Source organism: Microtus oregoni, unplaced genomic scaffold (assembly GCF_018167655.1).
Source record: "Microtus oregoni isolate MIOR12 unplaced genomic scaffold, Mior012 000001F_ref0000356, whole genome shotgun sequence".
In the NCBI taxonomy this organism is placed as follows: Eukaryota; Metazoa; Chordata; class Mammalia; order Rodentia; family Cricetidae; genus Microtus; species Microtus oregoni.
This window is the reverse complement of record NW_024543060.1, coordinates 85,300,001-85,420,000: the sequence shown is the minus strand read 5'-3', so window position 1 is coordinate 85,420,000 and position 120,000 is coordinate 85,300,001. Positions and strand designations below refer to the sequence as shown.

Sequence of the window (120,000 nt, the reverse complement as noted above, 5' to 3'; positions counted from 1 at the left end):
TTGCTACTTACCTAACCAGGTCCATTACCTTCTAGACAAAACCCTGACTGGCCCAAGTATGTATACATGCATGCATACTCCATACATACACACACATGCATGTACACATATATACATTCATAATACACACATACAAACATGCGTCATGCATACACACATACATCATACATGCATACAAATACATCATGCATACAGACACACACCACACTAACACGCCATACATGTATAAATACATCATACATGCATATGCACATCACAATGCATGCATGCATAAATACATACATACATAATGTAATGGTCTGTCCTGTCCCTCTAAGAGACAAGCCCCGCCCACTCCTGCCCACCCCCCCCCCCCACCATCATGCACCATGGAGGCAGGTAGATTCCCCCCTCTTCTAGTCTGTGCCCCTTCCTTCCCATCTCTCTTCCAAAGAGGTAGCTGCTGCCATGGTTCCTCTCCCCTTCCCCCCTTCCTCCCTCCCTCTCTCTTTCTCTCTCATGAAACCCAGAGACTACCTGTCTCTTTTCTGATGGGGGGAAGCCTAAGTAGCCTGTGGGAGTGGTCCTGACCCTCCCTGGGGAGGGGGTCAATGCTTGGCCGGCTTTCCCCTAGGTGGAGTCTGGACCAAGGCGACTCCCAGGGGAGGGGGTTTGAAATGGAGCTTCCTGCCCCATTCCCGCTCTGTTGGCACTCGAAGGATGAATGCCAGGGGCTGAGGTGACACTTCCAACCCAAACATCCCAGAGTCCTTGGATACAGGGGTGTCAGAGGGCTGGGGTCTCACTTTTGACCAAACACATACATCTTCTCCAGAGAGTTTTTTTTTTTTTTCTTATATGAAGCTGGCCTATCCTCTGGTCCTGGGGTTACCCCCAAATTATTTAAAGCAACTTTTGTCTCCTAGGGGACACAGGGCTGTGCCACCTGAGTTGGGAGCAAGGATGCTACCTGGCAGGCGAGGCTGCTAAACGTCCCACACTGCATAAGCAACCTCAACACAAAGAGACCAACAACATCAAAGTTGAAACTGTATCCAAAGCAAGGCTTCTTATTCTTAGACTTTCTCACTGGGACTTCCTTTGGCCTCAGAAGCTCCCATACGACCGCAAGTATATAACAATATAAAATCAGCACACAAATCAAACGCTTGTACATAAAACGGATTATACGGCATTATAAACAACAAAAATAGATAAATCATTATAAACAATTCCTTTGCATTCATTATTTTACTATCTGTCAAAGAAGAAGCAAATTTACATTCTAGTGAAATTGATGTGCTTCTTTGTTTTGCATAAAAAATTAGATCTTGGTTTATTATCTGATACTGAAGGACAGAGAGAGAGCTCCTTCAATTTCCGTTGGAGTTGATGGAAATTTTTTTTAAAGATTTATTTATTTAGTTAGCTATGTATACAACATTCTGCCTGCATATATGCTCGCATGCCAGAAGAGGGCGCTAGATCTCATTACAGATGGCTGTGAGCCACCATGTGGTTGCTGGGAATTGAACTCAGGACCTCTGGAAGAAGCCAGTGCTCTTAACCACTGAGCCATCTCTCCGGCCCCACAGGTGTTTAATTTTATTGGATTATATTAAGTATTGACCTAAAACATCATTTTAATTAGGATGGCCAATGTGTTGGTTTGGTTTTAGGGGGTAAGGGTGTTGGTTTTGGGGGAAGTAGGTGATGGTGTTGTTTTCCAGTGCTGGGGGCTCAAAGTCAGGGCCCCCCATATGCTAACAAGCACTCAACCACTGAGCTGTGAGGATCAGCCCCTACTTGTTGATGCTTGTGAGAATTAGGTGGAGTCAAAGTGGAAAGCCCAATTCCCTTAGATTTTCATCCTATTTTTCAATAGTCTCCCACGCCCACAGTATATGACGGTGTGTGTACATTTGCCATGCTTTCAATGGAGTTTTAGGTGGTTTACTACAGAGACAATTAAACTGAAGATCACTAATCCAGATGAAGAGGAAAAACCGCAGCATAAAGAGGGAAAGGGAAGAGGCAGGAGGGGACCTTCGGAAGCCTGCGAAGCCGTAGAGGGCAAAGTCTCTTCTCCTTATGATGATTGAAACACTGAACCTTAAACTGAGAATCAGAGATGAGCCAGACACAAAATCGGATCATGTGCCAAACCACCGATCGTCATCTGCCCGTCCGTCCGTAGACACAGCCTTCCCACCACTCAGACACACCCGTAAGAAAATAGCTTCTGCTCAGTGCATTCGCCCATCACATCATCCTCAGTAGGCCTCCCAGTCAGAGTTGCCTCTCCCAGCAGGCATTCCTAAGGAGGCTCGCTGGCCAGAGGGCCTTAATTCTGGTTCCTTCCCTGTGACCCTATCTTCCCAGTACTTTAGAGAGCGAAGCTAGCGGGACAACGCGTCCTGAACGAAAACCTCCCAGGGGTGAGAGGGTTCGCTTGTTTGCTCTTTTTGGGTTTTGTTTTTGTTTCGTTTTGTTTTAGAAGATTTCGATGGAGAATCTTATCGGACAAGGCCCGACCTGACTGGATTATGGAAACCGTCTCCTGTTCTGGCACTCACACCTTCTGACGATTCTGTCCTGAAGTTTCCACCAGCCGGCAGCGCATCCCCAAGCTGCAAGCTATTCCAAGGATTAGGCGCGTGGCTTAGCAGGTAAAGGCACTTACGACAAGGCCTGATGCCATTAGTTCAATCTCTTCACCCACACAGGAGAACTGAGTCCCATAAATTGTCCCCTGTCCTCCCCACCTCCCCACATACATGCATGTGTCTCACACACACACACACACACACACACACACACACACACACGCGCGCGCGAATATAATTAAAATTTCTTTCTTTTTTTTTTTGGTTTTTCGAGACAGGGTTTCTGCATGTCTCTCTCTCTCTCTCTCTCTCTCACACACACACACACACACACACACACACCACACGCGCGCGCGAATATAATTAAAATTTCTTTATTTTATTTATTTATTTATTTATTTTGGTTTTTCGAGACAGGGTTTCTCTGTGGCTTTGGAACCTGTCCTGGAACTAGCTCTGTAGACCAGGCTGGTCTCGAACTCACAGAGATCCGCCTGCCTCTGCCTCCCGAGTGCTGGGATTAAAGGCGTGCGCCACCACCACCTGGCTATAATTAAAATTTCAAACTAATCAAAAGAAAAGCTATTTTTAAGGCTGCTTATAAGTTCCTTAAAGAGTAGTTTGTCAGGGCTAATGAGTGGCTCAGTGAGTTAAAGGGACTGCCCCAAAACAGCGAGGACCAGAGTTCAGATCCCCACAACCTCTGCAAACACTAGATGATATGATATGACTTGAATCACTAATTATACAAATGCAGTTTAAGTGAACATAAGCAGAGGAGCAAATCCCTTGCCTGTCTGAGAAGTTCTGGTTCAGGAGCCCGATCAATAATAGAACTTTTCGTTTTCTCTGTAGCGCCACTCTGTTCCTGTGTATTCATTTTCTCTTAAGATAAAATGGGCTCAGGAGCTGGAGGGATGGCTCAGTGGTTAAGAGCACACACTGCTCTTGCAAAGGACTTAAGTTCCGTTTCCAGCACTCAAATCAGGAGATTCAGAATCGAATTCACTCCAGCTCTCCTTTGGCCTCCTATGGCACTGCCCTCAGATGCACGGTAAAATATTTTTTGAAAGGGGGGGAAAGTCTGAGAGATGACTCTGTGGTTAAGAGCATTTCCTATTCTTGCAGAGGCCCTGGGTTCAAGTTCCAACACACACAGCAACTCACAGCCATCTGTAATATCCGTTCCAGGGGATCCAATGCCATCATCTGTCCTTATTGCATGCATGCATGTAGGCAAAACACTCATAAAATAAAATGACTAAATCTAATTAAAAATTTTTTTAAAGAGTAGCTTTAAAAACAAGCTGGCCCAGCACTCAGGAGGCAGAGGCAGGCAGATCTCTGTGAGCTCGAGGCCAGCCTGGTCTATAAGAGCTAGTTCCAGGACAGGCTCCAAAGCTACAGAGAAAAAAATAAAATAAAAAAGATGGACTTGGTGTGTCTGGGAAAGAACAACATGCGTGTTTCCGTGTGGTACCTGAATGTGCAACTTCTGCAGAAGAAACCCTACCCAATCACAGCCTATCTCTTTAGTCTTTAAGGGATCCTGCTGGTACTGATGGCCCACGGATGGACCAATGTGGTGTCTAAACCACAGAGTTCCACTGTTATGGAGTAAGTGGGGCCTGGGACTTAGAGCCATCTGAGGTAGGAGTAGAAGGGTTTCCTAAAAGAAGGGGTGTTGACAAAGACAACAAAAAGTCCCCCGTGGCAATAAAGTAGATGAACAGGTAACACATGGTGCCCTTAATAGTGTCTGGGCAAGCATTTGAGGAGTTCATGACAATCAGCACGCTCCCAATTTTGAGACTGAGTTGGGAGGGGGGGAAACGGTGGCATTTTGCCCTGGAACCAGTGACCTTGCATCATGGGAATTTGTGTTTTGTGAGTTTTACAGCTTGCCTGTCCCATAAGTCAACGCTTCTATTTTCGTTGTTACCTCAGATATCACGCTTGGCTTCGAAGCATTTCGACTGCCTCTTCTGTAAGACAGGATAGTTGGTCCCTAATATGGCCTGAAGCTTTTTCTAAAGCACTCTAAAAATCCTGGGAAGGCCGGGGTTATAGCACACGCTCCACTGAGCCTGTTAGGATTACTCATGGTGACCTAGGTTATGTTTGGAACGCTTTCTGAAGTGAACAAGCAGATGGCCAGCAGGGGCTGAAATTGAAAGTAGTTTGAAAAATGTTGAGAATAAATTCCTTTAATAGTCTCTATACGTCAAAGTCCTTCAGAAATGACTAGACAATGTATATTAGGAAGCATGTCCCTTCTGGAATGATCTAAGCTCCAGGAGGACAGATGTGTGCTCGTGAATCTAAAGTGACGTGAAGACAGAATTGTTGGTTATGTACTGCGACCGGAGGATTCTTGAAGCAGAATTAACCAATGATGATGACTTCAGAAACATCCTGAGCCAAGACTCCACCAATAAAGCAGTATCTGATTAGCTTCCTAATAGCTCTTGTTATTCGCACGAAAGTCACAGGAGTGGGCACACTATGTATGTCTTAGGAAAAGTCCCATGAGGGGTATGTTTGAGATAGAAACAGCAGCGCGGTGGGAAAGTCAAGCTTCAGGATTCTGAACCATAGAAACGACGCCAGGAAGGTTTTCTGAAGCCCAAAGGACAGTGAGTCAGCCGGGACAGCTGTGGGGAAGCAGCTGCGAGGGCGCTGAAGGAAATGAAGCAGAAGTAACTAGAAAGTGGCCACATGGCCCAGCTGGGAGCAGTCTGAGCAAACAGGGGGACAAGATTCAGGATTCAGGGTGAAGTCGCGAAGTCATCGAACTAAGGATGAGGGAGAGAAATAAAGCCAAAATGGAGGCAAGGTCAATAAAACCAGGCATTTTTTTCCTCCAGAAATGTCTAAGCAGACTAACACAAGGCTACAGAAAGACTCTGTCCAGCAGCAGAACAAAGCAGACCCCACTCTTAAGAGTATAGTCTATATTCTGTGAAAATTATTCATCTGACTAGTATACTTTACAGACGGTGAGGAGTGGGGGTGGGGTTCCCAGAAATGCGTTGTCAATTATGCCTCTTACTATTTAACAAATGGCTCCAAAATGTCCTGGCTTATAAAAGTGATTTTCTCACGGCTCTGTAATTTGGGCAGGGCTTGGCAAGAACGGCTTGACACCACTCCACATGGCAGCAGCAGCTGGGATGACGAGGCTCTAACTTCGGGTTTTCTTTCCAAAGTGGCCTTACCCATCCGGGCAAGTTGGGGCTCGTGTCAGCTAGAAGATCAGCTGGGGCCATCGGCCAAGGATTTTAGTTCTTCTCCTTACGGCCTCTACATGTGGTGCGGTTGGGCTCGTGGAAAGGCTAGGAGAAGACAACTGTTCACATCATGGCAGTCACGGGGTAGACATGTGACAAGGCGGCTGGTTTCCCCGGGACACTAATGGGTCTTCGTAAGGATCAAGTCTGGAACCAACACTGTCACTTCTTCTGCTTTCTATTGGTTAAAGCAGGGTCTGGGGCTACCAGATTTGAGGGTGAGAGGAGAGAGAGAGAGAGACAGAGAGAGAGAGAGAGAGAGAGAGAGAGAGAGAGAGAGAGAGGTGTAGGAGGTTCTTCTGTCTATGTGTTGCTTTCTTTAGTTAATAAAGAAACTGCTTTGGGCCTGGTGATAGGGCAGAACTTAGGTAGATGGGGAGACAGAAATGAATTCTGGGAGGAAGAAAACAGAGTGAGAGAGATGCCATGGAGCTGCCAGAGGCAGACATGCTGAATCTTTTCTGGTAAGCCACGACCTTGTGGTGAACACAGATTTAATAGAAATGGGTTAAATCAAGATGTGAGAGTTAGTCAATAGGAGGCTAGAGCTAATGGCCAAGCAGTGTTTTAATTAATACAGTTCCTGTGTGATTATTTCAGGTGTAAGCTAGCCGGCCAGGACAGAACAAGGGCCCTCTCCCAACGAGAGAGAGAGAGAGAGAGAGAGAGAGAGAGAGAGAGAGAGAGAGAGGAGAGAGAGGAGAGAGAGAGAGAGTAGTATACAATGGCTATAAATATCAAAAGGAATATTCAGCTGAACACAGGAAAGAGGTGATGTATACATTAACTACCTGATACAATTGATGAGGAGGGGTTTTATTCTACTGTGACTGGAAAATAGAGGACAAAGGAGAAATCAAAAAATAAGCAAAACTAGAAAAATAATGACCCTACAGCTAAGGGAAAGATCATATTCAAGTATCAGCTATACAAAGTAACCCAAGAATCTTGTAGAAAAGGCAGAGAGGAGCAGAAGAAAAGAAAACAACAACAACAAAAATATATAAAATTTTTTGAAAAATTAGGTGGCCCAGAGAAGGGGGTGGTAGAAAATAAACTCATAAAGATCCACAAAGTTTATATTGTATATGAACCTGCTCCACCAACTCCACCCTTCAAAAACAGAAAAGAAAAATGTTTGTTGAAGTTGGCCGTGTAAGGAGTAGGCTGAAAGAATTTCCTGGAATATAGGAAGAAAGGAAAAATGAAAGTGTCTTTGTAAAAAACCTTCGGAGAAGCTATAGGCAAATGTATGGGAAAGTTTCCCCTGCTGGCACAGTGAAGGAGGCCCAGTTGGTCTCGGGAGGCTGCTGTGTCCTGGGTTAGGCTCTACAGTGCCAGGTGTCTATGCTTGTGCCACTGGTACGCCTTTATGCCTCTGACCTTGTCACTGTCCTTCCGAGAGCGAAGAGCATGCCATCATCTGCCCATCTCAGAGCCTAGAATTTGCTCCTGACAGCAAATTCCCAAATACCGTTGTCCATGCTAACTGGATGCTTTTTTTTTTTTTTTTTTTTTTTTTTTTTTTTTTTTTTGCTTAAATTCAGGCTCTCTGTCCATTCTGACACAGCAGTAGGATTAGGAAATGTTAGGAATAATTCTTAAGACGAACCTCTCCACCGACGCAAATAATTCCAATCAGACCAAATAAAACCGAATTAAAAATGCCCACGTTTAATAAATGCAGCGCTCCCTGGTGGCCGGGGGACATGACGAGGGAAAGAGACGGGGAGCCACACGCAAAACCCAAAGACCACGTGTTCTTTTTCTAGGTGGTAGCCTAAATAGCCTGTGGGAGTGGTCCTGACCCTCCCTGGGGAGGGGTCAGCGCTTGGCGGGCTTTTCCAGAGGTAGAGGCAACTCCCAGGGGAGGGGCTTCCAAAGATGGATGCTGGGGCTAGGATGAGGCCCCCAACGTTAATATTACAGGAAGAGGAATGAGCTCAACGATAGCATGGTTTTTAAGGAGTAAAGAATGAGAAGGAGGGGGTAGGGGAATTCCAGAGTCAGATGGTCGAATACCTGATTGGGCAGGAGTGAGGTAAGAGAAGTCTTGTCAAACAGAGACTGGTACTGGCATTGCTGTAAGGAAATTGGCAACCTATATACAAGTTAGGTAAACTGTTCTCAGTGTTCTGAAGCATTTAGTACTTGTTGTCTCAGTTCTGATTGGTCCCCCACAGGGTACAGCCTGTGACTTCTCCTAGTTATTGTAATGGTGAGGCCCAGTCCCAGTATTGTTCGTCTGTAGCCTGTCATGGCTGCACTGATGTTAAGTTAGGACTCTTCACAAGATTCTAACAATTCCAAATACTATTTTGATCAGTAAGATGAGTTTACACTCAGCTGAGGGCAGAATTCTTGTTATCATCTATCCAGCTCCTCCCCACTTCCACCCCAGTATAGTCAACGAACCTGTTTTCTTTCCAGAAAAAAGAAGGGCAGTGGTGCTTGTCTGTAATCCTCAAAGTTGGAGGTACATGCAAGAGGATCGGAGTGTTACAGTCGTTCTTAACTGCTTAGTTTGAAAGCAGTTTGGGCTACATGTGACTGTGTGCATGTGTGTGTGTGTGTGTGTGTGTGTGCATGTGTGTGTAGTTAGCTTTTTTTTTTTTTAACTCTTTGCTCTTTGAGGGGCATACCACCCAACTCCCAAATATACCACACATGGAGTCTTATTCTTATGAATGTCCAGTCTTAGCTTGGCTTATTTCTAGATAGCTTTTCTTAATTTAAATTATCCCATCTAACTTTTGCCTCTGGGGTTTTATCTTTCTCTATCCTATATACCTTTCTTTACTTCTCACTCTGTGGCTTGCTGTGTAGCTGGGTGGCTGGCCCCTGATGTCCTCCTCCTTTTCTTACTCCCCAATCTTTTCCCCCAGGTTTCTCCTTCTATTTATTCTCTCTGCCTGCCAGCCCCATCTATCCTTTCTCCTACCTCACTACTGACCATTCAACTCTTTATTAGATCAATCAGGTGTTTTAGACAGACAAAGTAACCCAGCTTCACAGAGTTAAACAGATGCAACATAAAAGATTGCAGCACATCTTCACATCATTGAACAAAGGTTCCACAGCAGAAACAAATGTAACACATCTTAAAATCATATTCTACAATGTGTCTGTGTCAGTCTGTGTTTGTCTGTATAATAGGTTTGATATATTATATATAAACTTTATATATATATATATATATATATATATATATATATAATCTCAGTTTTGTCTGTCTATGAAGGAGGTTCAGTAGTACTATCGACTTCTTTAGATCAAACCAATGCCACAGTGACTCAGCCAATGCCAGTGAAGTAGTTAGGGCAGCACTAAGTGCCAGCCTCTACTTTACTGCTTAGAGCCTTTTTTTCCTGGTTACCGGTGAATTTTCATCAACATAGGAAAAAATATATATAAAACCCATGCCAACAGTGCAAGCAAAATTATCTCATGTGATTGCTTTTTTTTATAGACAGGAAGCCATGTTTCCATTTAAGATTTATGATGGTATTCCATTTGGCAAGGGAATAGATTAAAATGTTAGGTCTAGGTTCTTCCTTTATAAGCCAGGAAACATACTTCCTTAGGGATTACTGGGTAACTTTGAGTGAGACCTTAGAAAAGCAAATGGAAAACTAAAATTCCTTTATGTTGTGAAAAGGGATTAATACCTACACGATGGAAACACAACCTTAAAATGCCAACTTTTCAAAACCAGCTTGATAGGATCCATGTGCTATATAAATATTATAATGTTCTGGGCTGGAGAGATGGTTCAGCGGTTAAGAGCACTGGCTCTTCTTCCAGAGGTCCTGAGTTCAATTCCCAGGAACCACACGGTGGCTTGCAACCATCTTTAATGAGATCTGGTGCCCTCTTCTGGCATGCAGACAGAACACTGTATACACAATAAATAAATAAAAATCTCTTAAAAATAAATAAATAGGAACTGGAAAGATGGCTCAGAGGTTAAGAGCACTGACTGCTTCTTCCAGCGGTCCCGAGTTCAATTCCCAGCAACAACATGGTAGCTCACAACCACCTGTAATAAGATCTGGCACCCTCTCTGGCCTGCAGGGACACATGCTGGCAGAACATTGTACACATGCTAAATAATAAATCTTTAAAAATAGATAGATAGATAGATAGATAGATAGATAGATAGACAGACAGCTCTGATGTCCCTTTCTACTTAGACTGAATCTTAACTATGCTTAATAAAATTGAAGCCTAGAAAGTAATATCATGCATTTTCAGTACAGATACTAACAGGGTAAAAATAATAATATCAATAATTATTATAACAATGACAGACAGGATTTTTAATATGTACTCACTACCTTTGTCTCATTAAATCCTCAAGCTTGGGGCTCAGCAGACAAAGTCTGAGGACCTAAGTTTAAAACATTAAAACTACATAAAGGTAGAAGGAGAGAACTGACCCATAAACTTGTCACGCATGTCCACATACATGCATTTTATGCATACCTATAACACACGCACCATGTGTGCACATATACGTAAAACAATATCAATTTTGAAAAAAATTCAAATCCTCATGCTTGAACATATTTTATAAGTATGGGAGGGAGTACTAAAAGGTACATACAAATCATTTTTAAATCCAAGAGACCAAACCCAAGAAGGGTGAGGAGGCACCTCACAGATCCCTCCTCTGTGAAGGACTTGCTTCCCCAGCTGCTCACAGTCCTTTTGGGACATAGCACTGTCCTGGGTTGTGCTTAGTCAACTTAGCTACCACACAGCTCCCTTCTGGATTGCTTCAGAAACAGTCAGTAGCCTTGCCCAAGGTCACACTCTTCCAGGGTGGCTCCTTTCCAATCAATGATGGAATGGATATACTGTGGGAACTTAAGCCATCTAAGGCCAACTTAGGACAACGTGAAGAACCCTTGTAGAACCAGAACTCCTACTGGGATTCACAGGGGCTGTGGTTGGTGCACATCACAGCTGGATTCAGCCCTCGGCTTCCTTCCCCAACTTTCTACATATTTGATCCCACGGGCACTCTGTAACAAACATCCTTCGAGCTGAGTTCTGCCTGAGACAGCCTTCACAATGTTCCTATATGTAGCCCACACAGGCCTTGACTTTCTAAGCCTCCTAATCCAGCCTCCTGAATGCTGGATCTGTAGACGTGGGTCACCCCAGCTCCTGGGTCATCTTTATTCACACTAAATACATCACATCATTAAAAACTTGTCACTAAATTTAATTATAAAACACCGAATCTCAAACAAGTTACATTGTTCTTAATCTTTTTTGTTGTTTTGGTTTGGTTTGGTTTTTTGAGATAGGGCCATGCAAGTCCAGTGTTCAGGCAGACTCGTGACCAAGGTGAGGAATGGAGATCCTTTTACACCTGTGTGCAATGTAGCGCCTTCATTTTAGTAACTGAATACCAGGTTATTGTATCTTTGTGCCATAATGTAACCTTCCTGTTGCAATAGATTTTTAGATTATTTACAATTAAAAACAAACAAACAAACATGCTATTGAACAACTTGACACACACACACACCCCTAAGAGATTTCTAAAGAAATTAAGCTTCGAGTTCCTTCATCCCACAGTTTTGGCAGAATGAAGGCCACAGCTGCATCTTGCAAACTCAGCCGGTATCTTTGCACTTGGCTTTCTTCTGCGGCTCCCCCACGAGGGCTTGCTCATCTGTAGGATTCAACACTTAGCCCAAACATATCTGGTTTATACTGCTTCTGCTCTCTGGGTACGTTCTACTGGGAGGCAGCCTCGTCTTTATCCCTTGCTGTGTCTCCTCTGATATTGTAGTCCTGCCTTCTTTAGACTCAGCAGCCCCAAGATCTTGTCATTTTTCCTCCGTATCCTGGTTTCATATCCTTCTGAAGGAACTGGTTGATATTTTGGATTTCTTTTATTTTGTTTTTCAAGACAGGGTTTCTCTGTAGTTTTAGAACCTGTCCTAGAACTAGCTCTTGTAGACCAGGCTGACCTCGAACTCACAGAGATCCGCCTGCCTCTGCCTCCCAAGTGCTGGGATTAAAGGCATGCACCACCACCGCCCGGCTATATTTTGGATTTTTTAAATGACCAGCTGAAATTAAATTATCGTGGTCCTTATTCAGTGGATTCAATCTTTGAAAGTCACTTGGCATTGCTGTAAGAGTAGCCCCTCATGGCTATTATTATATTATTAGTATAATTTACATTATATTATTATATATTGATACATCATATTTAATATCATATATTTAATTATATACTTATAATATATTAATATTATTCTATTATTAATATATAAATAAAATGTTTATTGTTACCAAGTATCATTTTATTGAGGCTAGCCTGATCTACAGAGTGAGTTCCAAAGCTACAGGGAAACCCTGTCTTGAAAAAACAAAAACAAACAAACAAAACTTTTAAAATAGCATAATTTAACCAGATGTGCTGATGCATGCTTTTAATCCCAGCACTTAGGAGGAGGACAGAGGCATCTCTGAGTTCAAGGCCAGCCTGGTCACACAGTGAGTTCCAGACAGCCAGGACTGCGCAGTGAGACCTTACCTCAAAACACAAAAAAAAACCGCTAAACAATTGCTTTAACACACAGAAGGGAACTAACTTCATTTTTGTTGCTTCCTACCTACAGATGGCCCCAAATACATTAACATACACAAGCACATTGCCGAGAAGAAATAGCACTTACAACAAAATTTACTGAAGTGGTTTATGCTTTTCCTCAACACTGCCCAGAAATGTCTCAAGTAGAGTAAGAAAACTTCCATCCCGTTGCTTGTCCACAGTAATCAGGATGTAGTTAGGACAGCTCCTTCCCCTGGAGAACTATTTCTAGTATTCCTACATTCGTAATTTGAAGTCTTTTTCAAATGAATTCCTAGATTTTTTTTCCCTCTTTAACGAGTTATAGCTAGTGATTACCCAAACACAATTATACCTATCAAACCCTCTTCCCTGCTTCCCCGGGAGTATTTGTGGGCTCTGCCCACCAGCAGGCAGGGTACACAGAGCCCTGACTCAAAGCAGTTCCACCCGAATGCCTGCTTCTCCCTGTGCTCTCCACGGTTGGAAACCACCTCTTTGAAAAACACAATGCCCTGCTGAGCGTGCATTTTGTATTATTATTATTAAAATGGGACCTGGCTCTGGGCTGGTGTCTGTGCTCCGAATTCAACTGACCCTTTGGCGAAATCCACACCACATATTTTGGACATTCTTCTAGCCTAAAACTGTACCCAGGGCATCTGTACCCAGGGCATCTGTTCCGTCCAAAGGATTAATGAGGGGGAAAAAAATAAAACCACGTGTGCCAATCCGAAGTCAGTTAAGCCCCTGCGCCCCTGAGGCTGGGTCAAACCGCAGAACCCATGAGGCAAGTACCAGCCCAAGTGGCTCATGAGTGCTGTGCCCGAGAAGGGAAGCCAAGTGGGGAAGCGGACAAAAGCAAACCTTGGCAGTGTTTTTTTTTCTGCTTTAGTTCTTTGCCATTTGATGAGTTCTTATTGATTCCAACAACACACCCCCACAACCCAAGACATAAGCATTCTTTTACGTAAGTGAAAAGACAAGAAACTATCATTTTAAACCTCAAAGACAAAGAAGGTGAGGGAATCGGTAGAAAATTTTGTTTTGTTTTTCAAGACAGGGTTTCTCTGTAGCTATGGAGCCTGTCCTGGAACTAGCTCTTGTAGACCAGGCTGGTCTTGAACTCACAAAGATGCGCCTGCCTCTGCCTCCCGAGTACTGGGATTAAAGGCATGCGCCACCTTTAGAACAAAAACATAAAGAAATGCATAGAATTGTAGCTCAGCGGTTAACCCACTGAACATGTGTGAGGCTAGAAGCCTGATCACTGGCGTCCAAAATAAATAAGTAAAAAAATTTATACAACCCAGTTCTACAGCATAGAACTTAATGTATATTTAAGGGGGTGGGGTGGGATTTATTTGTTTCTGTTTGCTTTGGCTCTAGAGATTGAACCCAGAGCCTCGAATGAGAAAAAAATAGTCCCAGTGTTTGAGAAAGGAAGGCAAGAGGATGAAGGAAAGTAGGAGGTCGGTTTGGTCTAACAGAGGGCTGCCGAGTGAGACTCTGTTTAAAGAACAACAAGATGGAATGAATGGGAGGATGCTGAGACTTATGCGTCTCCATAAACCAACACTTTTCGCTTAGAGGAAGGGACTTGAAACAGAATTGGAATGACTGAAACCGTCTCATCCAGCTCTGTCACAGGACGCAGGTGCAGAGAGAACCCCTGCTTCGTCAACAGCAGTAGACCGTGTCTCTGTGTCTCTGCTGTCTCCCGAGGCCGCGTCTCAGCCAGGCTAGAAGGAGCCAGTACCTCCCGACATACTGTGGTAGGGCCCTGTATGAAACGGCGAGAAGTCTGTCTGGCCCTCAAACTGTGGCCCTCTCTAAATGTGCCTAGCCACCTGTCCTCCTCGGTCTTGCATACTTGGAACGGCCACTCTGATGGCCTCTCATTCTCTATTCCGATCAACCAAACAAAACTAAGTATTCTTCCTGTCTCCTCACCCCTACCCGTACACAGGTAAGAATAAAACCCAGGGCTTGATCCAGAGTGGTCTGGAATACAGTTCAGTTGAGGAGCATTTGTTTAATGTGTCTGAGTCCCCGAGATTCTAATCTCGGCACCAGGAAATAAAGAATTGATTTTTTTTCTTTTTTAATGTGCCAAGGTTGGGTGTGTTGACTCACAACTGTAATACCAGCAGTTGGGAGGTAAAGGAAGGGAGATCAGGAAATCAAGGGCACCCCCACTCCACCCTCAGTGAGTCCGAAGCCACCCTAGGTTGCTGGAGACCTTGTGTCAGAAGAGAAATGTGGTGGAGGGCAAGAGAGACAGTAGAACTCTGGAATTCTGGGTTCTCACACCCTTATCCCAAGAATAAACTACTACAGTTCGGAGAGAACTTTATAGCAAAGAAATTCCAGCTATGCCTCGCTATATTGTTGGCCTGAAGACAGAAAGGGCGCTAAAAAGAGCAAACGTTAATCCTCTAAATGTGGCTTTCCGCTTAGGACCCAGCAAAATTGTGGTGCAACTACAGTCTGTTGTGACTCTAATCTCGGGGCCATAAAGGAAACAGGTGCCCACAGCAAATTCTATTCAACGTTTGTCTTTTTCTTTGGAGTCAGAATGTAGAGACGGACGTCTTAAGTCGTTTTCACGGGAACGGGAATGAACAACCCTAAAGGCTTGCTCTTTTTCAGTTAGCAGGCAGATTTGCAGCTGAATAGATCCTGGGCGCCCCCTTCTGGCGAAATGCTCGAAAAAAAATACGTTCACAGAAAAAGTCCAAGAAAAAAAAAAAAAAAAAACAAAACAAAACAGGGGAGTGGCTCAGGCCTGAAATCCCAGCATTCAGAAGGCAGAATAATGATGCTGGAGAACTGGCTCAGCAGTTAAGAGCATTGCCTGCTCTTCCAAAGGTCCTGAGTTCAATTCCCAGCAACCACATGGTGGCTCACAACCATCTGTAATGATGTCTGGTGCCCTCTTCTGGGTGCCCTCTTCTGGCCTGCAGGCATACACACAGACGGAACATTGTATACATAATAAACAAAATAATAATAATGATCAAGAGTTCAAGGTCATCATCACCCGCACACACGAAATTCCAGGCCAGCTTGGGTTCCTTGAGATCCTATCTCAAAACACAACACAAAAAGTCAATGCATTCTCCCAAGATGGATCTCTCCCCCGCCCCCGTGTGTGTGTGTGTGTGTGTGTGTGTGTGTGTGTGTGATTTTTTTCCTTTTAAAAATATTTGTCTGGGGCTGGAGAGATGGCTCAGTGGTTAAGAGCATTGCCTGCTCTTCCAGAGGTCTTGAGTTCAATTCCCAGCAGCCACATGGTGGCTCACAACCATCTGTAATGGGGTCTGGTGCCCTCTTATGGCCTGCAGACATACATGCAGACAGGATATTGTATACATAATAAATAAATAAATATTTTAAAAAATTTTGTCTGTTTATTGGGTGTTGAGGACACATGCACACGCCATGGTGTAAGTCAGTCAGAGGACAGTCTAATTTCTGGGAGCTGTTTCACCTCTGCCAGGTGGACCCGGAGAATCGAACTCAGGTCATGAGGCTTGGTGGCAAGTGCCTTTGCTTGCTGAGCCATTTCATATACCTGTTTCTCCAGTTTTTAAATATTTTAACTTTATTTTATGTGCATTGATGTGAAGGTGTCAGACCCCTTGCAACTGGATCTTGAGAGAGTTGTGAGCCACCATGTGGGTGCTGGGAATTGAACCCAGGTCCTCTGGAAGAGCAGTCAGTGCTCTTAACCACTGAGCCATCTCTCCAGCCCCATCTCTATTTTTTTTTTTTTTTGAGTAACTAGAAATCACCTCGACCCCCAACACAATAGTCTCAGTTCCTTTTATAAGTATGTTTACCTACAACTGCAGTAAATAACTCCTTTCATTGTAGATGACCATGCAACCTTACACTTCAGAATCATTCAGTGATGGCGATCTAAACTAATCCAGCTTTTATACTCCTGAAGAGCTAATTCCCAGATGGATTTCTTCCACCAGCAGCTGGGCTTGAAGTGTTTTGTGAAGTGTCATCTTTCATTAAGCCATTCACACCCACTAACCCCTTAACTGCTCTTGAGTGCCAGCCTCCCAGCCAGCTCTATTGTGAACATCATAGGAGCTGTTATTCGTTAGCAACTGTAAGCCCTTCTCCGCTACACAAGACCTTGGGCTCTGACTGTTAATGCCGCAGCTCTGGACATGCTGGGGTAGGGGGTACAGCTGGAAAGACAAGAAATAAGAGTTCTCACCCAAGACCACAACAAATGCCTCTCATCCTGTCTGTGCCAGGAACGTCACGTCCAGCTCTCCCCCTGGCCAAAAATTGAACCTATGACCTCATGTACTTAGGATGATCTCTACCATTGAGCTGTATCTCTAGCCCTTTTTGTTATCTTCCTTCTCCTCCTCCTGCTCCTGCTCCTGCTCCTGCTCCTCCTCCTCCTCCTGCTCCTGCTCCTCCTCCTCCTCCTCCTCCTGCTCCTGCTCCTCCTCCTCCTGCTCCTGCTCCTCCTCCTCCTCCTCCTGCTCCTCCTCCTGCTCCTGCTCCTGCTCCTCCTCCTCCTCCTCCTCCTGCTCCTGCTCCTCCTGCTCCTGCTCCTGCTCCTCCTCCTCCTGCTCCTGCTCCTCCTCCTCCTCCTCCTCCTCCTTCTTTAAGACAGGGTTTCTCTGTATAGCTTTAGAGCCTGTCCTGGAACTAGCTATTTATTTATTTATTTATTTATTTATTTATTTATTTATTTATTATGTATACAATATTCTGTCTGTGTGTGTGTCTACAGGCCAGAAGAGGGCACCAAACCTAATGAGATGGTTGTGAGCCACTATGTGGTTGCTGGGAATTGAACTCATGACCTTTGGAAGGGCAGGCAATGCTCTTAACCACTGAGCCATCTCTCCAGCCCTGGAATTAGCTCTTGTAGATCTTGTAGAACAGGTTAGTCTTGAACTCACAGAGATCTGCCTGCCTCTGCTCTGAGTGCTGGGATAAAAGGTGTGCGCCACCACCACCCAGCCTCTTTCTTCTTTTTTTAAAGATATATTTTATTTGGAGGTTTTTGTTTTGTTTCGAGGTTTTGCTGTGGTTGTTGATACTAGTATTGTTTTTGAGAAAGGGTCTCGTGCGTAACCCAGGCTGGCCTAAAACCCACAATTCACCTATCTTGATCATCCTGGCCCTGGGATTACAGGCATGTACCACCATGTTCTGCTGCTATTATTTCTGTAAGAGGCAAGGCCTCACAATACTGCCCAGGCTATCTCCAAATTCCTGGGATAAAAATGATCCTCCAGCCTCAGCCTCCTGCATAGCTGCTATCAGAGGTACCACTGTGCTAGATTTTTCCCTGCTAACTTTCAACCCATGATTGACATCTTTCAAGTGTTCCATGCCTTAAAATTCTCTTTGGGGCTAGAGAGATGGCTCAGTGGTTCAGAGCATTAGCTGATCTTCCAGAGGACCTGTAGTAATAGGGGCGGCGGGGCTGCGTTCCGCCACCCGGCTAGCTTTATACCTGAAATAATTACACGAAAACTGTATTCTTTTAAAGACTGCTTGGCCCTTTAGCTCTAGCCCTTACAGGCTAATTCTCACATCCCGATCAACCCATCTCTAATAATCTGTGAGCACCGGTCTTACCGGGAAAGATTCAGCATGTCTAACCTGGTGGCTTGCTTCATCGCGTGCGTCTGCTCGGGAGAGCGGAGCATGGCATCTCTCTGAGGCATCTGCTCCCGAGAGGAGAACAGTGGAGTCTGAGCTCACTTCCTCTTCCTCCCAGCGTTCTGTTCTGTTTACTCCTCCCACCTATCTTCTAACCAATGAGGGCCAAGCAGTTTCTTTTTATTTGACCTTCCTCCATCAAGGACCCAGGTTGAATTCCCTGCAACCACATGGCAGCTCACAACGGACTGTAATTCAGCTCCAAGCGATCTGGGACCCCTCACAGAGACATAAATATGGCCAAAACACCAATGCACATAAACTAAAAGTAAATAAATCATTTTGAAAAAGTAGTAATTCTCGGGGGCTGGAAATATGGCTCAGAGGTTAAGAGCATTGCCTGCTCTTCCAGAGGTCCTGAGTTCAATTCCCAGCAACCACATGGTGGTTCACAACCATCTGTAATGGGGTCTGGTGCCCTCTTCTGGCCTGCAGGCATACACACAGACAGAATATTGTATACATAATAAATAAATATTAAAAAAGAAAAGAAAAAGTAGTAATTCTCTTTGGAGGCTGGAGAGATGGCTCAGTGGTTAAGAGCACTGGTTGCTCTTCAGGAGGTCCTGGATCCAATTCCCAGCAACCACATAGCGACTTGATCCTTTCTGATGGGATCTGATGCCTTCTTCTGTCATGCAGCCACACATACAAATAGAGTACTTATATACATAAATAAATCTTTAAAAATATAATTCTCGGGGCTGGAGAAATGGCACAGAGGTTAAGAGCACTGACTGCTCTTCCTGAGGTCTACAAGTTCAATTACCAGCAACCACCTCTATGAGATTTGGTGCCCTGCATGTCCAAACACTGTATATATAACAAATAAATAAATCCTTATAAAATTCTTTTTGACTGAGTTTGATTGAATAGTGTTATGTGATGTTCCAAGAGAATAGTATTCCTCTATCCTTAAGAGAAACATTCTGATTATTAATCTATTACCACTTTATACTCTAGTTAAGGCACGAGCTCTGTCCTAGCAGAGTTTCTCCTTAGAGGTCACCTCCAACTACAGAAGCTTGATCACTGCAAAGGGAGGTGGAATCCACGAGTTCAACATGGTAGAAAGGTCAGAAAGAGGTCACTTGTGAAACAAACAAAATAACCAAAAACAACCTAAAGTCAGTATTTCTGAGAGTACCGTGTTTGGCTTTCTTCTCTGGTGTTAGGTATCTGAGTCAGGTGACCTCTCACCTGAAACCACATTTCCCAAGGACCAGGGTTGCACTCACGACTCCATAAGGTCCTCTGGCAGTTCTAATCGCTTGTCTATTGGATGCTTTCACTGAGTAGCCCAGGGGTATGGACACTGACTGTGTCAAAAATGGAATTATTAACTCTTTACTCCAGCTGAGGTCTTTCAGAATTTGTGAGCTTCTCCGTCAGTCAAAGGGGTAAAAACAACCTAGGCCATGCCAACCACCCCAGCTACACAGGTGGAGGTAAGTACTAATATATAAGTGGGAGGGGAAATTAGAGCCAGCAAGACGGTTCAGCAGGGAAGGGCACTCGCTCCCAAGTCTGATGCCTAGGACCCACATGATAAAAGCAGAGAACGGGCTCCATCCAGGACATTGTTCTCTAACCCCCAGACTCTCACCATGGTACAAGTGCATGCAGGCACACACATGCGCGCGCGCACACACACACACACATGCACACACACGCACACGCACGCGCACGCGCACACACGCACACGCACACACGCGCACACACATATGTGCACTCAAATAAGTGCAATTTAAAATTTAAAAAGGGCCAGGAATCTTAGTGAGACCTTGAATCAATTCTATTTATTTATTTTTATTTATTTATTTATTGAGGCCGGGTCTTTCTCCATAGCCCTGGCTGTATAGACCAGGCTGGACCTGAAGTCAAAGAGATGAACCTAGATTCCCAAGTGCTGGGACTAAAGGCGTGTGCTACTCTATACCTGGCCTGAAATTTACCAAAAAAAAAAAAGGTTTTTTTGCTTTCTTTTTTTTAAAAAGCCTTGGGAGTATATAAACAAGAAAAAGGAAAGAAGGCAGGAACTTAGCTGCCGTGACCCCCCACATCTACCCATTACACATTTCTGTACAGACATTAAATAAACATTTGCATAATAGCATTTTAAAAAGATTTATGTGTATGAGTGTTTGCATGTAAGTATGCATTCCACATCTGTGGAGACCAGAAGAGAAGGTCTCCAGACAGCCATGAGTCACCATGGGGATAATGGGAGCTGAACCCCAGCCAGTCCTCTGCCAGAGCAACAAATGCTCTTAACCACCGAGCTGTCTTTTCAGCCCCAATATAATAAAGCTTTGTCCTCGAAAGTACAACCTTGTCTAGGTATTGATCGACAGGGATACAATGTTAATAAAGCTTTATTAGTCTGTGTCCTCACAGTGCTGAGTCTTCTGCAATGACAAATGTTACAAGGTAGGGGAAGAGCCACAAACTGAGACTAACTCAGTCCTGCCCAGGGAGGCAAAGGAATTTGTGTTAAAGGAATTTTTTTACCTCGATTCGAAGGTAAAGACTGAGTAGAAATTAGGCAAAGAAAAGAGGAGATTCCAGGCAGAGCCAGCAACACATGCAAAAGTCCGGAAAGGGAGAGCGGAGGGGAATAAGACTGGAGGTGTAAAAGCAAGAGATCATGAAGGCCTGGAAGTCATGGTCCTAAAGGGCCACTGACCAGATTTAAGGAAGGGAGTGATCTAATCAGATTTGTTCAGAAAGTCAGTCTGCTGGTGAGCAGTAAGCTTGTGGGTGGTGGATGAGACAGAAGGCATCCAGAAAAGACTTTTTTTAAAAAAAATAATTATTTATTCTTATTGGTACATTGCTGTTTTGCCTGCATGTATCTCTGTGTGAGGGTGTCAGATCTTGGAGTTACAGATAGTTGTGAGCTGCCATGTGGGAGCTGAGAACTGAACCCAGGACCTCTGGAAGAGCAGCCCGTGATTTTAACCGCTGAGCCATCTTTCCAGCCTCCCAGAAAAGATATTTTGTGAACAAAACCAGTAAGATGAGGATGGGACAGAAGGAAGGACTGAGGGAGAGACAGGAGCCTCTTGTATATCCTCTAAGTTTAGGGCTTTATTTAGGAAATGGTACTCATTAAGATGGAAACAGAGGAAGATGAGGCAGAATATGTTTGTGGGCAGAGAGATGGAGAATTGATAAATGAGTCCGAGGCTTGAGGTACTGGTGAAGCCATTCTGATGGAGCTATGAAATGTTCTACACAACGATCCGAAGCTCAGGAGAGTGATCTAGAGACTAAACACAGATTCGCTTTGTTATGAATTGGAATAAGAATGCCCAAAAAATGAATAAAAAGAATAAGAAAAAGATAAAGATCTGTGTGGTTGAAGTTGGGCAAGGAAAAGAAGCACAAAGAGAAGAACTGACTGACTGACGCTGGGAGTTAGATTTGAAAGTCAACATACAGATGCTAATGGAAGCTGGCAAGTAAGCATATGACTTCCCCCAAGAATACCGAAAACAGAGAAGAGCGAAGAGAGAACCCCGGGACACTGGACAACTGCGGGAACAGGCAGAAGAGCTCCTAGAAGATACTGGGCAGTGGACAGGGATGCAGGAAGAAACAAAGAGAACTTTATCCCCCATTGTTCTTAGATAACTTTTATTTCAGCCATAGAGAAATGCAGGCAATTGCTGAGTTTGAGGCCAGCCTGGTCTATAGAGTGAGTTCCAGGACAGCCTGGGCCACACAGAGAAACCCTGTCAAGAAGAAAAGGAAAGGAAAGGAAAGGAAAGGAAAGGAAAGGAAAGGAAAGGAAAGGAAGAAAAAAAAAAGAATTGTTATTGATCCTCTTTATTCCCCAACTATGATTGACAGGTTATTCTCTCCACCAGAAAAATCTCAAGAAACTTCTGCAATACCTAGCACCTCTCCTGTCCACCACCAGCGGCATGTGGCTCCAGCACTTCAAACATGGTTAGCGAGCCGGGCGGTGGTGGCGCACGCCTTTAATCCCAGCACTCGGAAGGCAGAGGCAGGCGGATCTCTGTGAGTTCGAGACCAGCCTGGTCTACAGAGCTAGTTCCAGGACAGGCTCCACAGCCACAGAGAAACCCTGTCTCGAAAAACCAAAAAAAGGGACTTTTCTGATTTTAATTCATCTAGAGAGCCACGTATGGCCAGTGGTGACCACGCTGAAGGGCACAATAGAGTCCCCAGATGTTCATTCCCTCTCATCAGCTGGAGTCCTCCTCTCTCTTCCAAGGGTAACAAGCTCATTCTCAGGCTGCCAAGGCATGTTATACAAAGGGCCTGTCAGAATCCATCAAATTCTAAGCTTAGTAATTTACTGGAAGCACACCACCTCTCCAGTTTCTTGTGAAGATTAAAATCACATTTCCCCGCCCCCACCCTTCTTCCACCAAAATCACACTCTCCTTGTGAAGCTGTGTGAATGTGTCTATTTGACCAATTCCTGGATGATCCTGAGGTGTTACTCTGTCGCACGCTTCCCCTTTGGGCCGATTACAGATCAGCCAATCATCAGATGGGTCCAGCTCCCACCAACAGGATGAGACACTGTTTCCACCTGCATCAGAATGAAAACTAAGTGTACCTCCTTTCCCAGTGTTCCAGATGGTCCAGGTTAGACCACAGCACACCCTTCTGACAAAAGGAAATTGCCTTGCCAGGTTACTTCCCCTTCATTTAAGGGTTGCTTTGTGAAATTCGAGAATATTCTTCTCCAACACTTATTTTGTCTTGAGGGTCCTTTAGAGCTTCAAGTCGTTCTCACTGTTTATTACTCAAAACAAAACAAAACTTTCATTCTGCCTTTCTTTTCAAATCTATTCAGTGGGTGGTCTGTCCATAGGTGGGCCTTTAGGCCTTCTCTAGAGAAATGCTAGTTCCAAGAGACTTGGGTTTTATTGTATTGTAGTGTGTGTGTGTGTGTGTGTGTGTGTGTGTGTGTGTGTATGTGTGATGTGTGTGCTACGGCACCCATGCAGATTACAGAGGCTAACTCTGAGGGTCTGTTTTTCTTCTCTTACCTTTACACGGATTCCGGGGCCAAACTCAGGTTGACTTGCTGAGCCATCTGGCTGGTCTGGGTTTTGGAATCCCTTAAGCAGGGGCAAACTCTGTTTTATCCAATGTATCTCCCTGCCCTGTCCCTGCCTGAACTTTAAAGCCGGTGGCTACGCCTCCAAATGAGCCTCATAGCCCTGGATAACTAAACTGCTGTTCTCCCGATTTAACTAGTTACTATTTATTTATTCTCTTCCTTCCTCTTCTTTTGCCCCCTCCATTGATTTTGCCAGGGACTTTGCATGCTAATAGTTTTCTGGAAGCTACCAGGAAGATCCAGTAGAGGTCACTGTAGCGTCACATGCAATAGAATTACTGCGGCTCCACTACCTCTAAAAAGGCTCTGAAGATTCTAGTGACAACATTCTAAGAAAACAGCAAATTGGAAGGCAATTCCTTTTCCCCAACACAACACACAAGGCATCCGGAGCTCCAAACATATATGGCAGCACTTGAGAAAGTTATGGGAAACTGACAGGAAGTCAATTTATTTCTTCTCGGAAATCACATTCACTACTAATGCCCTTCAGCCGGGACCAGAACCGGTGGCGTCTCTAACTTACAGATAGTAATGGGTATTGGAGGGTCTGCGAGCTTCTGAAAGTGTTTGTTTGTTGTTTGTTTTACTAAGACAGAAAGATCAAAGACATTTAAGAGATGAGGAGGGATTCTGAACTACTGGGGAAATTTTATTTCTCTTTTAACTGTTTTCTGACAAACTTTCCCGATCCAAGAGAACTCCAGAAGAAATACGATTCTGAAGTCCCTCCATGCCCCTCACTGAGGATTGCCTCAGTCAGCTGGAGGTCAGTCAAAGAGCTGGTGGCTAAGGCCCTGTTTTCAGAAAGAGCTGAATGGCAGACCTGAAACGCTAGCATTCACTGCCAAGCTAAAAGGGACCAAGCAAATGACAATTGTCAGCAGTCAAGGAGGAATGTGGGCTGAAGGCAAAAGGGACACAAATGAGGCTGGCCTGAGACCCTGGGCACTTGGGGACAAATGGAGACCGAAGACATAGAAAAGGGGGCGGAACACCCCCCAGTGTGATGCAGCTGTGCTTGAAGCTGGGCGAGCGGACAGATCCTGGAGATGCCTGCCTTCCCCGGGAGAGCCCTCCCCTCCCCCACAGCTCTGTATGAGCTCACAATAGTCACCCCTCTGGTGGCAGTCTTCGTAGGGCCCTCACACAGACGGAAATGGGAAGCTTTGGATGAACAGAGCCCGCCCTTGGGGAGAAGTCTGAGGATTCACGAAGGCTGGTATGAGTACAGGTAAGGCTGCAGGGAAAGAGAACCTGCCTCTGTCCCCTTCAGGACCTAAGACGTAGTCTTTCTTCAATGTGCACTTCCGTGAACTCTCTGCAAAGTTTGGAATTCAAGGTATGTTTAAAGACAAGGGCCTATGTGTCTGGCATACAGCAATTCCTGACATTTCCTACGAATCGATCAAGAATAATTCATTAAAAACACCGAGTGACAGTCCCATCCACTTGAAGAAAGGGTTAGGTAGGTATTCGGGCACATAACAAGAGGGGCAAGGGCTACACCCTCTCACCTCAGCTTCAGCTGGACTGGGCACGCGTGAGGGAAGAATAGTCCACCTTACACTACGGGTTTGTTTTTTTTTTTTTTTTTTTTTTTTTTTTGGTTTTTCGAGACAGGGTTTCTCTGTGGCTTTGGAGCCTGTCCTGGAACTAGCTCTGTAGACCAGGTTGTGCTTTAAGAGCAAATTGGAGTGGCTGGAACGTCGGTTCGGCAGGTAGAATTTACAGCTCCTCCTAGTGGACTCTAGTTCTGTTCCCTGGACCCATGCTCCAGGAGACCCAACATGTGGCGTCCCCTAGCAACCTGCACGTGAGTGGCAGACACACATACTAAAGAGCAGACCGGACGTCTTACGGGGTAAGTGTTTTAAGGGAGCCGGCAGAACCATCCGGGCTGAGAGCAGTTGACTATCCACAGGTCATCAACATAACAAGTTTTTAAGTCAAAGGATGAGTAAGCCCAAGGCACTCACTTGTAATGACAGCTGTTAGAAGTCGGAGGCAGGAGGATTTCGTTTGAGGGTAGCCTGGGCAAGCTCCAGGACCATCCCTGGGTATGCGGCAAGACTGTATCCAAAAGAGGAGCAGGCACCATACTTTCAGAACTTCCGGGAGGAAAGCGAACACTCAGCTGGTGTTTTCAGACCAATAGGATCCGGTTCAGAGGGCAAGTAAATAAGAAAGAGAAATTCTTTTTCCTAGAGGCCAATTCTACTTCCAAAAGCAGTTTACGTGGCTTCTTGGATTTATCTGATGTGAACCACAGACACCCCATGCCACCGGACCTCACGTTCAGGCAGTTAGAGCACAAAGCAAGGACTTAGAGCCAGGCTAGGAGATGGATATAGCTGGGTGGGAAAGAGCTTGTTTCACTCATGCTAAGCCCTGGGTTTGATCTCCGGCGTGACTTGCACAAGGCTTGTAATCACAGCACTTGGGAGGCAGAGGACCAGACGTTCAAGACCAGCTGTGGATATAGCTCAGTTGTTAAGAGTGCCTGCCTAGTATATACAACACCCTGGGTTCAAATCCCAGTACTCCACAAACCAGGCCTGGTGTCACACACCTATAATCCCAGCACTGAGCAAGCGGAGGCAGAAGGATCAGGATTTGGCTGTGTTCAACTACATAGCAAGTTTGAGGCTAACCTATGCTACATGAGAGCTTGTCTCAAGAAACAATTCAAGGGTATCCTTGGCTACATGATTATTTTAAAATTAACCAGGAATAGATAAAAAAAGAAAAAATAATAAAATATAGTCAGGTATTCATTCCTTGGGAAGTTTGATTTCTGTCTAATGCCTCGATAGTCACTTTCTTGTTGGGGATTTTGAGGAGCTACTCGATCACTTGTATAATTAGAATATCTTACCTCGTAAGGATTAAGAAACAATAGTTATTCTAAAGATGAAGTGTGTGTACACATGTGTATTTGTGTAGCATGAATTCTAACTGGTCTTACTAATGAAAACTCAGAATCAGCTATCAGGGAGCTGAAAGCTGAGGATCAGAGAAGCAGAGCGGCCAGTCACTAGAGCGCTTACCTCTACCAGAGCTCAGACCAAAGGGGTGATCCTGTTCTTATACTATTGTCTCAGTCTGCATCCTTAGACTGACTACACTGAGCTCCCGTCTCCTCCTGCCTTATAGTCCTCTCTCTACCCAGCCATATCCCTTCCTGTCTTGACCTCCTTAATGCTGGGATTAAAGGCATGTGACTCCCAAATACTGGGATTAAAGATGTGAGCCACCACCACTTGGCTCTGTTTCTCTTTTAGACTGGATCAATTTCATATAGCCCAGGGTGGTCTTGATCTCACAGAGATCCATCTGCCTCTCTCTCCCGAGTGCAGGCCCCACCACTGCCTGGCCTCTATGGCTAACTAGTGTGGCTAGCTCTGCACTCTGATCCTCAGGCACACTTTATTTGTTAGATCATAAACAAAATAACAGCACATACTTGTCTGTAAATTATCCCAGCTCTCAGACAAGAAAGTAAGACTAAGATAGTCTACTATACGAAAAGCACTTTGAAAAACAAACCACGGCACTAAGAACATTAATGACTCCATACTGAGAGCTCACCAGCTACCACACACAGAGAAGTAGGCTAAGACCTGCCCCAGGTGTACTGATACCGCTAAAACCCGCCCCAGATGTACTGACACACCTAAGCCTCACCCCAGATGTAGACACCGCTAAGACCCGCCCCAGATGTACTGATACCGCTAAGACCTGCCAAAGATGTACTGATACCGCTAAGCCCCGCCCCAGATGTACTGACACAGCTAAGCCCCGCCCCAGATGTACTGACACAGCTAAGCCCCACCCCAGATGTAGACACCGCTAAGATCCGCCCCAGATGTACTGATACCCCTAAAACCCCGAGATGTACAAACACCACTGTTTCAATCACTTACAGGACTGACAAGAAGCTGTCCAAAGACTAATTTTGACTCAACATCAGGACTATTTCCCAAAGCACTATCAAAGGGTCTTAGCCGCCTGCTTCTTTTTTTTTTTTTTTTTTTTTTTGGTTTTTTGGTTTTTCGAGACAGGGTTTCTCTGTGGTTTTGGAGCCTGTCCTGGAACTAGCTCTTGTAGACCAGGCTGGTCTTGAACTCACAGAGATCTGCCTGCCTCTGCCTCCCGAGTGCTGGGATTAAAGGCGTGAGCCACCACCGCCCGGCTCACATCGTTTCTTAAATGCAAAAGGCTGCATTATTTCTTTACTTTTGGTTTTTTTGTGGCAGGGTTTCTCTGTGTAGCTCTGGTTGTCCTGAAACTTACTCTGTAGAACAGGCTGGCCTGGAATTCACAAAGGCACACCTGCCTCTGCCTCCCAGTGCCACCTAGTAGCTACATGACTACAGTTAGCAAGGCACTGACTGTCTTTGTGTGTCTTTAGATTTTCATCTCTTAGTGGTAACAGGAACTTACCTGTTACCACTGAGTAGCAAGAAGCAGTTCGCCCTAGCTGCTGGTATATGTTGTAACTGCTCGGAAATACTAGCTACTGTTGACATGTGGTTACCTATGTATGGGGTTATGGGCTGAATTTTCTATTATAAAGTTGGGATGCTAGAGAGATGGCTCAGTGGTTAAGGGCACGTGCTGCTCTTGCAGAGGACTGGGATTTGGCTCCCAGCACCCACGTGGTGGCTCACAACCATCTTTATGGCCACAGCATCTTTTTCTGGCCTCCTTGGGCACTTCGCGCAGGCGGTCCGCATACATACATGCGGCCAAAACACAAATACACACAAAATGAAATACGTAAATATTTTTTTAAAAAAATTATAGATAACATGCTTATCATAAACTATAGAAATGAATAAAAAATTTAAACAAACAACCCTATAAGTATGTCTTCCTTGCCCCGCTTATTTGTCATTTATTTACTTATTTTTATGAGTCTAGGTGTTTTACGTGCATAGATGTCTGTGCATCACGAGCATGGCTCACGCCTGTGGAGGCCAGAAGAGGGAGCTGGAGCCCCTGGAACTAGGGTTACAAACAGTTGTGAGCCACCATGTAGACGCTGAGAATTGGGGCTGGAAAAGAGGCCAGTGCTCTTAACCATTGATCCATCTCACGGGCCCCTCCTTGCCCACTTTTACTGAGATCCTTTGTACATAGTTCAGTATGATTAAAATGATGCAACCTCTCAGCTAAGGGAGTCAGCACATAATGAGAGGCAAAGAAAGTATAAAATCAGGTTTTAAAAACTATGCAGGTCAGGCCGACTGGTGGTGGTTTATGCCTTTAATTCCAGCACTTGTGAGGCAAATGCAGATGGATCTCTGTGAGTTCGAGGCCAGCCCAGTCTACAGAGTGAGTACCAGGATAGTCAGGACTGTTTCACAGAGAAACCTTGTCTTAAAACAAATAAAACAACAACAACAACAAACTATGCAGCTATCCAGACTGCCAGAAAGCAAGGAACTAAGAAAAGCAAAGGGGGACTGGAAAGATGGCTCAGCCGCTAAAAGCACCTGTTGCTTTTTCTGAATTTGATTCCCAGTACTTATGTGAGGCAGCTCACAACTGCCTGTAACTCCAGCTCCAGAGGGGTCCAACTGACTGACTCCCTTGGCTTCAGTGGGCACTTGACTCACGCGTGCACACACACATGTGCACGCGCATGCACACGTAATTTTGAAAATCTTAGAAAAGAGAGAAAAGAAAAACTAAAGACTAACAGCTAGGTCTGGAGAGTCGGTTCAGAATTTAAGAGGACTTGATGCTCCTGTGGAGGATCCAGGATTAGCTCCCACTGCCCACGTGGTGGTCACAATCAACTATAATTCCTATTTCAGGGAATCTGATATTTTCTTCCAGGGTCTTTAGGCACCAGGCGCACATGTGGTACACATTCATATATACAGGCAAAATACTCATACACGTAAAATAAACCTAAAACATGTTTTGATTTCAATTTGTTTTATTTTTTTTTTTTTATTTTTTTTTTTTTTTGAGATAGGGTCTCTGCATAACCCTAGTTGTCCTGGAACTCACTATGTAGAACAGGCTTCCTGAGTGCAGGGATTAAAGGCATGCACCACCACGCCTGGTTCCTTGTTTTGTTTTTTTATTAAAAACAAAAAGGAGGGGGAAAAAAGTAAGTTGTCGTTAACACAAATGATTAACTTAACAGCGGCTTAGAAACAGTTTAGCGGTCCTGTGTAGGTCTATATGAAAACATTTAATCAGTTTTGTTTGCTCTAAAATTGCTAAGTTCACACGAATATACAATAGTTACTAGGCTGTGTTGTAATAACCTCTACCTTAGTATAATAGCAAAACTTACACTGCAAGTCAGCTATTTAACATAAGGCAGAGGAGGTATAAAGAAGCAAGGCAAACTGAGACTCCACCAGGTCCGTGCCTACCAGAGAAACCCTAAATGATTGTGGTGGCATAAAACAAATGACCCCATTGGCTCATCTATTTCAATACCCACTCCTCATATATTTCAATACTTGGGACTATTTGGGAAAGATGAAGAGGTGTGGTCATGTTGGAGGTGAGTCACTAGAGACAAGCTAAGGGGTTTCAGAAGACTCGGGAGAGTCCCAGTGTCCCTCTCTGTGCCCCCCGATTACGGATCAAGGTGTGAGAGTCCAGTGTCCCTCTCTGTGCCCCCCGATAACGGATCAAGGTGTGAGAGTCCAGTGTCCCTCTCTGTGCCCCCCGATTACGGATCATGGTGTGAGAGTCCAGTGTCCCTCTCTGTGCCCCCCGATTACGGATCAAGGTGTGAGAGTCCAGTGTCCCTCTCTGTGCCCCCCGATTACGGATCATGGTGTGAGAGTCCAGTGTCCCTCTCTGTGCCCCCGATTACGGATCAAGGTGTGAGAGTCCAGTGTCCCTCTCTGTGCCCCCGATTACGGATCAAGGTGTGAGAGTCCAGTGTCCCTCTCTGTGCCCCCGGTTACGGATCAAGGTGTGAGAGTCCAGTGTCCCTCTCTGTGCCCTCCGATTACAGATCAAGGTGTGAGAGTCCAGTGTCCCTCTCTGTGCCCCCCGGTTACGGATCAAGGTGTGAGCTCTCAGCTGTGCCTTTGTTTCACCATCATAGAAACCACCGCCCTCTGACACCATAAGCCAACTTCAGTTCCTTCCTTTGGAAGTTGCCTTGGTCTTGCTGCCCAGCCGCGTCCCAGGTCATGTTCTCTTTTATTTTAGCTTTTCTTATCTTTTTTTTTAAAAAAAGATTTTATTTATTTATTATGTATACTACATTCCTCCCATGTATGCCCGCAGGCCAGAAGAGGGCACCAGATCTCATTACAGATGGTTGTGAGCCACCATGTGGTTGTTGGGAATTGAACTCAGGACCTCTGGAAGAGCAGCCAGTGCTCTTAACCACTGAGCCATCTCTCCAGCCCCCTATTTTAGCTTTTCTTTTGCAGCACTGGGGACTGTACCCAGGGCCTTCCATGTGATCTGCCTCTGGACCTATACTAACTTTCAGCTTAGTCTCCAAAAGTCATGAATTTAACTACAAATGCACAATCATGGCACAAGAGTATCTATAAAGTATAACAGAAGAGGCTCTCAGAAAGGATTAGACACCTTGAAATGCATACTTAAATCACCTTGGGGGTGGAAGCTTCTCTAACAGAAGAGAAATTGCTAGCAAAATTCTCTAATCCAATTCTTTTCTAATTTTACCCTCATGAACTGTCTTTTTTTTTTTTTTTTTTTTTTTTTCGAGACAGGGTTTCTCTGTGGCTTTGGAGTCTGTCCTGGAACTAGCTCTGTAGACCAGGCTGGTCTCGAACTCACAGAGATCCTCCTGCCTCTGCCTCCCGAGTGCTGGGACTAAAGGCGTGCGCCACCATCGCCCGGCCCTCATGAACTGTCTTAAGTTACTTCTCTACTGTGTGAAGAGACACCATGACCAAATCAACTTAATATAACAGAGGCAGCAGCGCTTGCTGTGATCTGGCTAGGAAAATGTTCCTTCTCCCACGCCAAGTTCAACCTCCCAAGAGCAGACTCTGAAAATTCGAACAAGCTGATCAAATTCTGTCCAGGTACAGCAACTACACAGAGAAACCCTGTCTTGAAAAACAAACAAACAAATAAAAACTAAAAAGAGAAAAGACATGTATCTTTTTGCCATAGTTTTTACTGAGCCTTTAAAAGTTAACATTTTAATTCCTAGGATCAGACCCTGTCTCTTCTTTTCTTGGACTCTTTGCCTCCTATAAAGAAGGGATGCTGAGGGCTGGAGAGATGGCTGAGCAGATAAGAGTACTGAGGACCTGGGTTCAATTCCCAGTACCCACATGGCAGCTCATAAGTGTGTGTAAATCCAGTCCCTGGGCGATCTGACACCTTCACATCACTGCACATAAAATATAGTTTTAAAAAGGAGGGGCTGCAGAGACTGCTCAGCGGTTAAGAGCACTGTTTGCTCTTCCAGAGGACCTGGGTTTATTTCCTAGCACCCACACGGCAGCTCAGACAGGTATGAGGTCTTTGCATATATGCAGGCAAAACACCAATGAACATAAAATAAAAAAATATTATATATTTAAAAAAATAAATCAATTGAAAAAAGGAAGGGATGCTGTGGCAGACCTCTCAACCGGCGAGAAAGAACAACCACCACATCAGGATTCTACTCAGAACACGCTTTACTGGAGTACCCTTGATTGATGGGGAGCATGAAACAAGGGGGGCAGGAAAACAAGGGGCAGGAAGGGAAGGGCAGGGAGAGCATGAAGCGAAGGGGAGGAGGGCTCTTAGGCAGCTGCTTAAATAGGGAAATGGCACACGGGTCGCCCTGTGATTGGCTGCCACCAACAGCTGATACCAGACTGCATTGGGATAGGCTCAAGGATCCTCATCCACCGCACATGCGGGAAGCGGGGGACACGCAGCTCTCAAAGCCATAGCCAAATATGGAGTTGTTTATAACCAACAAGACAGGATGTCAGCGCCATCTTGTAATGGTGATCCTGTCCGGCTCACTACAGGATGCTGAAACGTGGCTGTCAATATATATCAGGGTACTACAATTAATTTAACCTTATAGTATTTATCCCCAAATATATTGGTATTTTAGTACAGACATAAAACAAGGTTTCTAATTTCATTTTAGAAATGTCATTCTTCAGGTGACTACTGGCTCTACTTAGCACATTCTTTAAATGAATGCAAAAGCAAGATTAATGAACGTTTACTTCACAAGTAGATGACTTTATTGCATGATAATAGAACACCTTCAACAATGGAAGGTTGGGGTTTCAGGCTCACAACAAAAATGGGGAAAACTGGAAGAGAAAGAAGAGAAGACAGTGCAGTAAAACCCTGGACACAAGTAGGTGAAGATGGGATGCCCTTAAGAAGTTGAACGGCTGGCTTAACAATTTTGCACCCATTCCGACCTAAACCAGTACTCAGTTGCAGTCTCTAGAACACATATATTGGAAAAGTTGCCTCCAAAACACAAACTTCCCTCACAGACCACAAAACATATACTAGAAAAGTTCTTCAGAGGCTTGCGGTGCAATCCAGCAAAGAGCCTACCATGAACAAGTTGCCAGATCCATTAAGTTCCCTGCACCGAAACATGAAGAAGGAAGAGAAAATGTCCTCTCGGAACAAGTCCACTTAATTCAGCTTCCGTGCCCTCTACCAGCTGTCACACGGATTCTTCCTTCGAATTAAAAAAGAAAATTCTGAAACCATTTCTTTCTTACACATTTGAAACTTAAGATCCTTTGGGTCTCCGTCACTTAAACGCAACCCTAGTGAGCTGCTACATACACTTCAATCAAACTTTCCAGCTAAGCTCTTTAGGGTGTTTTGTTTTGTGGCAGAACCAGGGATTGAACCCTGGGCCTGCACCCTACCACAGAGCTACATGCCCAACCCCCTCTGCTGCAATGTTTCTTAATCTACTTCCTTTATTCAATCCTTTTATCTCCTCAGAACATTGAAATGAAGGCTGTGGATACTTCAATTCCTGCTGCAATGCCTGGCACACAGGTGTTCCAAAAGTGGTCTGTAAATCTTAAGATTAGCGGGTGGGAACACCCTGAAGAGATGAAAGTTCTTGTATATCCTAAAATTTAAGAGACATTAAATTATTACATTAACTAATTACAAAGACAATCTCTGATTCACAAAAGAGTGGGTTAGAAAAATTCTAAAACCTAACACAAAGCCTAAAAAAAGCAAGGTCTAAAGCTTACGAAGTGTGCTGTGTCTGTCCTGCGTGCATTCATACTCTGCCCTGGAGTACTAGGGACAAGCTCATTTTGGATTGTACTTCAGGAATGACGAGTCATCTACTAATTAGGAGTCAGAGTTCTTAAAATTATTTCTTAAGAAATTGCTTGCTTTGGGGAAAAGAGTAAATTCTCATTTCTCCCAGTTTGGGCTATTAGGAACAAAGGCGACTGGGCACACATCATCCTCAAAACCCCATCTTCTGCTAGGCAGCTTCCACTCTTGTTTCCTTTGGGAATTGTCAGACTGTATTGGGCTGACCCTAGATTCCGAGTGGTGGAGAGGTAAACAAACGGGGCAAAGCCTCAGTCTTCACCACGCAAAGAAGAGGTTGCAAGGCAAAGGGAGAGAACCAGGCTCTGAACTCAGAACAAAAGCAAGGGCTGCATAATAATGAGCTGCTGGAATGGGGGATGGGAAGCCGGGACCCCCCCCCCCCCCCTTCCTAGGAAAGTGATTTCCAGGAGGTGAGAGTTTAGGCCAGCCCTGTGAGAACTTGATTGTCATCATTTGGGAGTGTTGAAACCAGAGGACTTTCTGCTTAGGAAATAAACATCAATATCGGCCCCGATTTAAAGGCGGGACGTGCCCGAAGCCTGGGAGATGATAAAATGACTGACCTCTTAAGTCTAAAGGCCAGAGTGGGGACCGGTTTTAAGGCTATAATAGGTAAGTGTCGGGAATCAGCTGTAAAGATGGGAAGAAGGCATCTTGAAAAGCAGTGTGAGGAAAAGCTCAGATTTGACGAGATTGATTAGAAACAAACGAGAAATTAAAGAATCGTCTGACGACACCGCCCTAATGTGATTACTAGAGACGGGTCCTGAACTCCGGGAAGTGAGAGCCCACCGTAATTGGTGGGAAGAGCGGGACTAGATGGTAGCATTGGGAATTTGTAACAATAAACATAAAGTGTTACAAACATTCTCTGTAATTAACTCTAGAAAGGGTTTTCTCTGGTATCCCTTCCCGCATGGCACCATCCAAACTTGTACTCAAGATAGAGATCATCCTAACAGAGAAAAGCAACACTTACAAGTTCTCCTCTGACCACATGCAGACCGTGGCATTCAGTGCCTACACACACACACACGAATATTAAATTTGGGGGGGGGGGCAAATGCCGTCGGAAAAAAAAATTGAACTGTGTGCTAACCAGGTGTTTACCTTATGCAGACTCGCTCCTTCTCTTTTGTCTTTATTTGTAAAACTGGATTTCCTGTATTTGCAACTTTCATGCATGTAATTGGTATTTTAAAATAGGACTCTTTTACATTTTACTGTTATTTTGTTACCAACCTAAGAACTCCCAAGAGGTTGCTATGCTAGATGTTAAATTTGCCGTTTCCCTTCAGTTAGACATTTTATCCATTCAACTATTGTGCTCATTTTTCTCGTTACCGCACTACTGAAAGATAATCCCTAGAGTATGCTTGTGTGTTTAAAAATACGAACAATTTTAGCTTTCCCTAAATAACGCCAGATTTAGCTTTCCACTGTTACTAAGTTCGCGAGGTTGTCTGTCTTTTTAGTGAGCTCTCTTTGGAAAGCGTGCCTTCAGTTTTAGTGTCTCGCAGGGTAGCTGAGGAAGAAATGGCTTCCAGAGCTCAGTAAGCATTAATTTTTTTTTTTAAAAAAGAACTTTGCTATTAAGTGTATAAGTGTGTGTGTGTGTGTGTGTGTGTGTGTGTGTGTGTGTCTGTTTCCCAGGGAGAGCGAAGCCGGCGTCAGTTCCCTTGGAACTGGAGTAATAGAGGGTTGTGTGCGGTCTTGTGGGTGCTGAGAATCGAACCCGGGACCTCTGTCTGGAAGAGCAGCCTGCGCTCTTAACGAGTCACCGCTTCCGCTGATGAACAGATTTTTATGGACCTTTAGGCCTGACTTGGCGATGAAGATCTCCCACCCCACCCTGTCTATTCTCTCCATTTCTTTCCCACAAACGTCATTGCCTTACATAGATCGTGGTGAATTAGAAGCATTCCCGTGTTAAATCTTATCACAGGGGGGAAGAGTTCTTCAGCTGCGAATTTGAGCAGGTTTTTAAGTTAAGGAATTGGCTCGGGTCGCTGCCGGACGATTCGAAATTGGAGCGAGTGGCGTTTCTGTGAACACGCACCTGTCTGTGGACTCTTCCTCATCTCACACGCATGCGGGTCACAGCGGGTTCAGCCGTCCCGACCTCGAAGGCTGCGGCAAGGGGAAAGTCCTCCCAGAGAGGAAGACTTGCTGTCCATGAAGAGCCACGTGCCTCGCGTGGGACGCGGGCACAGCCAGCGTCTGCATCCTTGAGCGCAGCGCCGCTCGTGCTGGCATGCCGGAGGCGTGTTCTCGCACGTAGGTGTGGCCTCGTGCAGAGGTGTGGCAGTGGGCGTGGCCTCGCGTCTCCGCTGACGTAGCACGGACCCCTGCCCTCCTTCCCCCTCCCTCCCGCCCCCCAAATGAGACGGGAATAGGGGGCCCGGGTCGCGCTGCCTGCGGTCGGATGCCGGGGGCGTGTCTATGGGCGTGGTCCATCATAGAGGCGTGGCAAATGGGCGTGGTCTTGCGTCTCCGTTGACGTTACACGGACCCTGCCCCCCCGCAGAGGCGGCCGGACTAGGGGGCCCGGGGCGCGCAGCGAGCGCTAAGATGGCTGCTCCGGCTCGAGCCGGTGAGTGGCGAGGGGCGCGCGGCGGCGGCGGCGGTTGGTTGAGCGAGGCTCCCCTGCAGGAGTGGACGTCGGACGGGAGCCCGGGGGCGGGACGCACCTGACAGAGTTTTCCCGCCCACAGGCAGCCTGGGAGGGGATCCTGCGGGTGGAGAGGGGGCCGTGGACGGACGGAGGGAGCGAGCCCAGGGGCGCGCGGTGGCGAGGGCGGCGAACTTCGAATCGGCGCCTCTGGGAAGTCTCGGTGCGTCTTGCGGTCCTGCCGCCGGAGCCAGCCGGCCACCTCCCGGGTACCGGAGATGCTGCAGGTGGACCGGAGCGCGGCCGCGGCCGAAGGGGGCGCGGGGCGGATGCGGGGAGGATGCGGGCCGGGCGCTGCGGTGCAAGCGTCGGGGACATCTAACCACATCCCTGTCGCCAGCTCCGATCGCCGGGAGGTGACAGTCGCCTTCCCTGCGCGGGTCAGGTCTCAGTGCGGCAGCCAGCACCTGCCGCCACCCACCGACCCTGGGTCGGGTCGGAGTTTGGAATACCAGCTTTCTAAAAACATTTCCGCCGTCTTTGAGGAGAAGGGACGGTGTAGGAGTGATGTCCCTGTGAGGATGGGAAACGGCTGCTCAGAGTTAGAGGACAGGTCGCGCCGCCCCGCCACCTTAAGAAAAAAAGTGAAAAATAGTCATTGTCTCAAGTGGAATATATTATGCCGATGTAAATTCTACTGATAGTTGGATAATTTCCTGTAGGATTAGTAGCTTGGAAGGGTCACTTCCTCAAGATGCCCCACCCTTTTAAACCGTAATTTATATCATTTTGCAAATAGCCGAGCTGTGAAATTAGCATGGAAGTAAGATCTTCAGTCCTTGGTATTCAATTCCTTTTTATCTGCTGAGACCAGTTAGGTCTCTGTGGGACCGGAGTAGGGATGGAGAAAGCTTTGAGCTGGCAATTTAAGTGTGAGGTTTCTTCAAAACTAGTATTTAGTGTAAACAAAAGAAGAATTGACTGTATTTGTAATCATATGCATAGCCAAACGGGAGCTGAACGCATCTTTGAAGATTTCACAATCTCAATGAGATTCAGTACCTAGTTGCCCTAAAAGTGTATTTTTTTAGAACACGTAATTGTTTTTTAATTTAGCATCTCGGGTAATTTGAAAAAGAGTTTAAGCACGTGGCAACTCGGGGTTTCTCCTCTGAGTTCCAGATTTCCGAAGTTTTGTTTGCATGTTTGTTTGGTTTGCTGTTATTTTGAGACAGGACCTCACTGGGTAGCCTCGGCTGGCCTGGAACTCACAGAGATTGGTCGGCGCTCCCAGCCTTATGCAATGGTGTTGGATTTTTCGTTCTAGTATTTATTACTATTCCAAATTTAATTGGAGACATTCTGATATTGAGTAAATAGTTCAGTGAGTACAGTACAGAACGTTTGAATGTTTTGGCTATTTTTCTTGGGCTTTATTCCTGCTCTCTCTCTCCACACTCTCCCGCCCCCAACTCCACAGGGTTTCTCTATGTAGCCCTGGCTCTCCTGGAACTCACACCATAAACCAGGTTGACCTCAGACTGAAAGATCCACCAGCCTCTGCTGGGATCAAAGGCCAGTGCCACCATTACCTAGCTCTTGACAGCATTTTCAGATGCTGTGAGAACTTAAGACTTCATTCTTAATGTGATTTTTGTCAGTCATAGGGGGGAAAACTTTTTTTTTTTGTCATCTGAAGATGTATTTGTTAGATCACATCATGAGCACACTAACAAATACATTTTATACAAAACGTATCTTAATTCAGTTTATTAGCCCCATAGTTGAATGCAGTGTTTCCTTTTGGTTTTTAATGTTTCCACTATTGTTGCTGAAGTTTGTAGCAGGAAGTTGATGTCTGTCTATTGGTGGGACACTGATAATGTTGGCCCCAAATTCATTTCTTGTGAGCTGGAACAGGAGAAAGTAATTCAACTATCCTGGAGGTAGAGTTTGCTTTGTACTAGCTTTATCAAAAAAGAAAGAAAGAAAAAAAAAGAAAGCCCTTCAGCTAGGATATAAGGATGCCCAGGGAAAGGCTAATTCTTCACTGCCTAATCAGGAGGAGCTGGTAATTACAGATCCTGGATTTCTATAGGAAGAAAGACTAGCCAGAGCCTTTTGGAGGGAAGGGAAGGAGATACAGTATGATTGGCATGGAGAGGTGCCAACACACACAATAGGGATAATAGGGGAGCATGGAGAGTTAGCGAGCCTATTGTGTTCACTTCACTCAATAATTTGTCCCTTCAAAAATATTGAACCCCCTTCTGTCCACCAAACACTGTGCCTTGACCCTGGACGTTTCACCAACATCCCTTTAAGAGGGCGAGCTTCTGCAGTGGTCGCGCGGAGTAAATAGAAAACTGAAAATTATTTACAAGGAGTAGGCAGGGTTTACCTAATTAGCTATTAACTAGGGATAAAGTTATTTCACGTAACTGTTGCTGTCTGTAATGCCTGAAGCCTACCTCCCACTGAAATGGCCATTTCCTCCTATTTTTCTGCTGCTGGAAAATGCTAATCTTCCCGCTTGTAACCGTCTTTACCAAGAGTAAAAAGAAACTCCCGCCTACATCATGGCTCAGCACACCAGGATCTGAGTTCAGCATCTTTCCCCAGAACCCACAGTGGAAGGGGGACGTGGGAGAGAAAATAGACCTCTGACCTTCACATGCTGTGTCACGTGTGGTTCACATGTGGTCCCCATCCCCATCATTCACACATGTGAACACACACAACAATAATGTAAAACTTTAGAAGACAGAACTTACTATAAAAATCACCTTTGTCAGAAGAGAGATGCAGTACGTTTCCTGCTTTAACATATGTTCCCTGAGGGAAGTCTCCAGATTTCTTCTTCATCTCCCTACCCCTTGAGTCAGGGTCTCCCAGGTAGCCCAGCCTGCTGTGGGACTTGATACCCTGCCTCAGCCTTGAAAAATAGGCATGCACACAATGCCTGACTTTCAGGATTGCTCTAACACAGTTCTTCTCTGTTTAACCGACAGTGGCGCCTGCTTCGTTGTGGTGGTTCCTGGGTCTGAACCCAGTGCCTTCTGTACACTAGGCAAGCACTGTACATCCATGGTATATCCCTATCCATGTCTTTTTTACTTGAAGTAAAAGGTGTATGCTTATATAAAATTGTGTGTCTGCTTCCTGTAAAACACGAGTTCACATTCCAGTTCCAAAGATCTTTAAAAAAAAATGGAAGTCAGCACAGCCATTTCAATATAAAAACACTTAAGCAGATATATGGGAACTATCTAGACGGATGAGAGCAGAAAAGTGAGCGCAGTGTTGAGATTTGAGTAATGTGCCATGTAAAGGACTCTAAAATTAATTCTTTGGTCTTTGAAGACTTTAATTTTGTAATAATTATAAAAATTGTTTCTATAACATGTAGTTAAGATAGAGAAGTATGGCTGTGGTTGCCACACTTGTAATCTCAGCAGTTAGACTGAGCAAGAAGCTCACCACAAACTACAGACCGGTAAATGACAGTAAATTCTAGACTCAGATGAGATTGGGCATATTTAGGTTGGTATGACCATAGAAGCCCCTTAAAACAAAGTAGAATTACCATGTCATGAAAAGATCCAGAAACTGATGAGGACTGACTGTTGGGGAGAGTGGCAACTTTGTCCAGAAGTATTTGATTTTTGAGAGTACCCTGGAACTAGATGCAATGACTTCCTGTTTTCAGCCATTGGTGTAAATGTTATAAAGGAATTGATTTGCAATCAAGGGGTCCGGTGTGGTGGCGCATGCCCTTATTCCAGCATTTAGGAGGTGGGAGCAAGAGGATCTCTGTGAGTTCAAAGCCTATATACTGAGCTCCAGGGCTGCCAGAGCCACGCAATGAGACCCTGTCTCAAAAACAGAGCAGATTTGCAATTCAAGTTATTTGCTTGCTCTGAGAATTTGCTAAAACAATATTGCTATATACTCTTGGGGTTTTCATTAAGCCCCTGGGTTTTAATTTTATTTGTGTGTGCGTGCGTGTGCGTGTGCATGTTCTTGCAGGCATGTACAAAGGTCAAAGGACAACTTTCTGAAGTTGGTTTTCTTCTACCAGTCCATGTTAAAGAATGTTTGGTAGCCCTTCCGTCACCTCCAGAGGGTGACAAAGTAGGAATGTGTGCAGGTAAATACAGAGGTTGACACTGGCTCCTGGAGCAGTGGCACAACCAAAGTCCCCTAGGAAGTTAGGGGGAACCATCACTCTTGCCTGGAAAGTCTTTATGGAATGGGGATGAATTCTGGAAGTCAACTGGAAGTGGCTCTTTTGGCTGGCGTACACAGGACCGAAAGAATTTTGAATACAAGACTGACAAATATGTATTACTTTTCTTGCTGCATTCATAATCTGCTTTATGAAAATAGTCACAGCTAGCATTTTTTTAAATTTTTTTATGTGTATGGGTATTTTGCCTGAATGTAATCATATAGGCCCTAAGCATGCCTGGTGCCCTCAGAGACCAGAAGGGGGCGCCAGATCCCTTGGAACCAAGGTTGTGAGCTGTCATGTGGACACTGGGACCCAAACCTGGGTCCTCTGGAAGAGAGCCTGTCTTACCTATTGAGCTATCTTTTTTATCTTATGACTAGCACTTTTTTTTTTAAGATTTATATTTTCTGCATACACACACCAGAAGAGGAGATGAGATCTCATTACAGATAGTTGTGAGCCACCATGTGGGTGCTGAGAATTGACTTTAGGTCTTCTGGAAGGGCAGCCAGTGCTCTTAACCTCTGAACCTTCTCTCCAGGCCCATGACTAGCACTTTTTAAGAAGTGAACTTGCATAGAGAATTTTTAGGCTTCATTGTTCTTACAAGACTTGCTTATAAAATTTTGTTCTCGAGTCTGTTTGTTAGGTCTGAACCCTGTTCACTGAGTCACGAAACAGCACGCTAATGCAGTGAGCAAATTAAAAATTCATTGTCTTTAAACCCTGGAGAGTAACCGGAAGCGTTTACAACATTTGTAAGTACATATGTGGTTTTAAACAGCCCTCTAATAGCCGCTTCTGTCACGTGTGACACATTTAAAAATGTGTAGGAGGATAGTTCAGATGATTTAAGTCCCTACCAGCATCTTTCTCTGAGAGCATCGTAAGGATTTAATGCTATTATATACACACAAGTAATATTTTCCCAGAATCTGGGAGTGAGGCCAGTTTTCTGTTTTGTCATTGCTCTCTCAAATGACTGCACCCAAACCATCTATCTGACGCTCTCGAGCCAAGCAGAGTTAATGCCTCCTCTCGGAGCGGTTGATTCTCAAATGAAAAGAAGGGCTTTGAACCCCGAGAGGAAAATAAGAAGGGTCAAGAAAGGCCCCCATCCTCCTCTCCCTTCAGCCTCTTAGATCTCTGTGAGATGGACCTTTGGGGCTGGTGACCTAGCTGCCTGCCAGCTGTGTCTGCAGGCAGACAGCAGGCTGGATTCTCTGGGCGCAGCTACCTGGTTGACCCTGCCTCCACCTCTGCTTGCCCTTTGGCTGTTTACCAATTACTCCCTTCTTTTGTAGTTGGCAGCATAAACAGGTCCCCTGCTCTACAATTTTCTTCTTTAATTTTTGTTTTCTGGCTTTGTTTGTTTGTTTGTTTTCATTTTTGTTCTTCAAGACAGGGTTTCTCTGTAGTTTTGGAGCCTGTCCTGGAACTAGCTCTGTAGACCAGGCTGGCCTCGAACTCACAGAGATCCACCTGCCTCTGCCTCTTGAGTGCTGGGATTAAAGGTGTGTGCACCTCTGCTGGCTGAGAATTATATTTAAAATGAGCACTTGAGATTTGGGGGTTGGGGCTGATAACAGATTCGTCACAAAGAGCGTCACAAAGAAGGCACCAGCAGTCAAAGTTACTTGCAGTTTTCCTCGGTCCCTGGAGGTGACACCTGCAGGTACCATTGCAGTAATTACAATTACACAGTGCCTTCTCATCACATGGTATGCCACGGTGGTCTTGTGTTCTGTAACTAGGTACTCACCTTCATCTTGAAGTTCGTGTTTGGTTTTACTTAAGTCAATGAAAGAATGCGTCGTGGTCAACTGTTTTTAAAATAGGACTTTTTGCTGTGTTTTCTATGTATTGTTATGTGGCGTTGGAGATCAAACCCAGCGACCTCATGCTAGGGAAAGACCCTCCACTGGGTTGTGTCTGTAGCCCTTTGTGGTTACAATCCTCTCTGACTCCTACCAATTCGACTCAATTTTGTTTTAACCCCTCATACTGCTAGCCCCAATTCTTTCTTTCTATCTATCTATCTATCTATCTATCTATCTATCTATTTGGTTTTATCTATCTATCTGGTTCTATCTATCTATCTTTCTATCTATCTATGTATCTATCTGGTTTTATCTATCCATCCATCCATCCATCCATCCATTTGTATGTATCTGTGTATGAACGTGCTTTTGGAAACGTCTGTCGGTCTGTTGGATAAAAATATTCTAATCGAGTGAAAAGATGCCACTAGTTTTTCATCACTAGGTGATGACAGAAAATCAAAAACGAGAGGTTTTTTTACACGGACCCAAGGGAGAAAACTAAGTGAGACGTGGGCAAGAGTGGAGAGAGAGAGAGGAAACTCAAAGCCCTAGCATCTCAGAAATAAGGGTCAGGAGTAAATTTACGCCGTTGGTCTTGGGAAAGTATAAGGAGGCTCTTGGCTGAGATCTTGACCTTGGTCTGCTTAGTTTTCAGGTGCCTCCGGGGTTATGAGGAGAGACTTGTTTGGATGATGCAGAAGTACTAGCGATGGACAAGTGCAGGCACATCGAGCACCTGCAGCTCGCCCGCAGCCATTCCATCTTCAACCCCCAGAAATGGTTCTGTGTGGACTGCAGCACAACCCAGTCGCTTTGGGCTTGCCTCAGCTGTTCCCACGTTGCCTGCGGAAGGTACATCGCCGAGCATGCCCTGAAGCACTTCCAAGAGAGCAGCCATCCCGTGGCGTTCGAGGTGAATGACATGTACGTTTTTTGTTATCTTTGTAACGATTATGTTCTAAATGATACTGCAGCCGGAGACCTGAAGTCACTGCGAAGTACCTTAAGTGCAATCAGAAGTAGAAATTACCCCTGTGCGGTTCAGAGGAGCAGGGTTTTACCACCTGTGGATACCCGTGATGATTCTTCCTCCTTACACGATGGTGCCCAATCTCAGCCTGGAAATGAAGACGGAATGTGCGCTGCCCTTTGGCCCAGGACGCTCATGGGTAAAATCTTTCGAACTTGGTTTGAACGGTCAGCCATTGGAAGAAAAAGGCAGGAACAAATTCAGGAGAAAGTGGTAGCCAAGAGAGAAGTGAAGAAAAGACCACAAGAGCTGGAGCCGCAGGTGAAAGCCGAGTTGGAAAACACACCTCCCCGAAAGAGTTTACGCCTACAGGGTGTCACTGAGCCTGCTGCCATAGAAATGGTTCCAGCGCCAGAGCCACCACCAGCTCCGGCATTACCAGCCAAAGAGAAAGCGCTGTCACCTACCTCGGACAACGGCAAACTTAGAAAAGTAAGAGACTCCTTAATCAGACGAAGGCCAGTAGTAACCCCCGGTGTAACAGGACTGAGGAATTTAGGAAATACTTGCTATATGAATTCTGTTCTTCAAGTGTTGAGCCATTTGCTTATTTTCCGGCAGTGTTTCTTAAAGCTTGACCTGAACCAGTGGCTGGCTGTGGCTGCTAGCGATAAGTCCCCCTGTAAGCACTCGTCCGTCACAGCTGCGGTAGCTCAGCAGAAACACGAAGGCCAAGAGAAAGAGAAAGGCTTCGCGTGCTCCAGACACCCAAGTTCCTCCTCAGGCCTAAGCGGCGGATCCTCCAAGAGCCGAAACATGGAGCTCATTCAGCCCCGGGAGCCGAGTTCACCGTACAGTTCTCTTTGCCACGAGTTACACACGCTGTTCCAGGTCATGTGGTCTGGAGAGTGGGCCTTGGTATCCCCGTTTGCTATGCTCCACTCCGTGTGGAAGCTGATCCCTGCTTTCCGAGGCTACGCCCAACAGGATGCCCAGGAGTTTCTCTGTGAGCTTCTGGATAAAATACAGCGTGAACTGGAGACCACGGGAGCCAGGTTCCCTGCTCTCATCCCCACGTCCCAAAGAAAACTGATTGAGCAAGTTCTGAATGTTGTAAATAACATTTTTCACGGACGACTTCTTAGTCAGGTACGGCTTTCTTCCCAGATTTTGTCATCATAGGATATTCTTAAAGCGCAGCTACCACGGGGTATTCCGCATATAGCTAGTGTGTTAAGAAGTTTTTCCAGGAAAAAATCGTCCATTCGCATACAGTTTTCTGTGAATCGTACGTGTATTTGTGGAATTAAAGGCCTTTTGAGCCAGGCGGTGGTGGTGTACACCTTTAACCCCAGCACTCAGGAGGCAGAGGCGGGTGGAACTCTGAGTGTGGTCTGTGGAGCAAGTTCCAGGACAGCCAGGGCCCCACACAGAGAAACCCTGGCTTGAAAGGGGGCAGGAGCCTTTTGCTTAAATAAGTAGGGATATTTTTTTATTAAAAATATTTATTTATTTATTTATTATGTATACAATATTCTGTCAGTGTGTATGCCTGAAAACCAGAAGAGGGCACCAGACCCCTCTACAGATGGCTGTGAGCCACTATGTGGTTGCTGGGAATTGAACTCAGGACCTTTGGAAGAGCAGGCAATGCTCTTAACCTCTGAGCCATCTCTCCAGCCCAGTAGGGATATTTTTAAGATAAACAAACATAACCTTCTTTGGATTAATAATCCTAATTAATAATCCTTTATATCCATGACTCCTTTCACTTTTCCTTGTTGTGAAAAAAATGGATTCTGTCTAGTCATGGCTCTCTGACCAGGACTGGTAGGCTGTTCCTAGACACGAGTCCCCTTCTTTCCCATAACACGCAGCTCTTCTTTTTGTCTGCTCAGCTGAGGGGGAAGGGGCTGGAGAGGTGGTTCAGTGGTTACTGCTCTTGCACAAGGCTGGAGTCTGGTTCCCAGTCCCCACAGCCGGTGGCTCACAACCACCTCTAACTCCAGCCTCAGGGCACCTGACGCTTCTGGCTTCCAGGGCATCTGCATTCATGTACATATATTCCACCTGCCACACGCGTACACACACTGAAAACAAATCCTTTTTTTTTCATTTTTAAAAATTTATGTATTTTATGTATATGGGTGTTTTGTTTGTCTATGGATGTTTCGTATAGACACCAGAAAAATGCACCAGATCCCATGGGAGTATAGTAGTATAGTTAGAGATAGTTGTGAGTCACCATGTGATTATTGGGAATTGAATTCATGACCTCTGGAAGATTAGCCAATACTTTTTAATTAATTAATTTGTTCATCTATTCAGTCATTGGTTTTTCAGGACAGGGTTTCTCTGTGGAGCCTGTCCTGGAATGAGTTCTGTAAACTAGGCTGGCCTCAAACTCACTTAACCATCTCTTCACTGAGCCATCTCTTCAGTCCCCTTAAAAATAAATCTTAAACATGTTTCGATTGTTCTTTTCAAAACAGTTTTATATCTGCCTACTTATACCATAGCTTATTTAACTATCCCTCTGTTGTAGATTTGGTACTACTTCCAGTTTTTCATTATATCATGATAAGTTAGTATTTTTCCTGTTTTCCATGTGACACAGTCCAAGAATTGCTTTATCCAAAGGGAGTAGCTTGGGGGCTGAGAAACTGGCTCAGTGGTTAAGATCTGTATTATTCTTTTTTTTTTTTAATATTTATTTATTTATTTATTATGTATACAATGTTCTGTCTGTGTGTATCCTTGCAGGCCAGGAGAGGGCACCAGACCTCATTACAGATGGGTGTGAGCCACCATGTGGTTGCTGGGAATTGAACTCAGGACCTTTGGAAGAGCAGGCAATGCTCTTAACCACCGAGCCACCTCTCCAGCCCCAAGATCTGTATTATTCTTGCAGAGGACCCAAGTTCAGTTCCCAGCACCCACGTCGGGCAGCTCACAACTGCCTGTAACTCCTGCCCTGGGGGGATCCAGTACCTTTGGCTTCAGAGAGCACCATCACTCACTCAACCACAACACAAGCACACACCCACAACACAAGCACACAGAATTTTAAAGAGAAGGAGTAGTTTGGATAAATGTTAATACTTTAGTTTTCAGTAAGTTATTTTTCTCATTTTAGATTTCTGGTAGAGTGGGAGAGTGGCTAAGTTCTTTTTTTTTTTCTTTTAAAATAAGTGAATCTTTAAATTAGTAAAATTTGTTACAGAAACATTTTGCTTCTCTTTTGGGCCTCACATCCTACCTCTGAGCCCTCTATCCAGTCTGTAGATGTGTAATAGACTTCTAGGAGAAGTCAAGACCATCTCAGAACCTGACCTTCATGCTGAGTTCTAGACGTACCTCTAGCGGGGCTCCTTTTGTCGGTTCATTACGTCTAAAGTCTGTATTGGAGTTTTCTTATTTTGTTGTCTATACACCTGCACACTGCATTGGATCCCTTTATAGCTGGTTGTGAGGCCCCCGTGTGGGTGCTACGAATTGAACTCGGGACCTCTGGAAAGCAGCCAGTGCTCTTAAGTGCCGAGCCATCTCTTCAGCCCCTTATTTTGTTGTCTGTGCCAGAAAATAAAGTTTATATGAGTACTCTGCTGCCTTTCATGATGTGTGCAGCTCATAATGTCTTCAACTATTTCTGTGTGGGGTTGGTAGCATTAAGCATCCCAATCACTAATTGCCTATGCGTGTTAGAATTCCTGTTTTGGCATGTGTCCATTGGGGACGGGGGATGTGGGGGTTCTGGACATGGAACTCAGATCTTCATGAGATTGAACTATTTTCCCAACTGCTTTTTATATTTTGATTGGGTTTTGTTTTCTCGTGCTGGGGACCTAGTCTAGGCTAGCCTAGGTTTCACAGAGAGTCCCAGGCTTGCCTGGGCTAGAGATTGAGTTACTGTCCCTCTCAAACAAACAAATGATAGACGAAGAAGGAAAAGGTGATAAACCTCAAGTCTAATGACACATATACATTAAATGCATGTAATTATACATTGTATGTGCACACACACATATATACATTGTTTATTAAATGCATGTATAACCAGAATATGTACACATACACAATACATTAAATACATGTAACTATATAATGTATATGTACACATACCTATGCATTGCTTATTAAATGCATGAATTATATATTGTATATGTATGCATACATATATGCACTGAATGCATGTAACTATATGTTGCTTTTGTACACATACAAATATATTGCTTATTAAATGGGTCTTTTATATTTTTCCCCTAAATCCTAGATTTGACTAATGTTGGAGGGGTGGTTTTTTTGTTTGTTTATTTTTGTTTTTTGAGGCAGGGTTTCTTTATGTGGTCTTGGCTGTTCTGGAACTTGTTCTGTAGACCAGGCTGGCTTCAAACTCAGAGATCCGCCTGCCTCTGCTAAGACCAAAGGCGTGAGCCCCTACCTCCCTCCTCCCTAGGCTGGTTATTTTATTTTATTTTATTTTATTTTATTTTATTTTTGGGGACAGTGTCTCACTGAGTAGCATTAACTGGCTTGGAATTCACTATGTAGACCTGGGTGACCTCAGGCTTTGGAGAGCCACTGCTGGGTTAAGGTGTGCTTCGCCATTATTGATGGGCCAGTAATCAGAGCCCACCTTTGTAATGAGTTTATAAGGACAGGCTAAAATGTTAACTCTGTGTGTGTGTGTGTAAGGACAGTCTAAAATGTTAAGTCTCTCTGTGTGTGTGTGTGTGTAAGGACAGTCTAAAATGACAACTCTGTGTGTGTGTGTGTGTGTGTGTGTGTAAGGACAGTCTAAAATGACAACTCTGTGTGTGTCTGTGTGTGTGTGTGTGTGTGTGTGTGTGTGTGTGTGGTGTTTGGATGTCAGAGGACAACTTAGAACTATATTCTCTCCTTCCTTCCTTTGGGTCCTGAGAATCCAAGTCAGTTCATCAGACTTGGCAGCAGGTGCCTCATTTTGCCAGCCCTAATAAATATCTTCTTGAAGAAAAAAACAATTGTGGTTAACTGTCCTGACAGATTATAAAACTTGCTATTCATCTTTGGGATGGTCCACTAGCAATGGCCTGGAGTGAAAGTTCATGTTTTGACAGAAAAATTGTAAAAAAATTGTTTCTCTTTGCAGGTTACGTGTCTCACGTGTGATAATAAATCAAACACAATAGAACCGTTCTGGGACCTGTCCCTGGAGTTCCCCGAGAGATACCAATGCAGCGGGAAAGACGCTGCCACCTCCCAGCCATGCCTAGTTACTGATATGTTGGGCAAATTTACCGAAACCGAAGCGTTAGGAGGGAAAATCTACATGTGTGACCACTGTAACTGTGAGTACAGACGGGCTCGCTGTGCTGTTTTGGGTTAGCAGTAGAGAACGGGGGAGCTGTAAGTGCTTAAAGAGGAGCTATGGAAACGCATTTTTCAGTTCCACAAAAGAAATACTATTTTTCTCCTTTGCCATGGTCAGTATCGACGGCATTAAAATTCTTCTTGGAGAGATGGATTAATGGCTGATATCACTGGCATTCTTAGAGGGCCAGGATTCGATTCCCAGCACCCACATGGCAGCTCAAAGTAGAATGTCCCAAACATCCTCATCACCAAATCCTAGGGTAGACAGTATTATAAATGTAGGCTATGGTCTTGTAGTCATGTGTGTGTGTTGAGGCTGACAAATGCAGGCCTGGAAATAGCTGCTTAATATATGAAGGGGAATGTTTACAAGTCATAGGCCGGGCACCCTGCAGCCATACCCATGCAGTCCAGAAGTTAGCAGCAGCTGGATACCTGGGGGAGAAGCTTCTAGTAGTTAGTGGGACCTGCCCCGAGCTAACATGAGAGGCTCTGCTGTCCTTGCCATGGTCAGAGCTGTCATATAAGCCCAAGGACAGCTGCTGACCAGCAAGCAGAAGCTCTGGAGGAGGTGGTCTAGCAGAGTCCGGGGCACAGTCCCTGAGTAGACATTAGAGAGTTCTACTTGCTAGAGCAGCAGGGCGCTGAGTGAGGCAGCCCTTGGCTGCACCAGGACTGGGGTGGGGCTGAGAGGGTGGAGGCGTGCTCTGAGCAGTACACACCTGCGTGCCTGGGCACTAAGCTAACGGACTGACAGTTTTCTTACAAGTCTGGAAAATTTATATTTAAGTCTACGTAGGGGAAGATTTAACGTTCTCCTGTCACTGGCATAGTCAAATCTATCTTTAAAGGAGAGCAGTGTACTAAGTTTAATTTTGCATGTTTGGCCTGTGTGTAAGCACACTACACGTGCAGAGCCCACGGAGGCCAGAAGAGGGCGGGGCATCCCTGGAGATGTGGCTGCAGGCAGCAGCGAGCCCCCATGTGGGTCCTGGGATACAGTCTGGATTCTCTGCAAGAGCGCACGCTCTTACGTGCTGAGTCCTCTCCACCCCTTACAGGGCTCTGAGTCCTGTGCTGATCCTCACGTCTAACTTGACTACTCATCTGTTTGAAATCAAGCATTCCGTGGGGGTCAGAGCCTATGCTCATCTCTAGCACATTGCTGCGGCTTAACATAGCAGGAGAGTTATGTGAAAGAGTTTACTTAAGTTTTCCTTGTATTATGAAACTGAGTTTTCTTTTTTTCCTCGTATTTTAGCAAAGCGTAGAAAGTTTTCATCAAAACCAGTTGTATTCACAGCAGCCCAGAAACAGCTGATGATATGCCACCTGCCTCAGGTTCTCAGACTACATCTCAAACGGTTCAGGTCAGTAATGTGAGTCCCAGCTGTCTGCCAGCTGTCTGCCGCGTGATCCTGTCATTCTTTCTGTTTAAGATGCTTCTGAACTTAATGTACATATATGATGGGCTAGATTCCAATACTTGGTTCCTGGATGACAACCTGCAAAAAAGTATAGTTCCTGTCTTTATCTTTGAACAGTAGACATCATCCATACTCAATAACTGAGCTGCTTTTTTTGTTTTGTTTTTATTGGGTTTTGAGACACGGTCTCTGTGTAGTCCTGGCTGTCCTGGAACTCACTCAGTAGACAAGGCCTATCTCTGCCTTCTGAGTGCTGGGATTAAAGGCCACACCCCTACCACCCAACTTTGTCACTGTTTTTCTGAGCCAGCGCTGGGGTAGCCTGGAACTTGCTGTGCAATGTACCCCAGGCTGGCCTCAATTTGAGTACCCTTCTCCTGAGTGCCCACGAGTATATCACATACCCCAGCAGGGACTGTGACCTGCTTCGTGTGAATTTAGTATATTTATTGTTTAATATTCAGGTATACACAGCATCACGCACATCTAGATAGTGATTTTCCCTCTTGTACCAAACAGTGATAAAATGCTGCAGTAATGGGACACACTGAGAAAGTAACACTATGGGGATTTGTCACTCGACATCCCCTTACTTAGTGTAGAGTTCTTAGAAATTAAGAGATACCTGTGTGGTTTTTCCCTCATACCAACCCATCAAAGCCTCCCACTTGAGATGGTCCTTTCATTCAACAGATAATTTAAAACTCGTAGAGCTATAATTTTCTAAGTTTTATTTCTATATTAAAGACAATTATTTTAAGCCTGTAATCCCACTTAGAAGTTAGAAAAAAACACATTTGGGAATTCAGGTCTTGACTACATGAGAACTTTTGAAAACAAAAAACAACAACAAAATTCCATATGGTAGGGGCTGGAGAGATGGCTAAGTGGTTAAGAGCACTGACTGCTCTTCCAGAGGTCGTGAGTTCAATTCCCAGCAACCACATGGTAGCTCACAACCATCTGTAATGAGATGTGGCGCCCTCTTCTAGCTTGTGGGCATGCATGGAGGGAGAATGTTGTATACATAATAAAATTAAAAAAAAATTCCATATGGTAACAAACTGATGGAAGGGTTGGGGATACAATGGTCAAATGCTTGCCTAGCAAGTCCAAGGCCCCAACAGGATTCCCAGCACAACATGTATGCATTCTTAAACTAATGAAGCAATCTTGATGGGACTTTTTTGCAAAGTAAGCCTAAATCCCCATACAGCCAACTCAGTATTGAAAGGCTACGTTTAGTCTTCATATTTCATGGTTTCTGGGATCCACTGTTAAAGCTGTCCAGGCTAACATATGGCAAACTTTCTCCCCTTGATTGTTTCCCTTTGGTTTGTTCCCAGATGGTCAGGACGTAATAACCGAGAGAAGATTGGTGTTCATGTTGTCTTTGAGGAAACCTTAAACATGGAGCCCTATTGCTGCAGGGAGACCCTGAAATCGCTCAGACCAGAATGCTTTATCTACACTTTATCTGCTGTAGTGATCCACCACGGGAAAGGATCTGGCTCAGGACACTACACTGCCTACTGCTACAATTCTGAAGGAGGTAAAGCACGGAAAACAATCCCATCTTGGGTTAGAATTGAAGCTTGTGCTTAGCAATTTCTAAACTGAGTCACCTGACCATTTGCCGTCTTTCTAGACAAAGGCTTTCCGCAGTCAGTGCTGCTGGTTGATAGGGGCAGGGGCATAGAAAGTATTCTACAGGCTTGGAATTCATACTCTCTGGAACTCTGGCTATTTCCGAATTTCCTATGGGTACCAAGCTGGCCTTGAACTCAGCCTCCCGAGTGATGGGATTAAAGACATATGCCATACACAAGGGCCAGACTGGCCTCAAACTCAGAGATACCCCTGCCTCTATCTCCCACACTAGGCCCAGTACTGGCCAGTTTTTCTAAAAGTCATAATTCCTATGTTCACTGGTTCATCAAAGAACAAGGTATCTAATGACACCTAATATCTGGTAGATCACAGATATTTGTTCAACTTTAACACGCAAAATCCTTTTCCTAGCAGAGGTGACTGGACCACTGAAAAATGAACTCACGTACATACACACACCCTAGCAGTGCAGACAGCAAAAAGCCTGGCTCTTCTACAAAGGAAACTAGGGTATACTGTGTTTTGTAGGAAGTGGCTGAAGCATTAGTTACTTAGTATTTCCATTGGGAATGGAGCATGCCAAATACATTGTCAGATTCTGTAACTCCAAACTAATAAAATAGGCTATGCCATAAAAGAAACCTAAAAGAATTCTAGAGTATTATGTGAAGTCTTACTCTTTTGGCTTTTTGAGGGGCCCCACCACCCAGCTCCCAAATAAATCACACAGAGGCTTACTTCTTTGTTATGAATGCCCAGCCTTAGCTTGGCTTGTTTCTTGCCTGCTTTTCTTATCTTAAAATTATCCTGACTTCCTTTTGCCTCTGGGGTTTTATCTTTCTCTATTTCTGTACCTTTCTTTACTTCTCTCTCCCCGGAACTGGCTGGATGGCTGGTCCCTGATGTCTTTTCCTTGTTCTCTTGCTGCTGCTCTTCCTTGGTTCTCCTTATATTCTCTGCCTGCCAGCCCCGCCTATCCTTGCTCCTGCCTCACTATTGGCCATTCATCTCTTTATTAAACCATCAGGTGCTTTAGACAGGCACAGTAACACAGCTTCAGAGTTAAACAAATGCAGCGTAAACAGAAGTCACACACCTGAAAATAACATTCCCCAACACTAGAGTAACACTCTCTCATTATAAGGAAAATGAAGCAGCCGTTACCTTTCCTTCAGGAAACTCCATTACACAGGCTTTTGTAGTAGACACGTTTGGAACTCTTTTACAAACGTCCACTCTCTTTGCTTCACTCCAGGGTTCTGGGTCCACTGTAACGATTCCAAGCTAAGCATGTGCACTATGGATGAAGTACGCAAGGCCCAAGCTTATATCTTATTTTATACCCAGCGAGTTATTGAGAACGGACATTCTAAACTCCTGCCTCCTGAGCTCTTGTCCAGTAGCCAGCATCACAGTGAAGAAACCGACGCCTCTTCTAATGAAGTCCTTAGCTGATCCAGAGTGGGCGCTCATTATTTGTATATATACTTTTTAAATGGGCTGACTTACGATGCTGAGCCTCATTGTTTTTTTTAATTATGATCAGTGCATGCTATGTTTAGACATTTTGTATTTAACTACAAAGGTTTTTTGTTACATACTATAAATATATGTATATCAAATATAGGCCAACTAAACATTTTTCAATTATTTGAGTTTTATACTTTTGTTTACCTCTTATATTTTGATGTCTTTAATTGCCTCAAATCATGAATTTGTGCAATCTACTAAAGAAATTCAAGTGGCATCATTTTATATATATTGTTTATCTTTTGTAGCTGTTTTCTATAGATCTAAATACATAGGAAGGGTATGTTCTTCAGAGTCTGACTAAGAAAGCCATTGATACAGTCACTTCAGTTCTGTCCCCTTAAAGGCAAACAGACTGGAAGTCAAAAACCAAACGTTATTCCTGTGGCTACGTGCAGAAGCACAAGGCTCGGGATAGACTTAATGCAGTTGCTGGTCTTTCACTACACAGGTTATTGCTTCCGTGATTGTTCATAACAAAAACAGCAGGTTCTTAACGGTGTACTTAGATGAACTTTGGAACCGTGGACAGTGGAACACACTTCTAATAAAGAAGTCACAAGAGCTTGAATTTAGCAAACTAATATATGATGATCTCATACAAATGTAGTTTATCTTGAGAATGAGTTGATTTTATGTTTAATTACATTAGTAGAGCTCTTAAATGCTTGAGATTTTTAGTTCAAAGGAATAAAAGTCTTCAAGAGGGGGAGAAAAGCTTAGGGCAGAAGAAACTGTTCAAGACCAGTGAGTGATTTGCTATAACCAGGACCTCATTTTTTTCCCCAAAGTAACCTATGCATCAATCTTTTATTCTTGCTAGGATTATGTAACTACTGGGATCCTCTTAGGGCCAGGGTTACCTCTTTAAAAACACTATGTAAACTTGAATTTTATTGAAAGCAAGAAAATTCTTTTGCTGTGTTCTAAGGAAAGCCTTGGTGCTGCCAGCTTCATTTATTCAGAAAGGGGTGCTCCACCAACCTACGAATCAGTCTCTAACACCTCAAGGTCCCTGCCAGCCACTGGGAGAGCCTTCGTCCCTTTCCTTTTCTGCCTACAGGGGTTTATTAACAGCTTACTTTTGAAGCCAGAAAGCGGTCTCACTAGCAGGTCTCTGAGAGTAGTGTCACCTGGGCAGCTGACAGCTGCAACGAGTGTCGACAAATCACTTGTTCCAAATACAGCTGGGTATCAGTCAGGCCTGAAGATGTGCGTTTACCAATACCCATGCAAACTGTTGCCTGAACTGTTAACTGTACCTCATTAAAGATTTATGTGGCAAAGGTACCAAGTCTAGCCTTTAATTTTGAGAATTGTTTTTTTCTTTAGTGGGTTGTTTTTCTTCTTTTTGGAGACAGGGTTTCTCTGTGTGGCCCTGGCTGACCTGGAGCTCGCTTTGTAGACCAGGCTGGCCTTGAATTTACAGAGATCCACCTGCCTCTGCCTGAGTGCTGGGATTAAAGGACTGTTCCTAACTTTTAGGAGCACAAAACACAAAGTGCTGCTGTCTGTCAAAGGTGACCTGGGCTTAAGCATGTGTTGGGGTAGCACACCAGAGAACTATAGTACTTTCTCACTAGATTGTGTTATGATTCTAAAGTTGCTCTTTAGGGGGGAAAAGAGGAGAGCAATTTGAAAAAACCCAAATGATGAACAGAAACTTAGATTTCTTATTAAATTCCTGAGACCTCAACATGATACCTACATTCTAAGTTGTTTTAATAACAACAACGAAAAAAAAAACAATAGTTTGGGTTGTAAATAATTTACTGAAGGCACTACTGATAACAGCAAACTAAGACTTGTTGCCAGTAAGAGATCCATCACTACAAGTAACAATGACTTGGAGGAGTGAAAGCTAGTAAGGAGGGTTCTTCTGCGTGCCAGCTTTCCTTAAATAGCAGTTTTCAACCTGTGGGTCGCCTAAGACCATCCGAAAACAGATTATTTACGTTACGATTTACAATAATAGCAAAATAACAGTTATGAAGTCATTTTATGTTGGGTCACCACAACATGAGGAACTATAATATTGAAGGGTCACAGCATTAGGAAGGCAGAGAACCACTAATAAGGCCATACTACTTCCAGCCATCTGGGGACAGAATGATGCTCCCAAAAGCTTTCTAAATTTGGACTGCACGAAGGAGAATGTGCTGAGAAAGACCTTGGAAAACCCTAAAGCGCTTCATTAGGAGTCAGTTTTGAAAATCCTGACTTCGGATATAACTCAAGCTGCTCAAATCACCTGCCTGTGAATCCAGAGCCACAGAAGGAGCCAGCTGGGGAGCATCCTGCACAACGTGTCAAAACAGACATCGTATTCAAGAGCAGCAATGTGAACAATAGCATTGTAAACACACAGCTGAAAACTAGGTTGTTCCCCACAAAGAAAAGCAGCATTCAGTTAGAGCTGGAACATAGAAAGAACAGCTATTCAGGCAGAATACGATTCAGGTCCATAAATCTTGTTTCTTTTCTTCAGGGACCATGTCAAACAAAATTAAAACCACATAGCATCCCAGAGGCAATACAGCATCACTGTGCTAAGGCATATACAAATTAAGGCTCTATCTGGACAAGTAACAAAAGCAAACTATGATGGAACATTTGTATCAAACCACATTTAAGAAGCTAAGCAGTTAAATAACTGGGCTTCCAAACAAGCTAAACTTTGTATCCTTACATTCAAAATAACACCCCTGACTTTATAAAAGGACCTCATTTCAGGGAAGGCTTGAGACAGGGTTTCTCTGTAAAGCCCTGGCTGTCCTGGAACTTGTTCTGTAGATTAGGCCTGTGCCTCCTGAGTGCTGGGATTAAAGGTGTGCGCCACCACGGTGTAATCTGTGATGTTAAGATACTTAATTTGCTAAGGGCCATGAATGTTGAGTATTTGGCTTATGAAGAAAAAAGTCCAATTTCAAGTTAGCTTTTCTAACTAGAACAAGATCCAAACTTCTCTTGCTTATGGCTTTAATGTTGTTTTTGTTACCTAATTTGTTGACTACATACCCTATATATGACCACTGAGTTAAGGGACTTTCATTCATGAAGGTTTTTAAAGTTGGCACAATCTTTCCCCACGATGTGTAAATAAGTACACCTTCCCAATGACAAGAAAGAAGACTAATGTTAAACATGCTTCTACAAAAAAATCAAAGTGTCCCTAAGGAGGCGTACTCCTTTTTGCTCACTCCACACATACGAAGAACTGACAGACATCTTGCCTGCAGAAAATCTGTAGGTATATACAGCCCGCATAAAGAACAGCATCTATATCTTAACTACTTTCTGCTTAGAATTACAACTATAGACATTAAAATGTAGCTCTCAGATCTGAAAATGTTTTTATTTAGAAAATGGACTTCAGGAAGGTTAAAAAGCAACACCAGAGGGCACAGGTGCAGAACTGGATGTATGCAGTCATTCAAAGCATTCAAGTAGGAATATGGCAATATAAATATCCAAAAAGCATCGCTTAGGTCTTCAAAACAAAGTGTGTAAGTAATTCCTAACTAGGGAGCAGAGCGTTTCCTAGACGGGAGAAACAGTTAACATCAAAGTCTTGAAAGCCTTTTCCTGGGTTAATTACATGTAGACAGTCTGCCTTTGATCAAACTCCTTGAAACATGGATAAAGGTATTACACGGGTCCACTGTTAACACAGACAACATGTTGCAAATTACTTGTGGTATAATGTGTTCCAACAAAGCTTAGAAAACAAAGTTGAGTTGGCTTTGGACTAGTTTAATAATCATCTCCTCTGCTGACGACTTCTTTACAAGTTGGACGCAACAGTATGGTGTGTTCAAACTGTGCTGTGTACGACCCTTTGATGTCACACAGTGGTGGATATGGATCTACTATGCCCAAGTCACACAGATTCTTCAGAGCCATTAAGTATTTACTTTCGCCCAAACGATCCAGCCATCTGCGGCAGAAGGCAAGGGTGCCAAAGTTTTCATTGATGACATTTAACAGATGTTTTGTTCTTGGAAGCCTAAGAGGAGAAAAGCAAAGATTAATAGCTGGGTAACTAATCAATTTCCCCCATTATAAAATTCAAATCTTAGCGCTGCACCTGGACTCTGAGTTCACAACACTAACTATTCCTTTACTGATAATTACTGAAATATGTAATGGCCCAAAGACACAGCTGAGCATGACCTGCTGAAGATCACTTAAGTGTGCAAAATTCCTAAATGAGAATTATAGAAGTTGGAAGACTCTCCCATGAAAGCATGAATCCAACCTACAACCAATCTCTATCAAGAGTAAAAAACAATGTCAACTGGGATAGGACATTTACCAATAGGAAAAACATTAAATAACCCGGGCCATGGTGGCGCACGCCTTTAATCCCAGCACTTGGGAGGCAGAGGCAGGCGGATCTCTGTGAATTTGAGGCCAGCCTTGTCTACAAGAGTTAGTTCCAGGACAGGCTCCAAAGCTACAAAGAAACCATGTCTCGAAAAACCAAGGGGGGGGGGGGGGAAGGGTAGACGAGACCCTCCTAAACCTAGAATGCCAGGAAACAAATACTGCATTATCAGTAACTGTTTGAATGTTTGCCACTCTCATTTTCACCCCATGGTAACAAAGGACTCAATGACAAGACTCCAAACTGTAGCATTTACAAATATCTCACCCTGGAAGAGATCGATAGTCTCACCTTATTGGCACATGTCCCACATCGAAGTTTTTCATGTAGTGTGAACATTCCATGTCGTCATGAACAACACCCTTTCCTGTACTACCAAAGGTCTCAATGGCATACACCTCTCCTTCCTTCAAAACACAGAAGGACCAAAGAGAGAAAAACAATTCACAACTAATCAGCTTCCCACAAAATAAAGAAGTAACAGGAAATAGGCTTCTCAAAGTCTTACTCAGCCTGGCTGCTCGGCCTTTGTCACTGGATATCCCTTATCAAAACTGACATGGGCTGGAGTGGGAGTTTGAAGGGGGACAGCGGTAGTGCACCTTCCTAGCACACCAGCGCCCCTTGTTAGCGGGAATGACTCACATACCTCCATTCTTGTAGCCTCCCCTCCTTTCACAATGGGCACCGTTTTCCCAGCGTGTATTCGATAAGGTCCAATTGAATGTCCATTTAGATTACGGATGGGTTTCACTGTCATAATAAAGAAATAAATGTTTAGGCTCTCTCAAGGGTAAACAAATTCTTAGCCTTTTGGTAGAGTTTAAGCATTTACACTAAAGACACTGAGCAAGAGTTGTGGCACACACTTAAATCCCAGCACTTGGAGGCTGGGGTGATGGCTCAGTGGCTAAGAGCACTGGCTGTTCCTCCAGAGGTCCTGAGTTCAACTCCCAGCAACCACACAGTGGCGCATAACCATTAAAAAAAATCCCAGCACTTGAGAGGCAGAGGCAGGTAGATCTCCGAGTTTAAGGTTAGCTACAAACAAACAAAATCAAGGCTCTCACAGAGATAAAGTATAAAAAAAAAAAAAAAGAGTAGTTTGTTTTATTAAGTACCAAAGAGGTGGCTGGAGAAGAATCAGCTGCTAAAGAGTGCATTCTGCTCTTCAAGAGGACAAAAGTTAATTCCCAGCACCCACGTCAAGTGGCTCAACTACCTCAAATTCCAGCTCCAGAAGATCCAATGCCTTCTGGCTTCCATGGGCACCAGTAATCGTCTGCACAAACCCAGTTACACAAACACATCATTAAAAATCACCAAAGAGGGGCTGGAGAGATGGCTCAAAGGTTAAGAACATTGCCTACTCTTCCAAAGGTCCTGAGTTCAATTCCCAGCAACCACATGGTCTGGTGCCCTCTTCTGGCCAGCAGGCATACACACAAACAGAATATTGTATACATAATAAATAAGTATTTGAGGGCTGGAGAGATGGCTCAGTAGTTAAGAGCATTGCCTGCTCTTCCAAAGGTCCTGAGTTCAATTCCCAGCAACCACATGATGGCTCACAACCATCTGTAAAGAGGTCTGGCGCCCTCTTCTGGCCTTCAGGCATACACACAGAATATTGTATACATAATAAATGAATAAATAAAAAAAATAAACTGAGAGAGCAACATTACCATTTCTCTCTAAAAAAAAAAAAAATAAGTATTTGAAAAAAAAAATCACCAAAGAGGAGAATGGAAGAAAAAATTAAATTGTAGGTGATACTGTATTTAGAAATAAGAACTTTAAGGATATATATTAAAACAAAAGATAATGTGAAGGCGGGGACACTGTCAAACCAACCTCACAAAAATTTAAATTGTACTGTTTTAAATGTTACAAAACAAACTCAATTTCCTGCAACCACACAATAAAGTCACAGCCTGGAACATTACTCCAAGATGAAAACAGAAAGCAAGGAATACGTAGACTAAACAATATGGAATGATTAAGGGCACTAGAAGCACACTATACGTTTCCATGTATACACAGGCTCAAATCTCAAGTCTAACTGCTCCTTAGGAACATGTAATTAGTAAAGATAGAGAAGCAGACGTCACACCAGCACTGATGCCCATAGCTCACTGGAGCATCGCTGCTCTGACTGGAAAGGTGAGGGTGGCTACGCTCTGCCTGACCCTCAGGTTCCCATTTAACCCCCAGAACAGTGGTGTTGGAGGTGTAACAGTGGGAGGTGCTACAGAGCATAAGAGCACATGACGAGCTTGGAGGCCTTCTGGGAAGCGAAGACTTTTCAAGGGATAAAGTTACACGGTCTTCAATTGACAAGTCAATTCTTATGTTTTGTGCATTTCAATGTTAATTATGTTCCACAACTTTAGGAAATCTAGCTATGTAGTTTCTGAAGCATTGATAAGAAGGCACCTTTCTTCAAGAGCAGAATTATATATCAAGATTTTAAAAAGAAATAAAACAATGAAATAATGACATCATAAGTTCAATGGGGAGGTGAAATTTTAGCGTATGCATTGTTATTAGTATAAATGAAGGAGAAGAGAGAAGGTCAAGTCAGAAGACACTCCAGAGAGGAACAAGGACCCCTGTCCAGACTGCTGAACGGCTGTCCCCACTGAGAATTAGATGAGAAAGACACTACCATTTCTGCAACCCAAGCCCTAGCTACATCTCTGTAGTGGAACCTTTAGAATAATAAGCTCTACGTACAACCAAGGGAGGGACCTTCAGGAAACTCATCTGCAAACCGGTGTCTGTTTAGGAAGGCTCACAACAAGTATGATACCCAAGAAATCACAGAAGAGAGGGTCCAGGTTGCCCAGAGCAAGGTCAAGGCCAAACCCCAACCTGGGCTAACTCCTGCGATTCATACTGGGATAACTTCCCGCCCTGGGAATAAGACCAGGCACAGGAAAGAGAAGAGGAACTGGAGACACCTCGGCAGCTCTGTGCAGACAGGAGACTGTAAGAACACCCAGGTGACGACAGTGAAGGGGACCCATTAGGTCTGCACTGGGAATGCAGGAGGAAGCCAACGTTCAGAGTGGTGTTGTTGATCTGTACACCAGGTAGATCACAAAACCTTCACTCGGGCTAGGCAGGCCTGACCAACTGGAAGTGAGTCCTCTGTCCCTCCCCACTAGGGGACTGCTACATGCTAGGCGTTTAGCTTCTTTGTGATAGGACCAGACCACATACAAGAATGGAATGCTGGTTGCCTCAGTCCTGGAAAGGAAGAAGCTGCAGCTGGTATAGTTAATTCCCGCTGCAGTACAATGTCTATGACCTGACAAGTAGATAGTTCTCGAATATTAGGTTTAATGGGTGAAGAAAGCTCTTTAGTGAAAACTGTTCAATTTCAGGTTGTATTTTTTTTTAAGATTTGTTGATTATTGTAGTCTCATCATGTGAACCATGTAGGCCTAAAAAGAAAAATGGGAAAACAGAACAAAACCCCAAAAAACAAACAAAACTAGTGGGATAATAATAAAAGAGTATCAATTATCTTTTTAAAAAACAAAAAAACTTTAAATTTATTTTAAATTCAGGTAAATTTATTTTAAAGCGTATACAGCACTATTCTAAGTCTTAGCCAACTATTCCCCAAAAAGACAAAAACAAACCAAAGAACAAGTCACCCTTGGCTTAACAGTTTCAAGGCCAACACTGGATACAATGAGACCCTATCTCTAAAACATAAAGAAAATAAAGTTTGGGTTTTTTTTTTTATTAATATTTATTTATTATGGATACAGTGTTCTGCCTGCATGCATACCTGAATGCCACAAGAGGGCACCATATCTCATTACGGATAACTATGAACCACCATGTGGTTGCTGGAGAATTGAACTCAGGACCTCTAAAGAGCTGCCAGTGCTCTTAACCTCTGGGCCACCTCTTCAGACCCTAATAGTTTTTTCTTTTCTTTTTCTTTTTTTTTTTTAAATATTTATTTATTTATTATGTATACAATATTCTGTGTGTATGCCTGAAGGCCAGAAAAGGGCGCCAGACCTCTTTACAGATGGTTGTGAGCCACCATGTGGTTGCTGGGAATTGAACTCAGGACCTTTGGAAGAGCAGGCAATGCTCTTAACCACTGAGCCATCTCTCCAGCCCTAGTTTTTTCTTAACTCTTTTATTTACTTAGACTTAAGAAGATTCAGTCAATTTATCCCTTTTATTACTTTTATTTAACTATAATATTTTCATTCTTTTGAGAATTTCAGACATGCAAAATTTTTTTTTTTTTTTTCAAATTTACTCCCCCAGTCTTCCACTTAATTTCTGAGACCCCTTCCTGCAATCTCATGACTTTCAGAACATTAGAGAGAAAGGAGGAGCGTGGCTAGATGATCAGACCGACCTGGAGTGACGGGTGCAGAGCACCACAAAGCACAAGAGACGGCTCTGGCAACCGCACAGCAACAGCTGAAGACAGCAGATTAAACAGCCTCCGAATTCTGCAGAATCACCCATGAACAAGACTCTGGTTTCCTCACTCATCCATAATGTCCCAAAAGCCTGTTCAATTGTGGACGTCCTTGTAGCTACTGATTAGCTCAGAGAGTCCCCAGAGAGCCCCACAGCACTGCTCCCACACACGAGCTGACCCGAAGCCTACTGTAAAGGACCTACCTTGATAAGTCTTCCCATCTAGTTCTATTTCATAGGACTCCATAACTTCTTGAATGGCTTCACCAACATCACAGAGACGAACATCAATCCCAGCACACTAAAAATAATGTGTATTTTAATTTTGCAATAAAGGACAACCAGAAAAACTAGTTTGTATATTACAAATAATTATATAAGACTTTGTGAAGGATGTTTAATTACACACAACCAATTAGACCCAAATTTTCTTTGCCTGTAAGATCTGCAGTATGGTTTATTTGGAGAAACTAAGGAATATAATGAATTACAATGGCGTGGTGGCAGCTGGAGATGATTCAGTAGCTGAAAGAACTTGTCCCTCCTGTAGAGGAAACCTCATTTGGTAATCAGCACCCAGCATGATAGAGCTCAACTATAACTCCAGCTCCAGGGGATCTGACACCCTCTTCTGGCCTCTGAAAACAATGCACACACGTCGTGCGCTTAAATAATGCAGGCAAAATACTCACGCACATAATATTTAAAGTCATTTATATTCGGGAATCTACCAGGAATCTCTGCTTAAGCAAAATTACACTAGCAGAATCTGATCTCATGGTAGGAATCTTGGGGTCAATCATCTTAAAACCTCCAGGAAAGACATCAGGTGGTAAAGTTAGTTCAATCAATTCTATCTTTTAGACAGCAGCAGTGCTCCAACCACAAGGGTTACACAGTGGTACATCCCTGTAGTTCCACATACTCAGAAGATGGAAGCTCTCCAGAAAGAAGCCTGAGCCCAAGTTAGAGGCAGCCAAGGCAACATTGTGTCTGTCTGTCTGTCTGTCTGTCTCTCTCTCTCTCTCTCTCTCTCTCTCTCTCTCTCTCTCACACACACACACACACACACACACACACACACACACAATCTATTCCTGAGGGCAGTTCAACAATTCATCAATATAAACACATATTTTGAGGAAAAGGCACAAATCATTTCAATGGGATTTACATTTAGAATATACTTTTCAATATAAAGACTCAACAAAGTAAGAAAAAATAGAAAAACTACCCTCAAAAATAACAAAAGCTTCAGAAGAAACCTACAGGAAATACAGTTGCTGAAACCATCTCCTTGAAAGTCAGAAACAAGGCAAGACGACTGCCGTTTGCTGGTTTTGCTTAACACGTGACTGAATGTTCTGTCCAGAACAATTAAGCAAGAAAAAGAAACAATTGCATCCAGACTGTAAAGGAAGGGGAGGACACCTCTCAACAGGCGAGGACTGCAGGTGATCTCTAAACAGTGGGCTGGAGAGACGCCCAGCAGTTGTGAGCACAGGGCTAAGCACAATTAGAGTCTTCACAGGACTCAGGTGTGGCTCCCAGCACCCACATGGCTCACACCCATCTGTTACTCCAGCTCCAGGGGGTCCAGCCCCTTCTGGCCTCTGAGGGCACTGCCTGCCCACGGTGCATAATCATACATGCAGGTAAAATACCCACACATCCACTTCCCCCAAACCTAACATGAGACCCACAACGGTAAAACTCTCACAGCAGACAGTCAAAAGCTTCTCACTACTGGATCTGACAGTGGTTTTAAATCAAAGGCACAGGCAACAATACAAAAACAAAAACAAATAAACAAAGCCAAAAAAACCCACTGCGTTTCATATGAGAACATTCCGGGTAGCAAACATATATTATCAATATAATAAAAGGCAACTTTAGATAGAAAATATTGGCAAATCATATGCTGGATACAGGACTAAGATCCATAATATACAGAGAACTTCTGAACTCAACAATAAAACAAAGAACTTGATGTATATATATAACAGTATGTCCATATGGATACAACACAACATATAGAAGAGAACAAAAAACTAAATACTAGAGGATAAGGAAGGATCGAAACTGAATACAAATATAACCACAAGCTCTAGCCTTTTAAAAGAGGATATAAAGGCAATTGTTTTCTAGTTCAAACCAGATTTTTCATTTTTGGTGGTGCAAAGTGCACAAAAATATAATAGCTTAATTATAAGCTCCAACCTGACGGCCCAGGAAAGGAGCGTCCTTCCTGAATGGCTACTTTACTATATAAAACTTCATCGGGCTGCATTATCTTCGGGTCTTAATTTCAGTGTGAATATTTTTTTACTTACAACTTTTTAAAAAATAACATTTAAAAAGAGAAAAACAAAGCCGAAGACCCGAATAGGAATCTGCCAAACCCCACAATAAGCCAGCACATAAAAAGGTGCCCCTCACACTCAATAAGGAACAGCAAGTCAAAACTGCAAAAGACACAATCTAACTCCCATTAGGATGATAGAAAAAAAAAAAGAAAGAAAAAAAGAAACAAACCGAAAACAATAAGCACACACACTAGAGAATGGGAGCTAAGATACGAGCATTTGTAGCAGGAACAAAGCAGTCCAGTCCCTGTAGAAAGTATGGCAGCAGCTACGAAACACCTAAGGAATGTAAGATGGTAACTTCTACAGGACGTGTACTTTAAGACACAAAGATGTGCCGGGCAGTGGTGGCGCACGCCTTTAATCCCAGCACCCATGAGGCAGAGGCAGGCGGATCTCTGTGAGTTCCAGGCCAGCCTGGTCTACAGAGCAAGTTCCAGGCCAGCTGGGGATACAGAGAAACTACCTCGAAAAACCAAAAAGAAAAAAATGAGCAAAAGAGACAGACAGACAGAATGTGAAGGGAAGCCGAGTGCTTGCTTCAGGGCCTGGCTTTGGGGGCAGTGGAAATACTGTATTGTATTATACTGGGACACTTGTCATTCTGTATTTGAGTGACCCCGAATACGAACTATGGGCTCTAGATGATGATGAAGAGTCACTGCTGGTGAGGTGACTTTTCTAAGGAATGTACTTTGTTGGAGACTCAGGCAGTGGAGTCAACAGAGTTTATATGGGAATTTCCCCATCTTCTGCTCAGTCTTGCTGTGTAAATAGAACTGTTCAAAAATAAAACATTAACAACAAAAAATAATCACTTTTAAAGGCAAAAACAGATCCAAATTGTTTAGTAATCATAACTATTTCAGAGTTCCTAGTACAGGAGAACTAACCTGTGAGTTATAGAACTAATCAGTGAGTTCTATACATCACCTAAACTACCATGTAGACCTTAAACAACCTATGAGAGAACTGAAAACAACGTTGTTAAACAGCGCTGGAGTCCACATACCTTTATTCCAGTATTAGTAGCGTCTTTTACAGCTTTTAATAATATATCATACTTGGGATTAAAAGTAACAGTAAAAGCACAATCAATTATTCTACCTGAAAGAGAAAAAAGGCCATCTTTAAATTGATTTACCTTCCTTACAGCACTTACCTTACTAACCTGCCAGTTAAAAGTTAGAAGATGGCATTCAAGTTCCCAGAGATGATTTAGAATCAGTGACTTCAGAATAAAATTTGTAAATTATAAGCTCAATCATAGTGCTCAATTTGGTGTTTCCGCAGACAAAACAATAAACAGAAATAAAATAAAACACGGAGGAAATATGAACAACAGTATGGAAAGAGAAAAATCTAGTCACAAACCCCTAAACACAGTGTCACTTATCCAAATTAGGAAAACCTTAAAATCTTAAGTAAATATTCAATCTAAATTCACTTCCTTGACTGTTAAGTAATATACAAAAGGTACATTAGGTGTTATGAGTTTAGGGAAATTTAGAAAAGCAAACATATACACCGACCAAACCAATTTCTACAAATACTATTTTGCTGTCCTTTGAAATGAGGCCCCATGTATTCCAGTCTAGCCGACTCACTATGTAGTCGAGGATGTTCCTAACTCCTCATCTACTTCCTAAGTGCTGGAATTGCACCACCACACCCAGCAATGGTGGCGCACGCCTTCAATCCCAGCACTTGAGAGGCAGGCAGGCAGGCAGATCTCTTGTGAGTTCGAGGCCAGCCTGGTCTACAAGTGAGAGCCAGGACAGGTTCCAAGGCTACACAGAGAAACCCTACCTCAAAGAAACCAAAAAGACAGGGTTTCACTGTGTAGCTGTGGCCATCCTGGAACTTGCTCTGTTAATCAGACAGGCCTTGACCTCACAGGGGCCCACATGCCTTACTCTGAGATTAAAGATGTACACCATCAAACCTGTTTTCCTTTGTTTTTAAATGGAGACAAGGTTTCAGGATGTAGTCCTGGCTATTCTAGAACTCTATATAGATCAGATAGGCTATGAGTCCACAGAAATCCCCTAGCCTTTGCCTCCTTAACACTGGGATCAAAGTGCCACCATGCCTGGCTTTCAGCTTTCTCTCCCTAAACGTGACACTGGGGACTGAATGCCAGACTACTGAGCTATATATCCAGCCCTAGCAAAATATTTTGTATTTGAATAAAACAATGACCTGAGTGGAAAAAAAAATATACAATCGTTTATGAAAACAAAGTAAACGCCAATTATCCAGAGTTTCCAGGTTAGGTAGGGAGCTTTCACCTAAAGCACAGGTAAAAAAATATACAATCGTTTATGAAAACAAAGTAAACACCAATTATCCAAAGAGTTTCCGGTTAGGTAGGGAGCTTTCACCTAAAGCACAGGTAAAGCTCTGCCTCAGCACAGCTTTCCAGAAGGGGACAACAAAATGTGGAGGCTCAGTTTCTCCAGCTCCACCTCACGCGTACACAGAACGGCATCCCTGTGAGTGAAGAGGGATCACCTAGACTCACCACTAATGTGTGTCCCGAAGTCTATCTTACAGATGTCGTCATACTGTAGGACTGTCGTGTCACCAGCGTTGGGAGTGTAATGAGCAGCACAGTTGTTGAGAGAACACCCAGTGGGAAATGCCAGGCCTGCATTTAGCCCATTCTCTTTTATTAGCTTTCGAGAACAGTCTTCCAACTTCTCACTAGAGGAAAAAGGGATTTGTTTTTAGAACCACACCTTATAGCCTATAAATCCCAAAAGTTCACTAAAACCCTGGTTACTTTCTAAACATATACAGCAGCTCTCCAAAGAGGCACAATCAGCCCATCATGCAAGTTACGGAAATCAACTCCATCACAAGCTCAAGAGAACAGTCTACTCTGAACTTCAGCTACTAGCAATCAAGGTCTCACAACAAGCTTAAGGGCTGCATATCAGATACACACACACATTTTAACTTTTAAGTATATGAGTGTTTTGCCTGCGTGTATGCAAGCACACCCAAATATACACAGAAGAACACACCCAATGCACAAATGAGTGCATGCTTTATAGCAATACAAGAACTCAGGAGACATTTATAGAATCTTTACCTGAGTGGCAAAGAATTAACAACAGCCAAACACAAACACTGTTAACTAGAGAGCTAGTTATATAAATGTTAGTATAAAGTGAATACCTTCCCCCAGTCTCTTAAAAAAACAAAACAAAACAAAAAACAACAACAACAAAAAAAAAAAAAACAAAAAAAACAAAAAACAGGGTCTCACTAAATAGTCCTGGCTGGCTTGGAAGCCACCGTGCAGACCAGGCTGACTTAAAACTCAGAGATCCACCTGTCAGAAGCATTTATCACGAACTATTATGGGACATGATGCAATTACAGTTTACAGCAATTGATAATTCAGGTCACCCCCCTCCTGAGAAATTACTCTCAGATGGAGGAAGTGTCCCCGGCAAAGCTGGCAGGGCCACTGACTGAAAACTTTCGCTTTCATCTGGAAATTGCTTGTGCAACCACCTATGGTATCTCCACATGACCATGCATTTTCATGTAACAGGTACGTGTAATCCCATGATTACATCTCATTCTTATGGGTATACCCGTGTCCTCCACGTTACAGGGAGAAACTTAGACACACATCCTTCTGGACAGAGCACACAGGGAACTTTTGCAGGTTTTACTTATGAAATTGCAGAGGATTTATGATGAGTTAGGGTGGTGGTGCAGGTATCTGTCCTTCAAGAGACCAACAGCATCTAAGTGACTAACCATGGCCAGATATTATTACTCACACTTAAGAAATGTAAAATTATACAGGTACTCTTTGCCTTTTCCTTAGATCTCTAATAGTTTACTTTTCTCCCTTTGTAGCCTGTAGTGGCCCCTTTAAAAGATGGTCGGGACCCCTCACAGCTGCAGCTGCGGTTAGCTATGAACTAGCTGTTAAGCCTTGCTATCTTCAAAGAATGCCTGTGTCCCTGAGAATTTCTTGTAATTTTTTTTTCTAAAAAGTTGCTAATGAATGGATATATATTTGCTTTTGCTTGGGAACTTCTAACCACAGGAGATACAGATTGAGAAGAAATAAGATGAACAGGAAGAAGAAAAAAAGAATGTAATTAGAACAAGAATAAACTGGAACAGAGATGTGTAACAGAGAATTGGAATTAGAATTCAGACAGAATTAGAGCTAAGGTTACAGGCAATCAGGACAGAAGAATTAGGGTAGAGGCAGTAGAATAAAAGGAAGAGAAAGATGAAACATGAATAGAAAGAACGTGTGAGAGAAGATCCTTTTCCTGTAGCCATCAGGCTGTAGTTCCTACGCTTACTGTGGCTTCTTTTTGAGCCCTGACCGAAAGTTTTTAGGGCTGGTCCTCTGCCTCCCACTCGGGAGATTCAAGGTGTGCCCACCTGCCCAGCCCTCTTACCAGATCTCTATCATTGTCATCCCAGGCTTGATCCAGCTCATAACATATTTTCTAACTTGTCGATGTGCTTCTGCAGCTTCTCGGAAGTCATTCCAAATCTCTTCACTAGCCTGATCTAATGCTTTTTTTTCTTCACTTGTAGTTCTCCAAGCAGCTGTTCGCCTTTGGAATAGGCATAGCATAGTATGAGCCATTAAAAAAAAAAGAGAGAAAAAAAACTTCACAAGAATATTAAAAGCTGAAGGATATAAAAACTACAGCAAGTAATATAAAACATCAGTTTCTATATATTTAACAAAAATTTTGAAATATTAAAAGCCACATGCTTGAAATTAATCCAATTTACATGAAACCTCTTTAAAAGATTCTTACAGAGAAACAAAATCCTCAAGTTAAGATTTCATTCACAGTCAGAGAGAGACTAATTTCCTACTAACAAAAAATGGCAAAACCCCAGAAATAAGTCAAGCAGGTGTGACTGCCGGTAGGTCATCCTTGCACCTGAGCACATACACACATACAGGAGCCTTCAAAGGATACAACAGCTAACAGTTAATCAGGACTTTCCTCATCACTATCTGCTGGGGAACTCGTTCCAGATACCCCTCTAATCCTTACCACTGTGGACAGGAGGACTGCTCAAGTCAAATTACACTCAGGTAGAATCCCTCCCGCTGTTTCAAACTCCTAGCTCAAGGTAACGCTGTCTCAGTCAGAGGTTGTATTGCTTTAAGGTCTAACAGTCACAAAAACATCTGTACAAGCCAGGTAGGGGCTCACACCTATAATCCTAGCCCTCCGTAGGCCGAGACAAGAGGAATTACCACAAATCCGAGCCTGGGATACTAGGTAAGTTTCAGAGTAGCCTAAGGCACACAGTAAGATCCCAGATCAGAAAAACTAAACACACAAGCTTCCCAAGTCTGCACCTACTGGGTGAGATGCAACCCCAGGGAAGGGAGCTCGCGAAACTCTTCCTTGGTGCAGGTTCATAGCCTTCGCTGCCAATCAATGGTTCTCCCCTCCTTTGAGGCCCCACGCATCTCTCACTTTGTTTACCACCTTGAGTCTCCAGGCCCTCCCACACCACCCATGCTCTACGGTTTGTAGGCATGCCCTGTACTTGACAGAGCACTGGACATAAGGACACAAGGACAGTCAGCCTGGCTAACAATTTTTGTTGTTGCAGTTACTATGGTTTTTGTGTTAAGAAACATTCTCATGTGGTCTAGGCTGGCTTCAAACTCCTGATCGTTACCCCCCACCGTCCAATACGTAGCATATTTATTATCTAGAAATGAAAGCAACTGATCACTAAGTAGCATATTTTCAAAAACACTGACTATTGCAGAATGAATTAACTTTAGAAACTGTTACAATTTTCACACATTCTTTTTGATTGTTGAGATACGGTCTCAGCTATGTAGTCCTTGCTGCTCTGAAACACGCTATGTAGGCCAGTCTGGTCTACACAAGTTCCAAGACAGCCAGGGCTACCAAAAAAGAAAAAAAAAGTAAACAAATGTTTTGCCTGCATGTCTTTCTCTGTACCTCCTATGTGCCTGGTGCCCAGAGCCCAACAGAAGGCATCAGATCTCTGAAACTAGAGTTACAGCTGCCATGTGGGTTCTGTGAATTAACCTGGGTCCAGTGGAAGAGCACCTAGGGAGTGCTCTCAACCACTGAAACATCATTCCTTGCTAGTTGTACACATTTTTGACTTAACACATATCTGTCTCTAAACCAGTGATTCAGCAGACCACAGACTGCAGATAAATCCACCTGGTGTCTGTTTTGTAAGTAAAACTGTACTGCAACACAGCTACACATATTTGGTTATATACCGTCTATGGCTTCATTTGTGTGTTGAGTGTGTTCATGAGTGAGGCCAGAGATCAACATCAGATTGGCTTCCTATGTCAGTTTTTGAAACAGGGTCTCTCATCAGACCTAGAGCTCACAAACTGAGCAAGAACCACAATTAGCCACCTAGCTGTCTCCACAGCATGGGGATTATGGGCACACATCATGTTTAGCTTTTTACACTGCACTAAGGATCCACCCCCAGGTCCTCATGCTTGTGTGGCTCTGACTTAAATATACTAGGAAAGAGCTCTCACTGAGCAGCACGGCACGGCCAGTCCTCTACAGCTTCTTCCATACAACGGAACATTCAAGGCCTAATACTGTATGATCTTACAAGTCATACAACTGTTCTAAACCATAAGCTTTTAAGTCAATACCCCAGAATGTTTTGACTCCTTGTAACAGTGTCAAGCAACAACTAACCACTGTTGCTGATACTACTGTAAACCTAGCATCTCAAGCTTCCTACAAAGGCCCCAAAGAAATGGCTTACTTGATGGAAGGATACTGTGCTTGAGCACAATAGAAACGGCTTACATTTGTTTTTCTGTTTAGAAACGTATGCTAACTATTCACTACTATGACCAAATAAAATAGTATATTAAAGTCAGGCTTTGAGCAAGACAGAAGTAATTATAGAGTATATAACTTCATCTTTGATAATTCCTCAAATTGTGATACTGTTGTCTCTACCTCCCCAAAACAGGCATGTACCACCATGCCTGTTTTATCCACGTTGGTGGTCAAACCCAGGGATTTACGCATTCAAGGCAGGCATTTTTCTAACTCAGCTACATCCACTCTCAACCCCATCATTCACTCTCAACTTCATGTTTCGTTTTGTTTAATTTTTTGACATTTTATCAGTGGGTAAGTAAAAATAAAAGACCAAAGATAGGGGAAGAAAAAACCAGGAGAAGGGGTACATGCCTTTAATCCCAGTATTTAGGAGGCAGAGGCAGAGGCAGGAGGATCTCTGTGAGTCTGAGACCAGCTTGGTCTAAACAGTGAGTTCCAGAACACCAGAACAATGCCTCAAATAAATAAATAAATAATAAAATAAAAAGACCAGCAGCTAGTGTTGTGCTGTTGTGAACAGGCTCTCGCTATGCTTCTCTGGCTGTCCTGTAACTGGCTGTGCAGACTAGACCTGCCTCTGCCTCCCCAGTGGTGCAATTAAAGGTGCGTGCACGACCTCTGGCGTTGAATCTAATACACGGAAACTTAAAAGCGAAATTTAAAATTTCACTTGCATTTTAAAGCACTGTATCATGTGTGTGTATACACACACATCTCTGTGTATGTATGCCTTTAGCTTCAAAGTAATTAAAATATAAAGGCAAGTAAAAATCCTTCTTTCTGAAAATTGGTCAAGAGTAAAATACATTTTAAATGTTCAACTACAAATAAACCATAATTGATTTCTGCTTGGTAAGAGAACACTCATCTTCTGAAAAAAAAATAATGTAGAGGGGATGATATAATTAGAAAGTTTATTATTTTATAGTTTCCAATGAAAAAACTCATAGAACAAAAATCACTAGATATTAAAATAATTAAGTGAGAAGTGGTCAAATGAAAGGCTAACTATGCCAATGGTTCCAAAGGATCACCGATCACCTGGGAACTACAAAAACAAAGGGTATCTTAAAAACAAAAGAAAAATCTGCTTGGCATTATGGCACACATTTAATCATAGCGCCGGGCAGGTATATTCCCAAATGAATTTGAGGTCAGCCTGGTCTGTGTAGTGAATTCCAGGTCAGTCAGAGCTATACAGTGAGACTCTGTCTCAACAAACAAACAACATGGGAGGGGGGGGGGCTGAAGCTGAAGAGATGGTTCAGTGGGTAAATCGCTTTCTGTGGGAGCATCAGGACCTGACTCACATAAAGATCAAGTGGAGTAGAGTAATGAAAACAGGCAAGTCCAAGGGGCTGGCTGGTGAGCTCCAGTGAATAAGAAAAAGTAAGGCAGAGAGCTAAGGGGAAGGCACTCACACATACCTATCACATTTGCAAAGAGAGGTGGGGAGAGAGAGGGGGAGGAGAAGGAGAGAGAGAGGGGGAAGAGGAGGAAGGAGAGAAGGGGAGGAGGAGGAGGAGGAGGAGGGAGAGAGGGGGTACTCAAACTCAGCAGAGTAACAGGTTAGTCTGATAATACTTATACATACTGTGGCCTAAACGATTATGACATAGCCCTGTCAGACATGATTACTCGATATTAAACTAAACTTATCTAACCCTAATTACAGTTCACAGACATAACAAAAGCTTACTGCCAAAGGAAAATGGAAATCTAACAATGTGAGACTTCTCTACAAGTGTAGAATTTGTTAAAGGAGTAAAATGGAGAAAACCAAAAAGGGTAGGGATTCTAGATATACAGTGTGTATTTCCATACTGTGGGGAGTCCATGACAGTCACCTTAGATGTGAGAATTCAGACTGCATTTATGAGGTGCTGTGCAAAATCATAAAGTCAAATATCTAGCGCTTATGTTTAAATAGCCCAGTGAAAGGAATTAGTGTGTGAACACCATCAAAACTGAGAGAAGGCACACAGGACAGAGATGCTTGACTGCTCAGTGTCGGCAGTGAGTGAGACTTTACCAACAACCTCAGTGCCCCCTCTCTCACTTACACTGCCATGTGGGACAGTTCCCAGGTGCCTTTCCCTGTTTCTTACATGTGTGTGTATGGGTGCACACACGCACGCCACGACACACGTGGAAGTGACAGGACAATTTTCTCTCACCACAGGGATCTAGGAACTGAACTCAAGTCATTAGGTGTGGCAGCAGGCGCCTTTACGCGCTCACCTCTTGTGGGCACATCCCTAAGTATATACAATGCACACTCGTATCAGGAGGCTTTGGAAAAGAAACGAATGCCTGGAGAAGGTTTCATTTGTTGGCAGGATCAAGAACATTATTATTTTTCATTTCATCAACATTTCTTAAGCAATATATTGCCTGTAAAAATAATAGCTGTCGCTCAAAATTTATCATGAAACTTATAAAAAGGAATAACAAACTTCAGAAACCATAATCACAGAAAATCTTAATTTTTTAACTCCTGTTCCATGCTGGCAAAATACCCATACATGTAAAAAATAAAAATAAACAAATCTTTTCAAAAAATTAATTAAAAAAAAATAAGAACTTATACATTGGTCAGTGGTAGATGTATAAAAATCAGTGTGAACACTGCCAGGCATGAGAGAGTTCATACCTCTAATCCAAGCATTCAGGATGCAGAGGCAAGAGGTTCAAGAGTTACAAAATGAGTTACTGTCTCAAAAACAGGGCCAGCAAGATGGCTCAGTGGGTAAAAGATGCTTGCCATCACACCTTATGACCTGAGTTCAATCACCAGAAGAAGTGAATCAGTTTCCAGAATTTTTTTTTTTTTTTTTTTTTTTGGTTTTTCAAGACAGGGTTTCTCTGCAGCTTTGGAGACTGTCCTGGAACTAGCTCTGTAGACCAGGCTGGTCTCGAACTCACAGAGATCCGCCTGCCTCTGCCTCCCGAGTGCTGGGATTAAAGGCGTGCGCCACTACCGCCCAGCCAGTTTCCAGAAATTAATCTGACCCCCACACCAAGCCCTGGGATACAGGGCCCTGCCTTTCTCCTCCCCTTACCAATGCAAAACAAAACCAAAAAGTCAACAAGTAAAAGATGTTCAAAAGCACTAGCAGTATAATCATTATTAACTAAAATATTGCTTAATTCTATAACCCACTCTTGGGAAATGATTTCATAATAATAAAATTATCCACACATAAGATACACTACCTATTTACCCACAACATTTATTATAAAAAATAATAGAGGCAAAAAAAACCAAAGGAGACAAAGTAAAGCTCATCAATTAGAAAAACAAGAGAAAAAAATATGATACACTAAACCACAGAATACTAAAGCCATTCAAAGAATAAAAGTTATTATTCTAACTTGGAGGGACTTCCAAGAGGTAGTACTCATTGAGAAAGGTGAAAAAAAAAATGCTTATGATTCCATTTTTATAAAATAAATACCCAAAAACTCCCCTCCTAGAAACACACACAACAGCACACATATATGAGCATAGAAAAATATGGAAGACTACCTGCTAGGTGGTTAACATGGGTCTGGAAGGAAGGGAAAGAAGAGGGAACAAGCAAAATAAAAAAATAATTAAAAGATTATATTTGAAAATAAATGTGATCACATCATATGTACTATGAGAGTTTATGTAATTAATGTTAATTCCATGTATTTATGACATTTTAAGATAGGGTTAGTAATAGACGAATTCAGCCGGGCGGTGGTGGCGCACGCCTTTAATCCCAGCACTCGGGAGGCAGAGGCAGGCGGATCTCTGTGAGTTCGAGGCCAGCCTGGTCTACAAGAGCTAGTTCCAGGACAGGAACCAAAAGCTACGGAGAAACCCTGTCTCGAAAAAAAAAAAAAAATAGACGAATTCAAAGAAAAGATATCTATGTTATAAAACTTCAGAATGTTCCAGATTACCTAATAATACTCTTATTTGGGAATGAGGGAGATGAAATTTTAGTAATATTGTTCATTTCTATGTTTATAGGTCAATGAAGCAAGGCTACAGTAGAAGCTTTCTTAACCAATTATTGCAGGAACTGCACTCGGCAATGCTCTTGGTTCCTTCTTTAAGGCATACACAGCCAGCAGGCTCCTGTCCTGGCAGCTGCACTAACTTATACAGAGCTGACAATGCATCTGTGGCTTTTCTGGGCTCTGCATCTACCAACAGCTGCAGAGCAGTCCTATGCAGGGTTCACTTTATGGAAGAGGTAATAAAAGGATAGGCATGAGTTACCTGTCTGGATGATAAAGCCAATTAAAGTGTTAGAAGAGAGATTCAAATGTCCTGGTATGGTCTCAGTTTCCATCTTCAGTCAACCCATGGAAAGAATTCTATGAGTTTCTGTGGACTGCCTGAAACACCCTACAGAACACTTCTACATTTCAGGTGAGTTTGTTCTCAAGCCTGCTGAGTTATCTATGTCATTGTAATCTTACTATGCTACATAAAATGAATTAAAGACAAATCATTAAAAATTTTTCTGTCTGGGGCTAGAGAGAAGATTCAGCAGATAAGAACACTTGCTGCTGTTTGCAGAGGGCTTAGGTTCTGCTCCTAGCACCCACACGGAGGCTCACAACCATCTGTAACTCAGGGGACCCAAAGCCCTTCTTCTGACTTCCACAAGCACCAGCATGCATGTGATACGTATACATATACGCAGACAAAACACTCACACACAAAAAAGAAAATAAATACATCTCTGAAAAGGTTTTCTTTTTTGTCAAATTAAGTGTAGTAATTGTTTGTTAGGAAAAAGCAGGATGCCAAAGCAGGAAAAGTACTTGCCATGGGACCCTAACATCTCAAGCTCCATCTCTGGAACCCACATAATACAAAAGGAGACAGCTGACTCCACAGCTGTCCAAACACAGTTTTCTTCATTTAGAAAAGGAAGAAGTGTGGGAACTAGAAGACGGTTCAGTGGGTAAAATACTAAGTCTGAGGACCTGAATTTAGATCCCCAACACCCTAGGAAAAAAGCTCCATGCAACAAACGGTGCGTGCCTCTAAACCCCAGCGTTGCAGGCGGCACACAGGCAGACCCTAGAGGATCACTGGGCACCCACAGTAGCCAAAACATCAACTTGTAGGTTCAGTGAGAGACAGATACACACACAATCCACACACTCCGACATGAACTGTATGTTTTCAGGGGAAAATGTCACACACAGCACACATCAACTCTCAGGGCTCTTCATTTTGCTCATCTTCCCAGAAACCCAAAATGAAATTAATAGATAAAGCATTATGAACATTTTATAGAGAAGAAACTGCAATCTAATGCATATCCATCCTGAAAGACTAAGGGAAAAACAAACGACTTACCCTTACCTAGAAAGACACCTACCCTAAAATGCTTTTCTGATTAACCAACCCGTTACTGGTCCCAATTACTTTGGATAAAAAGGCTTCTACTGTATTTTCTTTGTGACAAGTCACAGACTTTTAATAAAAAAGTGGAGTAAATTTCTTTTTTTTTTTTGGTTTTTCGAGACAGGGTTTCTCTGTGGCTTTGGAGACTGTCCTGGAACTAGCTCTGTAGACCAGGCTGGTCTGGTCTCGAACTCAGAGATCCGCCTGCCTCTGCCTCCCGAGTGCTGGGATTAAAGGTGTGCGCCACCATCGCCCGGCTTAGTGGAGTAAATTTCTGAGCAAAGCTAAATTGACTTTACTGCTAAACTACAGTAGCCAGAGGCAAATGGGAAGCTAGTTAGGATTCTTACCCATCTTGGGTGGGTGGGTATTCACACTCTTGTCCTTTGGGAAACACACCATTGGGATACAGGTCACATATTGGAACTGAGGGAGGATCTGTTTGAACTTTTGCTGTGAGACACAAATATTCAGTTATACTATCTACAAAAACAGTGTAGCAGAACCGTATCTGAAACAGCACAATATGCAAGCTATTAATAAAACTTCACAGTATTCACACTTTAAATTATGGAACTTCTCATTAACCATTTATCCAAAATCTAGTCATTTCTAAGCTAGCAGATAGCCAAAAGCTATGTTCTTCCTATTGCTCCATAGTGGCACTGCTTCTACCACGCTTTGCAGAATTACTTAATTCTACAAAGTATGTACACTTAAAATTATATAGATTTTAAGATCTCATCCCTAACTTGTAATTAAAGGCAAATAGCATACTAACATTACTGATAACAACTTTAAAAATGCCAATAAGACTGTTAAATCAAAATTACTAGTTTCACTAAACCCAAACTCTTGTCTATTTCGCTGACATGCACTATGATCCAGCAAGTTCTCGCTCTGCCCCCAACCCCCCTGGCCATTGGTTAACAGCCCCCACTGATCTAACAAGACACTAACGTCCTTTCTTCTTCTTCTTCTTTTTCTTCTTCTTCCCAGTTGCACCATCACCATCTCCATCTCCATCTGAGAAAAAATTCAAACATTCATTTAAACTGCAGGGAAATGAAGCAAGCCATCACAAGAACAACGTGCGTACCCACAAACGCACACAATGCCTCTTAACAACACTGATGTCATTCAACACTCTTACAAGTTTCTTCCCAAGCTTCTAGAACTAGGAATTGGACGTGACATTAAACACTAGCACCTCTTAATTTGAATTACTCTAATAACTGTTGAATAAAATACTTATTTTCAGAATTAACTTTATTATGTGCATGTGTGAATGCTCACATGTATGTATGCCATATCCATGCTCAGTACTCATGGAGGGCAGAGCCCTGGGTCTAAGATATAAGCAGTTGTAAGCCACCCAATGCGTATCCTAAGGAACAAATTCTGATGCTCTGCAAAAGCCACCTCTCCAGCAAGAATGAAAACATTTTTAAGACTAAATACTGCATCTTGTTTGCATTACACACATGTACTTCACCAGAAACACCTTTAATCCCAGCACTCAGGAGACAGGTGTAACTCTGGGCATACCAGGCTTGAGTTCTAGTTTAATTCTTCTATTTCAAATCCCCAAACCAGTCCTATCAGGTAAAAAGCAATGCTGAACACACTTGCTTGAACAGTCTTCAATGGTCAATGATGGAAGCAGACCAGAATGAATGTAAGCTGATTCTTATCTAGTGGGGAATATTGGGATACAATATTTTATAATGTCTGTTTTTCAATAGTTATCGGAGAAAGAGTTCTGGGTCAAGTTGTATGCATAAATTAATATGCATATACATATCCTGTAGGTTCACAGATTTCAGAGTCTCAAAAAGGCTAGATGCGTTCACGCCAGTAATTGCAGCACATGGAAGGCTGAGGTAAAATGTTTGTGAGTTTATGGCCAACTGGGTTACAATCTCAAAATGGGAAAAAAAAAACCAAAACCAAAACCAAAACCAACAATACTCAAAATGAGACTTAAGAACTATGTTACCAGGCTGGAGAGATGGCTCAGGTCAAGAGCACTGGCTACTCTTCCAGAAGACCTGGGTTCAATTCCCAGCACCCATGTGGCAGCTCACACTGTCTGTAACTCCAGTTCCAGGGCTTCTGACTCCTTCACACGGATAGACATGCAGACAAAACACCAGTGAACATGAAATAAAAATAAATTATATATCAAAAAAAACAAAAACAACAGCAACTATGTTACAAAATACCCAATTCTACCCACAAATCACAGTACTATAAGAGGATATAAACAAAATGCCCCCAGACAGTGTAAGCAGATGATCCAGTCATATGCTCACCATGTGATATAGAAAATGTTCCATCTAATGCTATGACTTGATCAGCGATTTCAGATATCTATACCTACAAAACAATGTCAAGGGGCTAGAGCTTAGAAGGCTCAGCGATTAAGAGCACTGGCTTCTCTTCCAGAGGAACGGAGTTCAGTTAAATTCCCAGTTCCAGGGTATCTGTTGTCTGATGCCCTCTTTTGGACTCCACAGGCACTAGGCACACAAATGATACACAGACATACATGCAGGCAAAGCACCCACACACACAAAATAATTGTTTTTTAAGTTAATTGACCCATTTTCTTTTTGAAGCATACCCCTTTAAATCCTGGATTCATAACAGAATCACTAAAATTTTCTTTATTACTACTCTATAATCTTCTAATTAATCACACAAAAAAATCACGATCAATGGCTTATAATGATTCCTTCTCTGTGGGCTTTATAAAAGATCATCAGACATGTGTTGTCAAACTGGCACAGTAACAATAAAGTGGTAATTACAGTCTACTAAAAATGCTTTTAGTTTCTTTTTCTTTCACTTAAAAGGAAGAAGCAATTTGAGAGGGAGGTTTTAATTTCTTATGTTCAATTACATAGTAGGCAGCCCATTACAGAGAGTATGGTAAACACATTAATATTGGTTGAAATGCCCAATATGAAAATATTGTAGAATATACAACTTTTGAAGTCCTTTAATTCATCATATGTAACATGTATCATTCCATTAACTGTTAGGTATCAAGAAACAGGAGGCACAGGAGGAGTAAGCAAGATAGCTTTTGTTTTTCATATACAATGGTGGTTTTGCCTTCATGTATATGTGATATTGTGGAATCACTTGGAACTGGAGTCACTGTTGTGAGCTGCCACATGGGTACTGGGAATCGAACCTGGGTCCTCTGGAAGAGCAGTCAGTGTTCTTAACCACTGAGCCACCTCTCCAGCCTTGCAAGATAGTTTTTGCTCTAGTATCCGGCTTCAAACATTAACCTAAAGCAAAGACTTCAAGATGCATAAGCAATTTTAAAGATAGCTAAAAATCTTCCCAGCTGTGTGAACTTGGATGTTATTTAACTTCTTTCTACAGGGACTTCTAAAACTTTAAATGGGATAATAAAACTGTCCTCCTTTGAATAAGAACGTCTTCCTTTGATCTTCTAGCATCCCTGGGAAGCTACGCGCCTAAACTCAGTGTGACCAGTACAAAATAATACTCAAACTTAGCTGGCAACAGGAGGCTATGACCAGATCTGAATATTGATACATGCTGATGGTTCTAACCATTTTAACAGACTCAAATTTACATTTTTAAAAGTTGTTTTTCCTTGCTACCATCCGAAGATATTCCTAATAGGCAAAGACTGTTTCATCATTAATACCATACCCAATTCAGAGTAATTTGCTGAATTGACAACTGATGCCCTTATGTAAAAACAGAACATCAGGGGCTAGCTAAGAGGTGTACCTAACTTAGGTCAGCAGAGTACACTTTCTCAGCATGAACTTAAATCAAGCTAAGCACAGAGAAGGTTCAGACAGGAGGATGAGAAGTTCTAGGTCATCCATAGCTACATAGCACGCTTGAGGCCAGCCTGGGCTACAAGAGAACATGGCTCAGAAAAATTAATTCAATCTTCACATTATTGAGAAACTACAAAAGAAGACACTTAGCTGTAGCATTAAAACTCTTAAAAAGAAACTCTTCATGGCCTCAAAGACAGTGGTTTCATTTATGGAGAGAACACAAAAAGCACCAGCTATACAAGGACATAAATTGAATGTCGTCAAAATTAAACTGTTTGTACTGCAAACGATACCATCAGCAAAGTGGAGCAGTCACCACAAAGGCGAAAACACTCATAAAGACACATCCAGGCACCCAGGGCATCCAGAGCACAATTACAGCTCAGTGACAAATAAAATAGGAATCAAAGTATGCATGCAGAGCAGAAAGACCATGACAACACGCTCACATCACTGTGGACCTGCCAACCACAATGACTAAACCACACACTTATTACAGAGGCTGTAATTTAAAAGCTGACAGTTACCAATTTCTTACACGAATACTAACAATGGAGTACTCATTGCTGACATAAATGACACACTTAGGAAAACAGTTTGTCTCTTTCTTTGTTTTAAGACAGACTATGCGGCTCTGACTGTCCTGAAACTTACTTTGTAGGCCAGACTGGCCTTGAACTCCCAGAGATCTGACTACATACAGGCACGTCACAACACCTGGTTTGACAGTTTCTTATGAAGCATAGCATTATGTGGTATGTGCAAATGAGGTAGCTTCCAGAGGCAAACAGCACCAAATGGCCTTTCTAGTATCTCATATGATATATACAAGTGCATGTGACCAGGATCCTACTCTTAGGTATTTGCCCAGAAAAATGAAACCACATCTACACAAAGACATGTCTACACATGACTGGATGAACATTCACAATAGACAAAAAGCAACAGTCTTCAGTGAATAAACGGACAAGCAAAATCTGGAATATTACTTAGCAATAAAAATGCATTAATACTTCCTAAAAAGGAACATAACAACTGATGACTGTCAAAACTATTAAGTAGGGGCTAGGAAAATGTCCCATTAGGTAAGAAAGTTTGTTGCACAAGGGTAAGGACCTGAGTTCAAATTCCCAGCACCCATTTAAAAGTTGGGCATAGCTATAAGTGCTCATAACCCCAGCACTGTGGGACGACAGGCAGATCAAGGGTACCCAGCAAACCTAGCTAAGGAAGTGGGCTTCAGGTTCAGTGAGAAACCCCAACTCAAGGCAATGAGGCAGAGTGAGAGAGAAAGACACCCACTGTCCTCCTCTGGCCTCCACATCCACACCATACACAGACATACACACAATAGCAAGTAAAGTAAGACAACAACAACAAGAAGTTGAATATGATTAACTGCATTCATGATATTTCAGGAAAGACAACACTGTATGGGGAACAGATTAGAGACGCCAAGGGGAAAGGTCTGGAGCAAAAGCAGCAGACACTAAAGGATGCCAGGCAATGTTCTGTGCAGGTGAGAACAGTAATGAAATCAGGCAACAGGCCCAGTGAGATGACTAAGTGGGTAGAGGTGCCTGCCACCAACCACATGTTTTCAGTTCAATCCCCCAAACCCACAGGGTAGAAGGAGAATCTAGCCTGCAAATTGTCTCTGACCTACACACACATGCACACACAGTATTTTAAATATAAATAGCCTATATATTTGATGTGACCATGGTTACACAATTGCACATTTTTTCTACACCCACTAATCTAAATACTTAAAAAGAATAAACATTATTCTGGACAACCTGCTGGTCTCTAAACCAGTGATGACCTTCTATGAGCATGCCTCTCAGAAAGGATCTCCTCTCCAGATGGAGAAGGACACACAAGAAAAAGCACTGGTGCAAAGGACCAGTTCCCACTTCAAGGACGTGAAGTGCAGAGGCTGCTGCTACAGTTTCCAGGGTCTTTAGCCAAGCACAATGCTAGTCTTTGTGTGTCAACTGCCCGTGGCCCTGTCAGCCTACAGAAGGAAAAACAAAGCTTACAGAAGAACACTCCTGCTGGAGGATGCAGAACTGAGAGGACCTGGCTCCCGAGTAGGAACCCTGGCAATAAACATGCTCTGGATGAAAAGCCAGGAATGACGATGGACTCCTGCTACACCAGCACTTCAGAGGCTGAGGCAGGAAGATTTTGAGGTCAAAGTCAACCTGGCCCACACTGCATAAATTACCTCTGGCACAATGCCAGATGGTCACAGGATCAACTTCTTCCACTGGTACTCAACAATTTCAAGTTCACCACACCTAAAACCAAATTATTTTCTTTCTTGTCTGCAACCACCTTTCCTCAGTATAAGAAACTCTACCCCTGATTTCAGCATTTTGATCAGCAGTACAATATCCTGCCATCCAACTCCAACCCCTGGAATGTACCAAGGCCTATCCCCCTGCTCCATTAAACTCTCCCTTCCATCCCTGTCTACAACAGCCAGTTTAAATATCCACTATTACATGCATGGCCAATTGCTGAGTGGCCTCAAAAATGATCTTCCCTGCTCTGTGTCTCCCCGGGCTCTCTCAAAGAATCCTCTCATTTGCACTGTTCACCATGCTTCAAAACTTTCTCAAAGTAATCCCTACTCAAATAAATGGTCTTTTCCATTTGGACTGTTTGGTTTTTCTCTCCTCTTCCTCTAGAGACAGGGGGCCTTACTATGTAGCCCTGGCCTCGAACTTGCTATGGTAGTCCAGGCATTGTGCCAGAGGTAATTTATGCAGTCCTCTAAAGAGATCTGCCTGGCTCTGCCTTCCAAGACCCACCAACGCCATGCTCCACTTGGATGAATCAAGTCCCCAATGCTTCCAGCAAGAGCTCCTTAATTCAGCTACTCCAAAATTCCACCTCCACATTCCAAACCTAATTTGCACTGAACTGTAACATGCACACCAGAGTGCCTTTTCACCTCTAGGTTTTGTCTCTCAACCACACCAACCAGTTCTTTTTTTTAACTTTATTTTTATTTTTATTTTTTTTTTTTTTTGGTTTTTCGAGACAGGGTTTCTCTGTGGTTTTGGAGCCTGTCCTGGAACTAGCTCTTGTAGACCAGGCTGGTCTCGAACTCACAGAGATCTGCCTGCCTCTGCCTCCCGAGTGCTGGGATTAAAGGCGTGCGCCACCACCGCCCGGCCACTTTATTTTTATCTTATGTGCACTGGTATTTTGCCTGCATGCATATGTGAGGATGCCAGCCAGATCCCTAGGAAGTGGAATCACTGACAGGTGTGAGCTGCCATTTGGGTACTGGGCATTGAACCCAGGTCCTCTGGAAGAACAGTCAGTGTCTTAATCACTGAGCCATCTCACCAGCCCCACCAGTTTTTCTTTAAAGGGTTATTTCTGAAATCTCTGTTTTTTCCCACCCCTTTCAAAGCTTATTCTTAACAACAGAGAGACCAGCCATGGTGTCTGTACCTATATTACCAAATCTTGGGAAACAGACGCAGGTAAAAGGAGTCAGACAAAGGCATTTGCAGGCAAGCCTAATGACCCGAGCTGGAACCCAGGGACTCACATGGTAGAAAAGGAGAAAGGACTGACTCAGGCTGTACTTGGACCTCTCTCTATACGTGCCTCATGGGCATGCGTGCACACACAAAATAATTAATGGTAATTAAAAAAAAAACACAAGTAATGTTGATTCTGGCAGTCAATTAGAAAAGAAATTAACTCAAATTGAGAGAAAACTACCAATCTAATAATGTACAGAAGTCTCCTTTCAATGTCAACAAGAGTCAGGCAACTTGACATGTGAAAGGGAACAAGGCACACTTCAGGAACGCACTGTGCTCCCCACAGCAGCCCACTGTGCTACCTGCGATCTGCAATCCTTTTCTTGTTCAAAGCTCAAAACACAGCTATAAACTGAAGCAAGATAGAACAGAGATCCACTTAAGGAAGAAGAAAAGATAACAGCTTCTTGATGGCAGTGAACCCATCTTTCTAAAGGCAAAACCACCTTATCCACTAGTAGTTGAAGCACAGCCGTAGGTTACAGTCCTTAAGGGTGAGAGCCGATGCTGGCAGTAGACAACCAAAAATCCAAAGAGTGGGAAAGCCCCATCTACTCCAGTGCCAAAATAGGATGGAAAATAGTAACGGCTTTCCTAATCGCCTCTCCTCCACTGTTTTACCAACAGCATCAACTACTAGAATTCTGGCAACTTCTGTCTTGAAAGAAATCTTATAGTAGCCAAATACCCTTGAGTTTAGAAACACGCCAGTTTGTGCATCTGAGAATGATAAAAGCCAGCTTTGGTGTGGACAGGGGAAGGCGCAGACTTTGGGCAAGAGGCTGGACTTCAAATGTTGGTACTATTTTACATAGTAGCCGCGCCATGTAACCACCACACCCACACACGTGAGTAACAACATGTACTTCAGCTGCTTCTGTGAGATTAAGAAGAGAAGGCACATGAAAGTATCCTAGATAGCACACAGTAGCCATTCAGTAAACATTACAATAAACAGCCTCTAATTTTATCACGCTTACCCAGGACTTGGCCTTCTGCCAAGTACGCATCTAAAAGTTGAAATCTTGCTATCTGAGCAGGTATTCAACACAGCCAAGGAACCCCTAATAAACACCCTTTCCTTTTTATTTGTGATACTAATTAAATTTTAACAAGTCCAATGCTAGACAATTGCTAGATGTCCAGATATGCATATTTTTCTAAATTAAAGTCCTATTTTTCAGGGTTGGAGAGATGGCTCAGCAACTAAGAGACTTGATGCTCTTACAGAGGACCGGGTTTGGTTCCTAGCACACACACCAGGCAGCTCAGAACTACCTGTAACTTCAGCTCCCAATATTCAACACACCATTGTGGATTCTTAAGGTACTAGCATGAATGTGGTGCACGTACACACAGGCACACAACAGACACAGAATGAAAATAACCTCTGAAACCAAAGAGCAAAGGAACTGTTACCTTCATCATCATCATCTCTCTCTTTCTCATCCAATGCTTGTCTTTCCAACTGTCCTGCTACTTCATCCACGGAGGCGGCTTCTTTATCAGGTTCTTGTTGCACGGCTGTTCAAACAAAACAAGACAAATCAAATGTAATAAAGGACTTTTCCACACCTGAATATATTCTCATGATCCTACACAGCTCACAAATCCTTCCACAATAAGTGGCACAGGAAATAAAACAAAAAAACATTATTATTAATATAATTTATTAAACCATGGGGAAAAAACTTCCAGACCTAAGTAGTACTGTCTACTCAATCCATTCTAGAAAAGTCTCTTATCACACATGCTAGCACCCTACAGGATAAAGGTGCTAGCATGTTAAGTTGGTCCCTATTCTTATGCAGTTTAACCTTAAAGGATGCTTAAAAATTAGATGACAATAGATATTTTAATTACTAAGCAGATATTCAGAATAGGCAATGCATGCTGAAGGTCTTAGGAGGAGGATTTATTACACACCAGCTGGGGGAAAAAAAATCAAAATAAGTAAGTTTGTAAACATCTGAGCACAGCTGAAGTAATTACAATTCAGTTGTAGTAGCAATATGTGTACATAGATAAACACACTCTAGCACGTTCTGGTTACTGAAGGAGGGTTCCCATTGAGAGAGACAAGTGTCAAATATTAGGAGGTGGCAGCCAGATCTCTGTGAACTGGGGACAGCTTCTGTCTACTGGTGGAGGGGCAGAGTTCCAGAACAGCCGGGGCTGCACAGTGAAACCCTGTCTCAAAAAAATAAAGACAGCGTAGGCAGTGGTGCCTAAGTCTTTAATCCCAACACTCGGGAGGAAAAGGCAGGCAGGTGGTTATGAGTTTGAGATCAGCCTGGAATACAGAGCGAGTTCCAAGGCTAAACAAACACACACACACACAGACACACAGACACACACACGAGAAAGAGACATTGTCTCAAAAAACAAACCCTAAAAACCAAGAGTAAACTCTTCCGCTCCTACCCAACCAACAAATTTCAGAAATGTGGTTAAGTCCTCTCCAACTTCTTTTAATTCAAACCCCATTTTTCTCTCATTCCTTATCTGATGGAATCTGAAATACGAACAGGTGAAAATAGTTTTGTACTGAAATAAAGGCGTTTGTGGAGACATAAACTTCTCAAAAACACGGGCAGCTGTTGTCCTCGTCTTACAGGGGGTGGGGAGTGGGGGATAGGTATTACCAGTAGAGAAAAGCCATTCATAGGCACAGAATACTCTCCCTGCACTGCATGCAAGTTGCATCAAAATGCCTGCAAGCCCTAAAGCTCGAACACGCTGCGAGAGCAAGCCCGTGAAAATCAGAACCAGCACCCACTGTCAGTGACATGAGCTGTCCATGAGGACACACGCTCCTAGACACACACCCCAAATCTGCAGTCCACAGCCAAAGCCCCTAGTGGAAAGGCGGATGAGGTGTGAGGAGGACGCACAGTCCCGGCAACATGCTCTACTACCCCCACCCCCACCCGCGACGAAAATAGGTAGGTCCAGCCACCAGGCCTCAACCGGGGACAGCAGGGATTTCTGAGGCGGCGCCCAAACCGCGAGGAAGATGGTGGAGCCGAAGCCTGTGCACGTTTCACCTCGGCGGCACCGGCTGCGTGGGAGCCGAGTGCGCGCTCCGTGACCCAGGCGCTGCCACTCTCATCCCCGCCACACGCACACACGCGCACACCCCATCCCCGAGAAGCCGCGGCACAGGAAGCCGGCCATGCCACTCCTCCGAGGCCTGTGGATTAACGAAGGCCACGGTTCCGGGTTCCCGGCGCTCGGCCACCAGTGCCGGGCCCGAGCCAAGTCGTTCGGCCATTCCTGGCAGGGACCGCGAAAAAAAAAGAAAAAAAAAGCCAACATGACTCCTTTTACCTGACACGGCCCCTTTGCCCTTCTTCTTCTTCCGCCTCTTCTTCTTGGCAGCTTCCTCGGCCGTGCTGGAGGTTCCCTCCTCCCGGTCGTCTGGATCGAGGTCACCATTCAGGTGGCTCCCGAAGGACGCGGCCTCCTCCGCGCCCGCCATGTTGCCCGAGAGAGAGAGCGACGGAGTGAGAGCGAGAGGCGAGGAGCAGCTCCGTCTTCACCCACCGCCGCCAGCGACGCCGGAAGTCGCTCTCGATGGTCGGGACGCGGGGGATGCTGGGACGACGGAGGACTCCCGCCGCACGCGGTCGCAGCGCCCGCCCCCTCGTCTGGTCCTCAGCCTAGGGCATCCCCGGAGCGCATCTTCCGGGATTGGGAAACCGTCTTCGCTGCACAGTGCTACACTGCTACGGATACGAGAAATTTAACGTTCCCGGTTTAAAAAAAAAACTCCTACAGGAAGCGACGAGATGAGGGTTCCAAACATGTGTTCTTTACACATATTTCCTGATGTCTCGAGGACTACGTTAAATTCACTGTCACAGCTTACGAAGACGCTGTCGAGAAGCTTGGAATAATTTTGGTAGCCGGAATTCTGCCTTTCTCGTAAATCCAAACCTCGGAAGATTGAAGATAGGATCGTCTCTTGGGGGCGATAATCCCTTTAATCCTAGCACTCAAGAGACACAAGCAGGAGAATCCCAGGCCAGTCTGGTCTACATGGCGAGTTCCAGGATTATATAGAGAGACCTGGTTTCAACACAAAAGGATAAGATTTTCTCACGCTTCTCTCATTTTCTAACTCCTGACAAGTACAAGTTCTGACCAATGGGAACACGATCTTCTCCACTCACGCAGAAACACCCACTCCAACTTCTTAGTTTTCGGTCAGTTTTTTAATTTAACATGCTCCAACAGTATACTTGAATTTTGCCCATATCTTCACCCCTAGTCTTTTATTAGAGAATCCCATGTCCAGATTGCAGTTGTTGTTTTTTTATTTAGACCATTGCGTAAGCAGATGGTGATTGGCCATTTCAATTAATTATGGAGTTCTCCTGAATGTCCACCTAGAGAGTTCTGGGGTTTGCATTAGTTTTAAACTAGGTATCAAGCTTCATTGATGCCAAAATAGTGCTAAAAGGGTTCTTATTGCTAGCGGTTTTACTTTAAACGGGCCTGGCCACAGTTATAAAAAATAGGGTCTGGGAGTGTAGTTTAATGGTAGAGTTCACGTTGGGACCCTAAAAGCTCTGCCTTAGTCCCCAGTACTGAAAACCAGAAAGTCAGCTGGGCTGATGTATGCCTTTATAACCCCAGCATTTAGAAGACAAGCAGGCAGATCTCTGAGTTCAAGAGACGGATCTCTGTGAGTTCGAGGCCTGCCTGTTCTACAGAGTGAGCTCGGGACAACCAGGGCTACACAGAGAGACCCTGTCTCCAAAAATCAAACAACAAACAAACCCAAGAGCGCATTTATTTCAAAGGCTCAAGCAGTCCTGTCCAGAGACTCTTAATCTTTTACATATATTCTTTTATTTCTTTCCCCATTCATTTCTAGATTTCAAATTTCTTTCTGTGGTTAAGATTTAGCAATATTAGCCAGGCAGTGGTGGCACAGGCCTTTAATCCCAGCACTTGGGAGGCAGATGGATCTCCACAAGTTCGAGGCCAGTCTGGTCTACAGAGTAAGTGCCAGGACAGGCTCCAAAGCAACACAGAGAAAACCTGTCTCAAAACCTGTCCCACCCTTCCCCCACAAAAAAAATCAAGCAATATTAAAAGTAGACCAAACACATCAGGGAAATAAAAAGAAAGTAGGCATTACTTATCCAAAATCCTTATAATTTCTTACCAAGAGCCAAACCTTACCTACTTCTTTAGTCTCTCCATTTATTTGTTTGGCTTGTTTTTGGGGGTCATTTTTGGTTTTGGTTGGTTGGGTTATTTTTTGTTTTGTTTTGTTTGAGAGAGGATTTCTATGTCGCCCTGGCTGTCCTGAAACTTTCTATGTAGACCAAGTTAGCCTCAGCTCACAGAGATCCTGCTAAGATCAAAGACACGCACTGCCACACTCAGCTTTAAAGTCCTTTCTCATCTTGGAGCATTTCCTACCCACAATTCCTTTCACTTGGGCTGTGCTTTGCATGACCGGTACTAATCTAATTTGTTCTTTTATCTCTTCACTCAATACCTAATATGTGCCTGGAGCTAGCAGTGTATGAGGGAAAAAGAGCAAAGCAAAACAGAGTCTTTGTCTCAAGAAGCCAAACTAACAAAAACAGATAGGAATGAGTCAAAGAAGGATGAGCATGCTAGTTGACTGGACTGTGTTGAAGTTTCCCCTGTGAGGGAACAGTTAGGATGAGATCCGAAGGCTCAGGATGGAAGAAACGCTTTTGGCAAAAGGCACATGAGGAAAGCACAAAGGAGACGAGCCAGGTGCGGAGAGGAGCCATAACCCCAGCACTCAGGAGCTGCAGGAAGGGTGGTCCGGACTTCAAAGTCATCTTAGTGAGGTAAATTCAAGGCAAGGCTGTACTATATAAGACCCTGTGTCAAAACAAAAATAAGAAACAAAAGAGGCGCGTGTTTCTGGTATATTACAGTGCTCTTTGAACTGTCTTTTGTTTCACTATATTGTGTATTCAGCTTTCTTTTTCCTTTCTTTTGACACAGATGGCTCAAACTGGCCTTGAACGCACTACGTAGCCAAGAGTGATCTTGAACTCTCGACTCTCCCACCTCCCCCTTCCCAAAACTGGGATTACAGACTCATACCCTCATGACTAGTTCATAGCAGCCTCTTTTAATGTTTAGATGTATTTTTTTGTTTTATGTGTATGGGTGTTTTGCCTGAATGCATGCCCGTGCACCACATGCATGCCTGGGGCCTTTGGAAGCTGGAGGAGGGGGTTGGATCCCCTGAACTTGGAAGTATAGGTGGTTTTGGGCCATCGTGTAGGTGCTGGGAATTGAACTCTGGTCCTCTGGAAGAGCAGCCAGTACTTTTAAGCACTGAGCCATCTCATCAGACCCCGTATCAGCTTGTTTTGTTTTTTTCCAGGTAGGATTTCTCTGCATATCCCTGGCTGTCCTGAAACTCACTCTATAGACCAGGCTGACCTCGAACTCACAGAGATCCATCTGCCTCTGCCTCCCGAGTGCTGGGATTGAAGGTGTGTGCCACTATCACCTGGCATCCTATCAGGTTTTTTTGTTTTGTTTTGGCCTTGATTTTCCTCATCTATCAAACAGGAACTGAAAACAGATCAAAATTCCCGGAATGAGAAGAGGCGAAGGAGGAAGCAAGTGTGATGTGGTGAGAGGCTGGGGAGGGAAGAGCCAGCCTTGCAGGAGGGAAGCGATGAGAGTACAGAGCCGTCAGTACTGAAGGGCAATGAAAGCCTCCTAAGTACCTACAAGGGGAAAGGCACAGTGAGCCTGGTGGCATTGTAGTTAGCTTGAACAGACGGAGGAAGACTGCATGGCTACAGTGTGGAGAGCGGATCTGAGGGTGGTCAGAGGGAAAGCAGGAAAGCCAGGGGAGGGGCTGTTGCCTCACCAGGGAAGAGGTGGTGGTGCTTTAGACCAAAGGGTATGATAGGAAATGGATAGAGTTGAGAGAGAGATGGGAGATTACATGAGTAGAATTTAGTAATGATTTTTTTTTTGTTAAAACATTTATTTATTTATTTATTTATTTATTTATTTATTATGTATACGATATTCTGTCTCTGTGTATGCCTGCACTCCAGAAGAGGGCATCAGACCCCATTACAGATGGTTGTGAGCCACCATGTGGTTGCTGGGAATTGAACTCAGGACCTTTGGAAGAACAGGCAGTGCTCTTAACCTCTGAGCCATCTCTCCAGCCCCTAGTAATGAATTTTATACATTGAGAGAGAGTGAGATATTTGAGTCCTCTTACATTTGTAAAGTAGCAGCCGGATAAATGGTGATGTAGGTCACAGAGACAGGAAAAGTCTCATTTTGGTGGGACAGATTATAAGTTTGCTGTAGACATTACTGAGTCTGGCATCTGGGAGCATCCAAATGAAATGTCAAGAAGGCACATGATGATAAGGGACTGGCATTTAGATGAAATAAGGGGCTGAATAAAAAATAATGGAGATGGAGCTGGAGAGGTGGTTCAGTGCTTTAGAACAGGTACTGCTCTTTCAGAGGACCTAAGTTTAATTTCCAGGGTCCACTTCAGGAGGTCCAGAACTTCCTGGAAGATCTGATGCCCCTGGCCTCCACAGATACCTTTAAACTTGCCTGTACATCCCCACAAACAGATACACACACATACCCACAATTAAAAATAAATTTTAAAAAATTTAGCCATCGGCTAATACAGGAGAATCAGATCTTTGACAAAGATCACACAGTGAATGACCCTAGACCCAGGAATCTCTATCCATAGTGTTCATTATGGTAACCATATGGGAGTCCACTAAGTATTTAAACTGCTGCCCGTCCAATTAGAGATGGGCCATCAAGTCAAATCTAAGCCAGACTACAAAAGCTTAACATAAAAAAGCACATGTCAGGTATGGTGGTATGTGCCTTTAATCCCAGCACTCAAGAGACAGAGGCAGGTGTATCTCTGTGACTTTAAGGGCAGCCAGAGCTATACAGCGAAAACTTGTACTGAATAAATAATAAGTGTATAAGCATGCTCAGTATTCTCACAGATTGCCCATGGGAATAATCTTTAAACACTGAGTTCAATAAAAGAAACTATATGATTGTGTCCTGCTTCTTTTTTTGTTGTTGTTGTTGTTGTTTTACTTTTAAACTCTGATTAATAGAAATCTAAATGTTACACGAATGAATCTTAGAGTATTTGTGTTGAGTGATGTAAGTTTAGAGAAAGAACGAAAGGTCTGGATCTAAGCCTGGTGGGGCATTTGATGGCTAGGTAGGACATACGGACTATATTAAAGGACACTAAAGTGGAAAAGAGGTCCGGAAGAGACGAGACAGAGTCATTGGAGAGCGTGACTAAGTCGTGCTGAGGTCAAGTCACAGGACTAAAAAGGGTCAGATGAATCTAGTGGTATGGAAGCTCCCAGTGATCTTAGCAAGAGCTATTTAGGTAGGAAAATGGGAGTTGAGGCTACAGCTCAGAGGACTTACTTGCTTTGCACGTATGTGGCCCTGCCCCAGTATTGGGATGGGACACAGATTAAAGAGGGACGAACAGGAGCTATGAGCCTCCAAGCCACAGCTGAAATGTCACTTCCCTGGATAGCTACAGCTCTGTAATTCAGAACCCCTGTTGCAACTGAACTCCATTTCTGCAGTGTTGGAGAGGAAGCCAGGGTCTACATGCTAGGCAAGCACTCCGCCACCTAGCTACATCTTCTGCATCTCTTCGACTCTGTAAACCCCCTTTTTCATGGCACTCATCACTACTTTTAATTTGTTTGTCCGATTTATGTTTTGGCTGTCTCTCCATCTGCCACAAACTCCACAGGAAATACGTATTCTTTTTCTGTCTCCAGGACCGGTTTGAGGCCTAAAACGTCATAGGAAGTCGGTAAATCTTCACTGACTAAATAGCACTTAAGAAGTACCCAGCATTTTACAGTCATTAACTCGTTTAAAATTTTATTAGCTTTATTATTTTTTAATTATGTTTGTGTGTGTCTGTGTGGTTTACTTTCTGTTTTCCACTCCAAGCTTATCTTTCACAAAGCTGAGGGGCTCTTAGTGGGTCTAAATGGCCTTTATTCCGGGGCAAGGATGTACTATTGAGTCTTGGGGGAGTCCCCCAAGTCACCCCCACAGCTCCAGCTAAATTGGCATGAGAGGCTTTTTAACATCCTCAGTCGTGACATCTGCTCCATCAATGACATTCAGGATCTGTTGTGAATCTCCTGTTCATCTCTCATTTCTAGGGACACTTTGGCCATCTCTCCCGCAACTCCAGCACAGATGTCACAGGATGCTAGCTAGCATCGGGGCCTAAAGATGCCAGAGGTGCTGGGTTATAAGCTAGGCAGGGGAGGGATAGGTGGGGATGGCAAGCAGAGCAAGTAAGTAGGAGGAGAAATCTAGGAGGAGGGGAGAAAGGTGGAGAGGAGGGAGAAGGGGAGGAAGGAGAAGAGAATGAGGGAAAAAGAGAGGGACACCCCAGGGCCAGAGCCAGACAACCTCCAGCTAGACAGACATAAGAAGCAGTGAAAGTAAGATATACATAAGGAAAGAAAGGCAAAACAGGTTAAATTATAGGAGCTAGTAAGAAAGAAGCCTAAGCTAAGTCTGAACATTCACAACTGATTATAAGCTTCCGCCCGTGTCATGGGAGGTGGTTGGTGGCCCAAAAGAAAGAGCCTGCTACAGTCAGGTTACATGCTGTGTGGTCCCTCGCCTGGCTGGCAGATGCCCTTCTTAGATGTGCTGTGACTGAATCTTATTATTTAAAAAATGTCCTGTAGGATTAGAGCATCATTCTTGAGACTTTATTTGATACTGATTACTTCCTTAGCAAGTCTGTCCCCAGCTGGAGCCATATTGGAGGATGGGGCCTGAACACACGGATGTAGCTGGTGAGAGGCACATTGGCTATGTAACACGAGTCACGCGAAGGTCTGGGAAAGAACGGCCCAGGTGAAAACCATGGGCATGAAAGAAATGAAATGCTCCAGCCTGAGTTCTGGCTGAGGAATATGCAAACGGTGGCAAATTATAGGGAGCCCTAAAGAGTATGGTCTTTATTACATAACAAGGGATACTTAGATTTTAGTAATAGAAAAAAAATTCAAGTGCCTAATAGAAGAAGATAGAAACATCCAGAGCCGGCCAATGCAATGACTATTACATAGCCAGGGAAATGAGCCACATCTAGACCATGTGGATATGCTCTCAAGCTGAGGAATGACGTACTCGTTTTGCTCTGTGAAAGGTCTCTCTGCTGCCGTCTAGATTCTAACCCAGTGCCCCTCATCTGAAGAGACCCTGACTTTACACTGAAAACGTGGTAGCTTCTACTTTTTGAAGTTAAAGAGTCCATCTGATTCGTTATGAAATCCCAATGAGGATATGGGCTTCTGCGCCTTGGTATTAATTTCCAAAGGCAACACAACGCCAATTCTTCAAACTTTACTCAGCAATAAGATCTTTAAGTCTCTTTAGAACAGAGATGGTAGCCAGGCGGTGGTGGTGCACGCCTTTAATCCCAGCACTCGGGAGGCAGAGGCAGGCGGATCTCTGTGAGTTCGAGACCAGCCTGGTCTACAAGAGCTAGTTCCAGGACAGGCTCCAAAACCACAGAGACACCCTGTCTCGAAAAACCACAAAAAAAAAAAAAAAAAGAACAGAGATGGTAGAGGCTAAGAGGACCCGAGAATTGATAATTAACCATTGACAATGATATTGATGGAGTTTTAAGCAAAGGCTATAATTGGGGACCAGAGATAAGAGGCTGCATGACAAAAATATTTCTGGAGTATAATTAAGAGACTGTAACAGTCCTTGACCTTAGAGGGGGAGAAGAATGACACCCAGGTTTCTGGGCAGGGTTCCTGGGTGGGGAGTGGTAACGCTCTCTGAGATAAGGAATGAAGTGGGCTGAGAAGGCTTTGGAGGAGTCGGAGGGTAGATAAGCTGCCTCTATCCTAAGTCTGAGATGTGCAGGGCAAGCAGACACAGATACCCAGCAGTCCGAGAGACTCGTGGATCTAGAGATAGGGATACGGTGGGCCCAAGTGTGGCAGGGCTCTGGTGTTTTCAAGGTATGTGTGTGTGTGTGTGTGTGTGTGTGGAGGGGGGAGAGTTCTGTCAAGGAGACTTCAAAGGAATGGTCAGACAGAAGATGCCATAGAAAATGATTAATGCAAGTGAAGAGCTAAGATGTTTCAGGAAATAAAGGTTGCCCGGGCAATCAACTGCTACGGGGGAGTCAATGGCACGGTCATAGATAGCACTGGCTTCAGATCTTAGGGAGCCACTGACATGACAACAGGAGCAGTTTTGCTAGGAGATACAAACGGATATGATACAAAAGGATATGAAGGAGGAATTGGGGTTCACCGCCTTGCTTGAGGAGCATGGATCTCAAACTCATTTCACCGGCAACTCGTAATCTCTCCTTCATGTCTAGAGTGGACTTTTCTTGAATTAAACATGTTGTCCTCACACTATTTCCCCTATCTTTTTTTTTTCATGTGCCTTAGTGTTTTGACTGCATGTATATCTCTGGGAGGGTGTCAGATCCCCTGAAACTGAAGTTACAAACATTTGTGAGCGGCCATGTGGCTGCTGAAAATTGAACCTGGGTCCTCTGGAAGAGCAGCCAGTGATCTTAAGTGCTGAGCCATCTCTCCAGCCCTATTTTTCCTATCTTTTTTTTTTTTTTTTTTTTTTTTTTTTGGTTTTTCGAGACAGGGTTTCTCTATAGCTTTGGAGCCTGTCCTGGAACTCCCTTTGTAGACCAGGCTGGCCTCGAACTCACAGAGATCGCCTGCCTCTGCTATTTTTCCTATCTTAACAGCATCCAATGACATCTTAAATTACTTTTACCTTGCAATGTAGTATTAGCTTTTTTTTTTGCAATTGGAAGATGTTAGATACTCAGCAGTAGAATTCTTCACCTTGCCCCATAATCTCTGTGCAAATGACCTCTATGCTACTAACTTGACACAAGCTAGAGACATCTAGGAAGAGGAAACTTCAACTGAGAAAATGCATCCATCCGATTTACCTGTAGGCAAATCTAGGGACATTTTTCTTGATGAAATAATTGATGTGAAAGGGCCCAGGCCACTGTAGGCAATGACACCCTTACCCGGGTGGTCCTGGGTGGCATAAGAAAGCAAGCTGAAAAGCTGGGTGGTGGTGGTGCGCTCTGCAGGCAGAGGCAGACAGATCTATGAGTCAGAAGCCAGCCTGGTCTACAGAGGGAGTTCTAAGACAGCAAGAGCTACACAGAAAAACTGTGTCTTGAATACTCCCCCAGCAGAGAGGGAGAGAAGGAGGGGGGGGGCGAAGGGACGAAGGGACAAAGGGATGGAGGGAAGGAAGGAGAGAGGGAGAGAGAGAGAGAGAGAGAGAGAGAGAGAGTAATGCAAGTTGAGTAAGGCATGAACAGTCAGCCAATAGCAGTGTTGCTTTAGTACCCAGGTCTGGATTCCTGCCTTTGACTCCGATCTGGATGTGTAAGACAGATAAACCCTTCCCTTCCCCAGCTGCTTTTAGTCATAGTGTTTTTTTGTTTGTTTGCTTGTTGTTTTGCTTTGATTTTGATTTGTTTTGCTTTGGTTTGGTTTGGTTTTTCGAGACAGGGTTTCTCTGTAGCTTTGGAAGGTCTCAGCATCAGGAAGGTTGAGAACCACTGCTTCAGCAGGTTAAGAGGATCTTCATGAAGACTTTGAATTAATTCTTCCATTTTGACCCCATACCTTACTGTGGCAGATTTAGTGTCTGAAGTTCCCATGTTCCCCTGGTAGTTCTTACAGGGAAAATTGGATCCCTCTTCAATAGCAGCTTATTCTACCCAATGCTAGTCTATGCCTCAACCATTCTGCGTCATGGCCCCACCTCCCAACACACACACACACATGTGATGTGGGATTCCTGTCTGTATGCTGGGAATATGTTTTATTACCTTTGGCTAATAAAAGCTTCTTTGGGCCTACAGAATAGAGCAAGGTGGGAATTCCAAGCAGAGATAGAGGAGGAAAAGAAATAGGAGTCAGAGATATGCCATGTAGCTGCCAAGGAGAAAGACACCAGCCACCAGCCAGAACTTTACTGGTGGGCCACAACCTCGTGGTAAAATACAAATAATAGGAATGGGTTAATTTAAGAAGTAGGAGTTAATTAATAAGAAGCCTGAGCTAATAGGCCAAGCAGTGTTTTAATTAATCCGTTTCGGCGTGGTTATTTTGGGTGGCTGGGAATGAACAAACAGTCTCGGTCTACACACCTACTGCTTGCTTTTCTGACTTTTTCAGATGGAAGAAGCCTTATAGCTCATGTCCCCCGAAGCCTTGCTCCAATTCTGTGTGTTGTAGACTGCTGTTTTTCAGTTTTTCACCGTTATTACTTTGACAAGGTTCCAGGAGCTTGTTATGGTCTCCTACCTTATCTCTACGTGACTAAGGTGGGTCAAGATAAAGGTCTGGAGTGGAATCAGCTGGGCTGAAAGTTCTAAATGGAACTTTGGTGGGGAAGTGTTCCATGTCAGAACCAGGGGAGCTCTCAAAATTTGAAGCAGATGAGGCAGAAGGTAGGTTATTTATGCTCCCTCTCTCTCTTTCTCTCTCTCTATCTCTCTGTCTCTCTCCTTTCTCTCCCCTGTCTCTCCACTCTCTCCTCCCTCTCTCTCATGTTTGTGTGTGAGTGTGTGTGTGTGATGTTAAGAATTGAACCTAAAGCCGGGCGGTGGTTGTGCACGCCTTTAATCCCAGCACTTGGGAGGCAGAGGCAGGCGGATTTCTGTGAGTTCGAGACCAGCCTGGTCTACAAGAGCTAGTTCCAGGACAGGCTCCAAAACCACAGAGAAACCCTGTCTCGAAAAACCAAAAAAAAAAAAAAAAAAAAAAGAATTGAACCTAAGCCTTCCTTGTGAGTGCCCAACGAGTGCTCTATTCCCCAGTACACACAGGTACTTTCTTTTAAAAAGGCTTCTTTTACAAAGGCTTATTTTTAATTCTGCATAGCCTGTGTGGGGGTTGTGCACACGTGTGCGGGTGCCCGCAGACACCAGAAGAGGATACACAGGCATGTTGTAAGGTGCACAGATACTGTTGAAGACTTGATCCCTAGCTGTTGATATCTCTAGGCTGGCACAGGTGGAAGATGGAGCTGGCTAAGTTCCTTTAAAAATATAATTCATGTTTTATTACATATATTTAATAGTGTGTGTGTGTGTGTGTGTGTGTGTGTGTGTGTGTATGAGCACACAAGCGTGCCTGTACATGCACCACACTTGTGGAGATCAGAGAGCCACCTTCAGGAGTCAGTTCTTTCCTTCCATATGTGGGATCCAGCAAGGGAACTCGGGACATCGGGCTTGATGACAAACTTACTGAGTCATATAGTTCCATTCAGGGTTTCAGCACCAGAAAGTCTGTGTTGCTTTCTCTGTTTTGTTTTTGTTGCTGTTGTTCTTTCATTAATTGTTTTCCCAAGACAGGGTATTGAGCTATCACTCTGGTGACACAGTGCTTGCTATGTGGCTCAGGCAGCCTTTGAACTCTCAGTGGTCCTCCTGCATCACTCTCCTGAGTGCTAGGATGACTGATGCAAACAGTCACAGATGGCTTCCTGCTGCCTTTAAAGAACCAGTAAACTAGCATCCTCGGGAGCAGCATCTGGCCACAGTTGCCTGCCTCGGCTAAGTTCCTCCTGATGCACCAATTAACATTTGCCTCTTATGTTTATGTTCTGGTGACAGGCTAGCACAGATTTCTTCTTTTCTTTTCCTCTCCTTCTGTCTCTCTGTCTCTGTCTGTCTTTTAGACAGGGTCTCACTGAGTATCTCTTGCTGGCCCACAACTCAATATATAGATCAAGGTGGCCTCAAACTCACAGAGATCCACCTGCCTCTGCTTCCTGAGTGCTGGGATTAAAAGCATATGCCAATACTGTTCGGCTGCAAAACTCTTAATTTCTACTGGTGATAAGAATAATTGATGTACCACACAGTTCAGTGTCTGGTTCTCACACCCTGCTGCTCAGTCTTCCAGTGCATCTGCTGAAGGTAGACCCACAGTAGACTCATGGTAGACCAGAAGGCCTTTCTTCTTGGATTGTGCCAGTCCTAGAATAAAGTGTGTATATTCACATTTGGAAGATTGGTAGGTGGAGACCAGGTTTGCATCTGTGAGATGTTGTTGTTGTTGTTATTATTATTATTATTATTATTAATATATTGCTACCACTACTACTATTACTCTTACTCTGTAATCCTGGTTGGCCTGGAACACATTATATAGACCAGACTGGTTTTGAACTCTCAGAGATCTGCCTCCCTCTGCCTCCCAGATGCTGAGATAAAAGGTGTGAGCCACACAGCTGGCCTGCCCAACATCCTATAAGGCACAAGGAAGCTCCTTAGTACAAAGAATTACTTGGCCGGGCGGTGGTGGCGCACGCCTTTAATCCCAGCACTTGGGAGGCAGAGGCAGGCGGATCTTTGTGAGTTCGAGACCAGCCTGGTCTACAAGAGCTAGTTCCAGGACAGGCTCCAAAACCACAGAGAAACCCTGTCTCGAAAAACTTAAAAAAAAAAAAAATAATTACTTGATCCAAAATATCAGCAGTTTCTAAACCGAGAATGCCTGCGATGGCAGTCATGCATCATTTAGTCTCCCTGCAGCACTTATTGCATCTGTTGCATCCGTGTCGTGTCTGGGACCCCACTACGAAATGAGGGAGAAGATAAAAGAGCAATGGTGTCCATCCCAGAACGGTGTACACTTCACTGAAAAGAAAACATCTGAACCTTAAAACCATTGGGCACTTTGGATTATCGTCTATAGTCGTGGAAATTCATTTTCAAGATTTCGAATTTTCCCTTCTCAGGTCTCATGGCAGAATGGAGGAATTTATTGACACCACACCTTTTTGCCCTGGGCCCATATATTTCTTTGATCAGGTAATACTGTTGCTCATTTCAACAAAGTATAGTTTTTTTCAAGAATTATTTGTTTTTTAAATTTTATGTGCATTGGTGTTTTGCCTGTGTGTATGTTTGTGTGAGGATGTTGGATCCCTTGGAGTCACAGACAGTTGTGAGCCGATCTTTATTGCTGAGCCATCCCTCCAGTCCCAACAAAGTATAATGTGTGTGCGTGTGCAGGTGTGCATATTACACACATGAGTGCAAATGTCGTCCTATGCTGCTCTGAGTGTATGTGTGTGCACATACATGTGTGTGGTGGCCAGAAGTGCAATCCTTAAACACTGTCCACCTTTTAAATAATTATTTACTTTATATGTAAAGGTGTTGCCTGTATGTGTGCCTGTGGACCACATGTGTGCCCGATACTCAGAGAGGTTGGAGTTACAGATGGTTGTGAGCCACAGTATGGGTGCTAGTAACTGAACCCAGGTCCCTTTAGAAGAGCAGTCAGTGCTCCTAATCACTGAGCCATCTCTCTAGCCCCATCTTGGCTTCTGAGAGAGGGTCTCACTGGTCTGGAGCTCATCAAGTAGGTTGGGCTGGCTGGATACTGGGCCCCAAGGACCCTCCCTGACACTGTTTCAGCCCCCCTAACACTGGGATTACAGGAGCATACAACTATACACACACAGGCTCTGAGGTTTGAACTCAGCACTTCATGCTTGCCTGGTAAGCATTTTACCAACTCAGTGATGCTCCCAGCCCTTATAACTCACTCTTTGAAAGCAAATTCACCTTTGACCGGCATTTGCCTCCACACGGTAATCACAAACCCTTCTTTTGTTTTAGTTAAAACCTAAAGTAAGAAGATGGAGAAAGGAAACACAGAAAGACCCATTCTTGGACCCAAAGGAGAAGGATGAGTAAAACATTTGGAATTCCTCTTCATCTTCTGCTATTACTTTACATTTGCAAAGGCTTACCATGCTACACTGAACACCCGGGTTTCCCCTTGCTCGCTTCCCCTGAAAACTACACCAAGGAATCACCACTACAGATCCCACCGCGACTGCACTCAATGGCTGACTTAAGCGTGTTCCTCACACTCGCCAGTCACTGCCTTCTTCACGATTTTGCAGCAAACCCTATTCCTGCCTTAGGGAGTCTGCCCTAGATGTCACCTCCGCTTTCTGCATGGCTCCCCCACCCCCTATTCCCTTAGACTCTTCACTTGAAAAGCACCTTTGTGATGAGACTCGCTCTAATTTAGATTGCTGTTCTCTTCCTAACTTGGCACTCTGTGCCTCACTTCCTACCCTCATTTTTCTGTTGTTTTCTGGCATTGTAATTGATATTTGTAGGTCAGGCTGGCTTCAGACCCACAGAGATCTGCCTGCCTCTGTCCAGCAAGTTCTGGGGTTAGAGACACGTGACACCACACTCGTAACTGGTTATCCTTTTCCCTCTCAATTGCACTTTCAGAAAAAAAAAATTAAAAAAATATGCTTAATAAAGACTTGTTGTAATTGACAACCATGGAATCTGTCAAGCTCGGAACTAGACACTTTGTCTTTTAACCCCCTACACACTGTAATTTTCTTTTTTGTAAAACGGAAATACAATCACTCTTATCTGCATTTTTCCAGTGTTGAAGATCTAGTCCAGAACCTGGAGTATCTCAGGCGAGTGTTTGTTCTAAAAGTCACACCCTCAACCCTTCCAACACGTCTGTATCACTAACTTTATACAGAAAAGGTTTATTTATTGTTAATCGTTATTGTTGTTGTTTTGAGGCAGGGTTTCTCTGTGTAACTGCCCTGGCTGTCTTGGAACTTGTTTTGTAGACCAGGCTGGCCTCGAACTCACGTAGATCTGCTTGCCTCTGCCACCGAAGTGCTGGGATTAAAGGTGTGATTTTAAGTGTTTTGTTAAGAAGGAGCCTCCAAATAAATTCAGTCTGTTAACTGGAGAGCAAAAGAAAAGTAGATCAAGGGAACCATAAGCTGTGAGTATCAAACTCACCCTGAGGATCAATGAGCAGGGCAAGATCACAGGAGGAAAAGCCCTGGGATGGGAAGGCACCCACAGGAGAAGAAACTGGACTGACAATCCAGAAACTGTGTATGAAAACAGACTTAGTGGTTCTGTGGCCAGTTGTGATGGAATGCAAATCAAGTGACTTCCAGGAATAGGAAGCAGTCTTCTGTTGGTTCAATCCATAGCCCTGCCCTTAACTGGTTGATTTTTCCATTGTCTGACCTTTGGGCTTTGTGATTAAATTCAGCATATCACATAAGTTTTCTTTTATTATAAACGTTTACTTACATATAAATGTGTGGATGTTTGGAGGGATATGTGTGTATATCAATATTTATGGACTGGGTCAAGTAATACAGGAATTTTAATTCACTAAAGAACTCTCCCTCCATTTAATCCTGGTGTATTTGTACATTAGCTAAATTGTGATGGCAGTCACAGGTATTCTATAACCTCATTTTTGGCCAGTTTTAATTTTCTGCTTTTCATTATGGAAATTGCCTTCGAATATATCTTTCCTCTAACTAATTTCCTCTTTTATGTATATGGAATATCTGTCAAACTTATCCATACAGTTATTAATTTTAGATATCAATAACTAGTTATTATATTTTTCAACTTTATGGTTTTTTTGGGTTCTTTTTCAAAGATGTGTGTGTACAGTTTCTAGTTCTTTACAAAATAGTTTATTTTTAAAATATTCTTGAACAAATAATTGTTTTAGGACCCGCATCTCCCTGTAGCTTTATTTTTATTAATTATTGTTTATTCTGGTTCTTGTTTATAGTCTCTTGATGCTTTGTGAATCTGACTTTTTAAATTGAGATCAGGTGTTATAATAGGAAATTTTATTTTGCAAATAATGTGAAACGTATTCTGAAGTCAGTTCCCACTGAGAGATTTAAACCTAGTTCCACCAGTTGCCACTTGCATGAGAATAACACCCTGAATCTACCTTCATTCAGCCCCAGAAAGTGAGATCGCTTGGAGCTGTATTTGAGGATGCTGGTCTAGGTTTATTAGGCAATTCTTCCTTCCTTCCTTCTTCCCTCCTTTCTTTCTCTATTTGTTTGTTGTTTGTTTGTTTATTGTTTTTTTTTAAAGACAATCTGTGTAGCTCTGGCTGTCCTGGAACTCACGCTGTAGACCAGGTTGGCCTCGAACTCAGAGAGATCCACTTGCCTCTGCCTCCTGAGTGCTGGGATTAAAGGTATGTGCCACCATTGCTCATTGTAATTCTTATTATGAAAAGGCAACTTTCTGAGTTCTCCAGAGGATTCTGGGTATCAGATTTTGAGTCATTACCGCCTGCAACACTATCGGGAAGACCCACTCAATCTCTAAGCCTCTCAAATATTTTCCTAGAGTTGGTGAATTATTTTGCATCCCTCCCTTGGTCTACACAAGTGTGAGGTGGATTTCAGCTTTTCTTTTTGGATTGCCATCTTTTCCCAGACATTGGATAGCACTTCTCCACTGTTTCTGTTAGGTCTCTAAAGTTTTTTAAAAAATGTTTAAAATTCATTTTCTTAAAGATTTATTTGTTTTTGCTTTACGTGTCTAAGCGTTCGCCTGCTTGTATCTGTGCTCCTCAAGTATCCAGTACCCATAGAGGCTAGAAGCCGGTGGTAGATACCTTGAACTGGAGTTAGAGATGGTTGGTAGCTTCTCAGAAAAGAACCTGGATTCTTACTTAACCAGTGAGCTGGCCAGGCGGTGGTGGCACACACACACATACACTTAAATAATAAAAATAAATGAGTTGTCTCAGCCATATAAGTTCTCAGCCTGCTGTGATACACACCTCTTCCCATCCCTACCTTCCACCATCCCTATACTCCTTCCAAGAGTTTGAATGTTTCCAATACAAAGAAACGATAAACACCCAACAATCACACATTGTATGAAAGACACCGTGTGAGTGCTGGAAGGCCACATAAGTGTGCACAGCGTTTACATGTCAACTATAGTATATAATATACTATATTAGTTGTAGACTATACTAATATACAATCGAAGTGTGTAGGACAGACTGAGGAATAATAGAACATATCTGAAGTCGAGTAAGACATTTGGGAGCTGGAGGTGTGCTTCAGTGATACGGCATTTACACAGTATATAATTGAGGTCCTGGTTCAAACATCCCCAAACCCCCATACAAAAAAAATTTCAGGGAACACTTTTTGGAGAAAGTGGTCTCTGTAGTATCTTGTAATTAAACAAATGAATAAACAAAACACAGTTTATAGTCGTGCTGTATAAATATAACACATATTTTATGTAAAATGTGTGAGAAGTATAAAAAGAAAATTTTGTAGTAGTTGTTGTTGTTGTTGTTATTATTATTATTTGGAGACCAAGTCTAAAGAAGAAAAGATGAAATGATTCCATAATTCCCCAATTCACTTTTTGGTGGGCACTTGCTTAGTCTTTTTTCTACCAAATATGCTGTATCCTTACATATACCTATACAGACAAATCATATCATATATTTGCAGTCATTTTACAGGTACAATTATGTGAACTTGCAATATAGTGTTACGATAGCCTTCTTCTGAACAGCTCACTCTGTGGGTGTAGCCATTTGTTACTAAATTTCATTCCCTCTGTCTTTAGTTAGGGTTTCTATTGCTGTGCAGAGACACCACGACCACAGCAACTCTTACAAAGGAAAAACATTTAGTTGAAGCTGCCTTACAGTTTCAGAGGTTTAGTCCATTATCGTCAAGGCAGCATGCAGGCAGACGTGCTGCTGGAGAAGGAGCTGCGAGTTCTACATCTTGATCTGCATGCTGCAAAAGGAGATTGTGTGCCACCCCTAGGCACGGCTTGAGCATAGACCCCTCCCCCATCACAACTTCCTCCAACAAAGCCACACCTCCATGGTCCCATGGGGGCCATTTCCTTTCAAACCACCACACCTATCAAGCATTCTTCTACAACATTTTTTCCCTGACAATAGCAAAGTTTTAGTAGGCCACTTTATAAAAGGTGTTATACATGTTTTAAAGATTTATTTATTTAGTGTTTAAATAGTGATTTATTATGTATTTAGTGTTCTCCTGGCACATACACATGCACCAGATCTCACTATAGATAGTTGTGAGTCACCATGTGGGTACTGGGAATTGAACTCAGGACCTCTGGAAGAGCAGCCAGTGCTCTTAACCTCTGAGCCATCTCTCCAGCCCCAGGTGTTATATATTTCAAGATGGATGTCTAGACTTCAAACAAACAGGCTAAAGCATGTAAGATTGTTCTAATACTTGCACGTGTCCTTTACAGTCGCGAAATTGAGCCATGGACAGAACCAGAACTGCAGGATGTCCAAGAGAACACAGCCCTACCTGCGGAAGAAGACAAGTCCTTCATGCCCATCATCTCAGAAACTCCTAGTACTCCCAAGAGTCCTTCAGATTCCAAATTCTCCAAAACGTACTTGTATAAGACCCTCTTTGAAGAGTACAAACTCATTGCTTCTGAAATACTGTACGAACTCGAGAAGACATTGAAGAAGTATGCTCAGGATGGCATGGCTTTCCCTGTGGGACTCCTCAACCTCATGACTTACAGCTGGCAAGATCTGATTGAAGACTCTTTTAAGGACGAACCCCCAGAGAAAACGCTGGGACGAGACAGGGACATGGGAGGGGAGTCCACCTCTATGACCAGCTTCCAGTTCAAGGAGGGCAAAGTCAACCGAGATGCAAAGGAACACCCACAAGAGGAAAGTCCACTGGTTAAAGCGAGAAAGTCCTCTCAGGAGATGCTGAGCAAACCTTCAGAAAAACCATGTAAGCTGAAGTTACTGGTTGCGTTTATGACCATTAGATGAGATATGGATGAAGTATTGTAATAGTGTCATTGAGTCTGTAACAATCATCCTAGCGACTAACTTAATGACTGCCAGGAGAAAGAAGCAGGAAACAGTGTTAAAGCACTCGGTAGGCTTCTCCCTGGGCGTCTCTTACAGCAACCAATACAGCATTGAATTAAGAATCAGACATTCATTTACGAGACAAAATTTAGGGATAATGTATGTAACCATCAGAGTTACTGAAGAGCCCCGTGATCTCAGCACTTCTGAGCCCAAGGCAGGATGACTGTTGTGAGTTCAAGGCCAGCCTGAGATCAAAGTGAGATCCTGTCTCAAAAAAATTTATTTTCAAGCCGGGCGATGGTGGCTCACGCCTTTAGTCCCAGCACTCGGGAGGCAGAGGCAGGCAGATCTCTGTGAGTTCGAGACCAGCCTGGTCTAAAAAAAAAAAAATTTATTTTCTTTGCAAGGAATCCCATTCTCTCACTCCCAACTTCTAGGACCGCACTGTCCAGCATGGTAAATATTAGCCATGTGTGACTATCTAAATTTGAACTCATAAAAAAAAATAAGTTGAAATTTAAGTTTTTCAGTCTCACTAGTCATGTTCCAGGTACACAGGAATGACGTCATGTTGGCTAGTGGCTGCTTTTCAGTCAGTGAATGTTTAAAACGTTTTCATTAGCAGGGAGAGTTCTGTACAGTGGTGTTCTAGGAGGCGATGTGTGTGTGTGTGTGTGTGTGTGTGTGTGTGTGTGTGTCTTTGTTGTTTGAGACGGGGTCCCACTATGTAGCAGTGGCTGGTCTGGGAACTTCCTGTACTCTTGTCCTCAGACTCACAGAGATCTGCCTGCCTCTGTTTTTCAGAGTGCTGGTCTATGCCCAAAAGCCCAGCCTGGGGTGTGTGTGTGTGTGTGTGTGTGTGTGTGTGTGTGTGTGTGTTTAGGATATTTATAAAACAGTGAAGTCTGCCGTCAAATAACTAGGAACTAGAGAAATTATGTTTAAAAACTGCCTCGCACGCTCTGGCTTATAAAAAAAAAAACAGACAGTTGGAAATGCTGGGGAAATATTGGAAGCTGGACAAGATGGCTCACACTTAGAATCCCAGGGCTGTAGACTTTTATCCTTCTGTCTCTATCTTCTAAGTGCTGGGATTACAGGTGTGTGCCACCGGCTCAGCAGCTCTGGCTTCTGGAACCTGCTGTGTGATAAAACTTTTCCTGGGGAGACACAACACACACATCTACTTACCCCAGATAGGGAGCCACAAGAGACCAAAGTACGGATACCACCAAAGCCCAATTTGGTGGCTCATGACTTCTATTGGGGTTACTTATAGGAATATGGGTCAGGGGGGTTACTTACAGGAGCAGAAATGATTCACGACAGCTGCATCCCCAAGGACTACTCCAGCATGGGTGACAATTCACAAAGCTGGGAACCTGGAGCACACTGCACACAGCCTGCCGGCGGCTCACCAAGCTGGAGAGTGGCCTTTCCTGGCACCCCAGTTAGTCTAAAACTTCTTCCAGGCAGCTCAGCGGGTTTCTGCTTCTTCCAGCCAACAGGTCTGGTCTTAGAGTCTTGTTGGCAGCTGTGTTGCCCGAGAGGGAGTCTCAGCTTCTATTGCTTACTCTAGTGAATCTGCTCAGCTTTAGGAAACTCCTGAAGCTCTTTTGGATTCTTTACCTTCCTGCTTAAGGATCTTCTGTATAGCATGATCAATCTATAGGAAACTTACCCTACAGCACCCTATCAATGTCAAATGGATGGACTCAGAGACATATTAGTGTCAGGGCTCAGTAAACTTAACAGGTACTTTTTTGTTGGTGGTTTTGGTTTTTTGTTAGTCTACTTTTTTTGAGATAGGGTTTGAAGGGACTCTGACCAGCTTGAGTGTGGCGGCCATGGCTCTGTCAGGCCTTGCCCTTCTCCCAGTTCCCCCTGCCTAAAAACTACCAGATTACATTCCTAAAGCTAGCCACCAAGGTCCTTTCCCTTACTTGGCCGCTTCCTCCTCCTGAAGCTATGAAGGTCCAGCTATCAAAGTATGGAAGCCCAGCAGTCAAAAGCCCCATTTGGCTCGCCTAATTAGCAAGTCCAATTAAAATTAAACACCTCATCCTAACAACCTAGAAGGTTTCCCCTTTTGCCTTTATAATGGGACATTTGTTGATGCTCTAGAGTGGTGGTCTTCATCTTCCGCTTCTCATCAGCTCCTCCTAATATCTCTCTGTTTCCCCCACTTCTAGCTTTACTCAGAAACACCCAGGCATCCCACCAGACCATCCATGTGAGCAGCATACCCACTGTCATCCACTTCTCACTAACATCCAAGATCTGCTTTGAAAATGGTAAGACCCCCTTCCTTGTCAGGGACGACACTGCTGTAGGCACAGGGGGGTCACTTCTGTCTCCCAAGTTCAAGAGCTTTTTCTGAGCTGTCCTTTTATTGCATCCTCCGTCAGAGTGAGACACAGAAGTTTACAGGTTCCCAGGGAAACGACAGAGGTATCCCCTTTAATTTAGACATCTTGGAAGTTTCTACCGTATACCCTGGGAGCTCTCCTCTCATACTCTCAGAAGCCAGATTTGGTGGCAATGATGCTCGTATTCTCGGAAGAGAAGCCCAGGACCCTTCTGTCACAGTGCCAGATTACTCTGAACCAAGGACAAAAATTTGTGTGTCCAAGGGCAAACTTTTGTCCTTAAACTCTGCAAAGGTAACCAAAGAGACTCCCTGAGGAAGAGGATGGTTTCCGGAATCCGACAGGATGCTATGAGCTCTTGGAGAAGCTGACAGGGTGGATGATATACATAAACGTCAGGAAAAGGGAACCTTGGTGCTCAGGCATGGTTAGCCCGTGGCTATAGAGTCAGAGAATAAACAAGAAGCAAGATGACTTCTCTGGGCCTCCTAGTCTTGCTTTCTATGGCCCTTTATCTCACATCTTAAGAAATGCTGAGGGATTCTTGACTGGAAAAGCACTTGGGAGCTAGTTGTGCCCCCATACTTCCCATCCCATCTGCATAGCGTGACACCGCTCTCGGGGGTGGGCCAGGTGTCGAGGACATAGGTGAAAACAGGCGCAGTCCACAGGACAAACCACACACAGGAAAAAAACACACAAGACCTGCAGAACTCCAACCTGTAAATATCCAGGGACTCAGTAAAAAGTGCCCCAGTGACAGGAAGTGTGTCATAGACAGTCAAGGGACAAGTCAATGTGGATGCTGGGTTGGATGTGTTGATGTGGATGCTGGGTTGGATGTGTTGATGCGGATGCTGGGTTGGATGTGTTGATGCGGATGCTGGGTTGGATGTGTTGATGCGGATGCTGTGTTGGATGTGTTGATGCGGATGCTGTGTTGGATGTGTTGATGTGGATGTTGGGTTGGATGTGTTGATGTGGATGCTGGGTTGGATGTGTTAATGTGGATGCTGGGTTGGTTTGTTTGTTTGTTTGTTTGTTTTTTGAGACAGGGTTTCTCTGTGGTTTTGGAGCCTGTCCTGGAACTAGCTCTTGTAGACCAGGCTGGTCTCGAACTCTGGATGCTGGGTTGGATGTGTTGATGCGGATGCTGGGTTGGATGTGTTGATGCGGATGCTGTGTTGGATGTGTTGATGCGGATGCTGGGTTGGATGTGTTGATGTGGATGCTGGGTTGGATGTGTTAATGTGGATGCTGGATTGGATGTGTTGATGTGGATGTTGGGTTGGATGTGTTGATGTGGATGCTGGGTTGGATGTGTTAATGTGGATGCTGGGTTGGATGTGTTGATGCGGATGTTGGGTTGGATGTGTTGAAGTGGATGCTGGGTTGGATGTGTTGATGTGGATGCTGGGTTGGATGTGTTAATGTGGATGTTGGGTTGGATGTGTTGATGCGGATGCTGGGTTGGATGTGTTGATGCGGATGCTGGGTTGGATGTGTTGATGCGGATGCTGGGTTGGATGTGTTGATGCGGATGCTGGGTTGGATGTGTTGATGCGGATGCTGGGTTGGATGTGTTGATGCGGATGCTGGGTTGGATGTGTTGATGCGGATGCTGGGTTGGATGTGTTGATGCGGATGCTGGGTTGGATGTGTTGATGCGGATGCTGGGTTGGATGTGTTGATGCGGATGCTGGGTTGGATGTGTTGATGCGGATGCTGGGTTGGATGTGTTGATGCGGATGCTGGGTTGGATGTGTTGATGCGGATGCTGGGTTGGATGTGTTGATGCGGATGCTGGGTTGGATGTGTTGATGCGGATGCTGGGTTGGATGTGTTGATGCGGATGCTGGGTTGGATGTGTTGATGCGGATGCTGGGTTGGATGTGTTGATGCGGATGCTGGGTTGGATGTGTTGATGCGGATGCTGGGTTGGATGTGTTGATGCGGATGCTGGGTTGGATGTGTTGATGCGGATGCTGTGTTGATGTAGATGTTGGGTTGGATTTGCTAATGTGGATGTTGTCTTTTTAAAGGTTGGATTCCCTGCACAAAGCTGGAAATTATGAAATTGAAGGCAGACCTCAGTAGAGCTGTGAAGAGACTGCATACCACCACAGTTCAAATGTAGGGGCCTCCTTCCATCCTTACAGTAATGTACTTGTGTGAGGTTTATCCCGTGGTCAGCAAGAAGAGGTGCAGGACCTATGGCACACGGCAAGGTCACATGGTTACCACATCATACTGCCATTATATCTATAACATGAATACACACACACACACACACACACACACACACACTCTCTCTCCCCTCTACGGCCCTTCCCTCCCCTCCCCTTCTCTCCTTTCGGCTCCCCTCCGCTGTCCTTTCCTCCTTTCCCCTTCCCTTCCCTCTTCTCCCCTCCTCTCCCCTCCTCCCTTTCTACCTCTCTTCAGTTCCTGGCAAAGTGTGGGAAATTCATGCTGAGGTGATGAGTCCATCAGCTCTGTCAGGTGACTAACACACAATCATGTTCCAAAATGTGGAGAAGAAAGGGGGAGGGAAAGGAGATATCAAAGAAATGAAAGGCAGCTAGGATGTTATTTTATAGTTTTTATAAAAAATGTGGCAACCACCTACAAGGAAGTTGTCATCGACAACAGGACCCTGACCATCTCAGGGCAGTAACCATCAATAGGGGACAGACCTAACCCTTAGGAGCCAGAGATAATGGCTGGCACAACCGACAATTACTTTGTTCTAGACAGCAGGTGATGCTTGGCACCCGCCACCCACACTGCCCCCCCCCCCGAAGCCCTAGGAGAGAGGTTTATCATCAGCGCTCTCTTGATGATGAGGAAGTTAACTCACCCTATGGTGCGGCAATCTGCCCGCAGCCTTATGCTGCAAAAAGGCAGAGTCAGACAGAGAAGCTGAGCTCCGACTGCTTTCATGCAGGGTCCTAGCCTGGTCTCTGTGATGAGTGACGCTGGGGTAAATTACAAATGTAACACATGCCCAGGGTTTAGTTCAGTTTTGTTTTAAATTGAAAGTGTAAAATGAAAACTAAAAGCATAATCTTTCTACTAAGATAATACAATTTTTACATTTTGGCATGTTTCTTCAGCCCTTTTCTCCAAACATGCATGCACACATATCCTCATCCAATCCTCCGCACATAAATGTAGTAGATATGTAATGTGTATTTTATTTTTTTAAAGTAGGACTTTTAAATTTTTATTTATTTTTATTTTATGAGAATTGGTGTTTTGCCCGCATGTATGTCTGCGTGAGGGTGTTGCTTCCACTAAAACTGGAGTTACAGACAGTCCTGAGCTGTCATGTGGATGCTGGGAATTGAACCCGGGGCCTCCAGAAGAGCAGCCAGTGCTCTTAACCACGAGCCATCTTTCCTGCCCATAACGTGTATTTTATGTATGCTTATAAGGCATCAGATCCCTTGGGACTAGAGTTACAGACAGTTCTGAGTCGCCATGCGGTTGCTGAGAATCGAACCTGGATCCTCTGAAAGAGTAGCTAGTGTTCTTAACCCATAAACTATTTCCCCAACCCTAAAAACATCTTTTGAATATCAAACTGATGTTGCTTTGTTTTTTTCTCTTCATTTGACCATGAGAATTTCCCTGTGTTTTTAAATTCTTCAGAAGCTAAATGTTGAATGGCTGCTGAGTTTCCCAAGCATGGATTGCTCACGAGGACTTCTAAGTCATGAACCTTTCTACACCCACCCTGAACACGTTTGTGTGTGTGGGAGGAGGGGCTCTTCTTGAAGCGAGACTGCTAGAGGCAGAGCTCCTTAGGAGATACAAAGTTTCTAGAGACATTTGCTCTCCAGAAAGCCTATTAACTCCCACAACAATGTAAGAAAAGCTCTGGTTTGTTTGTTTTTCTGGGGAGGGGAGTTGTTTCAAGACAGGGTTTCTCCATGTAGCCCTGGCTGTCTTGGAACTTGGTCTGTAGATCTAGGCTGGCTTCAAACTCAAGAGATCCACCTGCCTCCGCCTCCCCAGTGCTGGGATTAAAGGTGTGTGCCACCACTAGCTTAGAGAAACTTAACTTTACAAAAAGCATTTCCTGATCCTTTACATTTTTCTGCTGTGAACTAGATATTCCTGATCTGTGTAGCTCCCCTAGCCCTCTGGGTTTTGGTATTTACCCATACTAAAGAGAGTATTTGTGTCAAATATTTACTTCTCCAGTTGGCTTGCTTAACACATGTATGTTTCGATGCTTTCTCCTGTACAGCTGTCAATGGCTGTCTTCCATTGAGTTTATGAGCAATTCTCTCTAGTGTGTGACCTCATCCTTGCAAACCCGACTCCTGGCTTCTCTTGATGGCATATTGCCAAACAGCTTACCTGATACACTTAGGCATGAAAATGTATGTGGGTTTCCTGCATTAGCGTGTTCACATGTGTTGGAGTCAAAAAGCCAGGCTGGGTTCGAAGAGGGCTTGTTTTCATTGGCTGATTTGGTCAATCTTGAAGGTGTGGCTTTGAACCCTGGTTTTACATGTAGCTGTGTAAGTGGGCACTGTCTTTGGAATGGTGATAATCAGTTCCTTCCTTACAGGAATGCTGGCTTTGCCTGTTGGAAGGAGCCCCGTTTATATTCATGCATGACTGGCCCTATGTTCTAAGAAAGAGCGTGGCTCCCTGGAAACTAGCTACTTTTCTATTCATCTCCCGTCTTCATGACCATCACATGATCAACAACACATTCACATCACTTGCAGAACTGTACCAAATACAAGCAGTGTGTATGGAACACAAGCTAAACACTGGGCTTGATGTGTGTGCTCACACGCGCATGCATGTGCGCACTACATGGGATACTTACATTTCTGTGAGACATTTTTATTTCATGTGCATTCGTGTTTTGCCTGCATGTATGACTATGTGAAGATGTCAGATCCCCTGGAACAGGAGTTACCGACAGTTGTGTGATCCTGAATGCAAGTCAGATAATCCCAAGCTAACTCCAAATAGAGTATTCTAAGGTTTTTCTTTATTAAAAGGGAAAACTCATGGAATAGGAACGGGGATCCAACATCGAGGTGTGGAGCGCAGGAAGAAGAGGCTGATCGAGGGCAGGACTGTGGCTTTTTAGTACCCAAAGTCACACCCCGACCTGGCCCAGCCTCCTAAAGACCATTGGCTGAAGGAGGTTCTCCATCAGTTGTGAGCTACCATGTGGGTGCTGGGAATTGAACCCAGGTCCTCTGGAAGAGCAACCAGTGCTCTTAACTGCTGAGCCATCCTCCAGTCCCTCTGTGAGATCTTACTTTAGCCTATTTTATAAGTCAAGAGTATAAGACTTAGAGGAGGTTAGTGTTTTGCCTCAAGTGTTCAATGCCACATGGAAGACTTAGTTCTCAAGCTTAATTCTCGTGGTGTGGTTCCTTCTGGCCCTGTGACGTCAGGAGCTATTTGGTTGCCCTTCCTTTTCATACAGCCTCTGGCACCACGCTCACCCACAGGAGATACCTAGTAACTGCTTAAAAACAGAAAGCACATAGCGAAGGCTTGGCGAAGGACTGGGTTGAATCTACTTCAAAATCATCCAGTTCTGATTTAAGGGCAACTGATTGCATTAGATGGGCAGGACTAAGCCACAGAGGCCTCTGAGTCGTTAGCCAGACAAGACCAGGAAAGTAGTCATGCCTTGAACTCTTTTCTTTTGCACAGAAAAATGGAAAAAGCTAAACAAAAAAGAGACGGATTCAACAAACCGCTGGTCCTGCGCCATTACAATGACCCGAAAGAAGAGGAGGAGATGGAAAAGCGCCCCCAGGAGCCCCAGGTTTTCTGGATGGAACTGTTGGTGGGGAAGGCTCAGATGCCAGCTATGGGAGAGGCCAACCCAGTGAAGAAGAAGTTCCATTATGCCCTGGCAGATGGCTCGTCTCTGACCTAATATCCTCATGAGATTCTCCAGAGGAAAGGAGGGTGAAGGAGGCAGGACTTGGTGGTTGGTGCTGACATCTGGGGGTTTCCACCCAGCAGAAATATTAGTTCAGGAAAGACTGGGGGAAGAGCCCAGTGTTTCTTCAATTCCTTTACCCCAGCTATTCATGTCCTGTCACACTGGGCCAGGAAGAGGAGCCCCCAGACAGAGTAGAAGCAAGCCCCTGATTTCCAAACCTTCCTTCTTGTTCAGAGACCCTCTGGTATTTTTGTTAAGCATTCAAGGGCTCTTGTGGTTCCGAGAAAATAAATTCCACTTGCTTCATTTTCTGGCTGAGAAATGGGGACCATGCGGTGATTTAGCAGCTAGAGAAACTGGCTTCAAGAAAAGAGGGATTTGGGGAGTCAATTCCTACAAACCCAAAATGAAAAAAGCCTTCGAGATTCCATTACCGTCCATTTTGTAGCTGGTAGTACAGACCAGTTTTGCAAAAATGATTGACAGATCTGTTGTTAGTCCTCAGCCCCTGCTAGGCCTGGATCTGCCCATAGATGCTGATGGGGGGATCTGTCCACACTGCTCTTTGCTGGGGCAGCATCATTTTCATCGGGTGGCACTAGGTAGTACCCAGACACTTTGGAGACCATTTGGTGGTCATTATCAGGACTACTCTGACTGGACCCCCTCTTAGAATCCACAGATTGTGTTAGAAGAATGTGGAGCTAAACAGCAGTGCGGGAATGTGACCGTGCTAGGGGAATGAAGAGCATGCATCTATCGGCCAAGAAGCTTGTACATTGGTCCACTCTGCCATAGACTCGCTCTGTGGCTATGGGAAAGAGTTGCCTTCTTTAGACTCCCCACTGCCTTATCCCAAAATAGCCAATTAAAAAAAAATAGCAGATTGCGGTATGGTGAGTGTGCCTGTGATCCTGGCATTTGAGAGGCTGAGAAGAGAATCATGAGTTTGAGTGTTGCTAGGGCTATAAAGTTAAACCTTATCTCAGAACCAGGGGTGGTGGCGCACACCTTTAATCCCAGCGCTTGGTAGGCTGAGGTTGTCAGATCTCTGTGAGTTCGAGCCAGCCTGGTCCACAAAGTTCAGTGTTGAGAGTTCCAGGACAGTCAGGGCTTTTACACAGAGAAACCCTGTCTCAAAAACAAACACCCCCCTCAAAGCCCCAAAACAAAACGAAACAACAACAAAAAAACCTTGTTTCAAAATATTAATAAATAAAATAAAAATAGAATGTATTTGAGAAAGACATTATCTTTGTAAGGAAGAACTACTAACATTCGTGTTGTTCAAGCAATGTCAGTTCCTTAACCTGGATTTCATCTATCCTTCTGGCTGCTTAGCTGTCTGCCAAAGTTACTCTGATCTTCCTTGGGGTGGCCTGTACACCAACATATTCAGTGACTGGCCGAATCCTGTTATCCTGGGGACATTTACACCCTTTGGATGTGGTAGCATTTCCTTTCCTCATAGGTAAGTCAGATGCCAGGTAAGCCAGAATCTTTGGTAAGTAAAACCGCGCGAGAAGAGACGACGCCAGCGCCGTTTTCCAAGTGGTCAGTCTGATTGGAAAAGGTGTTGGGGATCATGAAATATGCATCTATAAAATACATATGTACATGTAGTCATATATGTTCAAAGCTTCATACATAGGATTGCGAGTTCACATAGGCTAAATTCTGTGGGTCTAATTGTACCATCCATGTGCAAAGGGAGCGCATATGAGAGGCAAGGTTTCAGGGTGGCACAGCCTGGAGACCGGAGCCAGAGACCATTTAGGTGACTCCTGCGTCACGTGGACTTCCTTGCTTCTTACGAGCCCGGTAACTCTAGCGGGTAACGCTAGCAGGGCTCCCTCCTAGAGCTGCGTGAAGTCTCGAATCTCCCTCAACCTTTCTAGTGTTCTTGGGGGTTCTTTTCTGGGGCTATCTGACCTCTGGCTTTGTCATTCTGCCGTCTAGGGGTCTCATCTCTGCTCTGTTTCTAAAAGTTCTCTTTAGTTTGAGCCAAATGCGGATTCTTTTTTTCTTCCTCTCTCTCTCTCTCTCTCTCTCTCCCTCCCTTCCTTTTTTCTTTTCTTTTTTTTTCTTTTGCGATAGTCTATCTACATATTTATAGTCTATCTACATATTTCCGTCTGTCCTGGAATTCACTCTGTAGATCAAGTTGGCCTCGAACTCACAGAGATCCACCTGCCTCCGCCTCCTGAGTGCTGACATTAAAGGCGTGCGCCACCACCCCAGCACTGCTTCTTTTCCTGATTCTCCCCCAAGACTTTAGTTTATCTTATTGAAAATAGATTTTTTTCATACAATATATTTTGATTGTTTCCCCTCCCCCCAAGTCCTTCCAGATCCTTCCCACCTTCCCACACATCCAAATCCGTGTTCTTTTTTGCTCTCTGTTTTTAGTAAACAAGCAGGCGTGTAACAAAATAAAAAAAAAAAAAGATTAAAATCAAACAAACCTGAACAAGACAAAACAAACAATAAACAAAGAAACAAAGAGCCAAAGGAAAGCACAAGAAACACGTACAGACGTAGAGACTGAAAGTCCATAAAGCCAGAAAATCGGGAACCGTAAGATATAAGCAAAAAACAAACAAAAAAACAGACAAGCACTCTGAGACAGAAGCTAACGAAAGTAACTGAGCTTGGTTTTGTTGGCATCTAGTTGAGTTTGTTTTGAGTTGACTGGACATTGGTCCTGGCCTTAAGAATGGTTTGTATACCCAGTGTAATGGCTAGTCTTGGTTGTCATCTTGACCACACCTGGAATTAAATAAAACCCAATGACTGGGCATACCTGTGAGGGATTTTTTTTTTCTTAATTTAATCATCTGAAGTGTGAAGACCCACTTTTAATCCAAATCTTTTGACCTTGCTCTTGGTTGACCTGGGCCACCGATACTTCCACTTGGGAGGCAGAGACTGGCGGAGCTCTGTAAATTCAAGGTCAGCCTGACTACACAAAGCTAGTTCCAGGGCAGGCTCCAAAATACACAGAGAACCCTGTCCAGAAAAAAACAAACAAACAAACAAAACAAAAACAAAAAAGATAAGCAAATGGATCCAAGTTGGTTTAGCCATTTAAATACCTGATCATTTGACTATTGAAGTCTATTTAGACTTGAAACCAAAACTAATCTGATGAGATGGACAAGGGCACTATATACTTACCAAAGGAAAAGCCCACCACAAGAATATTGCAGTTCTAAACATCTATGCCCAAACACAAGGGCACTCAAGTTATAAAAGAAACACTACTATATAAAATATATATCTATATATATGTATATATATAGATATATATGTCACATATTGACCCTCACAGGGTAATAGTAGGCCACTTCAATACTCCACTCTTGTCAATAGATGGGTCATTCAGGCAAAAACGAAACAGAAATGCTGGTGCCAAACAATGCCATAAACTAAATTGACCTTAAATATTTACAGAACTTTCACCCAAACAAAAAGAATATACTTTCTTCTCTACAGTTTGTAGAACTTTCTCTTCTCTTGATTTTCATTCATAAAAACACTGTCCTTAGAACTCTAGGGAGGGAGCTGAATTCTTGAAAGAAAAAGTTGCCCATACAGTATATTGGAATGCATTGATTAAAAAATCTTCCCAGGGCCCACTCTTCCCCCACCCCACTCCATCCCCCCCCCCCCTTTTTTTGAGACAGGGTTTCTCTGTAGAGCAGTCCTAGCTGTCCTGGAACTTGGTTTGTAGACCAGGCTGGCCTCGAACTCACAGAGATCTGCCTGCCTCTGCCTCCCGAGTCTTGGGGTTAAAGACGTCCACCACCACCGCCCGGCTTTTGTTTTGTTTTTTGAGGTAGGTTCTCACTCTGGCTTTGCACTCACTCTTAAACAAGCCTTGAGTTTGAGAGTCTCCGGCCTCAGCCTCCTAAGTACGTGGGATTGCAGGTCTCTGCCACCAGATCTGCCCTCATGTTTTTATAACCAGAAAAACCTAAGCATTATTTCAAAATTCCATTGTTCCGATTCAATACTATGACTCCAAGACTTAATAAGATGAGTAACGATGGAAGCTTTTGATGCGTTCTAAGAGAGCAATTAGGACAGAGCTCTAGCTCATGGAGCAGATGTGTGTGTCTAGGGCTCAGCCTGTGAGGTGCTTTCATGGGTGTGGAGTGTTCTCCAAGCTCATCAAGTTGTATATAATAATTAAGTTCCTTTAAAAAATGCCAATCATAACTCAATAAAGCAGTTAAAGAAAAAAAAAAGATAGAAGCTGGGCCTGGTGGGGCATGCCTGTTTTTTCCAGGAGAATAAAGCGAGAAGATCACCAAGTTCAAGGTCAGGTTGAGCTACACAGGGAGATGCTGCCTATAAAAGGGAAGAGAGAGATAGACAGTATGTATGTATGTATGTATATATATATATATATATATATATATATATATATATATATATATATGGGATGGGTAGATAGGTAGGCAGGCAGGTAGGCAGGCAGGCAAGCAGGCAGACAGACAGACAGACAGATTAGCTGGATTTGGAGCTGAGTAGGTAGGTGGGTAATCAGTACTCTGGAGGGCCTGTGAAGCATTGATTCTGAGTGGCAGAGAGTGTGTAGAACGGCAGATTTGAGAATCCCCAAGCACAGTGGGAACACCAAGGTCGAGACTGTGTGCACCTGACAATGGACAGGTTGGTCCAGGACTGAGAGAAACCCTCCCAGGGAGCATCAGAGCTGGCGTTTAAAATTTTTTTACAGTTCTAGGAAGGGTGCCAAGGAAGGCTTTAGTAAAGGTGCCTGCCAAGCTGGAGGTGGGCCAGCACGTTAGATGGGCCGAGCAGGAGATCCAGCCCTTTCTTGTTCTTGGGAGTCACTCCTCAGTTCTTCCTGCAGAGGAAGTGTGGGAAGCAGTGAGCAGTCCCTTCCCACAGGGGAGAGGCCAGCAGCCCAGGAGGAGAGGGCGGTATATTACGTCCTTATGACTGCTGTGACAGAGGGCCCCAAATGTAGAAACAACACAGACTAATCCTATCGTTGTAGACAGGAGAGGTCCCAAACAGGTTTCAATAGAGTAGAAAGGCACAGAGTCTCAGTTGTCTAGCAGACTGTAGGGGAAACCTGTCCCCTTGTCTTTCCCAGCTTCTGCGGGCAGCCTGCGGTCCCTTCCTTTACATTCAAAGCCAGCATGATAAGGTCTTCAAATCCTGATGACATTGGGTCTTCTTTTCTGACTCTGAATCTTAGACATCATTTATTGAATTGTCCTTGTGATGACATTGGCCCACCTACAGAAACTTCCCACTGAGATCATTAGCCATAAGTCCCCTTTCCATGTAAAGGAATATTTATGAGTTGGTTTTTTTGGGGGGGGAGGTGGGGGGAGACGGTTCGAGACAGGGTTTCTCTGTGTAACTCTGGAGCTTGTCCTGGAACTCACTTTGCAGACCCATGCTGGCCTCGAACTCATAGAGATCCCCCTGCCTCTGCCTCCCGACGGCTGGGATTACAGGTGTGTGCCATCACCACCCTGGTCTATTTATGCATTCTTGAAAATGGACAGGTTTGGGTTCCACGGTTCTTTCTAACAGACCAAGTGAGAATCTTTAGCCATCTCTGTCACAGAACTTGTCTTTTGACTTTGGCTTCCAAAAATATTACCAAGTGGTGTTTGCTCAGGTTAAGCTCCCGGTGTCTGGCCTTGAACCTTTATCCTAGTGCTATATGACCCATACTTGATCCTTCTGATTTTATATCATGTCTCCCAGTTTAATCCAGCCCCAATTTCTCCCCAGCACCATACCTCCACGGCTCAGAAAGGAAGCAGGGTAAGGAATGGCCT

At 43.8% G+C, this 120,000-nt stretch overlaps 2 protein-coding genes and 1 long non-coding RNA gene across 3 annotated transcripts; 2 read left to right on the top strand and 1 right to left on the bottom strand.

Annotated features, from left to right (window-relative positions):
• Positions 1-36,126: 36,126 nt before the first annotated feature.
• On the top strand, positions 36,127-53,113 carry Usp44 (ubiquitin specific peptidase 44). The gene is made up of 6 exons (XM_041674964.1): positions 36,127-36,187; positions 42,918-44,381; positions 48,364-48,562; positions 49,849-49,957; positions 51,361-51,566; positions 52,881-53,113. Exons 2-6 carry the CDS (start codon positions 42,972-42,974, stop codon positions 53,078-53,080), a joined length of 2,124 nt encoding a protein of 707 aa, XP_041530898.1. The 5' UTR covers positions 36,127-36,187; positions 42,918-42,971; the 3' UTR covers positions 53,081-53,113.
• Positions 53,114-56,491: 3,378 nt separating this feature from the next.
• Positions 56,492-87,645, bottom strand: Metap2 (methionyl aminopeptidase 2). Its single transcript, XM_041669933.1, has 11 exons — positions 87,387-87,645; positions 85,476-85,580; positions 77,612-77,677; positions 77,002-77,104; positions 68,809-68,970; positions 66,894-67,075; positions 65,382-65,476; positions 62,208-62,304; positions 58,192-58,295; positions 57,834-57,949; positions 56,492-57,161 (listed from the first exon to the last, which is right to left on the bottom strand). Exons 1-11 carry the CDS (start codon positions 87,535-87,537, stop codon positions 56,909-56,911), a joined length of 1,434 nt encoding a protein of 477 aa, XP_041525867.1. The 5' UTR covers positions 87,538-87,645; the 3' UTR covers positions 56,492-56,908.
• Positions 87,646-97,358: 9,713 nt separating this feature from the next.
• On the top strand, positions 97,359-101,674 carry LOC121464054. Its single transcript, XR_005976482.1, has 3 exons — positions 97,359-97,617; positions 99,918-99,990; positions 100,807-101,674. It is a non-coding gene; the product is annotated as an uncharacterized LOC121464054 (long non-coding RNA).
• The last annotated feature ends 18,326 nt before the right edge of the window (positions 101,675-120,000 follow it).

Bases quoted from the DNA above. Each gene is read 5' to 3' on its own strand.
- Metap2 (XM_041669933.1), bottom strand. From the start codon at position 87,537: ATGGCGGGCGCGGAGGAGGCCGCGTCCTTCGGGAGCCACCTGAATGGT. The intron at 77,105-77,611 runs GTTAGTGTCTTG...TGTGTCTCACAG, and splicing joins GAAGAAGAAGAAGAAAGGAC to CAAAAGTTCAAACAGATCCT. The intron at 67,076-68,808 runs GTAAGAGGGCTG...TTTTTCCTCTAG, and splicing joins ATGACAATGATAGAGATCTG to TGAGAAGTTGGAAGACTGTT.
- Usp44 (XM_041674964.1), top strand. From the start codon at position 42,972: ATGGACAAGTGCAGGCACATCGAGCACCTGCAGCTCGCCCGCAGCCAT. The intron at 48,563-49,848 runs GTGAGTACAGAC...CTCGTATTTTAG, and splicing joins CATGTGTGACCACTGTAACT to CAAAGCGTAGAAAGTTTTCA. The intron at 51,567-52,880 runs GTAAAGCACGGA...GCTTCACTCCAG, and splicing joins CTGCTACAATTCTGAAGGAG to GGTTCTGGGTCCACTGTAAC.